This window comes from Symphalangus syndactylus, chromosome X, assembly GCF_028878055.3.
Source record: "Symphalangus syndactylus isolate Jambi chromosome X, NHGRI_mSymSyn1-v2.1_pri, whole genome shotgun sequence".
Lineage (NCBI taxonomy): Eukaryota > Metazoa > Chordata > Mammalia > Primates > Hylobatidae > Symphalangus > Symphalangus syndactylus.
In genome coordinates, this window is record NC_072447.2 from 2483274 (window position 1) to 2627452 (window position 144179).

Here is a 144179-nt window from a genome sequence, read left to right on the forward strand (position 1 = left end):
ATAACTGCTCAATCAAAAATATGTTTTATCTCTGTTAACTGAATTTACAGATCAGAAATAAGTTTCACAGAATGCATCTGTGTAGTTTTTATTTGAAGATATTCTTTTTCCCAATGTAGGCCTCTTAGCGCTTAGCATGTCCAATTGCAGTTTCTACAGAAAGAGTGTTTCAGAACGGCTCAATCAAAAGTAAGGTTCAACTCTGTTAGTTGAATGCACAGAACAGAAAGAATTTTCACAGAAAGCTACTGTGTAGTTTATATTTGAATATATTCCTTTTTCCACTATTACCCTCTTAGCGCTCCGAATGTCCACTTGCATTTTCTACAGAAAGAGTGTTCAGAACTGCGCAATCAAAAGTATGGTTTAACTCTGTTAGCTTAATGAACATATCAGAAATATGTTTCACACAATGCTTCTGTGTAGTTTTTATTTGAAGATATTATTTTTCCCAATAGAGGCCTCTTAGCACTCAGAATGTCCAATTGCAGTTTCTACAGAAAGAGAGTTTCAGAAAGGCTCAATCAAAAGTAAGGTTCAACTCTGTTAGTTGAATGCACAGAACAGAAAGAAGTTTCATACAATGCTTCTGTGTAGTTTATATTTGAACATATTCTTTTTTCCACTATTACCCACTTAGCGCTACGAATGTCCAGTTGCATTTTCTACAGACAGAGTGTTTCAAAACTGCTCAATCAAAAGTATGGTTTAACTCTGTTATCTGAATGCTCAGATCAGAAATAAGTTTCACAGAATGCTTCTGTGTAGTTTATATTTGAATATATTCCTTTTTCCACTACTACTCTCTTAGCGCTCCAAATGTCCAGTTGCATTTTCTACAGAAAGAGTGTTCAGATCTGCTCAATCAAAAGTATGGTTTAACTCTGTTAGCTGAATGCACAGATCAGAAAGAAGTTTCACAGAATGATTCTGTGTAGTTTATATTTGGAGGCATTCCTTTTTCCACTATTACCCTCTTAGCGCTCCGAATCTCCACTTGCATTTTCTACAGAAAGAGTGTTTCAGAACGGCTCAATCAAAACTAAGGTTCAACTCTTTTAGTTGAACAAACAGAACAGAAAGAAGTTTCACACAATTCTTCTGTGTAGTTTTTATTTGTAGACATTCTTTTTCCCAATATAGGCCTCTTAGCGCTCAGAATGTCCAATTGCAGTTTCTACAGAAAGAGTGTTTCAGAATGGCTCAATCAAAAGTAAGGTTCAACTCTGTTAGTTGAATGCACAGAACAGAAAGAAGTTTCATACAATGCTTCTGTGTAGTTTATATTTGAACATATTCTTTTTTCCACTATTACCCACTTAGCGCTACGAATGTCCAGTTGCATTTTCTACAGACAGAGTGTTTCAAAACTTCTCAATCAAAAGTATGGTTTAACTCTGTTAGCTGAATGCTCAGATCAGAAAGAAGTTTCACAGAATGCTTCTGTGTAGTTTATATTTGAATATATTCCTTTTTCCACTACTACGCTCTTAGCGCTCCAAATGTCCAGTTGCATTTTCTACAGAAAGAGTGTTCAGATCTGCTCAATCAAAAGTATTGTTTAACTCTGTTAGCTGAATGCACAGATCAGAAAGAAGTTTCACCGAATGATTCTGTTTAGTTTATATTTCAAGACATTCCTTTTTCCACTATTACCCTCTTAGCGCTCCGAATCTCCACTTGCATTTTCTACAAAAAGAGTGTTTCATAACTGCTCAATCAAAAATATGTTTTATCTCTGTTAACTGAATTTACAGATCAGAAATAAGTTTCACAGAATGCATCTGTGTAGTTTTCATTTGAAGATATTCTTTTTCCCAATGTAGGCCTCTTAGCGCTTAGCATGTCCAATTGCAGTTTCTACAGAAAGAGTGTTTCAGAACGGCTCAATCAAAAGTAAGGTTCAACTCTGTTAGTTGAATGCACAGAACAGAAAGAATTTTCACAGAATGCTACTGTGTAGTTTATATTTGAATATATTCCTTTTTCCACTATTACCCTCTTAGCGCTCCGAATGTCCACTTGCATTTTCTACAGAAAGAGTGTTCGGAACTGCGCAATCAAAAGTATGGTTTAACTCTGTTAGCTTAATGAACATATCAGAAATAAGTTTCACACAATGCTTCTGTGTAGTTTTTATTTGAAGATATTATTATTCCCAATAGAGGCCTCTTAGCGCTCAGAATGTCCAATTGCAGTTTCTACAGAAAGAGTGTTTCAGAAAGGCTCAATCAAAAGTAAGGTTCAACTCTGTTAGTTGAATGCATAGAACAGAAAGAAGTTTCATACAATGCTTCTGTGTAGTTTATATTTGAACATACTCTTTTTTCCACTATTACCCACTTAGCGCTACGAATGTCCAGTTGCATTTTCTACAGACAGAGTGTTTCAAAACTGCTCAATCAAAAGTATGGTTTAACTCTGTTAGCTGAATGCTCAGATCAGAAAGAAGTTTCACAGAATGCTTCTGTGTAGTTTATATTTGAATATATTCCTTTTTCCACTACTACTCTCTTAGCGCTCCAAATGTCCAGTTGCATTTTCTACAGAAAGAGTGTTCAGATCTGCTCAATAAAAAGTATGGTTTAACTCTGTTAGCTGAATGCACAGATCAGAAAGAAGTTTCACAGAATGATTCTGTGTAGTTTATATTTGGAGACATTCCTTTTTGCACTATTACACTCTTAGCGCTCCGAATATCCACTTGCATTTTCTACAGAAAGAGTGTTTCAGAACGGCTCAATCAAAACCAAGGTTCAACTCTTTTAGTTGAACAAACAGAACAGAAAGAAGTTTCACACAATTCTTCTGTGTAGTTTTTATTTGTAGACATTCTTTTTCCCAATATAGGCCTCTTAGCGCTCAGAATGTCCAATTGCAGTTTCTACAGAAAGAGTGTTTCAGAACGGCTCCATCAAAAGTAAGGTTCAACTCTGTTAGTTGAATGCACAGAACAGAAAGAAGTTTCATACAATGCTTCTGTGTAGTTTATATTTGAACATATTCTTTTTTCCACTATTACCCACTTAGCGCTACGAATGTCCAGTTGCATTTTCTACAGACAGAGTGTTTCAAAACTGCTCAATCAAAAGTATGGTTTAACTCTGTTAGCTGAATGCTCAGATCAGAAAGAAGTTTCACAGAATGCTTCTGTGTAGTTTATATTTGAATATATTCCTTTTTCCACTACTACTCTCTTAGCGCTCCAAATGTCCAGTTGCATTTTCTACAGAAAGAGTGTTCAGATCTGCTCAATCAAAAGTATGGTTTAATTCTGTTAGCTGAATGCACAGAACAGAAAGAAGTTTCACAGAATGATTCTGTGTAGTTTATATTTGGAGACATTCCTTTTTCCACTATTACCCTCTTAGCGCTCCGAATCTCCACTTGCATTTTCTACAGAAAGAGTGTTTCAGAACGACTCAATCAAAACTAAGGTTCAACTCCTTTAGTTGAACAAACAGAACAGAAAGAAGTTTCACACAATTCTTCTGTGTAGTTTTTATTTGTAGACATTCTTTTTCCCAATATACGCCTCTTAGCGCTCAGAATGTCCAATTGCAGTTTCTACAGAAAGAGTGTTTCAGAACGGCTCAATCAAAAGTAAGGTTCAACTCTGTTAGTTGAATGCACAGAACAGAAAGAATTTTCACAGAATGCTACTGTGTAGTTTATATTTGAATATATTCCTTTTTCCACTATTACCCTCTTAGCGCTCCGAATGTCCACTTGCATTTTCTACAGAAAGAGTGTTCAGAACTGCGCAATCAAAAGTATGGTTTAACTCTGTTAGCTTAATGAACATATCAGAAATAAGTTTCACACAATGCTTCTGTGTAGTTTTTATTTGAAGATATTATTTTTCCCAATAGAGGCCTCTTAGCACTCAGAATGTCCAATTGCAGTTTCTACAGAAAGAGAGTTTCAGAAAGGCTCAATCAAAATAAGGTTCAACTCTGTTAGTTGAATGCACAGAACAGAAAGAAGTTTCATACAATGCTTCTGTGTAGTTTATATTTGAACGTATTCTTTTTTCCACTATTACCCACTTAGCGCTACGAATGTCCAGTTGCATTTTCTACAGACAGAGTGTTTCAAAACTGCTCAATCAAAAGTATGGTTTAACTCTGTTAGCTGAATGCTCAGATCAGAAAGAAGTTTCACAGAATGCTTCTGTGTAGTTTATATTTGAATATATTCCTTTTTCCACTACTACTCTCTTAGCGCTCCAAATGTCCAGTTGCATTTTCTACAGAAAGAGTGTTCAGATCTGCTCAATCAAAAGTATGGTTAAACTCTGTTAGCTGAATGCACAGATCAGAAAGAAGTTTCACAGAATGATTCTGTGTAGTTTATATTTGGAGACATTCCTTTTTCCACTATTACCCTCTTAGCGCTCCGAATCTCCACTTGCATTTTCTACAGAAAGAGTGTTTCAGAACGACTCAATCAAAACTAAGGTTCAACTCCTTTAGTTGAACAAACCGAACAGAAAGAAGTTTCACACAATTCTTCTGTGTAGTTTTTATTTGTAGACATTCTTTTTCCCAATATACGCCTCTTAGCGCTCAGAATGTCCAATTGCAGTTTCTACAGAAAGAGTGTTTCAGAACGGCTCAATCAAAAGTAAGGTTCAACTCTGTTAGTTGAATGCACAGAACAGAAAGAATTTTCACAGAATGCTACTGTGTAGTTTATATTTGAATATATTCCTTTTTCCACTATTACCCTCTTAGCGCTCCGAATGTCCACTTGCATTTTCTACAGAAAGAGTGTTCAGAACTGCGCAATCAAAAGTATGGTTTAAATCTGTTAGCTTAATGAACATATCAGAAATAAGTTTCACACAATGCTTCTGTGTAGTTTTTATTTGAAGATATTATTTTTCCCAATAGAGGCCTCTTAGCACTCAGAATGTCCAATTGCAGTTTCTACAGAAAGAGAGTTTCAGAAAGGCTCAATCAAAAGTAAGGTTCAACTCTGTTAGTTGAATGCACAGAACAGAAAGAAGTTTCATACAATGCTTCTGTGTAGTTTATATTTGAACATATTCTTTTTTCCACTATTACCCACTTAGCGCTACGAATGTCCAGTTGCATTTTCTACAGACAGAGTGTTTCAAAACTGCTCAATCAAAAGTATGGTTTAACTCTGTTAGCTGAATGCTCAGATCAGAAAGAAGTTTCACAGAATGCTTCTGTGTAGTTTATATTTGAATATATTCCTTTTTCCACTACTACTCTCTTAGCGCTCCAAATGTCCAGTTGCATTTTCTACAGAAAGAGTGTTCAGATCTGCTCAATCAAAAGTATGGTTAAACTCTGTTAGCTGAATGCACAGATCAGAAAGAAGTTTCACAGAATGATTCTGTGTAGTTTATATTTGGAGACATTCCTTTTTCCACTATTACCCTCTTAGCGATCCGAATCTCCACTTGCATTTTCTACAGAAAGAGTGTTTCAGAACGGATTAAATCAAACTAAGGTTCAACTCTTTTAGTTGAACAAACAGAACAGAATGAAGTTTCACACAATTCTTCTGTGTAGTTTTTATTTGTAGACATTCTTTTTCCCAATATAGGCCTCTTAGCGCTCAGAATGTCCAATTGCAGTTTCTACAGAAAGAGTGTTTCAGAACGGCTCAATCAAAAGTAAGGTTCAACTCTGTTAGTTGAATGCACAGAACAGAAATAAGTTTCATACAATGCTTCTGTGTAGTTTATATTTGAACATATTCTTTTTTCCACTATTACCCACTTAGCGCTACGAATGTCCAGTTGCATTTTCTACAGACAGAGTGTTTCAAAACTGCTCAATCAAAAGTATGGTTTAACTCTGTTAGCTGAATGCTCAGATCAGAAAGAAGTTTCACAGAATGCTTCTGTGTAGTTTATATTTGAATATATTCCTTTTTCCACTACTACTCTCTTAGCGCTCCAAATGTCCAGTTGCATTTTCTACAGAAAGAGTGTTCAGATCTGCTCAATCAAAAGTATGGTTTAACTCTGTTAGCTGAATGCACAGAACAGAAAGAAGTTTCACAGAATGATTCTGTGTAGTTTATATTTGGAGACATTCCTTTTTCCACTATTACCCTCTTAGCGCTCCGAATCTCCACTTGCATTTTCTACAGAAAGAGTGTTTCAGAACGACTCAATCAAAACTAAGGTTCAACTCCTTTAGTTGAACAAACACAACAGAAAGAAGTTTCACACAATTCTTCTGTGTAGTTTTTATTTGTAGACATTCTTTTTCCCAATATACGCCTCTTAGCGCTCACAATGTCCAATTGCAGTTTCTACAGAAAGAGTGTTTCAGAACGGCTCAATCAAAAGTAAGGTTCAACTCTGTTAGTTGAATGCACAGAACAGAAAGAATTTTCACAGAATGCTACTGTGTAGTTTATATTTGAATATATTCCTTTTTCCACTATTACCCTCTTAGCGCTCCGAATGTCCACTTGCATTTTCTACAGAAAGAGTGTTCAGAACTGCGCAATCAAAAGTATGGTTTAACTCTGTTAGCTTAATGAACATATCAGAAATAAGTTTCACACAATGCTTCTGTGTAGTTTTTATTTGAAGATATTATTTTTCCCAATAGAGGCCTCTTAGCACTCAGAATGTCCAATTGCAGTTTCTACAGAAAGAGAGTTTCAGAAAGGCTCAATCAAAAGTAAGGTTCAAATCTGTTAGTTGAATGCACAGAACAGAAAGAAGTTTCATACAATGCTTCTGTGTAGTTTATATTTGAACATATTCTTTTTTCCACTATTACCCACTTAGCGCTACGAATGTCCAGTTGCATTTTCTACAGACAGAGTGTTTCAAAACTGCTCAATCAAAAGTATGGTTTAACTCTGTTAGCTGAATGCTCAGATCAGAAAGAAGTTTCACAGAATGCTTCTGTGTAGTTTATATTTGAATATATTCCTTTTTCCACTACTACTCTCTTAGCGCTCCAAATGTCCAGTTGCATTTTCTACAGAAAGAGTGTTCAGATCTGCTCAATCAAAAGGATGGTTAAACTCTGTCAGCTGAATGCACAGATCAGAAAGAAGTTTCACAGAATGATTCTGTGTAGTTTATATTTGAAGACATTCCTTTTTCCACTATTACCCTCTTAGCGCTCCGAATCTCCACTTGCATTTTCTACAGAAAGAGTGTTTCAGAACGACTCAATCAAAACTAAGGTTCAACTCCTTTAGTTGAACAAACAGAACAGAAAGAAGTTTCACACAATTCTTCTGTGTAGTTTTTATTTGTAGACATTCTTTTTCCCAATATACGCCTCTTAGCGCTCAGAATGTCCAATTGCAGTTTCTACAGAAAGAGTGTTTCAGAACGGCTCAATCAAAAGTAAGGTTCAACTCTGTTAGTTGAATGCACAGAACAGAAAGAATTTTCACAGAATGCTACTGTGTAGTTTATATTTGAATATATTCCTTTTTCCACTATTACCCTCTTAGCGCTCCGAATGTCCACTTGCATTTTCTACAGAAAGAGTGTTCAGAACTGCGCAATCAAAAGTATGGTTTAAATCTGTTAGCTTAATGAACATATCAGAAATAAGTTTCACACAATGCTTCTGTGTAGTTTTTATTTGAAGATATTATTTTTCCCAATAGAGGCCTCTTAGCACTCAGAATGTCCAATTGCAGTTTCTACAGAAAGAGAGTTTCAGAAAGGCTCAATCAAAAGTAAGGTTCAACTCTGTTAGTTGAATGCACAGAACAGAAAGAAGTTTCATACAATGCTTCTGTGTAGTTTATATTTGAACATATTCTTTTTTCCACTATTACCCACTTAGCGCTACGAATGTCCAGTTGCATTTTCTACAGACAGAGTGTTTCAAAACTGCTCAATCAAAAGTATGGTTTAACTCTGTTAGCTGAATGCTCAGATCAGAAAGAAGTTTCACAGAATGCTTCTGTGTAGTTTATATTTGAATATATTCCTTTTTCCACTACTACTCTCTTAGCGCTCCAAATGTCCAGTTGCATTTTCTACAGAAAGAGTGTTCAGATCTGCTCAATCAAAAGTATGGTTAAACTCTGTTAGCTGAATGCACAGATCAGAAAGAAGTTTCACAGAATGATTCTGTGTAGTTTATATTTGGAGACATTCCTTTTTCCACTATTACCCTCTTAGCGATCCGAATCTCCACTTGCATTTTCTACAGAAAGAGTGTTTCAGAACGGCTCAATCAAAACTAAGGTTCAACTCTTTTAGTTGAACAAACAGAACAGAAAGAAGTTTCACACAATTCTTCTGTGTAGTTTTTTTTTGTAGACATTCTTTTTCCCAATATAGGCCTCTTAGCGCTCAGAATGTCCAATTGCAGTTTCTACAGAAAGAGTGTTTCAGAACGGCTCAATCAAAAGTAAGGTTCAACTCTGTTAGTTGAATGCACAGAACAGAAATAAGTTTCATACAATGCTTCTGTGTAGTTTATATTTGAACATATTCTTTTTTCCACTATTACCCACTTAGCGCTACGAATGTCCAGTTGCATTTTCTACAGACAGAGTGTTTCAAAACTGCTCAATCAAAAGTATGGTTTAACTCTGTTAGCTGAATGCTCAGATCAGAAAGAAGTTTCACAGAATGCTTCTGTGTAGTTTATATTTGAATATATTCCTTTTTCCACTACTACTCTCTTAGCGCTCCAAATGTCCAGTTGCATTTTCTACAGAAAGAGTGTTCAGATCTGCTCAATCAAAAGTATGGTTTAACTCTGTAAGCTGAATGCACAGAACAGAAAGAAGTTTCACAGAATGATTCTGTGTAGTTTATATTTGGAGACATTCCTTTTTCCACTATTACCCTCTTAGCGCTCCGAATCTCCACTTGCATTTTCTACAGAAAGAGTGTTTCAGAACGACTCAATCAAAACTAAGGTTCAACTCCTTTAGTTGAACAAACAGAACAGAAAGAAGTTTCACACAATTCTTCTGTGTAGTTTTTATTTGTAGACATTCTTTTTCCCAATATACGCCTCTTAGCGCTCAGAATGTCCAATTGCAGTTTCTACAGAAAGAGTGTTTCAGAACGGCTCAATCAAAAGTAAGGTTCAACTCTGTTAGTTGAATGCACAGAACAGAAAGAATTTTCACAGAATGCTACTGTGTAGTTTATATTTGAATATATTCCTTTTTCCACTATTACCCTCTTAGCGCTCCGAATGTCCACTTGCATTTTCTACAGAAAGAGTGTTCAGAACTGCGCAATCAAAAGTATGGTTTAACTCTGTTAGCTTAATGAACATATCAGAAATAAGTTTCACACAATGCTTCTGTGTAGTTTTTATTTGAAGATATTATTTTTCCCAATAGAGGCCTCTTAGCACTCAGAATGTCCAATTGCAGTTTCTACAGAAAGAGAGTTTCAGAAAGGCTCAATCAAAAGTAAGGTTCAACTCTGTTAGTTGAATGCACAGAACAGAAAGAAGTTTCATACAATGCTTCTGTGTAGTTTATATTTGAACATATTCTTTTTTCCACTATTACCCACTTAGCGCTACGAATGTCCAGTTGCATTTTCTACAGACAGAGTGTTTCAAAACTGCTCAATCAAATGTATGGTTTAACTCTGTTAGCTGAATGCTCAGATCAGAAAGAAGTTTCACAGAATGCTTCTGTGTAGTTTATATTTGAATATATTCCTTTTTCCACTACTACTCTCTTAGCGCTCCAAATGTCCAGTTGCATTTTCTACAGAAAGAGTGTTCAGATCTGCTCAATCAAAAGTATGGTTAAATTCTGTTAGCTGAATGCACAGATCAGAAAGAAGTTTCACAGAATGATTCTGTGTAGTTTATATTTGGAGACATTCCTTTTTCCACTATTACCCTCTTAGCGCTCCGAATCTCCACTTGCATTTTCTACAGAAAGAGTGTTTCAGAACGAGTCAATCAAAACTAAGGTTCAACTCCTTTAGTTGAACAAACAGAACAGAAAAAAGTTTCACACTATTCTTCTGTGTAGTTTTTATTTTTAGACATTCTTTTTCCCAATATACGCCTCTTAGCTCTCAGAATGTCCAATTGCAGTTTCTACAGAAAGAGTGTTTCAGAACGGCTCAATCAAAAGTAAGGTTCAACACTGTTAGTTGAATGCACAGAACAGAAAGAATTTTCACAGAATGCTACTGTGTAGTTTATATTTGAATATATTCCTTTTTCCACTATTACCCTCTTAGCGCTCCGAATGTCCACTTGCATTTTCTACAGAAAGAGTGTTCAGAACTGCGCAATCAAAAGTATGGTTTAAATCTGTTAGCTTAATGAACATATCAGAAATAAGTTTCACACAATGCTTCTGTGTAGTTTTTATTTGAAGATATTATTTTTCCCAATAGAGGCCTCTTAGCACTCAGAATGTCCAATTGCAGTTTCTACAGAAAGAGAGTTTCAGAAAGGCTCAATCAAAAGTAAGGTTCAACTCTGTTAGTTGAATGCACAGAACAGAAAGAAGTTTCATACAATGCTTCTGTGTAGTTTATATTTGAACATATTCTTTTTTCCACTATTACCCACTTAGCGCTACGAATGTCCAGTTGCATTTTCTACAGACAGAGTGTTTCAAAACTGCTCAATCAAAAGTATGGTTTAACTCTGTTAGCTGAATGCTCAGATCAGAAAGAAGTTTCACAGAATGCTTCTGTGTAGTTTATATTTGAATATATTCCTTTTTCCACTACTACTCTCTTAGCGCTCCAAATGTCCAGTTGCATTTTCTACAGAAAGAGTGTTCAGATCTGCTCAATCAAAAGTATGGTTAAACTCTGTTAGCTGAATGCACAGATCAGAAAGAAGTTTCACAGAATGATTCTGTGTAGTTTATATTTGGAGACATTCCTTTTTCCACTATTACCCTCTTAGCGATCGGAATCTCCACTTGCATTTTCTACAGAGAGAGTGTTTCAGAACGGCTCAATCAAAACTAAGGTTCAACTCTTTTAGTTGAACAAACAGAACAGAAAGAAGTTTCACACAATTCTTCTGTGTAGTTTTTATTTGTAGACATTCTTTTTCCCAATATAGGCCTCTTAGCGCTCAGAATGTCCAATTGCAGTTTCTACAGAAAGAGTGTTTCAGAACGGCTCAATCAAAAGTAAGGTTCAACTCTGTTAGTTGAATGCACAGAACAGAAAGAAGTTTCATACAATGCTTCTGTGTAGTTTATATTTGAATATATTCTTTTTTCCACTATTACCCACTTAGCGCTACGAATGTCCAGTTGCATTTTCTACAGACAGAGTGTTTCAAAACTGCGCAATCAAAAGTATGGTTTAACTCTGTTAGCTTAATGAACATATCAGAAATAAGTTTCACACAATGCTTCTGTGTAGTTTTTATTTGAAGATATTATTTTTCCCAATAGAGGCCTCTTAGCACTCAGAATGTCCAATTGCAGTTTCTACAGAAAGAGAGTTTCAGAAAGGCTCAATCAAAAGTAAGGTTCAACTCTGTTAGTTGAATGCACAGAACAGAAAGAAGTTTCATACAATGCTTCTGTGTAGTTTATATTTCAATATATTCTTTTTTCCACTATTACCCACTTAGCGCTTCGAATGTCCAGTTGCATTTTCTACAGACAGAGTGTTTCAAAACTGCTCAATCAAAAGTATGGTTTAACTCTGTTAGCTGAATGCTCAGATCAGAAAGAAGTTTCACAGAATGCTTCTGTGTAGTTTATATTTGAATATATTCCTTTTTCCACTACTACGCTCTTAGCGCTCCAAATGTCCAGTTGCATTTTCTACAGAAAGAGTGTTCAGATCTGCTCAATCAAAAGTATGGTTTAACTCTGTTAGCTGAATGCACAGATCAGAAAGAAGTTTCACCGAATGATTCTGTGTAGTTTATATTTGAAGACATTCCTTTTTCCACTATTACCCTCTTAGCGCTCCGAATCTCCACTTGCATTTTCTACAAAAAGAGTGTTTCATAACTGCTCAATCAAAAATATGTTTTATCTCTGTTAACTGAATTTACAGATCAGAAATAAGTTTCACAGAATGCATCTGTGTAGTTTTTATTTGAAGATATTCTTTTTCCCAATGTAGGCCTCTTAGCGCTTAGCATGTCCAATTGCAGTTTCTACAGAAAGAGTGTTTCAGAACGGCTCAATCAAAAGTAAGGTTCAACTCTGTTAGTTGAATGCACAGAACAGAAAGAATTTTCACAGAATGCTACTGTGTAGTTTATATTTGAATATATTCCTTTTTCCACTATTACCCTCTTAGCGCTCCGAATGTCCACTTGCATTTTCTACAGAAAGAGTGTTCAGAACTGCGCAATCAAAAGTATGGTTTAACTCTGTTAGCTTAATGAACATATCAGAAATAAGTTTCACACAATGCTTCTGTGTAGTTTTTATTTGAAGATATTATTTTTCCCAATAGAGGCCTCTTAGCACTCAGAATGCCCAATTGCAGTTTCTACAGAAAGAGAGTTTCAGAAAGGCTCAATCAAAAGTAAGGTTCAACTCTGTTAGTTGAATGCACAGAACAGAAAGAAGTTTCATACAATGCTTCTGTGTAGTTTTTATTTGAACATATTCTTTTTTCCACTATTACCCACTTAGCGCTACGAATGTCCAGTTGCATTTTCTACAGACAGAGTGTTTCAAAACTGCTCAATCAAAAGTATGGTTTAACTCTGTTAGCTGAATGCTCAGATCAGAAAGAAGTTTCACAGAATGCTTCTGTGTAGTTTATATTTGAATATATTCCTTTTTCCACTACTACTCTCTTAGCGCTCCAAATGTCCAGTTGCATTTTCTACAGAAAGAGTGTTCAGATCTGCTCAATCAAAAGTATGGTTAAACTCTGTTAGCTGTATGCACAGATCAGAAAGAAGTTTCACAGAATGATTCTGTGTAGTTTATATTTGGAGACATTCCTTTTTCCACTATTACCCTCTTAGCGATCCGAATCTCCACTTGCATTTTCTACAGAAAGAGTGTTTCAGAACGGCTCAATCAAAACTAAGGTTCAACTCTTTTAGTTGAACAAACAGAACAGAAAGAAGTTTCACACAATTCTTCTGTGTAGTTTTTATTTGTAGACATTCTTTTTCCCAATAAAGGCCTCTTAGCGCTCAGAATGTCCAATTGCAGTTTCTACAGAAAGAGTGTTTCAGAACGGCTCAATCAAAAGTAAGGTTCAACTCTGTTAGTTGAATGCACAGAACAGAAATAAGTTTCATACAATGCTTCTGTGTAGTTTATATTTGAACATATTCTTTTTTCCACTATTACCCACTTAGCGCTACGAATGTCCAGTTGCATTTCCTACAGACAGAGTGTTTCAAAACTGCTCAATCAAAAGTATGGTTTAACTCTGTTAGCTGAATGCTCAGATCAGAAAGAAGTTTCACAGAATGCTTCTGTGTAGTTTATATTTGAATATATTCCTTTTTCCACTACTACTCTCTTAGCGCTCCAAATGTCCAGTTGCATTTTCTACAGAAAGAGTGTTCAGATCTGCTCAATCAAAAGTATGGTTTAACTCTGTAAGCTGAATGCACAGAACAGAAAGAAGTTTCACAGAATGATTCTGTGTAGTTTATATTTGGAGACATTCCTTTTTCCACTATTACCCTCTTAGCGATCCGAATCTCCACTTGCATTTTCTACAGAAAGAGTGTTTCAGAACGGATTCAATCAAACTAAGGTTCAACTCTTTTAGTTGAACAAACAGAACAGAATGAAGTTTCACACAATTCTTCTGTGTAGTTTTTATTTGTAGACATTCTTTTTCCCAATATAGGCCTCTTAGCGCTCAGAATGTCCAATTGCAGTTTCTACAGAAAGAGTGTTTCAGAACGGCTCAATCAAAAGTAAGGTTCAACTCTGTTAGTTGAATGCACAGAACAGAAATAAGTTTCATACAATGCTTCTGTGTAGTTTATATTTGAACATATTCTTTTTTCCACTATTACCCACTTAGCGCTACGAATGTCCAGTTGCATTTTCTACAGACAGAGTGTTTCAAAACTGCTCAATCAAAAGTATGGTTTAACTCTGTTAGCTGAATGCTCAGATCAGAAAGAAGTTTCACAGAATGCTTCTGTGTAGTTTATATTTGAATATATTCCTTTTTCCACTACTACTCTCTTAGCGCTCCAATTGTCCAGTTGCATTTTCTACAGAAAGAGTGTTCAGATCTGCTCAATCAAAAGTATGGTTTAACTGTGTTAGCTGAATGCACAGAACAGAAAGAAGTTTCACAGAATGATTCTGTGTAGTTTATATTTGGAGACATTCCTTTTTCCACTATTACCCTCTTAGCGCTCCGAATCTCCACTTGCATTTTCTACAGAAAGAGTGTTTCAGAACGACTCAATCAAAACTAAGGTTCAACTCCTTTAGTTGAACAAACACAACAGAAAGAAGTTTCACACAATTCTTCTGTGTAGTTTTTATTTGTAGACATTCTTTTTCCCAATATACGCCTCTTAGCGCTCACAATGTCCAATTGCAGTTTCTACAGAAAGAGTGTTTCAGAACGGCTCAATCAAAAGTAAGGTTCAACTCTGTTAGTTGAATGCACAGAACAGAAAGAATTTTCACAGAATGCTACTGTGTAGTTTATATTTGAATATATTCCTTTTTCCACTATTACCCTCTTAGCGCTCCGAATGTCCACTTGCATTTTCTACAGAAAGAGTGTTCAGAACTGCGCAATCAAAAGTATGGTTTAACTCTGTTAGCTTAATGAACATATCAGAAATAAGTTTCACACAATGCTTCTGTGTAGTTTTTATTTGAAGATATTATTTTTCCCAATAGAGGCCTCTTAGCACTCAGAATGTCCAATTGCAGTTTCTACAGAAAGAGAGTTTCAGAAAGGCTCAATCAAAAGTAAGGTTCAAATCTGTTAGTTGAATGCACAGAACAGAAAGAAGTTTCATACAATGCTTCTGTGTAGTTTATATTTGAACATATTCTTTTTTCCACTATTACCCACTTAGCGCTACGAATGTCCAGTTGCATTTTCTACAGACAGAGTGTTTCAAAACTGCTCAATCAAAAGTATGGTTTAACTCTGTTAGCTGAATGCTCAGATCAGAAAGAAGTTTCACAGAATGCTTCTGTGTAGTTTATATTTGAATATATTCCTTTTTCCACTACTACTCTCTTAGCGCTCCAAATGTCCAGTTGCATTTTCTACAGAAAGAGTGTTCAGATCTGCTCAATCAAAAGTATGGTTTAACTCTGTAAGCTGAATGCACAGAACAGAAAGAAGTTTCACAGAATGATTCTGTGTAGTTTATATTTGGAGACATTCCTTTTTCCACTATTACCCTCTTAGCGATCCGAATCTCCACTTGCATTTTCTACAGAAAGAGTGTTTCAGAACGGCTCAATCAAAACTAAGGTTCAACTCTTTTAGTTGAACAAACAGAACAGAAAGAAGTTTCACACAATTCTTCTGTGTAGTTTTTATTTGTAGACATTCTTTTTCCCAATATAGGCCTCTTAGCGCTCAGAATGTCCAATTGCAGTTTCTACAGAAAGAGTGTTTCAGAACGGCTCAATCAAAAGTAAGGTTCAACTCTGTTAGTTGAATGCACAGAACAGAAATAAGTTTCATACAATGCTTCTGTGTAGTTTATATTTGAACATATTCTTTTTTCCACTATTACCCACTTAGCGCTACGAATGTCCAGTTGCATTTTCTACAGACAGAGTGTTTCAAAACTGCTCAATCAAAAGTATGGTTTAACTCTGTTAGCTGAATGCTCAGATCAGAAAGAAGTTTCACAGAATGCTTCTGTGTAGTTTATATTTGAATATATTCCTTTTTCCACTACTACTCTCTTAGCGCTCCAAATGTCCAGTTGCATTTTCTACAGAAAGAGTGTTCAGATCTGCTCAATCAAAAGTATGGTTTAACTCTGTAAGCTGAATGCACAGAACAGAAAGAAGTTTCACAGAATGATTCTGTGTAGTTTATATTTGGAGACATTCCTTTTTCCACTATTACCCTCTTAGCGCTCCGAATCTCCACTTGCATTTTCTACAGAAAGAGTGTTTCAGAACGACTCAATCAAAACTAAGGTTCAACTCCTTTAGTTGAACAAACAGAACAGAAAGAAGTTTCACACAATTCTTCTGTGTAGTTTTTATTTGTAGACATTCTTTTTCCCAATATACGCCTCTTAGCGCTCAGAATGTCCAATTGCAGTTTCTACAGAAAGAGTGTTTCAGAACGGCTCAATCAAAAGTTAGGTTCAACTCTGTTAGTTGAATGCACAGAACAGAAAGAATTTTCACAGAATGCTACTGTGTAGTTTATATTTGAATATATTCCTTTTTCCACTATTACCCTCTTAGCGCTCCGAATGTCCACTTGCATTTTCTACAGAAAGAGTGTTCAGAACTGCGCAATCAAAAGTATGGTTTAACTCTGTTAGCTTAATGAACATATCAGAAATAAGTTTCACACAATGCTTCTGTGTAGTTTTTATTTGAAGATATTATTTTTCCCAATAGAGGCCTCTTAGCACTCAGAATGTCCAATTGCAGTTTCTACAGAAAGAGAGTTTCAGAAAGGCTCAATCAAAAGTAAGGTTCAACTCTGTTAGTTGAATGCACAGAACAGAAAGAAGTTTCATACAATGCTTCTGTGTAGTTTATATTTGAACATATTCTTTTTTCCACTATTACCCACTTAGCGCTACGAATGTCCAGTTGCATTTTCTACAGACAGAGTGTTTCAAAACTGCTCAATCAAATGTATGGTTTAACTCTGTTAGCTGAATGCTCAGATCAGAAAGAAGTTTCACAGAATGCTTCTGTGTAGTTTATATTTGAATATATTCCTTTTTCCACTACTACTCTCTTAGCGCTCCAAATGTCCAGTTGCATTTTCTACAGAAAGAGTGTTCAGATCTGCTCAATCAAAAGTATGGTTAAATTCTGTTAGCTGAATGCACAGATCAGAAAGAAGTTTCACAGAATGATTCTGTGTAGTTAATATTTGGAGACATTCCTTTTTCCACTATTACCCTCTTAGCGCTCCGAATCTCCACTTGCATTTTCTACAGAAAGAGTGTTTCAGAACGACTCAATCAAAACTAAGGTTCAACTCCTTTAGTTGAACAAACAGAACAGAAAAAAGTTTCACACTATTCTTCTGTGTAGTTTTTATTTTTAGACATTCTTTTTCCCAATATACGCCTCTTAGCTCTCAGAATGTCCAATTGCAGTTTCTACAGAAAGAGTGTTTCAGAACGGCTCAATCAAAAGTAAGGTTCAACTCTGTTAGTTGAATGCACAGAACAGAAAGAATTTTCACAGAATGCTACTGTGTAGTTTATATTTGAATATATTCCTTTTTCCACTATTACCCTCTTAGCGCTCCGAATGTCCACTTGCATTTTCTACAGAAAGAGTGTTCAGAACTGCGCAATCAAAAGTATGGTTTAAATCTGTTAGCTTAATGAACATATCAGAAATAAGTTTCACACAATGCTTCTGTGTAGTTTTTATTTGAAGATATTATTTTTCCCAATAGAGGCCTCTTAGCACTCAGAATGTCCAATTGCAGTTTCTACAGAAAGAGAGTTTCAGAAAGGCTCAATCAAAAGTAAGGTTCAACTCTGTTAGTTGAATGCACAGAACAGAAAGAAGTTTCATACAATGCTTCTGTGTAGTTTATATTTGAACATATTCTTTTTTCCACTATTACCCACTTAGCGCTACGAATGTCCAGTTGCATTTTCTACAGACAGAGTGTTTCAAAACTGCTCAATCAAAAGTATGGTTTAACTCTGTTAGCTGAATGCTCAGATCAGAAAGAAGTTTCACAGAATGCTTCTGTGTAGTTTATATTTGAATATATTCCTTTTTCCACTACTACTCTCTTAGCGCTCCAAATGTCCAGTTGCATTTTCTACAGAAAGAGTGTTCAGATCTGCTCAATCAAAAGTATGGTTAAACTCTGTTAGCTGAATGCACAGATCAGAAAGAAGTTTCACAGAATGATTCTGTGTAGTTTATATTTGGAGACATTCCTTTTTCCACTATTACCCTCTTAGCGATCGGAATCTCCACTTGCATTTTCTACAGAAAGAGTGTTTCAGAACGGCTCAATCAAAACTAAGGTTCAACTCTTTTAGTTGAACAAACAGAACAGAAAGAAGTTTCACACAATTCTTCTGTGTAGTTTTTATTTGTAGACATTCTTTTTCCCAATATAGGCCTCTTAGCGCTCAGAATGTCCAATTGCAGTTTCTACAGAAAGAGTGTTTCAGAACGGCTCAATCAAAAGTAAGGTTCAACTCTGTTAGTTGAATGCACAGAACAGAAAGAAGTTTCATACAATGCTTCTGTGTAGTTTATATTTGAATATATTCTTTTTTCCACTATTACCCACTTAGCGCTACGAATGTCCAGTTGCATTTTCTACAGACAGAGTGTTTCAAAACTGCGCAATCAAAAGTATGGTTTAACTCTGTTAGCTTAATGAACATATCAGAAATAAGTTTCACACAATGCTTCTGTGTAGTTTTTATTTGAAGATATTATTTTTCCCAATAGAGGCCTCTTAGCACTCAGAATGTCCAATTGCAGTTTCTACAGAAAGAGAGTTTCAGAAAGGCTCAATCAAAAGTAAGGTTCAACTCTGTTAGTTGAATGCACAGAACAGAAAGAAGTTTCATACAATGCTTCTGTGTAGTTTATATTTCAATATATTCTTTTTTCCACTATTACCCACTTAGCGCTACGAATGTCCAGTTGCATTTTCTACAGACAGAGTGTTTCAAAACTGCTCAATCAAAAGTATGGTTTAACTCTGTTAGCTGAATGCTCAGATCAGAAAGAAGTTTCACAGAATGCTTCTGTGTAGTTTATATTTGAATATATTCCTTTTTCCACTACTACGCTCTTAGCGCTCCAAATGTCCAGTTGCATTTTCTACAGAAAGAGTGTTCAGATCTGCTCAATCAAAAGTATGGTTTAACTCTGTTAGCTGAATGCACAGATCAGAAAGAAGTTTCACCGAATGATTCTGTGTAGTTTATATTTGAAGACATTCCTTTTTCCACTATTACCCTCTTAGCGCTCCGAATCTCCACTTGCATTTTCTACAAAAAGAGTGTTTCATAACTGCTCAATCAAAAATATGTTTTATCTCTGTTAACTGAATTTACAGATCAGAAATAAGTTTCACAGAATGCATCTGTGTAGTTTTTATTTGAAGATATTCTTTTTCCCAATGTAGGCCTCTTAGCGCTTAGCATGTCCAATTGCAGTTTCTACAGAAAGAGTGTTTCAGAACGGCTCAATCAAAAGTAAGGTTCAACTCTGTTAGTTGAATGCACAGAACAGAAAGAATTTTCACAGAATGCTACTGTGTAGTTTATATTTGAATATATTCCTTTTTCCACTAGTACCCTCTTAGCGCTCCGAATGTCCACTTGCATTTTCTACAGAAAGAGTGTTCAGAACTGCGCAATCAAAAGTATGGTTTAACTCTGTTAGCTTAATGAACATATCAGAAATAAGTTTCACACAATGCTTCTGTGTAGTTTTTATTTGAAGATATTATTTTTCCCAATAGAGGCCTCTTAGCACTCAGAATGCCCAATTGCAGTTTCTACAGAAAGAGAGTTTCAGAAAGGCTCAATCAAAAGTAAGGTTCAACTCTGTTAGTTGAATGCACAGAACAGAAAGAAGTTTCATACAATGCTTCTGTGTAGTTTTTATTTGAACATATTCTTTTTTCCACTATTACCCACTTAGCGCTACGAATGTCCAGTTGCATTTTCTACAGACAGAGTGTTTCAAAACTGCTCAATCAAAAGTATGGTTTAACTCTGTTAGCTGAATGCTCAGATCAGAAAGAAGTTTCACAGAATGCTTCTGTGTAGTTTATATTTGAATATATTCCTTTTTCCACTACTACTCTCTTAGCGCTCCAAATGTCCAGTTGCATTTTCTACAGAAAGAGTGTTCAGATCTGCTCAATCAAAAGTATGGTTAAACTCTGTTAGCTGTATGCACAGATCAGAAAGAAGTTTCACAGAATGATTCTGTGTAGTTTATATTTGGAGACATTCCTTTTTCCACTATTACCCTCTTAGCGATCCGAATCTCCACTTGCATTTTCTACAGAAAGAGTGTTTCAGAACGGCTCAATCAAAACTAAGGTTCAACTCTTTTAGTTGAACAAACAGAACAGAAAGAAGTTTCACACAATTCTTCTGTGTAGTTTTTATTTGTAGACATTCTTTTTCCCAATAAAGGCCTCTTAGCGCTCAGAATGTCCAATTGCAGTTTCTACAGAAAGAGTGTTTCAGAACGGCTCAATCAAAAGTAAGGTTCAACTCTGTTAGTTGAATGCACAGAACAGAAAGAAGTTTCATACAATGCTTCTGTGTAGTTTATATTTGAACATATTCTTTTTTCCACTATTACCCACTTAGCGCTACGAATGTCCAGTTGCATTTTCTACAGACAGAGTGTTTCAAAACTGCTCAATCAAAAGTATGGTTTAACTCTGTTAGCTGAATGCTCAGATCAGAAAGAAGTTTCACAGAATGCTTCTGTGTAGTTTATATTTGAATATATTCCTTTTTCCACTACTACGCTCTTAGCGCTCCAAATGTCCAGTTGCATTTTCTACAGAAAGAGTGTTCAGATCTGCTCAATCAAAAGTATGGTTTAACTCTGTTAGCTGAATGCACAGAACAGAAAGAAGTTTCACCGAATGATTCTGTGTAGTTTATATTTGAAGACATTACTTTTTTTACTATTACCCTCTTAGCGCTCCGAATCTCCACTTGCATTTTCTACAGAAAGAGTGTTTCAGAACGACTCAATCAAATCTAAGGTTCAACTCCTTTAGTTGAACAAACAGAACAGAAAGAAGTTTCACACAATTCTTCTGTGTAGTTTTTATTTGTAGACATTCTTTTTCCCAATATACGCCTCTTAGCGCTCAGAATGTCCAATTGCAGTTTCTACAGAAAGAGTGTTTCAGAACGGCTCAATCAAAAGTAAGGTTCAACTCTGTTAGTTGAATGCACAGAACAGAAAGAATTTTCACAGAATGCTACTGTGTAGTTTATATTTGAATATATTCCTTTTTCCACTATTACCCTCTTAGCGCTCCGAATGTCCACTTGCATTTTCTACAGAAAGAGTGTTCAGAACTGCGCAATCAAAAGTATGGTTTAACTCTGTTAGCTTAATGAACATATCAGAAATAAGTTTCACACAATGCTTCTGTGTAGTTTTTATTTGAAGATATTATTTTTCCCAATAGAGGCCTCTTAGCACTCAGAATGTCCAATTGCAGTTTCTACAGAAAGAGAGTTTCAGAGAGGCTCAATCAAAAGTAAGGTTCAACTCTGTTAGTTGAATGCACAGAACAGAAAGTAGTTTCATACAATGCTTCTGTGTAGTTTATATTTGAACATATTCTTTTTTCCACTATTACCCACTTAGCGCTACGAATGTCCAGTTGCATTTTCTACAGACAGAGTGTTTCAAAACTGCTCAATCAAAAGTATGGTTTAACTCTGTTAGCTGAATGCTCAGATCAGAAAGAAGTTTCACAGAATGCTTCTGTGTAGTTTATATTTGAATATATTCCTTTTTCCACTACTACTCTCTTAGCGCTCCAAATGTCCAGTTGCATTTTCTACAGAAAGAGTGTTCAGATCTGCTCAATCAAAAGTATGGTTAAACTCTGTTAGCTGAATGCACAGATCAGAAAGAAGTTTCACAGAATGATTCTGTGTAGTTTATATTTGGAGACATTCCTTTTTCCACTATTACCCTCTTAGCGATCCGAATCTCCACTTGCATTTTCTACAGAAAGAGTGTTTCAGAACGGCTCAATCAAAACTAAGGTTCAACTCTTTTAGTTGAACAAACAGAACAGAAAGAAGTTTCACACAATTCTTCTGTGTAGTTTTTATTTGTAGACATTCTTTTTCCCAATATAGGCCTCTTAGCGCTCAGAATGTCCAATTGCAGTTTCTACAGAAAGAGTGTTTCAGAACGGCTCAATCAAAAGTAAGGTTCAACTCTGTTAGTTGAATGCACAGAACAGAAAGAAGTTTCATACAATGCTTCTGTGTAGTTTATATTTGAACATATTCTTTTTTCCACTATTACCCACTTAGCGCTACGAATGTCCAGTTGCATTTTCTACAGACAGAGTGTTTCAAAACTGCTCAATCAAAAGTATGGTTTAACTCTGTTAGCTGAATGCTCAGATCAGAAAGAAGTTTCACAGAATGCTTCTGTGTAGTTTATATTTGAATATATTCCTTTTTCCACTACTACGCTCTTAGCGCTCCAAATGTCCAGTTGCATTTTCTACAGAAAGAGTGTTCAGATCTGCTCAATCAAAAGTATGGTTTAACTCTGTTAGCTGAATGCACAGATCAGAAAGAAGTTTCACCGAATGATTCTGTGTAGTTTATATTTGAAGACATTCATTTTTCCACTATTACCCTCTTAGCGCTCCGAATCTCCACTTGCATTTTCTACAAAAAGAGTGTTTCATAACTGCTCAATCAAAAATATGTTTTATCTCTGTTAACTGAATTTACAGATCAGAAATAAGTTTCACAGAATGCATCTGTGTAGTTTTTATTTGAAGATATTCTTTTTCCCAATGTAGGCCTCTTAGCGCTTAGCATGTCCAATTGCAGTTTCTACAGAAAGAGTGTTTCAGAACGGCTCAATCAAAAGTAAGGTTCAACTCTGTTAGTTGAATGCACAGAACAGAAAGAATTTTCACAGAATGCTACTGTGTAGTTTATATTTGAATATATTCCTATTTCCACTATTACCCTCTTAGCGCTCCGAATGTCCACTTGCATTTTCTACAGAAAGAGTGTTCAGAACTGCGCAATCAAAAGTATGGTTTAACTCTGTTAGCTTAATGAACATATCAGAAATAAGTTTCACACAATGCTTCTGTGTAGTTTTTATTTGAAGATATTATTATTCCCAATAGAGGCCTCTTAGCGCTCAGAATGTCCAATTGCAGTTTCTACAGAAAGAGTGTTTCAGAAAGGCTCAATCAAAAGTAAGGTTCAACTCTGTTAGTTGAATGCACAGAACAGAAAGAAGTTTCATACAATGCTTCTGTGTAGTTTATATTTGAACATACTCTTTTTTCCACTATTACCCACTTAGCGCTACGAATGTCCAGTTGCATTTTCTACAGACAGAGTGTTTCAAAACTGCTCAATCAAAAGTATGGTTTAACTCTGTTAGCTGAATGCTCAGATCAGAAAGAAGTTTCACAGAATGCTTCTGTGTAGTTTATATTTGAATATATTCCTTTTTCCACTACTACTCTCTTAGCGCTCCAAATGTCCAGTTGCATTTTCTACAGAAAGAGTGTTCAGATCTGCTCAATCAAAAGTATGGTTAAACTCTGTTAGCTGAATGCACATATCAGAAAGAAGTTTCACAGAATGATTCTGTGTAGTTTATATTTGGAGACATTCCTTTTTCCACTATTACCCTCTTAGCGATCCGAATCTCCACTTGCATTTTCTACAGAAAGAGTGTTTCAGAACGGATCAATCAAAACTAAGGTTCAACTCTTTTAGTTGAACAAACAGAACAGAAAGAAGTTTCACACAATTCTTCTGTGTAGTTTTTATTTGTAGACATTCTTTTTCCCAATATAGGCCTCCTAGCGCTCAGAATGTCCAATTGCAGTTTCTACAGAAAGAGTGTTTCAGAACGGCTCAATCAAAAGTAAGGTTCAACTCTGTTAGTTGAATGCACAGAACAGAAAGAATTTTCACAGAATGCTACTGTGTAGTTTATATTTGAATATATTCCTTTTTCCACTATTACCCTCTTAGCGCTCCGAATGTCCACTTGCATTTTCTACAGAAAGAGTGTTCAGAAATGCGCAATCAAAAGTATGGTTTAACTCTGTTAGCTTAATGAACATATCAGAAATAAGTTTCACACAATGCTTCTGTGTAGTTTTTATTTGAAGATATTATTTTTCCCAATAGAGGCCTCTTAGCACTCAGAATGTCCAATTGCAGTTTCTACAGAAAGAGAGTTTCAGAAAGGCTCAATCAAAAGTAAGGTTCAACTCTGTTAGTTGAATGCACAGAACAGAAAGAAGTTTCATACAATGCTTCTGTGTAGTTTATATTTGAACATATTCTTTTTTCCACTATTACCCACCTAGCGCTACGAATGTCCAGTTGCATTTTCTACAGACAGAGTGTTTCAAAACTGCTCAATCAAAAGTATGGTTTAACTCTGTTAGCTGAATGCTCAGATCAGAAAGAAGTTTCACAGAATGCTTCTGTGTAGTTTATATTTGAATATATTCCTTTTTCCACTACTACTCTCTTAGCGCTCCAAATGTCCAGTTGCATTTTCTACAGAAAGAGTGTTCAGATCTGCTCAATCAAAAGTATGGTTAAACTCTGTTAGCTGAATGCACAGATCAGAAAGAAGTTTCACAGAATGATTCTGTGTAGTTTATATTTGGAGACATTCGTTTTTCCACTATTACCCTCTTAGCGATCCGAATCTCCACTTGCATTTTCTACAGAAAGAGTGTTTCAGAACGGCTCAATCAAAACTAAGGTTCAACTCTTTTAGTTGAACAAACGGAACAGAAAGAAGTTTCACACAATTCTTCTGTGTAGTTTTTATTTGTAGATATTCTTTTTCCCAATATAGGCCTCTTAGCGCTCAGAATGTCCAATTGCAGTTTCTACAGAAAGAGTGTTTCAGAACGGCTCAATCAAAAGTAAGGTTCAACTCTTTTAGTTGAATGCACAGAACAGAAAGAAGTTTCATACAATGCTTCTGTGTAGTTTATATTTGAACATATTCTTTTTTCCACTATTACCCACTTAGCGCTACGAATGTCCAGTTGCATTTTCTACAGACAGAGTGTTTCAAAACTGCTCAATCAAAAGTATGGTTTAACTCTGTTAGCTGAATGCTCAGATCAGAAAGAAGTTTCACAGAATGCTTCTGTGTAGTTTATATTTGAATATATTCCTTTTTCCACTACTACGCTCTTAGCGCTCCAAATGTCCAGTTGCATTTTCTACAGAAAGAGTGTTCAGATCTGCTCAATCAAAAGTATGGTTTAACTCTGTTAGCTGAATGCACAGATCAGAAAGAAGTTTCACCGAATGATTCTGTGTAGTTTATATTTGAAGACATTCCTTTTTCCACTATTACCCACTTAGCGCTCCGAATCTCCACTTGCATTTTCTACAAAAAGAGTGTTTCATAACTGCTCAATCAAAAATATGTTTTATCTCTGTTAACTGAATTTACAGATCAGAAATAAGTTTCACAGAATGCATCTGTGTAGTTTTTATTTGAAGATATTCTTTTTCCCAATGTAGGCCTCTTAGCGCTTAGCATGTCCAATTGCAGTTTCTACAGAAAGAGTGTTTCAGAACGGCTCAATCAAAAGTAAGCTTCAACTCTGTTAGTTGAATGCACAGAACAGAAAGAATTTTCACAGAATGCTACTGTGTAGTTTATATTTGAATATATTCCTTTTTCCACTATTACCCTCTTAGCGCTCCGAATGTCCACTTGCATTTTCTACAGAAAGAGTGTTCAGAACTGCGCAATCAAAAGTATGGTTTAACTCTGTTAGCTTAATGAACATATCAGAAATAAGTTTCACACAATGCTTCTGTGTAGTTTTTATTTGAAGATATTATTATTCCCAATAGAGGCCTCTTAGCGCTCAGAATGTCCAATTGCAGTTTCTACAGAAAGAGTGTTTCAGAAAGGCTCAATCAAAAGTAAGGTTCAACTCTGTTAGTTGAATGCACAGAACAGAAAGAAGTTTCATACAATGCTTCTGTGTAGTTTATATTTGAACATACTCTTTTTTCCACTATTACCCACTTAGCGCTACGAATGTCCAGTTGCATTTTCTACAGACAGAGTGTTTCAAAACTGCTCAATCAAAAGTATGGTTTAACTCTGTTAGCTGAATGCTCAGATCAGAAAGAAGTTTCACAGAATGCTTCTGTGTAGTTTATATTTGAATATATTCCTTTTTCCACTACTACTCTCTTAGCGCTCCAAATGTCCAGTTGCATTTTCTACAGAAAGAGGGTTCAGATCTGCTCAATCAAAAGTATGGTTAAACTCTGTTAGCTGAATGCACAGATCAGAAAGAAGTTTCACAGAATGATTCTGTGTAGTTTATATTTGGAGACATTCCTTTTTCCACTATTACCCTCTTAGCGCTCCGAATCTCCACTTGCATTTTCTACAGAAAGAGTGTTTCAGAACGGATCAATCAAAACTAAGGTTCAACTCTTTTAGTTGAACAAACAGAACAGAAAGAAGTTTCACACAATTCTTCTGTGTAGTTTTTATTTGTAGACATTCTTTTTCCCAATATAGGCCTCCTAGCGCTCAGAATGTCCAATTGCAGTTTCTACAGAAAGAGTGTTTCAGAACGGCTCAACCAAAAGTAAGGTTCAACTCTGTTAGTTGAATGCACAGAACAGAAAGAATTTTCACAGAATGCTACTGTGTAGTTTATATTTGAATATATTCCTTTTTCCACTATTACCCTCTTAGCGCTCCGAATGTCCACTTGCATTTTCTACAGAAAGAGTGTTCAGAACTGCGCAATCAAAAGTATGGTTTAACTCTGTTAGCTTAATGAACATATCAGAAATAAGTTTCACACAATGCTTCTGTGTAGTTTTTATTTGAAGATATTATTTTTCCCAATAGAGGCCTCTTAGCACTCAGAATGTCCAATTGCAGTTTCTACAGAAAGAGAGTTTCAGAAAGGCTCAATCAAAAGTAAGGTTCAACTCTGTTAGTTGAATGCACAGAACAGAAAGAAGTTTCATACAATGCTTCTGTGTAGTTTATATTTGAACATATTCTTTTTTCCACTATTACCCACTTAGCGCTACGAATGTCCAGTTGCATTTTCTACAGACAGAGTGTTTCAAAACTGCTCAATCAAAAGTATGGTTTAACTCTGTTAGCTGAATGCTCAGATCAGAAAGAAGTTTCACAGAATGCTTCTGTGTAGTTTATATTTGAATATATTCCTTTTTCCACTACTACTCTCTTAGCGCTCCAAATGTCCAGTTGCATTTTCTACAGAAAGAGTGTTCAGATCTGCTCAATCAAAAGTATGGTTAAACTCTGTTAGCTGAATGCACAGATCAGAAAGAAGTTTCACAGAATGATTCTGTGTAGTTTATATTTGGAGACATTCCTTTTTCCACTATTACCCTCTTAGCGATCTGAATCTCCACTTGCATTTTCTACAGAAAGAGTGTTTCAGAACGGCTCAATCAAAACTAAGGTTCAACTCTTTTAGTTGAACAAACAGAACAGAAAGAAGTTTCACACAATTCTTCTGTGTAGTTTTTATTTGTAGACATTCTTTTTCCCAATATAGGCCTCTTAGCGCTCAGAATGTCCAATTGCAGTTTCTACAGAAAGAGTGTTTCAGAACGGCTCAATCAAAAGTAAGGTTCAACTCTGTTAGTTGAATGCACAGAACAGAAAGAAGTTTCATACAATGCTTCTGTGTAGTTTATATTTGAACATATTCTTTTTTCCGCTATTACCCACTTAGCGCTACGAATGTCCAGTTGCATTTTCTACAGACAGAGTGTTTCAAAACTGCTCAATCAAAAGTATGGTTTAACTCTGTTAGCTGAATGCTCAGATCAGAAAGAACTTTCACAGAATGCTTCTGTGTAGTTTATATTTGAATATATTCCTTTTTCCACTAGTACGCTCTTAGCGCTCCAAATGTCCAGTTGCATTTTCTACAGAAAGAGTGTTCAGATCTGCTCAATCAAAAGTATGGTTTAACTCTGTTAGCTGAATGCACAGATCAGAAAGAAGTTTCACCGAATGATTCTGTGTAGTTTATATTTGAAGACATTCCTTTTTCCACTATTACCCTCTTAGCGCTCCGAATCTCCACTTGCATTTTCTACAAAAAGAGTGTTTCATAACTGCTCAATCAAAAATATGTTTTATCTCTGTTAACTGAATTTACAGATCAGAAATAAGTTTCACAGAATGCATCTGTGTAGTTTTTATTTGAAGATATTCTTTTTCCCAATGTAGGCCTCTTAGCGCTTAGCATGTCCAATTGCAGTTTCTACAGAAAGAGTGTTTCAGAACGGCTCAATCAAAAGTAAGCTTCAACTCTGTTAGTTGAATGCACAGAACAGAAAGAATTTTCACAGAATGCTACTGTGTAGTTTATATTTGAATATATTCCTTTTTCCACTATTACCCTCTTAGCGCTCCGAATGTCCACTTGCATTTTCTACAGAAAGAGTGTTCAGAACTGCGCAATCAAAAGTATGGTTTAACTCTGTTAGCTTAATGAACATATCAGAAATAAGTTTCACACAATGCTTCTGTGTAGTTTTTATTTGAAGATATTATTATTCCCAATAGAGGCCTCTTAGCGCTCAGAATGTCCAATTGCAGTTTCTACAGAAAGAGTGTTTCAGAAAGGCTCAATCAAAAGTAAGGTTCAACTCTGTTAGTTGAATGCACAGAACAGAAAGAAGTTTCATACAATGCTTCTGTGTAGTTTATATTTGAACATATTCTTTTTTCCACTATTACCCACTTAGCGCTACGAATGTCCAGTTGCATTTTCTACATACAGAGTGTTTCAAAACTGCTCAATCAAAAGTATGGTTTAACTCTGTTAGCTGAATGCTCAGATCAGAAAGAAGTTTCACAGAATGCTTCTGTGTAGTTTATATTTGAATATATTCCTTTTTCCACTACTACTCTCTTAGCGCTCCAAATGTCCAGTTGCATTTTCTACAGAAAGAGTGTTCAGATCTGCTCAATCAAAAGTATGGTTTAACTCTGTTAGCTGAATGGACAGAGCAGAAAGAAGTTTCACAGAATGATTCTGTGTAGTTTATATTTGGAGACATTACTTTTTCCACTATTACCCTCTTAGCACTCCGAATCTCCACTTGTATTTTCTACAGAAAGAGTGTTTCAGAACGGCCCAATCAAAACTAAGGTTCAACTCTTTTAGTTGAACAAACAGAACAGAAAGAAGTTTCACACAATTCTTCTGTGTAGTTTTTATTTGTAGACATTCTTTTTCCCAATATAGGCCTCTTAGCGCTCAGAATGTCCAATTGCAGTTTCTACAGAAAGAGTGTTTCAGAACGGATCAATCAAAAGTAAGGTTCAACTCTGTTAGTTGAATGCACAGAACAGAAAGAAGTTTCATACAATGCTTCTGTGTAGTTTATATTTGAACATATTCTTTTTTCCACTATTACCCACTTAGCGCTATGAATGTCCAGTTGCATTTTCTACAGACAGAGTGTTTCAAAACTGCTCAATCAAAAGTATGGTTTAACTCTGTTAGCTGAATGCTCAGATCAGAAAGAAGTTTCACAGAATGCTTCTGTGTAGTTTATATTTGAATATATTCCTTTTTCCACTAGTACGCTCTTAGCGCTCCAAATGTCCAGTTGCATTTTCTACAGAAAGAGTGTTCAGATCTGCTCAATCAAAAGTATGGTTTAACTCTGTTAGCTGAATGCACAGATCAGAAAGAAGTTTCACCGAATGATTCTGTGTAGTTTATATTTGAAGACATTCCTTTTTCCACTATTACCCTCTTAGCGCTCCGAATCTCCACTTGCATTTTCTACAAAAAGAGTGTTTCATAACTGCTCAATCAAAAATATGTTTTATCTCTGTTAACTGAATTTACAGATCAGAAATAAGTTTCACAGAATGCATCTGTGTAGTTTTTATTTGAAGATATTCTTTTTCCCAATGTAGGCCTCTTAGCGCTTAGCATGTCCAATTGCAGTTTCTACAGAAAGAGTGTTTCAGAACGGCTCAATCAAAAGTAAGGTTCAACTCTGTTAGTTGAATGCACAGAACAGAAAGAATTTTCACCGAATGCTACTTTGTAGTTTATATTTGCATATGTTCCTTTTTCCACTATTACCCTCTTAGCGCTCCGAATGTCCACTTGCATTTTCTACAGAAAGAGTGTTGAGAACTGCGCAATCAAAAGTATGGTTTAACTCTGTTAGCTTAATGAACATATCAGAAATAAGTTTCACACAATGCTTCTGTGTAGTTTTTATTTGAAGATATTATTATTCCCAATAGAGGCCTCTTAGCGCTCAGAATGTCCAATTGCAGTTTCTACAGAAAGAGTGTTTCAGAAAGGCTCAATCAAAAGTAAGGTTCAACTCTGTTAGTTGAATGCACAGAACAGAAAGAAGTTTCATACAATGCTTCTGTGTAGTTTATATTTGAACATACTCTTTTTTCCACTATTACCCACTTAGCGCTACGAATGTCCAGTTGCATTTTCTACAGACAGAGTGTTTCAAAACTGCTCAATCAAAAGTATGGTTTAACTCTGTTAGCTGAATGCTCAGATCAGAAAGAAGTTTCACAGAATGCTTCTGTGTAGTTTATATTTGAATATATTCCTTTTTCCACTACTACTCTCTTAGCGCTCCAAATGTCCAGTTGCATTTTATACAGAAAGAGTGTTCAGATCTGCTCAATCAAAAGTATGGTTTAACTCTGTTAGCTGAATGCACAGAGCAGAAAGAAGTTTCACAGAATGATTCTGTGTAGTTTATATTTGGAGACATTCCTTTTTGCACTATTACCCTCTTAGCGCTCCGAATCTCCACTTGCATTTTCTACAGAAAGAGTGTTTCAGAACGGCTCAATCAAAACTAAGGTTCAACTCTTTTAGTTGAACAAACAGAACAGAAAGAAGTTTCACACAATTCTTCTGTGTAGTTTTTATTTGTAGACATTCTTTTTCCCAATATAGGCCTCTTAGCGCTCAGAATGTCCAATTGCAGTTTCTACAGAAAGAGTGTTTCAGAACGGCTCCATCAAAAGTAAGGTTCAACTCTGTTAGTTGAATGCACAGAACAGAAAGAAGTTTCATACAATGCTTCTGTGTAGTTTATATTTGAACATATTCTTTTTTCCACTATTACCCACTTAGCGCTACGAATGTCCAGTTGCATTTTCTACAGACAGAGTGTTTCAAAACTGCTCAATCAAAAGTATGGTTTAACTCTGTTAGCTGAATGCTCAGATCAGAAAGAAGTTTCACAGAATGCTTCTGTGTAGTTTATATTTGAATATATTCCTTTTTCCACTACTACTCTCTTAGCGCTCCAAATGTCCAGTTGCATTTTCTACAGAAAGAGTGTTCAGATCTGCTCAATCAAAAGTATGGTTTAACTCTGTTAGCTGAATGCACAGAGCAGAAAGAAGTTTCACAGAATGATTCTGTGTAGTTTATATTTGGAGACATTACTTTTTCCACTATTACCCTCTTAGCACTCCGAATCTCCACTTGTATTTTCTACAGAAAGAGTGTTTCAGAACGGCTCAATCAAAACTAAGGTTCAACTCTTTTAGTTGAACAAACAGAACAGAAAGAAGTTTCACACAATTCTTCTGTGTAGTTTTTATTTGTAGACATTCTTTTTCCCAATATAGGCCTCTTAGCGCTCAGAATGTCCAATTGCAGTTTCTACAGAAAGAGAGTTTCAGAACGGATCAATCAAAAGTAAGGTTCAACTCTGTTAGTTGAATGCACAGAACAGAAAGAAGTTTCATACAATGCTTCTGTGTAGTTTATATTTGAACATATTCTTTTTTCCACTATTACCCACTTAGCGCTACGAATGTCCAGTTGCATTTTCTACAGACAGAGTGTTTCAAAACTGCTCAATCAAAAGTATGGTTTAACTCTGTTAGCTGAATGCTCAGATCAGAAAGTAGTTTCACAGAATGCTTCTGTGTAGTTTATATTTGAATATATTCCTTTTTCCACTAGTACGCTCTTAGCGCTCCAAATGTCCAGTTGCATTTTCTACAGAAAGAGTGTTCAGATCTGCTCAATCAAAAGTATGGTTTAACTCTGTTAGCTGAATGCACAGATCAGAAAGAAGTTTCACCGAATGATTCTGTGTAGTTTATATTTGAAGACATTCCTTTTTCCACTATTACCCTCTTAGCGCTCCGAATCTCCACTTGCATTTTCTACAAAAAGAGTGTTTCATAACTGCTCAATCAAAAATATGTTTTATCTCTGTTAACTGAATTTACAGATCAGAAATAAGTTTCACAGAATGCATCTGTGTAGTTTTTATTTGAAGATATTCTTTTTCCCAATGTAGGCCTCTTAGCGCTTAGCATGTCCAATTGCAGTTTCTACAGAAAGAGTGTTTCAGAACGGCTCAATCAAAAGTAAGGTTCAACTCTGTTAGTTGAATGCACAGAACAGAAAGAATTTTCACAGAATGCTACTTTGTAGTTTATATTTGCATATGTTCCTTTTTCCACTATTACCCTCTTAGCGCTCCGAATGTCCACTTGCATTTTCTACAGAAAGAGTGTTCAGAACTGCGCAATCAAAAGTATGGTTTAACTCTGTTAGCTTAATGAACATATCAGAAATAAGTTTCACACAATGCTTCTGTGTAGTTTTTATTTGAAGATATTATTATTCCCAATAGAGGCCTCTTAGCGCTCAGAATGTCCAATTGCAGTTTCTACAGAAAGAGTGTTTCAGAAAGGCTCAATCAAAAGTAAGGTTCAACTCTGTTAATTGAATGCACAGGACAGAAAGAAGTTTCATACAATGCTTCTGTGTAGTTTATATTTGAACATACTCTTTTTTCCACTATTACCCACTTAGCGCTACGAATGTCCAGTTGCATTTTCTACAGACAGAGTGTTTCAAAACTGCTCAATCAAAAGTATGGTTTAACTCTGTTAGCTGAATGCTCAGATCAGAAAGAAGTTTCACAGAATGCTTCTGTGTAGTTTATATTTGAATATATTCCTTTTTCCACTACTACTCTCTTAGCGCTCCAAATGTCCAGTTGCATTTTATACAGAAAGAGTGTTCAGATCTGCTCAATCAAAAGTATGGTTTAACTCTGTTAGCTGAATGCACAGAGCAGAAAGAAGTTTCACAGAATGATTCTGTGTAGTTTATATTTGGAGACATTCCTTTTTGCACTATTACCCTCTTAGCGCTCCGAATCTCCACTTGCAATTTCTACAGAAAGAGTGTTTCAGAACGGCTCAATCAAAACTAAGGTTCAACACTTTTAGTTGAACAAACAGAACAGAAAGAAGTTTCACACAATTCTTCTGTGTAGTTTTTATTTGTAGACATTCTTTTTCCCAATATAGGCCTCTTAGCGCTCAGAATGTCCAATTGCAGTTTCTACAGAAAGAGTGTTTCAGAACGGCTCCATCAAAAGTAAGGTTCAACTCTGTTAGTTGAATGCACAGAACAGAAAGAAGTTTCATACAATGCTTCTGTGTAGTTTATATTTGAACATATTCTTTTTTCCACTATTACCCACTTAGCGCTACGAATGTCCAGTTGCATTTTCTACAGACAGAGTGTTTCAAAACTGCTCAATCAAAAGTATGGTTTAACTCTGTTAGCTGAATGCTCAGATCAGAAAGAAGTTTCACAGAATGCTTCTGTGTAGTTTATATTTGAATATATTCCTTTTTCCACTACTACTCTCTTAGCGCTCCAAATGTCCAGTTGCATTTTCTACAGAAAGAGTGTTCAGATCTGCTCAATCAAAAGTATGGTTTAACTCTGTTAGCTGAATGCACAGAGCAGAAAGAAGTTTCACAGAATGATTCTGTGTAGTTTATATTTGGAGACATTACTTTTTCCACTATTACCCTCTTAGCACTCCGAATCTCCACTTGTATTTTCTACAGAAAGAGTGTTTCAGAACGGCTCAATCAAAACTAAGGTTCAACTCTTTTAGTTGAACAAACAGAACAGAAAGAAGTTTCACACAATTCTTCTGTGTAGTTTTTATTTGTAGACATTCTTTTTCCCAATATAGGCCTCTTAGCGCTCAGAATGTCCAATTGCAGTTTCTACAGAAAGAGTGTTTCAGAACGGATCAATCAAAAGTAAGGTTCAACTCTGTTAGTTGAATGCACAGAACAGAAAGAAGTTTCATACAATGCTTCTGTGTAGTTTATATTTGAACATATTCTTTTTTCCACTATTACCCACTTAGCGCTACGAATGTCCAGTTGCATTTTCTACAGACAGAGTGTTTCAAAACTGCTCAATCAAAAGTATGGTTTAACTCTGTTAGCTGAATGCTCAGATCAGAAAGAAGTTTCACAGAATGCTTCTGTGTAGTTTATATTTGAATATATTCCTTTTTCCACTAGTACGCTCTTAGCGCTCCAAATGTCCAGTTGCATTTTCTACAGAAAGAGTGTTCAGATCTGCTCAATCAAAAGTATGGTTTAACTCTGTTAGCTGAATGCACAGATCAGAAAGAAGTTTCACCGAATGATTCTGTGTAGTTTATATTTGAAGACATTCCTTTTTCCACTATTACCCTCTTAGCGCTCCGAATCTCCACTTGCATTTTCTACAAAAAGAGTGTTTCATAACTGCTCAATCAAAAATATGTTTTATCTCTGTTAACTGAATTTACAGATCAGAAATAAGTTTCACAGAATGCATCTGTGTAGTTTTTATTTGAAGATATTCTTTTTCCCAATGTAGGCCTCTTAGCGCTTAGCATGTCCAATTGCAGTTTCTACAGAAAGAGTGTTTCAGAACGGCTCAATCAAAAGTAAGGTTCAACTCTGTTAGTTGAATGCACAGAACAGAAAGAATTTTCACAGAATGCTACTGTGTAGTTTATATTTGAATATATTCCTTTTTCCACTATTACCCTCTTAGCGCTCCGAATGTCCACTTGCATTTTCTACAGAAAGAGTGTTCAGAACTGCGCAATCAAAAGTATGGTTTAACTCTGTTAGCTTAATGAACATATCAGAATTAAGTTTCACACAATGCTTCTGTGTAGTTTTTATTTGAAGATATTATTTTTCCCAATAGAGGCCTCTTAGCGCTCAGAATGTCCAATTGCAGTTTCTACAGAAAGAGTGTTTCAGAAAGGCTCAATCAAAAGTAAGGTTCAACTCTGTTAGTTGAATGCACAGAACAGAAAGAAGTTTCATACAATGCTTCTGTGTAGTTTATATTTGAACATACTCTTTTTTCCACTATTACCCACTTAGCGCTACGAATGTCCAGTTGCATTTTCTACAGACAGAGTGTTTCAAAACTGCTCAATCAAAAGTATGGTTTAACTCTGTTAGCTGAATGCTCAGATCAGAAAGAAGTTGCACAGAATGCTTCTGTGTAGTTTATATTTGAATATATTCCTTTTTCCACTACTACTCTCTTAGCGCTCCAAATGTCCAGTTGCATTTTCTACAGAAAGAGTGTTCTGATCTGCTCAATCAAATGTATGGTTTAACTCTGTTAGCTGAATGCACAGATCAGAAAGAAGTTTCACAGAATGATTCTGTGTAGTTTATATTTGGAGACATTCCTTTTTCCACTATTACCCTCTTAGCACTCCGAATCTCCACTTGCATTTTCTACAGAAAGAGTGTTTAAGAACGGCTCAATCAAAACTAAGGTTCAACTCTTTTAGTTGAACAAACAGAACAGAAAGAATTTTCACACAATTCTTCTGTGTAGTTTTTATTTGTAGACATTCTTTTTCCCAATATAGGCCTCTTAGCGCTCAGAATGTCCAATTGCAGTTTCTACAGAAAGAGTGTTTCAGAACGGCTCAATCAAAAGTAAGGTTCAACTCTGTTAGTTGAATGCACAGAACAGAAAGAAGCTTCATACAATGCTTCTGTGTAGTTTATATTTGAACATATTCTTTTTTCCACTATTACCCACTTAGCGCTACGAATGTCCAGTTGCATTTTCTACAGACAGAGTGTTTCAAAACTGCTCAATCAAAAGTATGGTTTAACTCTGTTAGCTGAATGCTCAGATCAGAAAGAAGTTTCACAGAATGCTTCTGTGTAGTTTATATTTGAATATATTCCTTTTTCCACTACTACGCTCTTAGCGCTCCAAATGTCCAGTTGCATTTTCTACAGAAAGAGTGTTCAGATCTGCTCAATCAAAAGTATGGTTTAACTCTGTTAGCTGAATGCACAGATCAGAAAGAAGTTTCACCGAATGATTCTGTGTAGTTTATATTTGAAGACATTCCTTTTTCCACTATTACCCTCTTAGCGCTCCGAATCTCCACTTGCATTTTCTACAAAAAGAGTGTTTCATAACTGCTCAATCAAAAATATGTTTTATCTCTGTTAACTGAATTTACAGATCAGAAATAAGTTTCACAGAATGCATCTGTGTAGTTTTTATTTGAAGATATTCTTTTTCCCAATGTAGGCCTCTTAGCGCTTAGCATGTCCAATTGCAGTTTCTACAGAAAGAGTGTTTCAGAACGGCTCAATCAAAAGTAAGGTTCAACTCTGTTAGTTGAATGCACAGAACAGAAAGAATTTTCACAGAATGCTACTGTGTAGTTTATATTTGAATATATTCCTTTTTCCACTATTACCCTCTTAGCGCTCCGAATGTCCACTTGCATTTTCTACAGAAAGAGTGTTCAGAACTGCGCAATCAAAAGTATGGTTTAACTCTGTTAGCTTAATGAACATATCAGAATTAAGTTTCACACAATGCTTCTGTGTAGTTTTTATTTGAAGATATTATTTTTCCCAATAGAGGCCTCTTAGCGCTCAGAATGTCCAATTGCAGTTTCTACAGAAAGAGTGTTTCAGAAAGGCTCAATCAAAAGTCAGGTTCAACTCTGTTAGTTGAATGCACAGAACAGAAAGAAGTTTCATACAATGCTTCTGTGTAGTTTATATTTGAACATACTCTTTTTTCCACTATTACCCACTTAGCGCTACGAATGTCCAGTTGCATTTTCTACAGACAGAGTGTTTCAAAACTGCTCAATCAAAAGTAGGGTTTAACTCTGTTAGCTGAATGCTCAGATCAGAAAGAAGTTGCACAGAATGCTTCTGTGTAGTTTATATTTGAATATATTCCTTTTTCCACTACTACGCTCTTAGCGCTCAAAATGTCCAGTTGCATTTTCTACAGAAAGAGTGTTCAGATCTGCTCAATCAAAAGTATGGTTTAACTCTGTTAGCTGAATGCACAGATCAGAAAGAATTTTCACCGAATGATTCTGTGTAGTTTATATTTGAAGACATTCCTTTTTCCACTATTACCCTCTTAGTGCTCCGAATCTCCACTTACATTTTCTACAAAAAGAGTGTTTCATAACTGCTCAATAAAAAATATGTTTTATCTCTGTTAACTGAATTTACAGATCAGAAATATGTTTCACAGAATGCATCTGTGTAGTTTTTATTTGAAGATATTCTTTTTCCCAATGTAGGCCTCTTAGCGCTTAGCATGTCCAATTGCAGTTTCTACAGAAAGAGTGTTTCAGAACGGCTCAATCAAAAGTAAGGTTCAACTCTGTTAGTTGAATGCACAGAACAGAAAGAATTTTCACAGAATGCTACTGTGTAGTTTATATTTGAATATATTCCTTTTTCCACTATTACCCTCTTAGCGCTCCGAATGTCCACTTGCATTTTCTACAGAAAGAGTGTTCAGAACTGCGCAATCAAAAGTATGGTTTAACTCTGTTAGCTTAATGAACATATCAGAATTAAGTTTCACACAATGCCTCTGTGTAGTTTTTATTTGAAGATATTATTTTTCCCAATAGAGGCCTCTTAGCGCTCAGAATGTCCAATTGCAGTTTCTACAGAAAGAGTGTTTCAGAAAGGCTCAATCAAAAGTCAGGTTCAACTCTGTTAGTTGAATGCACAGAACAGAAAGAAGTTTCATACAATGCTTCTGTGTAGTTTATATTTGAACATATTCTTTTTTCCACTATTACCCACTTAGCGCTACGAATGTCCAGTTGCATTTTCTACAGACAGAGTGTTTCAAAACTGCTCAATCAAAAGTATGGTTTAACTCTGTTAGCTGAATGCTCAGATCAGAAAGAAGTTTCACAGAATGCTTCTGTGTAGTTTATATTTGAATATATTCCTTTTTCCACTACTACTCTCTTAGCGCTCCAAATGTCCAGTTGCATTTTCTACAGAAAGAGTGTTCAGATCTGCTCAATCAAAAGTATGGTTTAACTCTGTTAGCTGAATGCACAGATCAGAAAGAAGTTTCACAGAATGATTCTGTGTAGTTTATATTTGGAGACATTACTTTTTCCACTATTACCCTCTTAGCACTCCGAACCTCCACTTGTATTTTCTACAGAAAGAGTGTTTCAGAACGGCTCAATCAAAACTAAGGTTCAACTCTTTTAGTTGAACAAACAGAACAGAAAGAAGTTTCACACAATTCTTCTGTGTAGTTTTTATTTGTAGACATTCTTTTTCCCAATATAGGCCTCTTAGCGCTCAGAATGTCAAATTGCAGTTTCTACAGAAAGAGTGTTTCAGAACGGCTCAATCAAAAGTAAGGTTCAACTCTGTTAGTTGAATGCACAGAACAGAAAGGAGTTTCATACAATGCTTCTGTGTAGTTTATATTTGAACATATTCTTTTTTCCACTATTACCCACTTAGCGCTACGAATGTCCAGTTGCATTTTCTACAGACAGAGTGTTTCAAAACTGCTCAATCAAAAGTATGGTTTAACTCTGCTAGCTGAATGCTCAGATCAGAAAGAAGTTTCACAGAATGCTTCTGTGTAGTTTATATTTGAATATATTCCTTTTTCCACTACTACGCTCTTAGCGCTCCAAATGTCCAGTTGCATTTTCTACAGAAAGAGTGTTCAGATCTGCTCAATCAAAAGTATGGTTTAACTCTGTTAGCTGAATGCACAGATCAGAAAGAAGTTTCACCGAATGATTCTGTGTAGTTTATATTTGAAGACATTCCTTTTTCCACTATTACCCTCTTAGCGCTCCGAATCTCCACTTGCATTTTCTACAAAAAGAGTGTTTCTTAACTGCTCAATCAAAAATATGTTTTATCTCTGTTAACTGAATTTACAGATCAGAAATAAGTTTCACAGAATGCATCTGTGTAGTTTTTATTTGAAGATATTCTTTTTCCCAATGTAGGCCTCTTAGCGCTTAGCATGTCCAATTGCAGTTTCTACAGAAAGAGTGTTTCAGAACGGCTCAATCAAAAGTAAGGTTCAACTCTGTTAGTTGAATGCACAGAACAGAAAGAATTTTCACAGAATGCTACTGTGTAGTTTATATTTGAATATATTCCTTTTTCCACTATTACCCTCTTAGCGCTCCGAATGTCCACTTGCATTTTCTACAGAAAGAGTGTTCAGAACTGCGCAATCAAAAGTATGGTTTAACTCTGTTAGCTTAATGAACATATCAGAATTAAGTTTCACACAATGCTTCTGTGTAGTTTTTATTTGAAGATATTATTTTTCCCAATAGAGGCCTCTTAGCGCTCAGAATGTCCAATTGCAGTTTCTACAGAAAGAGTGTTTCAGAAAGGCTCAAACAAAAGTCAGGTTCAACTCTGTTAGTTGAATGCACAGAACAGAAAGAAGTTTCATACAATGCTTCTGTGTAGTTTATATTTGAACATACTCTTTTTTCCACTATTAACCACTTAGCGCTACGAATGTCCAGTTGCATTTTCTACAGACAGAGTGTTTCAAAACTGCTCAATCAAAAGTATGGTTTAACTCTGTTAGCTGAATGCTCAGATCAGAAAGAAGTTTCACAGAATGCTTCTGTGTAGTTTATATTTGAATATATTCCTTTTTCCACTACTACGCTCTTAGCGCTCCAAATGTCCAGTTGCATTTTCTACAGAAAGAGTGTTCAAATCTGCTCAATCAAAAGTATGGTTTAACTCTGTTAGCTGAATGCACAGATCAGAAAGAAGTTTCACCGAATGATTCTGTGTAGTTTATATTTGAAGACATTCCTTTTTCCACTATTACCCTCTTAGCGCTCCGAATCTCCACTTACATTTTCTACAAAAAGAGTGTTTCATAACTGCTCAATCAAAAATATGTTTTATCTCTGTTAACTGAATTTACAGATCAGAAATATGTTTCACAGAATGCATCTGTGTAGTTTTTATTTGAAGATATTCTTTTTCCCAATGTAGGCCTCTTAGCGCTTAGCATGTCCAATTGCAGTTTCTACAGAAAGAGTGTTTCAGAACGGCTCAATCAAAAGTAAGGTTCAACTCTGTTAGTTGAATGCACAGAACAGAAAGAATTTTCACAGAATGCTACTGTGTAGTTTATATTTGAATATATTCCTTTTTCCACTATTACCCTCTTAGCGCTCCGAATGTCCACTTGCATTTTCTACAGAAAGAGTGTTCAGAACTGTGCAATCAAAAGTATGGTTTAACTCTGTTAGCTTAATGAACATATCAGAATTAAGTTTCACACAATGCTTCTGTGTAGTTTTTATTTGAAGATATTATTTTTCCCAATAGAGGCCTCTTAGCGCTCAGAATGTCCAATTGCAGTTTCTACAGAAAGAGTGTTTCAGAAAGGCTCAATCAATAGTCAGGTTCAACTCTGTTAGTTGAATGCACAGAACAGAAAGAAGTTTCATACAATGCTTCTGTGTAGTTTATATTTGAACATATTCTTTTTTCCACTATTACCCACTTAGCGCTACGAATGTCCAGTTGCATTTTCTACAGACAGAGTGTTTCAAAACTGCTCAATCAAAAGTATGGTTTAACTCTGTTAGCTGAATGCTCAGATCAGAAAGAAGTTTCACAGAATGCTTCTGTGTAGTTTATATTTGAATATATTCCTTTTTCCACTACTACTCTCTTAGCGCTCCAAATGTCCAGTTGCATTTTCTACAGAAAGAGTGTTCAGATCTGCTCAATCAAAAGTATGGTTTAACTCTGTTAGCTGAATGCACAGATCAGAAAGAAGTTTCACAGAATGATTCTGTGTAGTTTATATTTGGAGACATTACTTTTTCCACTATTACCCTCTTAGCACTCCGAATCTCCACTTGTATTTTCTACAGAAAGAGTGTTTCAGAACGGCTCAATCAAAACTAAGGTTCAACTCTTTTAGTTGAACAAACAGAACAGAAAGAAGTTTCACACAATTCTTCTGTGTAGTTTTTATTTGTAGACATTCTTTTTCCCAATATAGGCCTCTTAGCGCTCAGAATGTCCAATTGCAGTTTCTACAGAAAGAGTGTTTCAGAACGGCTCAATCAAAAGTAAGGTTCAACTCTGTTAGTTGAATGCACAGAACAGAAAGAAGTTTCATACAATGCTTCTGTGTAGTTTATATTTGAACATATTCTTTTTTCCACTATTACCCACTTAGCGCTACGAATGTCCAGTTGCATTTTCTACAGACAGAGTGTTTCAAAACTGCTCAATCAAAAGTATGGTTTAACTCTGTTAGCTGAATGCTCAGATCAGAAAGAAGTTTCACAGAATGCTTCTGTGTAGTTTATATTTGAATATATTCCTTTTTCCACTACTACGCTCTTAGCGCTCCAAATGTCCAGTTGCATTTTCTACAGAAAGAGTGTTCAGATCTGCTCAATCAAAAGTATGGTTTAACTCTGTTAGCTGAATGCACAGATCAGAAAGAAGTTTCACCGAATGATTCTGTGTAGTTTATATTTGAAGACATTCCTTTTTCCACTATTACCCTCTTAGCGCTCCGAATCTCCACTTGCATTTTCTACAAAAAGAGTGTTTCATAACTGCTCAATCAAAAATATGTTTTATCTCTGTTAACTGAATTTACAGATCAGAAATAAGTTTCACAGAATGCATCTGTGTAGTTTTTATTTGAAGATATTCTTTTTCCCAATGTAGGCCTCTTAGCGCTTAGCATGTCCAATTGCAGTTTCTACAGAAAGAGTGTTTCAGAACGGCTCAATCAAAAGTAAGGTTCAACTCTGTTAGTTGAATGCACAGAACAGAAAGAAGTTTCATACAATGCTTCTGTGTAGTTTATATTTGAACATATTCTTTTTTCCACTATTACCCACTTAGCGCTACGAATGTCCAGTTGCATTTTCTACAGACAGAGTGTTTCAAAACTGCTCAATCAAAAGTATGGTTTAACTCTGTTAGCCGAATGCTCAGATCAGAAAGAAGTTTCACAGAATGCTTCTGTGTAGTTTATATTTGAATATATTCCTTTTTCCACTACTACTCTCTTAGCGCTCCAAATGTCCAGTTGCATTTTCTACAGAAAGAGTGTTCAGATCTGCTGAATCAAAAGTATGGTTTAACTCTGTTAGCTGAATGCACAGATCAGAAAGAAGTTTCACAGAATGATTCTGTGTAGTTTATATTTGGAGACATTACTTTTTCAACTATTACCCTCTTAGCACTCCGAAACTCCACTTGTATTTTCTACAGAAAGAGTGTTTCAGAACGGCTCAATCAAAACTAAGGTTCAACTCCTTTAGTTGAACAAACAGAACAGAAAGAAGTTTCACACAATTCTTCTGTGTAGTTTTTATTTGTAGACATTCTTTTTCCCAATATAGGCCTCTTAGCGCTCAGAATGTCCAATTGCAGTTTCTACAGAAAGAGTGTTTCAGAACGGCTCAATCAAAAGTAAGGTTCAACTCTGTTAGTTGAATGCACAGAACAGAAAGAAGTTTCATACAATGCTTCTGTGTAGTTTATATTTGAACATATTCTTTTTTCCACTATTACCCACTTAGCGCTACGAATGTCCAGTTGCATTTTCTACAGACAGAGTGTTTCAAAACTGCTCAATCAAAAGTATGGTTTAACTCTGTTAGCTGAATGCTCAGATCAGAAAGAAGATTCACAGAATGCTTCTGTGTAGTTTATATTTGAATATATTCCTTTTTCCACTACTACGCTCTTAGCGCTCAAAATGTCCAGTTGCATTTTCTACAGAAAGAGTGTTCAGATCTGCTCAATCAAATGTATGGTTTAACTCTGTTAGCTGAATGCACAGATCAGAAAGAAGTTTCACCGAATGATTCTGTGTAGTTTATATTTGAAGACATTCCTTTTTCCACTATTACCCTCTTAGCGCTCCGAATCTCCACTTGCATTTTCTACAAAAAGAGTGTTTCATAACTGCTCAATCAAAAATATGTTTTATCTCTGTTAACTGAATTTACAGATCAGAAATAAGTTTCACAGAATGCATCTGTGTAGTTTTTATTTGAAGATATTTTTTTCCCAATGTAGGCCTCTTAGCGCTTAGCATGTCCAATTGCAGTTTCTACAGAAAGAGTGTTTCAGAACGGCTCAATCAAAAGTAAGGTTCAACTCTGTTAGTTGAATGCACAGAACAGAAAGAATTTTCACAGAATGCTACTGTGTAGTTTATATTTGAATATATTCCTTTTTCCACTATTACCCTCTTAGCGCTCCGAATGTCCACTTGCATTTTCTACAGAAAGAGTGTTCAGAACTGCGCAATCAAAAGTATGGTTTAACTCTGTTAGCTTAATGAACTTATGAGAAATAAGTTTCACACAATGCTTCTGTGTAGTTTTTATTTGAAGATATTATTTTTCCCAATAGAGGCCTCTTAGCGCTCAGAATGTCCAATTGCAGTTTCTACAGAAAGAGTGTTTCAGAAAGGCTCAATCAAATGTAAGGTTCAACTCTGTTAGTTGAATGCACAGAACAGAAAGTAGTTTCATACAATGCTTCTGTGTAGTTTATATTTGAACATATTCTTTTTTCCACTATTACCCACTTAGCGCTACGAATGTCCAGTTGCATTTTCTACAGACAGTGAGTTTCAAAACTGCTCAATCAAAAGTATGGTTTAACTCTGTTAGCTGAATGCTCAGATCAGAAAGAAGTTTCACAGAATGCTTCTGTGTAGTTTATAATTGAATATATTCCTTTTTCCACTACTACTCTCTTAGCGCTCCAAATGTCTGGTTGCATTTTCTACAGAAAGAGTGTTCTGATCTGCTCAATCAAAAGTATGGTTTAACTCTTTTAGCTGAATGCACAGATCAGAAAGAAGTTTCACAGAATGATTCTGTGTAGTTTATATTTGGAGACATTCCTTTTTGCACTATTACCCTCTTAGCGCTCCGAATCTCCACTTGCATTTTCTACAGAAAGAGTGTTTCAGAACGGCTCAATCAAAACTAAGGTTCAACTCTTTTAGTTGAACAAACATAACAGAAAGAAGTTTCACACAATTCTTCTGTGTAGTTTTTATTTGTAGACATTCTTTTTCCCAATATAGGCCTCTTAGCGCTCAGAATGTCCAATTGCAGTTTCTACAGAAAGAGTGTTTCAGAACGGCTCCATCAAAAGTAAGGTTCAACTCTGTTAGTTGAATGCACAGAACAGAAAGAAGTTTCATACAATGCTTCTGTGTAGTTTATATTTGAACATATTCTTTTTTCCACTATTACCCACTTAGCGCTACGAATGTCCAGTTGCATTTTCTACAGACAGAGTGTTTCTAAACTGCTCAATCAAAAGTATGGTTTAACTCTGTTAGCTGAATGCTCAGATCAGAAAGAAGTTTCACAGAATGCTTCTGTGTAGTTTATATTTGAATATATTCCTTTTTCCACTACTACTCTCTTAGCGCTCCAAATGTCCAGTTGCATTTTCTACAGAAAGAGTGTTCTGATCTGCTCAATCAAATGTATGGTTTAACTCTGTTAGCTGAATGCACAGATCAGAAAGAAGTTTCACAGAATGATTCTGTGTAGTTTATATTTGGAGTCATTCCTTTTTCCACTATTACCCTCTTAGCACTCCGAATCTCCACTTGCATTTTCTACAGAAAGAGTGTTTCAGAACGGCTCAATCAAAACTAAGGTTCAACTCTTTTAGTTGAACAAACAGAACAGAAAGAATTTTCACACAATTCTTCTGTGTAGTTTTTATTTGTAGACATTCTTTTTCCCAATATAGGCCTCTTAGCGCTCAGAATGTCCAATTGCAGTTTCTACAGAAAGAGTGTTTCAGAACGGCTCAATCAAAAGTAAGGTTCAACTCTGTTAGTTGAATGCACAGAACAGAAAGAAGTTTCATACAATGCTTCTGTGTAGTTTATATTTGAACATATTCTTTTTTCCACTATTACCCACTTAGCGCTACGAATGTCCAGTTGCATTTTCTACAGACAGAGTGTTTCAAAACTGCTCAATCAAAAGTATGGTTTAACTCTGTTAGCTGAATGCTCAGATCAGAAAGAAATTTCACAGAATGCTTCTGTGTAGTTTATATTTGAATATATTCTTTTTTCCACTACTACGCTGTTAGCGCTCCAAATGTCCAGTTGCATTTTCTACAGAAAGAGTGTTCAGATCTGCTCAATCAAAAGTATGGTTTAACTCTGTTAGCTGAATGCACAGATCAGAAAGAAATTTCACCGAATGATTCTGTGTAGTTTATATTTGAAGACATTCCTTTTTCCACTATTACCCTCTTAGCGCTCCGAATCTCCACTTGCATTTTCTACAAAAAGAGTGTTTCATAACTGCTCAATCAAAGATATGTTTTATCTCTGTTAACTGAATTTACAGATCAGAAATAAGTTTCACAGAATGCATCTGTGTAGTTTTTATTTGAAGATATTCTTTTTCCCAATGTAGGCCTCTTAGCGCTTAGCATGTCCAATTGCAGTTTCTACAGAAAGAGTGTTTCAGAACGGCTCCATCAAAAGTAAGGTTCAACTCTGTTAGTTGAATGCACAGAACAGAAAGAAGTTTCATACAATTCTTCTGTGTAGTTTATATTTGAACGTATTCTTTTTTCCACTATTACCCACTTAGCACTACGAATGTCCAGTTGCATTTTCTACAGACAGAGTGTTTCAAAACTGCTCAATCAAAAGTATGGTTTAACTCTGTTAGCTGAATGCTCAGATCAGAAAGAAGTTTCACAGAATGCTTCTGTGTAGTTTATATTTGAATATATTCCTTTTTCCACTACTACTCTCTTAGCGCTCCAAATGTCCAGTTGCATTTTCTACAGAAATTGTGTTCAGATCTGCTCAATCAAAAGTATGGTTTAACTCTGTTAGCTGAATGCACAGATCAGAAAGAAGTTTCACAGAATGATTCTGTGTAGTTTATATTTGGAGGCATTCCTTTTTCCACTATTACCCTCTTAGCGCTCCGAATCTCCACTTGCATTTTCTACAGAAAGAGTGTTTAAGAACGGCTCAATCAAAACTAAGGTTCAACTCTTTTAGTTGAACAAACAGAACAGAAAGTAGTTTCACACAATTCTTCTGTGTAGTTTTTATTTGTAGACATTCTTTTTCCCAATATAGGCCTCTTAGCGCTCAGAATGTCCAATTGCAGTTTCTACAGAAAGAGTGTTTCAGAACGGCTCAATCAAAAGTAAGGTTCAACTCTGTTAGTTGAATGCACAGAACAGAAAGAAGTTTCATACAATGCTTCTGTGTAGTTTATATTTGAACATATTGTTTTTTCCACTATTACCCACTTAGCGCTACGAATGTCCAGTTGCATTTTCTACAGACAGAGTGTTTCAAAACTGCTCAATCAAAAGTATGGTTTAACTCTGTTAGCTGAATGCTCAGATCAGAAAGAAGTTTCACAGAATGCTTCTGTGTAGTTTATATTTGAATATATTCCTTTTTCCACTACTACGCTCTTAGCGCTCCAAATGTCCGGTTGCATTTTCTACAGAAAGAGTGTTCAGATCTGCTCAATCAAAAGTATGGTTTAACTCTGTTAGCTGAATGCACAGATCAGAAAGAAGTTTCACCGAATGATTCTGTGTAGTTTATATTTGAAGACATTCCTTTTTCCACTATTACCCTCTTAGCGCTCCGAATCTCCACTTGCATTTTCTACAAAAAGAGTGTTTCATAACTGCTCAATCAAAAATATGTTTTATCTCTGTTAACTGAATTTACAGATCAGAAATAAGTTTCACAGAATGCATCTGTGTAGTTTTTATTTGAAGATATTCTGTTTCCCAATGTAGGCCTCTTAGCGCTTAGCATGTCCAATTGCAGTTTCTACAGAAAGAGTGTTTCAGAACGGCTCAATCAAAAGTAAGGTTCAACTCTGTTAGTTGAATGCACAGAACAGAAAGAATTTTCACAGAATGCTACTGTGTAGTTTATATTTGAATATATTCCTTTTTCCACTATTACCCTCTTAGCGCTCCGAATGTCCACTTGCATTTTCTACAGAAAGAGTGTTCAGAACTGCGCAATCAAAAGTATGGTTTAACTCTGTTAGCTTAATGAACATATCAGAAATAAGTTTCACACAATGCTTCTGTGTAGTTTTTATTTGAAGATATTATTTTTCCCAATATAGGCCTCTTAGCGCTCAGAATGTCCAATTGCAGTTTCTACAGAAAGAGTGTTTCAGAAAGGCTCAATCAAAAGTCAGGTTCAACTCTGTTAGTTGAATGCACAGAACAGAAAGAAGTTTCATACAATGCTTCTGTGTAGTTTATATTTGAACATATTCTTTTTTCCACTATTACCCACTTAGCGCTACGAATGTCCAGTTGCATTTTCTACAGACAGAGTGTTTCAAAACTGCTCAATCAAAAGTATGGTTTAACTCTGTTAGCTGAATGCTCAGATCAGAAAGAAGTTTCACAGAATGCTTCTGTGTAGTTTATATTTGAATATATTTCTTTTTCCACTACTACGCTCTTAGCGCTCCAAATGTCCAGTTGCATTTTCTACAGAAAGAGTGTTCAGATCTGCTCAATCAAAAGTATGGTTTAACTCTGTTAGCTGAATGCACAGATCAGAAAGAAGTTTCACCGAATGATTCTGTGTAGTTTATATTTGAAGACATTCCTTTTTCCACTATTACCCTCTTAGCGCTCCGAATCTCCACTTGCATTTTCTACAAAAAGAGTGTTTCATAACTGCTCAATCAATAATATGTTTTATCTCTGTTAACTGAATTTACAGATCAGAAATATGTTTCACAGAATGCATCTGTGTAGTTTTTATTTGAAGATATTCTTTTTCCCAATGTAGGCCTCTTAGCGCTTAGCATGTCCAATTGCAGTTTCTACAGAAAGAGTGTTTCAGAACGGCTCAATCAAAAGTAAGGTTCAACTCTGTTAGTTGAATGCACAGAACAGAAAGAATTTTCACAGAATGCTACTGTGTAGTTTATATTTGAATATATTCCTTTTTCCACTGTTATCCTCTTAGCGCTCCGAATGTCCACTTGCATTTTCTACAGAAAGAGTGTTCAGAACTGCGCAATCAAAAGTATGGTTTAACTCTGTTAGCTTAATGAACATATCAGAAATAAGTTTCACACAATGCTTCTGTGTAGTTTTTATTTGAAGATATTATTTTTCCCAATAGAGGCCTCTTAGCGCTCAGAATGTCCAATTGCAGTTTCTACAGAAAGAGTGTTTCAGAAAGGCTCAATCAAAAGTAAGGTTCAACTCTGTTAGTTGAATGCACAGAACAGAAAGAAGTTTCATACAATGCTTCTGTGTAGTTTATATTTGAACATATTCTTTTTTCCACTATTACCCACTTAGCGCTACGAATGTCCAGTTGCATTTTCTACAGACAGAGTGTTTCAAAACTGCTCAATCAAAAGTATGGTTTAACTCTGTTAGCTGAATGCTCAGATCAGAAAGAAGTTTCACAGAATGCTTCTGTGTAGTTTATATTTGAATATATTCCTTTTTCCACTACTACTCTCTTAGCGCTCCAAATGTCCAGTTGCATTTTCTACAGAAAGAGTGTTCAGATCTGCTGAATCAAAAGTATGGTTTAACTCTGTTAGCTGAATGCACAGATCAGAAAGAAGTTTCACAGAATGTTTCTGTGTAGTTTATATTTGGAGACATTCCTTTTTCCACTATTACCCTCTTAGCGCTCCGAATCTCCACTTGCATTTTATACAGAAAGAGTGTTTCAGAACGGCTCAATCAAAACTAAGGTTCAACTCTTTTAGTTGAACAAACAGAACAGAAAGTAGTTTCACACAATTCTTCTGTGTAGTTTTTATTTGTAGACATTCTTTTTCCCAATATAGGCCTCTTAGCGCTCAGAATGTCCAATTGCAGTTTCTACAGAAAGAGTGTTTCAGAACGGCTCAATCAAAAGTAAGGTTCAACTCTGTTAGTTGAATGCACAGAACAGAAAGAAGTTTCATACAATGCTTCTGTGTAGTTTATATTTGAACATATTCTTTTTTCCACTATTACCCACTTAGCGCTACGAATGTCCAGTTGCATTTTCTACAGAGTGTTTCAAAACTGCTCAATCAAAAGTATGGTTTAACTCTGTTAGCTGAATGCTCAGATCAGAAAGAAGTTTCACAGAATGCTTCTGTGTAGTTTATATTTGAATATATTCCTTTTTCCACTACTACGCTCTTAGCGCTCAAAATGTCCAGTTGCATATTCTACAGAAAGAGTGTTCAGATCTGCTCAATCAAAAGTATGGTTTAACTCTGTTAGCTGAATGCACAGATCAGAAAGAGGTTTCACCGAATGATTCTGTGTAGTTTATATTTGAAGACATTCCTTTTTCCACTATTACCCTCTTAGCGCTCCGAATCTCCACTTGCATTTTCTACAAAAAAAGTGTTTCATAACTGCTCAATCAAAAATATGTTTTATCTCTGTTAACTGAATTTACAGATCAGAAATAAGTTTCACAGAATGCATCTGTGTAGTTTTTATTTGAAGATATTCTTTTTCCCAATGTAGGCCTCTTAGCGCTTAGCATGACCAATTGCAGTTTCTACAGAAAGAGTGTTTCAGAACGGCTCCATCAAAAGTAAGGTTCAACTCTGTTAGTTGAATGCACAGAACAGAAAGAAGTTTCATACAATGCTTCTGTGTAGTTTATATTTGAACATATTCTTTTTTCCACTATTACCCACTTAGCGCTACGAATGTCCAGTTGCATTTTCTACAGACAGAGTGTTTCAAAACTGCTCAATCAAAAGTATGGTTTAACTCTGTTAGCTGAATGCTCAGATCAGAAAGAAGTTTCACAGAATGCTTCTGTTTGGTTTATATTTGAATATATTCCTTTTTCCACTACTACTCTCTTAGCGCTCCAAATGTCCAGTTGCATTTTCTACAGAAAGAGTGTTCTGATCTGCTCAATCAAATGTATGGTTTAACTCTGTTAGCTGAATGCACAGATCAGAAAGAAGTTTCACAGAATGATTCTGTGTAGTTTATATTTGGAGACATTCCTTTTTCCACTATTACCCTCTTAGCGCTCGGAATCTCCACTTGCATTTTCTACAGAAAGAGTGTTTCAGAACGGCTCAATCAAAACTAAGGTTCAACTCTTTTAGTTGAACAAACAGAACAGAAAGAAGTTTCACACAATTCTTCTGTGTAGTTTTTATTTGTAGACATTCTTTTTCCCAATATAGGCCTCTTAGCGCTCAGAATGTCCAATTGCAGTTTCTACAGAAAGAGTGTTTCAGAACGGCTCAATCAAAAGTAAGGTTCAACTCTGTCAGTTGAATGCACAGAACAGAAAGAAGTTTCATACAATGCTTCTGTGTAGTTTATATTTGAACATATTCTTTTTTCCACTATTACCCACTTAGCGCTACGAATGTCCAGTTGCATTTTCTACAGACAGAGTGTTTCAAAACAGCTCAATCAAAAGTATGGTTTAACTCTGTTAGCTGAATGCTCAGATCAGAAAGAAGTTTCACAGAATGCTTCTGTGTAGTTTATATTTGAATATATTCCTTTTTCCACTACTACGCTCTTAGCGCTCCAAATGTCCAGTTGCATTTTCTACAGAAAGAGTGTTCAGATCTGCTCAATCAAAAGTATGGTTTAACTCTTTTAGCTGAATGCACAGATCAGAAAGAAGTTTCACCGAATGATTCTGTGTAGTTTATATTTGAAGACATTCCTTTTTCCACTATTACCCTCTTAGCGCTCCGAATCTCCACTTGCATTTTCTACAAAAAGAGTGTTTCATAACTGCTCAATCAAAAATATGTTTTATCTCTGTTAACTGAATTTACAGATCAGAAATAAGTTTCACAGAATGCATCTGTGTAGTTTTTATTTGAAGATATTCCTTTTCCCAATGTAGGCCTCTTAGCGCTTAGCATGTCCAATTGCAGTTTCTACAGAAAGAGTGTTTCAGAACGGCTCAATCAAAAGTAAGGTTGAACTCTGTTAGTTGAATGCACAGAACAGAAAGAATTTTCACAGAATGCTACTGTGTAGTTTATATTTGAATATATTCCTTTTTCCACTATTACCCTCTTAGCGCTCCGAATGTCCACTTGCATTTTCTACAGAAAGAGAGTTCAGAACTGCGCAATCAAATATATGGTTTAACTCTGTTAGCTTAATGAACATATCAGAAATAAGTTTCACAAAATGCTTCTGTGTAGTTTTTATTTGAAGATATTATTTTTCGCAATATAGGCCTCTTAGCGCTCAGAATGTCCAATTGCAGTTTCTACAGAAAGAGTGTTTCAGAAAGGCTCAATCAAAAGTAAGGTTCAACTCTGTTAGTTGAATGCACAGAACAGAAAGAAGTTTCATACAATGCTTCTGTGTAGTTTATATTTGAACATATTCTTTTTTCCACTATTACCCACTTAGCGCTACGAATCTCCAGTTGCATTTTCTACAGACAGAGTGTTTCAAAACTGCTCAATCAAAAGTATGGTTTAACTCTGTTAGCTGAATGCTCAGATCAGAAAGAAGTTTCACAGAATGCTTCTGTGTAGTTTATATTTGAATATATTCCTTTTTCCACTACTACTCTCTTAGCGCTCCAAATGTCCAGTTGCATTTTCTACAGAAAGAGTGTTCAGATCTGCTCAATCAAAAGTATGGTTTAACTCTGTTAGCTGAATGCACAGATCAGAAAGAAGTTTCACAGAATGATTCTGTGTAGTTTATATTTGGAGACATTCCTTTTTCCACTATTACCCTCTTAGCGCTCCGAATCTCCACTTGCATTTTATACAGAAAGAGTGTTTCAGAACGGCTCAATCGAAACTAAGGTTCAACTCTTTTAGTTGAACAAACAGAACAGAAAGTAGTTTCACACAATTCTTCTGTGTAGTTTTTATTTGTAGACATTCTTTTTCCCAATATAGGCCTCTTAGCGCTCAGAATGTCCAATTGCAGTTTCTACAGAAAGAGTGTTTGAGAACGGCTCAATCAAAAGTAAGGTTCAACTCTGTTAGTTGAATGCACAGAACAGAAAGAAGTTTCATACAATGCTTCTGTGTAGTTTATATTTGAACATATTCTTTTTTCCACTATTCCCCATTAGCGCTACGAATGTCCAGTTGCATTTTCTACAGACAGAGTGTTTCAAAACTGCTCAATCAAAAGTATGGTTTAACTCTGTTAGCTGAATGCTCAGATCAGAAAGAAGTTTCACAGAATGCTTCTGTGTAGTTTATATTTGAATATATTCCTTTTTCCACTACTACGCTCTTAGCGCTCCAAATGTCCAGTTGCATTTTCTACAGAAAGAGTGTTCAGATCTGCTCAATCAAAAGTATGTTTTAACTCTGTTAGCTGAATGCACAGATCAGAAAGAAGTTTCACCGAATGATTCTGTGTAGTTTATATTTGAAGACATTCCTTTTTCCACTATTACCCTCTTAGCGCTCGGAATCTCCACTTGCATTTCTACAAAAAGAGTGTTTCATAACTGCTCAATCAAAAATATGTTTTATCTCTGTTAACTGAATTTACAGATCAGAAATAAGTTTCACAGAATGCATCTGTGTAGTTTTTATTTGAAGATATTCTTTTTCCCAATGTAGGCCTCTTAGCGCTTAGCATGTCCAATTGCAGTTTCTACAGAAAGAGTGTTTCAGAACGGCTCCATCAAAAGTAAAGTTCAACTCTGTTAGTTGAATGCACAGAACAGAAAGAAGTTTCATACAATGCTTCTGTGTAGTTTATATTTGAACATATTCTTTTTTCCACTATTACCCACTTAGCGCTACGAATGTCCAGTTGCATTTTCTACAGACAGAGTGTTTCAAAACTGCTCAATCAAAAGTATGGTTTAACTCTGTTAGCTGAATGCTCAGATCAGAAAGAAGTTTCACAGAATGATTCTGTGTAGTTTATATTTGGAGGCATTCCTTTTTCCACTATTAGCCTCTTAGCGCTCCGAATCTCCACTTGCATTTTCTACAGAAAGAGTGTTTAAGAACGGCTCAATCAAAACTAAGGTTCAACTCTTTTAGTTGAACAAACAGAACAGAAAGTAGTTTCACACAATTCTTCTGTGTAGTTTTTATTTGTAGACATTCTTTTTCCCAATATAGGCCTCTTAGCGCTCAGAATGTCCAATTGCAGTTTCTACAGAAAGAGTGTTTCTGAACGGCTCAATCAAAAGTAAGGTTAAACTCTGTTAGTTGAATGCACAGAACAGAAAGAAGTTTCATACAATGCTTCTGTGTAGTTTATATTTGAACATATTCTTTTTTCCACTATTACCCACTTAGCGCTACGAATGTCCAGTTGCATTTTCTACAGACAGAGTGTTTCAAAACTGCTCAATCAAAAGTATGGTTTAACTCTGTTAGCTGAATGCTCAGATCAGAAAGAAGTTTCACAGAATGCTTCTGTGTAGTTTATATTTGAATATATTCCTTTTTCCACTACTACTCTCTTAGCGCTCCAAATGTCCAGTTGCATTTTCTACAGAAAGAGTGTTCAGATCTGCTCAATCAAAAGTATGGTTTAACTCTGTTAGCTGAATGCACAGATCAGAAAGAAGTTTCACAGAATGATTCTGTGTAGTTTATATTTGGAGACATTCCTTTTTCCACTATTACCCTCTTAGCGCTCGGAATCTCCACTTGCATTTTCTACAGAAAGAGTGTTTCAGAACGGCTCAATCAAAACTAAGTTTCAACTCTTTTAGTTGAACAAACAGAACAGAAAGAAGTTTCACACAATTCTTCTGTGTAGTTTTTATTTGTAGACATTCTTTTTCCCAATATAGGCCTCTTAGCGCTCAGAATGTCCAATTGCAGTTTCTACAGAAAGAGTGTTTCAGAGCGGCTCAATCAAAAGTAAGGTTCAACTCTGTTAGTTGAATGCACAGAACAGAAAGATGTTTCATACAATCCTTCTGTGTAGTTTGTATTTGAACATATTTTTTTTTCCACTATTACCCACTTAGCGCTACGAATGTCCAGTTGCATTTTCTACAGACAGAGTGTTTCAAAACTGCTCAATCAAATGTATGGTTTAACTCTGTTAGCTGAATGCTCAGATCAGAAAGAAGTTTCACAGAATGCTTCTGTGTAGTTTATATTTGAATATATTCCTTTTTCCACTACTACGCTCTTAGCGCTCCAAATGTCCAGTTGCATTTTCTACAGAAAGAGTGTTCAGATCTGCTCAATCAAAAGTATGTTTTAACTCTGTTAGCTGAATGCACAGATCAGAAAGAAGTTTCACCGAATGATTCTGTGTAGTTTATATTTGAAGACATTCCTTTTTCCACTATTACCCTCTTAGCGCTCGGAATCTCCACTTGCATTTCTACAAAAAGAGTGTTTCATAACTGCTCAATCAAAAATATGTTTTATCTCTGTTAACTGAATTTACAGATCAGAAATAAGTTTCACAGAATGCATCTGTGTAGTTTTTATTTGAAGATATTCTTTTTCCCAATGTAGGCCTCTTAGCGCTTAGCATGTCCAATTGCAGTTTCTACAGAAAGAGTGTTTCAGAACGGCTCCATCAAAAGTAAAGTTCAACTCTGTTAGTTGAATGCACAGAACAGAAAGAAGTTTCATACAATGCTTCTGTGTAGTTTATATTTGAACATATTCTTTTTTCCACTATTACCCACTTAGCGCTACGAATGTCCAGTTGCATTTTCTACAGACAGAGTGTTTCAAAACTGCTCAATCAAAAGTATGGTTTAACTCTGTTAGCTGAATGCTCAGATCAGAAAGAAGTTTCACAGAATGATTCTGTGTAGTTTATATTTGGAGGCATTCCTTTTTCCACTATTAGCCTCTTAGCGCTCCGAATCTCCACTTGCATTTTCTACAGAAAGAGTGTTTAAGAACGGCTCAATCAAAACTAAGGTTCAACTCTTTTAGTTGAACAAACAGAACAGAAAGTAGTTTCACACAATTCTTCTGTGTAGTTTTTATTTGTAGACATTCTTTTTCCCAATATAGGCCTCTTAGCGCTCAGAATGTCCAATTGCAGTTTCTACAGAAAGAGTGTTTCTGAACGGCTCAATCAAAAGTAAGGTTAAACTCTGTTAGTTGAATGCACAGAACAGAAAGAAGTTTCATACAATGCTTCTGTGTAGTTTATATTTGAACATATTCTTTTTTCCACTATTACCCACTTAGCGCTACGAATGTCCAGTTGCATTTTCTACAGACAGAGTGTTTCAAAACTGCTCAATCAAAAGTATGGTTTAACTCTGTTAGCTGAATGCTCAGATCAGAAAGAAGTTTCACAGAATGCTTCTGTGTAGTTTATATTTGAATATATTCCTTTTTCCACTACTACTCTCTTAGCGCTCCAAATGTCCAGTTGCATTTTCTACAGAAAGAGTGTTCAGATCTGCTCAATCAAAAGTATGGTTTAACTCTGTTAGCTGAATGCACAGATCAGAAAGAAGTTTCACAGAATGATTCTGTGTAGTTTATATTTGGAGACATTCCTTTTTCCACTATTACCCTCTTAGCGCTCGGAATCTCCACTTGCATTTTCTACAGAAAGAGTGTTTCAGAACGGCTCAATCAAAACTAAGGTTCAATTCTTTTAGTTGAACAAACAGAACAGAAAGAAGTTTCACACAATTCTTCTGTGTAGTTTTTATTTGTAGACATTCTTTTTCCCAATATAGGCCTCTTAGCGCTCAGAATGTCCAATTGCAGTTTCTACAGAAAGAGTGTTTCAGAGCGGCTCAATCAAAAGTAAGGTTCAACTCTGTTAGTTGAATGCACAGAACAGAAAGATGTTTCATACAATCCTTCTGTGTAGTTTATATTTGAACATATTTTTTTTTCCACTATTACCCACTTAGCGCTACGAATGTCCAGTTGCATTTTCTACAGACAGAGTGTTTCAAAACTGCTCAATCAAATGTATGGTTTAACTCTGTTAGCTGAATGCTCAGATCAGAAAGAAGTTTCACAGAATGCTTCTGTGTAGTTTATATTTGAATATATTCCTTTTTCCACTACTACGCTCTTAGCGCTCAAAATGTCCAGTTGCATTTTCTACAGAAAGAGTGTTCAGATCTGCTCAATCAAAAGTATGGTTTAACTCTGTTAGCTGAATGCACAGATCAGAAAGAAGTTTCACCGAATGATTCTGTGTAGTTTATATTTGAAGACATTCCTTTTTCCACTATTACCCTCTTAGCGCTCCGAATCTCCACTTGCATTTTCTACAAAAAGAGTGTTTCATAACTGCTCAATCAAAAATATGTTTTATCTCTGTTAACTGAATTTACAGATCAGAAATAAGTTTCACAGAATGCATCTGTGTAGTTTTTATTTGAAGATATTCTTTTTCCCAATGTAGGCCTCTTAGCGCTTAGCATGTCCAATTGCAGTTTCTACAGAAAGAGTGTTTCAGAACGGCTCAATCAAAGGTAAGGTTCAACTCTGTTAGTTGAATGCACAGAACAGAAAGAATTTTCACAAAATGCTACTGTGTAGTTTATATTTGAATATATTCCTTTTTCCACTATTACCCTCTTAGCGCTCCGAATGTCCACTTGCATTTTCTACAGAAAGAGTGTTCAGAACTGCGCAATCAAAAGTATGGTTTAACTCTGTTAGCTTAATGAACATATCAGAAATAAGTTTCACACAATGCTTCTGTGTAGTTTTTATTTGAAGATATTATTTTTCCCAATAGAGGCCTCTTAGCGCTCAGAATGTCCAATTGCAGTTTCTACAGAAAGAGTGTTTCAGAAAGGCTCAATCAAAAGTAAGGTTCAACTCTGTTAGTTGAATGCACAGAACAGAAAGAAGTTTCATACAATGCTTCTGTGTAGTTTATATTTGAACATATTCTTTTTTCCACTATTACCCACTTAGCGCTACGAATGTCCAGTTGCATTTTCTACAGACAGAGTGTTTCAAAACTGCTCAATCAAAAGTATGGTTTAACTCTGTTAGCTGAATGCTCAGATCAGAAAGAAGTTTCACAGAATGCTTCTGTGTAGTTTATATTTGAATATATTCCTTTTTCCACTACTACCCTCTTAGCGCTCCAAATGTCCAGTTGCATTTTCTACAGAAAGAGTGTTCAGATCTGCTCAATCAAAAGTATGGTTTAACTCTGTTAGCTGAATGCACAGATCAGAAAGAAGTTTCACAGAATGATTCTGTGTAGTTTTTATTTGGAGACATTCCTTTTTCCACTATTACCCTCTTAGCGCTCCGAATCTCCACTTGCATTTTCTACAGAAAGTGTATTTCAGAACGGCTCAATCAAAACTAAGGTTCAACTCTTTTAGTTGAACAAACAGAACAGAAAGAAGTTTCACACAATTCTTCTGTGTAGTTTTTATTTGTAGACATTCTTTTTCCCAATATAGGCCTCTTAGCGCTCAGAATGTCCAATTGCAGTTTCTACAGAAAGAGTGTTTCAGAACGGCTCAATCAAAAGTAAGGTTCAACTCTGTCAGTTGAATGCACAGAACAGAAAGAAGTTTCATACAATGCTTCTGTGTAGTTTATATTTGAACATATTCTTTTTTCCACTATTACCCACTTAGCGCTACGAATGTCCAGTTGCATTTTCTACAGACAGAGTGTTTCAAAACTGCTCAATCAAAAGTATGGTTTAACTCTGTTAGCTGAATGCTCAGATCAGAAAGAAGTTTCACAGAATGCTTCTGTGTAGTTTATATTTGAATATATTCCTTTTTCCACTACTACGCTCTTAGCGCTCCAAATGTCCAGTTGCATTTTCTACAGAAAGAGTGTTCAGATCTGCTCAATCAAAAGTATGGTTTAATTCTGTTAGCTGAATGCACAGATCAGAAAGAAGTTTCACCGAATGATTCTGTGTAGTTTATATTTGAAGACATTCCTTTTTCCACTATTACCCTCTTAGCGCTCCGAATCTCCACTTGCATTTTCTACAAAAAGAGTGTTTCATAACTGCTCAATCAAAAATATGTTTTATCTCTGTTAACTGAATTTACAGATCAGAAATAAGTTTCACAGAATGCATCTGTGTAGTTTTTATTTGAAGATATTCTTTTTCCCAATGTAGGCCTCTTAGCGCTTAGCATGTCCAATTGCAGTTTCTACAGAAAGAGTGTTTCAGAACGGCTCAATCAAAAGTAAGGTTCAACTCTGTTAGTTGAATGCACAGAACAGAAAGAATTTTCACAGAATGCTACTGTGTAGTTTATATTTGAATATATTCCTTTTTCCACTATTACCCTCTTAGCGCTCCGAATGTCCACTTGCATTTTCTACAGAAAGAGAGTTCAGAACTGCGCAATCAAATATATGGTTTAACTCTGTTAGCTTAATGAACATATCAGAAATAAGTTTCACAAAATGCTTCTGTGTAGTTTTTATTTGGAGATATTATTTTTCGCAATATAGGCCTCTTAGCGCTCAGAATGTCCAATTGCAGTTTCTACAGAAAGAGTGTTTCAGAAAGGCTCAATCAAAAGTAAGGTTCAACTCTGTTAGTTGAATGCACAGAACAGAAAGAAGTTTCATACAATGCTTCTGTGTAGTTTATATTTGAACATATTCTTTTTTCCACTATTACCCACTTAGCGCTACGAATGTCCAGTTGCATTTTCTACAGACAGAGTGTTTCAAAACTGCTCAATCAAAAGTATGGTTTAACTCTGTTAGCTGAATGCTAAGATCAGAAAGAAGTTTCACAGAATGCTTCTGTGTAGTTTATATTTGAATATATTCCTTTTTCCACTACTACTCCCTTAGCGCTCCAAATGTCCAGTTGCATTTTCTACAGAAAGAGTGTTCAGATCTGCTCAATCAAAAGTATGGTTTAACTCTGTTAGCTGAATGCACAGATCAGAAAGAAGTTTCACCGAATGATTCTGTGTAGTTTATATTTGAAGACATTCCTTTTTCCACTATTACCCTCTTAGCGCTCCGAATCTCCACTTGCATTTTATACAGAAAGAGTGTTTCAGAACGGCTCAATCGAAACTTAGGTTCAACTCTTTTAGTTGAACAAACAGAACAGAAAGTAGTTTCACACAATTCTTCTGTGTAGTTTTTATTTGTAGACATTCTTTTTCCCAATATAGGCCTCTTAGCGCTCAGAATGTCCAATTGCAGTTTCTACAGAAAGAGTGTTTCAGAACGGCTCAATCAAAAATATGTTTTATCTCTGTTAACTGAATTTACAGATCAGAAATAAGTTTCACAGAATGCATCTGTGTAGTTTTTATTTGAAGATATTCTTTTTCCCAATGTAGGCCTCTTAGCGCTTAGCATGTCCAATTGCAGTTTCTACAGAAAGAGTGTTTCAGAACGGCTCAATCAAAGGTAAGGTTCAACTCTGTTAGTTGAATGCACAGAACAGAAAGAATTTTCACAAAATGCTACTGTGTAGTTTATATTTGAATATATTCCTTTTTCCACTATTACCCTCTTAGCGCTCCGAATGTCCACTTGCATTTTCTACAGAAAGAGTGTTCAGAACTGCGCAATCAAAAGTATGGTTTAACACTGTTAGCTTAATGAACATATCAGAAATAAGTTTCACACAATGCTTCTGTGTAGTTTTTATTTGAAGATATTATTTTTCCCAATAGAGGCCTCTTAGCGCTCAGAATGTCCAATTGCAGTTTCTACAGAAAGAGTGTTTCAGAAAGGCTCAATCAAAAGTAAGGTTCAACTCTGTTAGTTGAATGCACAGAACAGAAAGAAGTTTCATACAATGCTTCTGTGTAGTTTATATTTGAACATATTCTTTTTTCCACTATTACCCACTTAGCGCTACGAATGTCCAGTTGCATTTTCTACAGACAGAGTGTTTCAAAACTGCTCAATCAAAAGTATGGTTTAACTCTGTTAGCTGAATGCTCAGATCAGAAAGAAGTTTCACAGAATGCTTCTGTGTAGTTTATATTTGAATATATTCCTTTTTCCACTACTACTCTCTTAGCGCTCCAAATGTCCAGTTGCATTTTCTACAGAAAGAGTGTTCAGATCTGCTCAATCAAAAGTATGGTTTAACTCTGTTAGCTGAATGCACAGATCAGAAAGAAGTTTCACAGAATGATTCTGTGTAGTTTTTATTTGGAGACATTCCTTTTTCCACTATTACCCTCTTAGCGCTCCGAATCTCCACTTGCATTTTCTACAGAAAGTGTGTTTCAGAACGGCTCAATCAAAACTAAGGTTCAACTCTTTTAGTTGAACAAACAGAACAGAAAAAAGTTTCACACAATTCTTCTGTGTAGTTTTTATTTGTAGACATTCTTTTTCCCAATATAGGCCTCTTAGCGCTCAGAATGTCCAATTGCAGTTTCTACAGAAAGAGTGTTTCAGAACGGCTCAATCAAAAGTAAGGTTCAACTCTGTCAGTTGAATGCACAGAACAGAAAGAAGTTTCATACAATGCTTCTGTGTAGTTTATATTTGAACATATTCTTTTTTCCACTATTACCCACTTAGCGCTACGAATGTCCAGTTGCATTTTCTACAGACAGAGTGTTTCAAAACTGCTCAATCAAAAGTATGGTTTAACTCTGTTAGCTGAATGCTCAGATCAGAAAGAAGTTTCACAGAATGCTTCTGTGTAGTTTATATTTGAATATATTCCTTTTTCCACTACTACGCTCTTAGCGCTCCAAATGTCCAGTTGCATTTTCTACAGAAAGAGTGTTCAGATCTGCTCAATCAAAAGTATGGTTTAATTCTGTTAGCTGAATGCACAGATCAGAAAGAAGTTTCACCGAATGATTCTGTGTAGTTTATATTTGAAGACATTCCTTTTTCCACTATTACCCTCTTAGCGCTCCGAATCTCCACTTGCATTTTCTACAAAAAGAGTGTTTCATAACTGCTCAATCAAAAATATGTTTTATCTCTGTTAACTGAATTTACAGATCAGAAATAAGTTTCACAGAATGCATCTGTGTAGTTTTTATTTGAAGATATTCTTTTTCCCAATGTAGGCCTCTTAGCGCTTAGCATGTCCAATTGCAGTTTCTACAGAAAGAGTGTTTCAGAACGGCTCAATCAAAAGTAAGGTTCAACTCTGTTAGTTGAATGCACAGAACAGAAAGAATTTTCACAGAATGCTACTGTGTAGTTTATATTTGAATATATTCCTTTTTCCACTATTACCCTCTTAGCGCTCCGAATGTCCACTTGCATTTTCTACAGAAAGAGAGTTCAGAACTGCGCAATCAAATATATGGTTTAACTCTGTTAGCTTAATGAACATATCAGAAATAAGTTTCACAAAATGCTTCTGTGTAGTTTTTATTTGGAGATATTATTTTTCGCAATATAGGCCTCTTAGCGCTCAGAATGTCCAATTGCAGTTTCTACAGAAAGAGTGTTTCAGAAAGGCTCAATCAAAAGTAAGGTTCAACTCTGTTAGTTGAATGCACAGAACAGAAAGAAGTTTCATACAATGCTTCTGTGTAGTTTATATTTGAACATATTCTTTTTTCCACTATTACCCACTTAGCGCTACGAATGTCCAGTTGCATTTTCTACAGACAGAGTGTTTCAAAACTGCTCAATCAAAAGTATGGTTTAACTCTGTTAGCTGAATGCTCAGATCAGAAAGAAGTTTCACAGAATGCTTCTGTGTAGTTTATATTTGAATATATTCCTTTTTCCACTACTACTCCCTTAGCGCTCCAAATGTCCAGTTGCATTTTCTACAGAAAGAGTGTTCAGATCTGCTCAATCAAAAGTATGGTTTAACTCTGTTAGCTGAATGCACAGATCAGAAAGAAGTTTCACCGAATGATTCTGTGTAGTTTATATTTGAAGACATTCCTTTTTCCACTATTACCCTCTTAGCGCTCCGAATCTCCACTTGCATTTTATACAGAAAGAGTGTTTCAGAACGGCTCAATCGAAACTTAGGTTCAACTCTTTTAGTTGAACAAACAGAACAGAAAGTAGTTTCACACAATTCTTCTGTGTAGTTTTTATTTGTAGACATTCTTTTTCCCAATATAGGCCTCTTAGCGCTCAGAATGTCCAATTGCAGTTTCTACAGAAAGATTGTTTCAGAACGGCTCAATCAAAAGTAAGGTTCAACTCTGTTAGTTGAATGCACAGAACAGAAAGAAGTTTCATACAATGCTTCTGTGTAGTTTATATTTGAACATATTCTTTTTTCCACTATTCCCCATTAGCGCTACGAATGTCCAGTTGCATTTTCTACAGACAGAGTGTTTCAAAACTGCTCAATCAAAAGTATGGTTTAACTCTGTTAGCTGAATGCTCAGATCAGAAAGAAGTTTCACAGAATGCTTCTGTGTAGTTTATATTTGAATATATTCCTTTTTCCACTACTACGCTCTTAGTGCTCCAAATGTCCAGTTGCATTTTCTACAGAAAGAGTGTTCAGATCTGCTCAATCAAAAGTATGGTTTAACTCTGTTAGCTGAATGCACAGATCAGAAAGAAGTTTCACCGAATGATTCTGTGTAGTTTATATTTGAAGACATTCCTTTTTCCACTATTACCCTCTTAGCGCTCGGAATCTCCACTTGCATTTTCTACAAAAAGAGTGTTTCATAACTGCTCAATCAAAAATATGTTTTATCTCTGTTAACTGAATTTACAGATCAGAAATAAGTTTCACAGAATGCATCTGTGTAGTTTTTATTTGAAGATATTCTTTTTCCCAATGTAGGCCTCTTAGCGCTTAGCATGTCCAACTGCAGTTTCTACAGAAAGAGTGTTTCAGAACGGCTCAATCAAAAGTAAGGTTCAACTCTGTTAGTTGAATGCACAGAACAGAAAGCATTTTCACAGAATGCTACTGTGTAGTTTATATTTGAATATATTCCTTTTTCCACTAATAACCTCTTAGCGCTCCGAATGTCCACTTGCATTTTCTACAGAAAGAGTGTTCAGAACTGCGCAATCAAAAGTATGGTTTAACTCTGTTAGCTTAATGAACATATCAGAAATAAGTTTCACACAATGCTTCTGTGTAGTTTTTATTTGAAGATATTATTTTTCCCAATAGAGGCCTCTTAGCGCTCAGAATGTCCAATTGCAGTTTCTACAGAAAGAGTGTTTCAGAAAGGCTCAATCAAAAGTAAGGTTCAACTCTGTTAGTTGAATGCACAGAACAGAAAGAAGTTTCATACAATGCTTCTGTGTAGTTTATATTTGAACATATTCTTTTTTCCACTATTACCCACTTAGCGCTACGAATGTCCAGTTGCATTTTCTACAGACAGAGTGTTTCAAAACTGCTCAATCAAAAGTATGGTTTAACTCTGTTAGCTGAATGCTCAGATCAGAAAGAAGTTTCACAGAATGCTTCTGTGTAGTTTATATTTGAATATATTCCTTTTTCCACTACTACTCTCTTAGCGCTCCAAATGTCCAGTTGCATTTTCTACAGAAAGAGTGTTCAGATCTGCTCAATCAAAAGTATGGTTTAACTCTGTTAGCTGAATGCACAGATCAGAAATAAGTTTCACAGAATGATTCTGTGTAGTTTTTATTTGGAGACATTCCTTTTTCCACTATTACCCTCTTAGCGCTCCGAATCTCCACTTGCATTTTCTACAGAAAGTGTGTTTCAGAACGGCTCAATCAAAACTAAGGTTCAACTCTTTTAGTTGAACAAACAGAACAGAAAGAAGTTTCACACAATTCTTCTGTGTAGTTTTTATTTGTAGACATTCTTTTTCCCAATATAGGCCTCTTAGCGTTCAGAATGTCCAATTGCAGTTTCTACAGAAAGAGTGTTTCAGAACGGCTCAATCAAAAGTAAGGTTCAACTCTGTTAGTTGAATGCACAGAACAGAAAGAAGTTTCATACAATGCTTCTGTGTAGTTTATATTTGAACATATTCTTTTTTCCACTATTACCCACTTAGCGCTACGAATGTCCAGTTGCATTTTCTACAGACAGAGTGTTTCAAAACTGCTCAATCAAAAGTATGGTTTAACTCTGTTAGCTGAATGCTCAGATCAGAAATAAGTTTCACAGAATGCTTCTGTGTAGTTTATATTTGAATATATTCCTTTTTCCACTACTACGCTCTTAGTGCTCCAAATGTCCAGTTGCATTTTCTACAGAAAGAGTGTTCAGATCTGCTCAATCAAAAGTATGGTTTAACTCTGTTAGCTGAATGCACAGATCAGAAAGAAGTTTCACCGAATGATTCTGTGTAGTTTATATTTGAAGACATTTCTTTTTCCACTATTAACCTCTTAGCGCTCCGAATCTCCACTTACATTTTCTACAAAAAGAGTGTTTCATAACTGCTCAATCAAAGATATGTTTTATCTCTGTTAACTGAATTTACAGATCAGAAATATGTTTCACAGAATGCATCTGTGTAGTTTTTATTTGAAGATATTCTTTTTCCCAATGTAGGCCTCTTAGCGCTTAGCATGTCCAATTGCAGTTTCTACAGAAAGAGTGTTTCAGAACGGCTCAATCAAAAGTAAGGTTCAACTCTGTTAGTTGAATACACAGAACAGAAAGAATTTTCACAGAATGCTACTGTGTAGTTTATATTTGAATATATTACTTTTTCCACTATTACCCTCTTAGCGCTCCGAATGTCCACTTGCATTTTCTACAGAAAGAGTGTTCAGAACTGCGCAATCCAAAGTATGGTTTAACTCTGTTAGCTTAATGAACATATCAGAAATAAGTTTCACACAATGCTTCTGTGTAGTTTTTATTTGAAGATATTATTTTTCCCAATAGAGGCCTCTTAGCGCTCAGAATGTCCAATTGCAGTTTCTACAGAAAGAGTGTTTCAGAAAGGCTCAATCAAAAGTAAGGTTCAACTCTGTTAGTTGAATGCACAGAACAGAAAGAAGTTTCATACAATGCTTCTGTGTAGTTTATATTTGAACATATTCTTTTTTCCACTATTACCCACTTAGCGCTATGAATGTCCAGTTGCATTTTCTACAGACAGAGTGTTTCAAAACTGCTCAATCAAAAGTATGGTTTAACTCTGTTAGCTGAATGCTCAGATCAGAAAGAAGTTTCACAGAATGCTTCTGTGTAGTTTATATTTGAATATATTCCTTTTTCCACTACTACTCTCTTAGCGCTCCAAATGTCCAGTTGCATTTTCTACAGAAAGAGTGTTCAGATCTGCTCAATCAAAAGTATGGTTTAACTCTGTTAGCTGAATGCACAGATCAGAAAGAAGTTTCACCGAATGATTCTGTGTAGTTTATATTTGAAGACATTCCTTTTTCCACTATTACCCTCTTAGCGCTCCGAATCTCCACTTGCATTTTCTACAAAAAGAGTGTTTCATAACTGCTCAATCAAAAATATGTTTTATCTCTGTTAACTGAATTTACAGATCAGAAATACGATTCACAGAATGCCTCTGTGTAGTTTTTATTTGAAGATATTCTTTTTCCCAATGTAGGCCTCTTAGCGCTTAGCATGTCCAATTGCAGTTTCTACAGAAAGAGTGTTTCAGAACGGCTCAATCAAAAGTAAGGTTCAACTCTCTTAGTTGAATGCACAGAACAGAAAGAATTTTCACAGAATGCTACTGTGTAGTTTATATTTGAATATATTCCTTTTTCCACTATTACCCTCTTAGCGCTCCGAATGTCCACTTGCATTTTCTACAGAAAGAGTGTTCAGAACTGCGCAATCAAAAGTATGGTTTAACTCTGTTAGCTTAATGAACATATCAGAAATAAGTTTCACACAATGCTTCTGTGTAGTTTTTATTTGAAGATATTATTTTTCCCAATAGAGGCCTCTTAGCGCTCAGAATGTCCAATTGCAGTTTCTACAGAAAGAGTGTTTCAGAAAGGCTCAATCAAAAGTAAGGTTCAACTCTGTGAGTTGAATGCACAGAACAGAAAGAAGTTTCATACAATGCTTCTGTGTAGTTTATATTTGAACATATTCTTTTTTCCACTATTACCCACTTAGCGCTACGAATGTCCAGTTGCATTTTCTACAGACAGAGTGTTTCAAAACTGCTCAATCAAAAGTATGGTTTAACTCTGTTAGCTGAATGCTCAGATCAGAAAGAAGTTTCACAGAATACTTCTGTGTAGTTTATATTTGAATATATTCCTTTTTCCACTACTACTCTCTTAGCGCTCCAAATGTCCAGTTGCATTTTCTAAAGAAAGAGTGTTCAGATCTGCTCAATCAAAAGTATGTTTTAACTCTGTTAGCTGAATGCACAGATCAGAAAGAAGTTTCACATAAAGATTCTGTGTAGTTTATATTAGGAGACATTCCTTTTTCCACTATTACCCTCTTAGTGCTCCGAAACTCCACTTGCATTTTCTACAGAAAGTGTGTTTCAGAACGGCTCAATCAAAACTAAGGTTCAACTCTTTTAGTTGAACAAACAGAACAGAAAGATGTTTCACACAATTCTTCTCTGTAGTTTTTATTTGTAGACATTCTTTTTCCCAATATAGGCCTCTTAGCGCTCAGAATGTCCAATTGCAGTTTCTACAGAAAGAGTGTTTCAGAACGGCTCAATCAAAAGTAAGGTTCAACTCTGTTAGTTGAATGCACAGAACAGAAAGAAGTTTCATACAATGCTTCTGTGTAGTTTATATTTGAACATATTCTTTTTCGACTATTACCCACTTAGCGCTACGAATGTCCAGTTGCATTTTCTACAGACAGAGTGTTTCAAAACTGCTCAATCAAAAGCATGGTTTAACTCTGTTAGCTGAATGCTCAGCTCAGAATAAAGTTTCACAGAATGATTCTGTGTAGTTTATATTTGAATATATTCCTTTTTCCACTACTACGCTCTTAGCGCTCCAAATGTCCAGTTGCATTTTCTACAGAAAGAGTGTTCAGATCTGCTCAATCAAATGTATGGTTTAACTCTGTTAGCTGAATGCACAGATCAGAAAGAAGTTTCACCGAATGATTCTGTGTAGTTTATATTTGAAGACATTCCTTTTTCCACTATTACCCTCTTAGCGCTCCGAATCTCCACTTGCATTTTCTACAAAAAGAGTGTTTCATAACTGCTCAATCAAAAATATGTTTTATCTCTGTTAACTGAATTTACAGATCAGAAATAAGTATCACAGAATGCATCTGTGTAGTTTTTATTTGAAGATATTCTTTTTCCCAATGTAGGCCTCTTAGCGCTTAGCATGTCCAATTGCAGTTTCTACAGAAAGAGTGTTTCAGAACGGCTCAATCAAAAGTAAGGTTCAACTCTGTTAGTTGAATGCACAGAACAGAAAGAATTTTCACAGAATGCTACTGTGTAGTTTATATTTGAATATATTCCTTTTTCCACTATTACCCTCTTAGCGCTCCGAATGTCCACTTGCATTTTCTACAGGAAGAGTGTTCAGAACTGCGCAATCAAAAGTATGGTTTAACTCTGTTAGCTTAATGAACATATCAGAAATAAGTTTCACACAATGCTTCTGTGTAGTTTTTATTTGAAGATATTATTTTTCCCAATATAGGCCTCTTAGCGCTCAGAATGTCCAATTGCAGTTTCTACAGAAAGAGTGTTTCAGAAAGGCTCAATCAAAAGTAAGGTTCAACTCTGTTAGTTGAAAGCACAGAACAGAAAGAAGTTTCATACAATGCTTCTGTGTAGTTTATATTTGAACACATTCTTTTTTCCACTATTACCCACTTAGCGCTACGAATGTCCAGTTGCATTTTCTACAGACAGAGTGTTTCAAAACTGCTCAATAAAAAGTATGGTTTAACTCTGTTAGCTGAATGCTCAGATCAGAAAGAAGTTTCACAGAATGCTTCTGTGTAGTTTATATTTGAATATATTCCTTTTTCCACTACTACTCTCTTAGCACTCCAAATGTCCAGTTGCATTTTCTACAGAAAGAGTGTTCAGATCTGCTCAATCAAAAGTATGGTTTAACTCTGTTAGCTGAATGCACAGATCAGAAAGAAGTTTCACATAATGATTCTGTGTAGTTTATATTTGGAGACATTCCTTTTTCCACTATTACCCTCTTAGTGCTCCGAAACTCCACTTGCATTTTCTACAGAAAGTGTGTTTCAGAACGGCTCAATCAAAACTAAGGTTCAACTCTTTTAGTTGAACAAACAGAACAGAAAGAAGTTTCACACAATTCTTCTGTGTAGTTTTTATTTGTAGACATTCTTTTTCCCAATATAGGCCTCTTAGCGTTCAGAATCCAATTGCAGTTTCTACAGAAAGAGTGTTTCAGAACGGCTCAATCAAAAGAAAGGTTCAACTCTGTTAGTTGAATGCACAGAACAGAAAGAAGTTTCATACAATGCTTCTGTGTAGTTTATATTTGAACATATTCTTTTTTCCACTATTACCCACTTAGCGCTACGAATGTCCAGTTGCATTTTCTACAGACAGAGTGTTTCAAAACTGCTCAATCAAAAGTATGGTTTAACTCTGTTAGCTGAATGCTCAGATCAGAAAAAAGTTTCACAGAATGCTTCTGTGTAGTTTATATTTGAATATATTCCTTTTTCCACTACTAATCTCTTAGCGCTCCAAATGTCCAGTTGCATTTTCTACAGAAAGAGTGTTCAGATCTGCTCAATCAAAAGTATGGTTTAACTCCGTTAGCTGAATGCACAGATCAGAAAGAAGTTTCACCGAATGATTCTGTGTAGTTTATATTTGAAGACATTCCTTTTTCCACTATTACCCTCTTAGCGCTCCGAATCTCCACTTGCATTTTCTACAAAAAGAGTGTTTCATAACTGCTCAATCAAAAATATGTTTTATCTCTGTTAACTGAATTTACAGATCAGAAATACGATTCACAGAATGCCTCTGTGTAGTTTTTATTTGAAGATATTCTTTTTCCCAATGTAGGCCTCTTAGCGCTTAGCATGTCCAATTGCAGTTTCTACAGAAAGAGTGTTTCAGAACGGCTCAATCAAAAGTAAGGTTCAACTCTGTTAGTTGAATGCACAGAACAGAAAGAATTTTCACAGAATGCTACTGTGTAGTTTATATTTGAATATATTCCTTTTTCCACTATTACCCTCTTAGCGCTCCGAATGTCCACTTGCATTTTCTACAGAAAGAGTGTTCAGAACTGCGCAATCAAAAGTATGGTTTAACTCTGTTAGCTTAATGAACATATCAGAAATAAGTTTCACACAATGCTTCTGTGTTGTTTTTATTTGAAGATATTATTTTTCCCAATAGAGGCCTCTTAGCGCTCAGAATGTCCAATTGCAGTTTCTACAGAAAGAGTGTTTCAGAAAGGCTCAATCAAAAGTAAGGTTCAACTCTGTGAGTTGAATGCACAGAACAGAAAGAAGTTTCATACAATGCTTCTGTGTAGTTTATATTTGAACATATTCTTTATTCCACTATTACCCACTTAGCGCTACGAATGTCCAGTTGCATTTTCTACAGACAGAGTGTTTCAAAACTGCTCAATCAAAAGTATGGTTTAACTCTGTTAGCTGAATGCTCAGATCAGAAAGAAGTTTCACAGAATGCTTCTGTGTAGTTTATATTTGAATATATTCCTTTTTCCACTACTACTCTCTTAGCGCTCCAAATGTCCAGTTGCATTTTCTAAAGAAAGAGTGTTCAGATCTGCTCAATCAAAAGTATGTTTTAACTCTGTTAGCTGAATGCACAGATCAGAAAGAAGTTTCACAAAATGATTCTGTGTAGTTTATATTTGGAGACATTCCTTTTTCCACTATTACCCTCTTAGTGCTCCGAAACTCCACTTGCATTTTCTACAGAAAGTGTGTTTCAGAACGGCTCAATGAAAACTAAGGTTCAACTCTTTTAGTTGAACAAACAGAACAGAAAGAAGTTTCACACAATTCTTCTGTGTAGTTTTTATTTGTAGACATTCTTTTTCCCAATATAGGCCTCTTAGCGTTCAGAATGTCCAACTGCAGTTTCTACAGAAAGAGTGTATCAGAACGGCTCAATCAAAAGTAAGGTTCAACTCTGTTAGTTGAATGCACAGAACAGAAAGAAGTTTCATACAATGCTTCTGTGTAGTTTATATTTGAACATATTCTTTTTTCCACTATTACCCACTTAGCGCTACGAATGTCCAGTTGCATTTTCTACAGACAGAGTGTTTCAAAACTGCTCAATCAAAAGTATGGTTTAACTCTGTTAGCTGAATGCTCAGATAAGAAAGAAGTTTCACAGAATGCTTCTGTGTAGTTTATATTTGAATATATTCCTTTTTCCACTACTACTGTCTTAGCGCTCCAAATGTCCAGTTGCATTTTCTACAGGAAGAGTGTTCAGATCTGCTCAATCAAAAGTATGGTTTAACTCTGTTAGCTGAATGCACAAATCAGAAAGAAGTTTCACCGAATGATTCTGTGTAGTTTATATTTGGAGACATTCCTTTTTCCACTATTACCCACTTAGCGCTCCGAATCTCCACTTGCATTTTCTACAAAAAGAGTGTTTCATAACTGCTCAATCAAAAATATGTTTTATCTCTGTTAACTGAATTTACAGATCAGAAATAAGTTTCACAGAATGCATCTGTGTAGTTTTTATTTGAAGATATTCTTTTTCCCAATGTAGGCCTCTTAGCGCTTAACATGTCCAATTGCAGTTTCTACAGAAAGAGTGTTTCAGAACGGCTCAATCAAAAGTAAGGTTCAACTCTGTTAGTTGAATGCACAGAACAGAAAGAATTTTCACAGAATGCTACTGTGTAGTTTATATTTGAATATATTCCTTTTTCCACTATTACCCTCTTAGCGCTCCGAATGTCCACTTGCATTTTCTACAGAAAGAGTGTTCAGAACTGCGCAATCCAAAGTATGGTTTAACTCTGTTAGCTTAATGAACATATCAGAAATAAGTTTCACACAATGCTTCTGTGTAGTTTTTATTTGAAGATATTTTTTTTCCCAATATAGGCCTCTTAGCGCTCAGAATGTCCAACTGCAGTTTCTACAGTAAGAGTGTTTCAGAAAGGCTCAATCAAAAGTAAGGTTCAACTCTGTTAGTTGAATGCACAGAACAGAAAGAAGTTTCATACAATGATTCTGTGTAGTTTATATTTGAACACATTCTTTTTTCCACTATTACCCACTTAGCGTTACGAATGTCCAGTTGCATTTTCTACAGACAGAGTGTTTCAAAACTGCTCAATCAAAAGTATGGTTTAACTCTGTTAGCTGAATGCTCAGATCAGAAAGAAGTTTCACAGAATGCTTCTGTGTAGTTTATATTTGAATATATTCCTTTTTCCACTATTACCCACTTAGCGCTACGAATGTCCAGTTGCATTTTCTACAGACAGAGTGTTTCAAAACTGCTCAATCAAAAGTATGGTTTAACTCTGTTAGCTGAATGCACAGATCAGAAAGAAGTTTCACCGAATGATTCTGTGTAGTTTATATTTGAAGATATTCCTTTTTCCACTATTACCCACTTAGCGCTCCGAATCTCCACTTGCATTTTCTACAAAAAGAGTGTTTCATAACTGCTCAATCAAAAATATGTTTTATCTCTGTTAACTGAATTTACAGATCAGAAATACGATTCACAGAATGCCTCTGTGTAGTTTTTATTTGAAGATATTCTTTTTCCCAATGTAGGCCTCTTAGCGCTTAGCATGTCCAATTGCAGTTTCTACAGAAAGAGTGTTTCAGAACGGCTCAATCAAAAGTAAGGTTCAAATCTGTTAGTTGAATGCACAGAACAGAAAGAATTTTCACAGAATGCTACTGTGTAGTTTATATTTGAATATATTCCTTTTTCCACTATTACCCTCTTAACGCTCCGAATGTCCACTTGCATTTTCTACAGAAAGAGTGTTCAGAACTGCGCAATCAAAAGTATGGTTTAACTCTGTTAGCTTAATGAACATATCAGAAATAAGTTTCACACAATGCTTCTGTGTAGTTTTAATTTGAAGATATTATTTTTCCCAATAGAGGCCTCTTAGCGCTCAGAATGTCCAATTGCAGTTTCTACAGAAAGAGTGTTTCAGAAAGGCTCAATCAAAAGTAAGGTTCAACTCTGTTAGTTGAATGCACAGAACAGAAAGTAGTTTCATACAATGCTTCTGTGTAGTTTATATTTGAACATATTCTTTTTTCCACTATTACCCACTTAGCGCTACGAATGTCCAGTTGCATTTTCTACAGACAGAGTGTTTCAAAACTGCTCAATCAAAAGTATGGTTTAACCCTGTTAGCTGAATGCTCAGATCAGAAAGAAGTTTCACAGAATGATTCTGTGTAGTTTATATTTGAATATATTCCTTTTTCCACTACTACTCTCTTAGCGCTCCAAATGTGCAGTTGCATTTTCTAAAGAAAGAGTGTTCAGATCTGCTCAATCAAAAGTATGGTTTAACTCTGTTAGCTGAATGCACAGAGCAGAAAGAAGTTTCACAGAATGATTCTGTGTAGTTTATATTTGGAGACATTCCTTTTTCCACTATTACCCTCTTAGCGCTCCGAATCTCCACTTGCATTTTCTACAGAAAGAGTGTTTCAGAACGGCTCAATCAAAACTAAGTTTCAACTCTTTTAGTTGAACAAACAGAACAGAAAGAAGTTTCACACAATTCTTCTGTGTAGTTTTTATTTTTAGACATTCTTTTTCCCAATATAGGCCTCTTAGCGCTCAGAATGTCCAATTGCAGTTTCTACAGAAAGAGTGTTTCAGAACGGCTCAATCAAAAGTAAGGTTCAACTCTGTTAGTTGAATGCACAGAACAGAAAGAAGTTTCATACAATGCTTCTGTGTAGTTTATATTTGAACATATTCTTTTTTCCACTAATACCCACTTAGCGCTACGAATGTCCAGTTGCATTTTCTACAGACAGAGTGTTTCAAAACTGCTCAATCAAAAGTATGGTTTAACTCTGTTAGCTGAATGCTCAGATCAGAAAGAAGTTTCACAGAATGCTTCTGTGTAGTTTATATTTGAATATATTCCTTTTTCCACTACTACGCTCTTAGCGCTCCAAATGTCCAGTTGCATTTTCTACAGGAAGAGTGTTCAGATCTGCTCAAACAAAAGTATGGTTTAACTCTGTTAGCTGAATGCACAAATCAGAAAGAAGTTTCACCGAATGATTCTGTGTAGTTTATATTTGAAGACATTCCTTTTTCCACTATTACCATCTTAGCGCTCCGAATCTCCACTTGCATTTTCTACAAAAAGAGTGTTTCATAACTGCTAAATCAAAAATATGTTTTATCTCTGTTAACTGAATTTACAGATCAGAAATAAGTTTCACAGAATGCATCTGTGTAGTTTTTATTTGAAGATATTCTTTTTCCCAATGTAGGCCTCTTAGCGCTTAACATGTCCAATTGCAGTTTCTACAGAAAGAGTGTTTCAGAACGGCTCAATCAAAAGTAAGGTTCAACTCTGTTAGTTGAATGCACAGAACAGAAAGAATTTTCACAGAATGCTACTGTGTAGTTTATATTTGAATATATTCCTTTTTCCACTATTACCCTCTTAGCGCTCCGAATGTCCACTTGCATTTTCTACAGAAAGAGTGTTCAGAACTGCGCAATCAAAAGTATGGTTTAACTCTGTTAGCTTAATGAACATATCAGAAATAAGTTTCACACAATGCTTCTGTGTAGTTTTTATTTGAAGATATTATTTTTCCCAATATAGGCCTCTTAGCGCTCAGAATGTCCAATTGCAGTTTCTACAGAAAGAGTGTTTCAGAACGGCTCAATCAAAAGTAAGGTTCAACTCTGTTAGTTGAATGCACAGAACAGAAAGAAGTTTCATACAATGCTTCTGTGTAGTTTATATTTGAACATATTCTTTTTTCCACTATTACCCACTTAGCGCTACGAATGTCCAGTTGCATTTTCTACAGACAGAGTGTTTCAAAACTGCTCAATCAAAAGTATGGTTTAACTGTGTTAGCTGAATGCTCAGATCAGAAAGAAGTTTCACAGAATGCTTCTGTGTAGTTTATATTTGAATATATTCCTTTTTCCACTACTACGCTCTTAGCGCTCCAAATGTCCAGTTGCATTTTCTACAGGAAGAGTGTTCAGATCTGCTCAATCAAAAGTATGGTTTAACTCTGTTAGCTGAATGCACAAATCAGAAAGAAGTTTCACCGAATGATTCTGTGTAGTTTATATTTGGAGACATTCCTTTTTCCACTATTACCCTCTTAGCGCTCCGAATCTCCACTTGCATTTTCTACAAAAAGAGTGTTTCATAACTGCTCAATCAAAAATATGTTTTATCTCTGTTAACTGAATTTACAGATCAGAAATAAGTTTCACAGAATGCATCTGTGTAGTTTTTATTTGAAGATATTCTTTTTCCCAATGTAGGCCTCTTAGCGCTTAACATGTCCAATTGCAGTTTCTACAGAAAGAGTGTTTCAGAACGGCTCAATCAAAAGTAAGGTTCAACTCTTTTAGTTGAATGCACAGAACAGAAAGAATTTTCACAGAATGCTACTGTGTAGTTTATATTTGAATATATTCCTTTTTCCACTATTACCCTCTTAGCGCTCCGAATGTCCACTTGCATTTTCTACAGAAAGAGTGTTCAGAACTGCGCAATCCAAAGTATGGTTTAACTCTGTTAGCTTAATGAACATATCAGAAATAAGTTTCACACAATGCTTCTGTGTAGTTTTAATTTGAAGATATTTTTTTTCCCAATAGAGGCCTCTTAGCGCTCAGAATGTCCAATTGCAGTTTCTACAGAAAGAGTGTTTCAGAAAGGCTCAATCAAAAGTAAGGTTCAACTCTGTTAGTTGAATGCACAGAACAGAAAGAAGTTTCATACAATGCTTCTGTGTAGTTTATATTTGAACACATTCTTTTTTCCACTAATACCCACTTAGCGCTACGAATGTCCAGTTGCATTTTCTACAGACAGAGTGTTTCAAAACTGCTCAATCAAAAGTATGGTTTAACTCTGTTAGCTGAATGCTCAGATCAGAAAGAAGTTTCACAGAATGCTTCTGTGTAGTTTATATTTGAATATATTCCTTTTTCCACTACTACTCTCTTAGCGCTCCAAATGTCCAGTTGCATTTTCTACAGAAAGAGTGTTCAGATCTGCTCAATCAAAAGTATGGTTTAACTCTGTTAGCTGAATGCACAGATCAGAAAGAAGTTTCACAGAATGATTCTGTGTAGTTTATATTTGGAGACATTCCTTTTTCCACTATTACCCTCTTAGTGCTCCGAATCTCCACTTGCATTTTCTACAGAAAGAGTGTTTCAGAACGGCTCAATCAAAACTAAGGTTCAACTCTTTTAGTTGAGCAAACAGAACAGAAAGATGTTTCACACAATTCTTCTGTGTAGTTTTTATTTGTAGACATTCTTTTTCCCAATATAGGCCTCTTAGCGTTCAGAATGTCCAATTGCACTTTCTACAGAAAGAGTATTTCAGAACGGCTCAATCAAAAGTAAGGTTCAACTCTGTTAGTTGAATGCACAGAACAGAAAGAAGTTTCATACAATGCTTCTGTGTAGTTTATATTTGAACATATTCTTTTTTCCACTATTAAACACTTAGCGCTACGAATGTCCAGTTGCATTTTCTACAGACAGAGTGTTTCAAAACTGCTCAATCAAAAGTATGGTTTAACTGTGTTAGCTGAATGCTCAGATCAGAAAGAAGTTTCACAGAATGCTTCTGTGTAGTTTATATTTGAATATATTCCTTTTTCCACTACTACGCTCTTAGCGCTCCAAATGTCCAGTTGCATTTTCTACAGGAAGAGTGTTCAGATCTGCTCAATCAAAAGTATGGTTTAACTCTGTTATCTGAATGCACAAATCAGAAAGAAGTTTCACCGAATGATTCTGTGTAGTTTATATTTGGAGACATTCCTTTTTCCACTATTACCCTCTTAGCGCTCCGAATCTCCACTTGCATTTTCTACAAAAAGAGTGTTTCATAACTGCTCAATCAAAAATATGTTTTATCTCTGTTAACTGAATTTACAGATCAGAAATACGATTCACAGAATGCCTCTGTGTAGTTTTTATTTGAAGATATTCTTTTTCCCAATGTAGGCCTCTTAGCGCTTAGCATGTCCAATTGCAGTTTCTACAGAAAGAGTGTTTCAGAACGGCTCAATCAAAAGTAAGGTTCAAATCTGTTAGTTGAATGCACAGAACAGAAAGAATTTTCACAGAATGCTACTGTGTAGTTTATATTTGAATACATTCCTTTTTCCACTATTACCCTCTTAACGCTCCGAATGTCCACTTGCATTTTCTACAGAAAGAGTGTTCAGAACTGCGCAATCAAAAGTATGGTTTAACTCTGTTAGCTTAATGAACATATCAGAAATAAGTTTCACACAATGCTTCTGTGTAGTTTTAATTTGAAGATATTATTTTTCCCAATAGAGGCCTCTTAGCGCTCAGAATGTCCAATTGCAGTTTCTACAGAAAGAGTGTTTCAGAAAGGCTCAATCAAAAGTAAGGTTCAACTCTGTTAGTTGAATGCACAGAACAGAAAGAAGTTTCATACAATGCTTCTGTGTAGTTTATATTTGAACATATTCTTTTTTCCACTATTACCCACTTAGCGCTACGAATGTCCAGTTGCATTTTCTACAGACAGAGTGATTCAAAACTGCTCAATCAAAAGTATGGTTTAACTCTGTTAGCTGAATGCTCAGATCAGAAAGAAGTTTCACAGAATGATTCTGTGTAGTTTATATTTGAATATATTCCTTTTTCCACTACTACTCTCTTAGTGCTCCAAATGTCCAGTTGCATTTTCTAAAGAAAGAGAGTTCAGATCTGCTCAATCAAAAGTATGGTTTAACTCTGTTAGCTGAATGCACAGATCAGAAAGAAGACTCACAGAATGATTCTGTGTAGTTTATATTTGGAGACATTCCTTTTTCCACTATTACCCTCTTAGCGCTCCGAATCTCCACTTGCATTTTCTACAGAAAGAGTGTTTCAGAACGGCTCAATCAAAACCAAGGTTCAACTCTTTTAGTTGAACAAACAGAACAGAAAGTAGTTTCACACAATTCTTCTGTGTAGTTTTTATTTGTAGACATTCTTTTTCCCAATATAGGCCTCTTAGCGCTCAGAATGTCCAATTGCAGTTTCTACAGAAAGAGTGTTTCAGAACGGCTCAATCAAAAGTAAGGTTCAACTCTGTTAGTTGAATGCACAGAACAGAAAGAAGTTTCATACAATGCTTCTGTGTAGTTTATATTTGAACACATTCTTTTTTCCACTATTACCCACTTAGCGCTACGAATGTCCAGTTGCATTTTCTACAGACAGAGTGTTTCAAAACTGCTCAATCAAAAGTATGGTTTAACTCTGTTAGCTGAATGCTCAGATCAGAAAGAAGTTTCACAGAATGCTTCTGTGTAGTTTATATTTGAATATATTCCTTTTTCCACTATTACCCACTTAGCGCTACGAATGTCCAGTTGCATTTTCTACAGACAGAGTGTTTCAAAACTGCTCAATCAAAAGTATGGTTTAACTCTGTTAGCTGAATGCACAGATCAGAAAGAAGTTTCACCGAATGATTCTGTGTAGTTTATATTTGAAGATATTCCTTTTTGCACTATTACCCTCTTAGCGCTTCGAATCTCCACTTGCATTTTCTACAGAAAGAGTGTTTCAGAACGGCTCAATCAAAACCAAGGTTCAACTCTTTTAGTTGAACAAACAGAACAGAAAGTAGTTTCACACAATTCTTCTGTGTAGTTTTTATTTGTAGACATTCTTTTTCCCAATATAGGCCTCTTAGCGCTCAGAATGTCCAATTGCAGTTTCTACAGAAAGAGTGTTTCAGAACGGCTCAATCAAAAGTAAGGTTCAACTCTGTTAGTTGAATGCACAGAACAGAAAGAAGTTTCATACAATGCTTCTGTGTAGTTTATATTTGAACATATTCTTTTTTCCACTATTACCCACTTAGCGATACGAATGTCCAGTTGCATTTTCTACAGACAGAGTGTTTCAAAACTGCTCAATCAAAAGTATGGTTTAACTCTGTTAGCTGAATGCTCAGATCAGAAAGAAGTTTCACAGAATGCTTCTGTGTAGTTTATATTTGAATATATTCCTTTTTCCACTACTACGCTCTTAGCGCTCCAAATGTCCAGTTGCATTTTCTACAGGAAGAGTGTTCAGATCGGCTCAATCAAAAGTATGGTTTAACTCTGTTAGCTGAATGCACAAATCAGAAAGAAGTTTCACCGAATGATTCTGTGTAGTTTATATTTGAAGACATTCCTTTTTCCACTATTACCATCTTAGCGCTAAGAATCTCCACTTGCATTTTCTACAAAAAGAGTGTTTCATAACTGCTAAATCAAAAATATGTTTTATCTCTGTTAACTGAATTTACAGATCAGAAATAAGTTTCACAGAATGCATCTGTGTAGTTTTTATTTGAAGATATTCTTTTTCCCAATGTAGGCCTCTTAGCGCTTAACATGTCCAATTGCAGTTTCTACAGAAAGAGTGTTTCAGAACGGCTCAATCAAAAGTAAGGTTCAACTCTGTTAGTTGAATGCACAGAACAGAAAGAATTTTCACAGAATGCTACTGTGTAGTTTATATTTGAATATATTCCTTTTTCCACTATTACCCTCTTAGCGCTCCGAATGTCCACTTGCATTTTCTACAGAAAGAGTGTTCAGAACTGCGCAATCAAAAGTATGGTTTAACTGTGTTAGCTTAATGAACATATCAGAAATAAGTTTCACACAATGCTTCTGTGTAGTTTTTATTTGAAGATATTATTTTTCCCAATATAGGCCTCTTAGCGCTCAGAATGTCCAATTGCAGTTTCTACAGAAAGAGTGTTTCAGAAAGGCTCAATCAAAAGTAAGGTTCAACTCTGTTAGTTGAATGCACAGAACAGAAAGAAGTTTCATACAATGCTTCTGTGTAGTTTATATTTGAACACATTCTTTTTTCCACTATTACCCACTTAGCGCTACGAATGTCCAGTTGCATTTTCTACAGACAGAGTGTTTCAAAACTGCTCAATCAAAAGTATGGTTTAACTCTGTTAGCTGAATGCTCAGATCAGAAAGAAGTTTCACAGAATGCTTCTGTGTAGTTTATATTTGAATATATTCCTTTTTCCACTACTACTCTCTTAGCGCTCCAAATGTCCAGTTGCATTTTCTACAGAAAGAGTGTTCAGATCTGCTCAATCAAAAGTATGGTTTAACTCTGTTAGCTGAATGCACAGATCAGAAAGAAGTTTCACAGAATGATTCTGTGTAGTTTATATTTGGAGACATTCCTTTTTCCACTATTACCCTCTTAGTGCTCCGAATCTCCACTTGCATTTTCTACAGAAAGAGTGTTTCAGAACGGCTCAATCAAAACTAAGGTTCAACTCTTTTAGTTGAACAAACAGAACAGAAAGAAGTTTCACACAATTCTTCTGTGTAGTTTTTATTTGTAGACATTCTTTTTCCCAATATAGGCCTCTTAGCGTTCAGAATGTCCAATTGCACTTTCTACAGAAAGAGTATTTCAGAACGGCTCAATCAAAAGTAAGGTTCAACTCTGTTAGTTGAATGCACAGAACAGAAAGAAGTTTCATACAATGCTTCTGTGTAGTTTATATTTGAACATATTCTTTTTTCCACTATTACACACTTAGCGCTACGAATGTCCAGTTGCATTTTCTACAGACAGAGTGTTTCAAAACTGCTCAATCAAAAGTATGGTTTAACTGTGTTAGCTGAATGCTCAGATCAGAAAGAAGTTTCACAGAATGCTTCTGTGTAGTTTATATTTGAATATATTCCTTTTTCCACTACTACGCTCTTAGCGCTCCAAATGTCCAGTTGCATTTTCTACAGGAAGAGTGTTCAGATCTGCTCAATCAAAAGTATGGTTTAACTCTGTTAGCTGAATGCACAAATCAGAAAGAAGTTTCACCGAATGATTCTGTGTAGTTTATATTTGGAGACATTCCTTTTTCCACTATTACCCTCTTAGCGCTCCGAATCTCCACTTGCATTTTCTACAAAAAGAGTGTTTCATAACTGCTCAATCAAAAATATGTTTTATCTCTGTTAACTGAATTTACAGATCAGAAATAAGTTTCACAGAATGCATCTGTGTAGTTTTTATATGAAGATATTCTTTTTCCCAATGTAGGCCTCTTAGCGCTTAACATGTCCAATTGCAGTTTCTACAGAAAGAGTGTTTCAGAACGGCTCAATCAAAAGTAAGGTTCAACTCTGTTAGTTGAATGCACAGAACAGAAAGAATTTTCACAGAATGCTACTGTGTAGTTTATATTTGAATATATTCCTTTTTCCACTATTACCCTCTTAGCGCTCCGAATGTCCACTTGCATTTTCTACAGAAAGAGTGTTCAGAACTGCGCAATCCAAAGTATGGTTTAACTCTGTTAGCTTAATGAACATATCAGAAATAAGTTTCACACAATGCTTCTGTGTAGTTTTTATTTGAAGATATTTTTTTTCCCAATATAGGCCTCTTAGCGCTCAGAATGTCCAACTGCAGTTTCTACAGAAAGAGGGTTTCAGAAAGGCTCAATCAAAAGTAAGGTTCAACTCTGTTAGTTGAATGCACAGAACAGAAAGAAGTTTCATACAATGCTTCTGTGTAGTTTATATTTGAACACATTCTTTTTTCCACTATTACCCACTTAGCGCTACGAATGTCCAGTTGCATTTTCTACAGACAGAGTGTTTCAAAACTGCTCAATCAAAAGTATGGTTTAACTCTGTTAGCTGAATGCTCAGATCAGAAAGAAGTTTCACAGAATGCTTCTGTGTAGTTTATATTTGAATATATTCCTTTTTCCACTATTACCCACTTAGCGCTACGAATGTCCAGTTGCATTTTCTACAGACAGAGTGTTTCAAAACTGCTCAATCAAAGGTATGGTTTAACTCTGTTAGCTGAATGCACAGATCAGAAAGAAGTTTCACCGAATGATTCTGTGTAGTTTATATTTGAAGATATTCCTTTTTGCACTATTACCCTCTTAGCGCTCCGAATCTCCACTTGCATTTTCTACAAAAAGAGTGTTTCATAACTGCTCAATCAAAAATATGTTTTATCTCTGTTAACTGAATTTACAGATCAGAAATACGATTCACAGAATGCCTCTGTGTAGTTTTTATTTGAAGATATTCTTTTTCCCAATGTAGGCCTCTTAGCGCTTAGCATGTCCAATTGCAGTTTCTACAGAAAGAGTGTTTCAGAACGGCTCAATCAAAAGTAAGGTTCAAATCTGTTAGTTGAATGCACAGAACAGAAAGAATTTTCACAGAATGCTACTGTGTAGTTTATATTTGAATATATTCCTTTTTCCACTATTACCCTCTTAACGCTCCGAATGTCCACTTGCATTTTCTACAGAAAGAGTGTTCAGAACTGCGCAATCAAAACTATGGTTTAACTCTGTTAGCTTAATGAACATATCAGAAATAAGTTTCACACAATGCTTCTGTGTAGTTTTAATTTGAAGATATTATTTTTCCCAATAGAGGCCTCTTAGCGCTCAGAATGTCCAATTGCAGTTTCTACAGAAAGAGTGTTTCAGAAAGGCTCAATCAAAAGTAAGGTTCAACTCTGTTAGTTGAATGCACAGAACAGAAAGAAGTTTCATACAATGCTTCTGTGTAGTTTATATTTGAACATATTCTTTTTTCCACTATTACCCACTTAGCGCTACGAATGTCCAGTTGCATTTTCTACAGACAGAGTGTTTCAAAACTGCTCAATCAAAAGTATGGTTTAACTCTGTTAGCTGAATGCTCAGATCAGAAAGAAGTTTCACAAAATGATTCTGTGTAGTTTATATTTGAATATATTCCTTTTTCCACTACTACTCTCTTAGCGCTCCAAATGTCCAGTTGCATTTTCTAAAGAAAGAGTGTTCAGATCTGCTCAATCAAAAGTATGGTTTAACTCTGTTAGCTGAATGCACAGATCAGAAAGAAGTTTCACAGAATGATTCTGTGTAGTTTATATTTGGAGACATTCCTTTTTCCACTATTACCCTCTTAGCGCTCCGAATCTCCACTTGCATTTTCTACAGAAAGAGTGTTTCAGAACGGCTCAATCAAAACTAAGGTTCAACACTTTTAGTTGAACAAACAGAACAGAAAGAAGTTTCACACAATTCTTCTGTGTAGTTTTTATTTGTAGACATTCTTTTTCCCAATATAGGCCTCTTAGCGCTCAGAATGTCCAATTGCAGTTTCTACAGAAAGAGTGTTTCAGAACGGCTCAATCAAAAGTAAGGTTCAACTCTGTTAGTTGAATGCACAGAACAGAAAGAAGTTTCATACAATGCTTCTGTGTAGTTTATATTTGAACATATTCTTTTTTCCACTATTACCCACTTAGCGCTACGAATGTCCAGTTGCATTTTCTACAGACAGAGTGTTTCAAAACTGCTCAATCAAAAGTATGGTTTAACTCTGTTAGCTGAATGCTCAGATCAGAAAGAAGTTTCACAGAATGCTTCTGTGTAGTTTATATTTGAATATATTCCTTTTTCCACTACTACTCTCTTAGCGCTCCAAATGTCCAGTGGCATTTTCTAAAGAAAGATTGTTCAGATCTGCTCAATCAAAAGTATGGTTTAACTCTGTTAGCTGAATGCACAGATCAGAAAGAAGTTTCACAGAATGATTCTGTGTAGTTTATATTTGGAGACATTCCTTTTTCCACTATTACCCTCTTAGCGCTCCGAATCTCCACTTGCATTTTCTACAGAAAGAGTGTTTCAGAACGGCTCAATCAAAACTAAGGTTCAACTCTTTTAGTTGAACAAACAGAACAGAAAGAAGTTTCACACAATTCTTCTGTGTAGTTTTTATTTGTAGACATTCTTTTTCCCAACATAGGCCTCTTAGCGCTCAGAATGTCCAATTGCAGTTTCTACAGAAAGAGTGTTTCAGAACGGCTCAATCAAAAGTAAGGTTCAACTCTGTTAGTTGAATGCACAGAACAGAAAGAAGTTTCATACAATGCTTCTGTGTAGTTTATATTTGAACATATTCTTTTTTCCACTATTACCCACTTAGCGCTACGAATGTCCAGTTGCATTTTCTACAGACAGTGTGTTTCAAAACTGCTCAATCAAAAGTAGGGTTTAACTCTGTTAGCTGAATGCTCAGATCAGAAAGAAGTTTCACAGAATGCTTCTGTGTAGTTTATATTTGAATATATTCCTTTTTCCACTACTACGCTCTTAGCGCTCCAAATGTCCAGTTGCATTTTCTACAGGAAGAGTGTTCAGATCTGCTCAATCAAAAGTATGGTTTAACTCTGTTAGCTGAATGCACAGATCAGAAAGAAGTTTCACCGAATGATTCTGTGTAGTTTATATTTGAAGACATTCCTTTTTCCACTATTACCCTCTTAGCGCTCCGAATCTCCACTTGCATTTTCTACAAAAAGAGTGCTTCATAACTGCTCAATCAAAAATATGTTTTATCTCTGTTAACTGAATTTACAGATCAGAAATAAGTTTCACAGAATGCATCTGTGTAGTTTTTATTTGAAGATATTCTTTTTCCCAATGTAGGCCTCTTAGCGCTTAGCATGTCCAATTGCATTTTCTACAGAAAGAGTGTTTCAGAACGGCTCAATCAAAAGTAAGGTTCAACTCTGTTAGTTGAATGCACAGAACAGAAAGAATTTTCACAGAATGCTACTGTGTAGTTTATATTTGAATATATTCCTTTTTCCACTATTACCCTCTTAGCGCTCCGAATGTCCACTTGCATTTTCTACAGAAAGAGTGTTCAGAACTGCGCAATCAAAAGTATGGTTTAACTCTGTTAGCTTAATGAACATATCAGAAATAAGTTTCACACAATGCTTCTGTGTAGTTTTTATTTGAAGATATTATTTTTCCCAATATAGGCCTCTTAGCGCTCAGAATGTCCAATTGCAGTTTCTACAGAAAGAGTGTTTCAGAAAGGCTCAATCAAAAGTAAGGTTCAACTCTGTTAGTTGAATGCACAGAACAGAAAGAAGTTTCATACAATGCTTCTGTGTAGTTTATATTTGAACATATTCTTTTTTCCACTATTACCCACTTAGCGCTACGAATGTCCAGTTGCATTTTCTACAGACAGAGTGTTTCAAAACTGCTCAATCAAAAGTATGGTTTAACTCTGTTAGCTGAATCCTCAGATCAGAAAGAAGTTTCACAGAATGCTTCTGTGTAGTTTATATTTGAATATATTCCTTTTTCCACTACTACTCTCTTAGCGCTCCAAATGTCCAGTTGCATTTTCTACAGAAAGAGTGTTCAGATCTGCTCAATCAAAAGTATGGTTTAACTCTGTTAGCTGAATGCACAGATCAGAAAGAAGTTTCACAGAATGATTCTGTGTAGTTTATATTTGGAGACATTCCTTTTTCCACTATTACCCCATTAGCGCTCCGAATCTCCACTTGCATTTTCTACAGAAAGTGTGTTTCAGAACGGCTCAATCAAAACTAAGGTTCAACTCTTTTAGTTGAACAAACAGAACAGAAATAAGTTTCACACTATGCTTCTGTGTAGTTTTTATTTGAAGATATTATTCTTCCCAATATAGGCCTCTTAGCGCTCAGAATGTCCAATTGCAGTTTCTACAGAAAGAGTGTTTCAGAAAGGCTCAATCAAAAGTAAGGTTCAACTCTGTTAGTTGAATGCACAGAACAGAAAGAAGTTTCATACAATGCTTCTGTGTAGTTTATATTTGAACATATTCTTTTTTCCACTATTACCCACTTAGCGCTACGAATGTCCAGTTGCATTTTCTACAGACAGAGTGTTTCAAAACTGCTCAATCAAAAGTATGGTTTAACTCTGTTAGCTGAATGCTCAGATCAGAAAGAAGTTTCACAGAATGCTTCTGTGTAGTTTATATTCGAATATATTCCTTTTTCCAGTACTACTCTCTTAGCGCTCCAAATGTCCAGTTGCATTTTCTAAAGAAAGAGTGTTCAGATCTGCTCAATCAAAAGTATGGTTTAACTCTGTTAGTTAAATGCACAGATCAGAAAGAAGTTTCACAGAATGATTCTGTGTAGTTTATATTTGGAGACATTCCTTTTTCCACTATTACTCTCTTAGCGCTCCGAATCTCCACTTGCGTTTTCTACAAAAAGACTGTTACAGAACGGCTCAATCAAAACTAAAGTTCAACTCTTTTAGTTCCACAAACAGAACAGAAAGAAGTTTCACAAAATTCTTCTGTGTAGTTTTTATTTGTAGACATACTTTTTCCCAATATAGGCCTCTTAGCGCTCAGAATGTCCAATTGCAGTTTCTACAGAAAGAGTGTTTCAGAACGGCTCAATCAAAAGTAAGGTTCAACTCTGTTAGTTGAATGCACAGAACAGAAAGAAGTTTCATACAATGCTTCTGTGTAGTTTATATTTGAACATATTCTTTTTTCCACTATTACCCACTTAGCGCTACGAATGTCCAGTTGCATTTTCTACAGACAGAGTGTTTCAAAACTGCTCAATCAAAAGTATGGTTTAACTCTGTTAGCTGAATGCTCAGATCAGAAAGAAGTTTCACAGAATGCTTCTGTGTAGTTTATATTTGAATATATTCCTTTTTCCACTACTACTCTCTTAGCGCTCAAAATGTCCAGTGGCATTTTCTAAAGAAAGATTGTTCAGATCTGCTCAATCAAAAGTATGGTTTAACTCTGTTAGCTGAATGCACAGATCAGAAAGAAGTTTCACAGAATGATTCTGTGTAGTTTATATTTGGAGACATTCCTTTTTCCACTATTACCCTCTTAGCGCTCCGAATCTCCACTTGCATTTTCTACAGAAAGAGTGTTTCAGAACGGCTCAATCAAAACTAAGGTTCAACTCTTTTAGTTGAACAAACAGAACAGAAAGAAGTTTCACACAATTCTTCTGTGTAGTTTTTATTTGTAGACATTCTTTTTCCCAACATAGGCCTCTTAGCGCTCAGAATGTCCAATTGCAGTTTCTACAGAAAGAGTGTTTCAGAACGGCTCAATCAAAAGTAAGGTTCAACTCTGTTAGTTGAATGCACAGAACAGAAAGAAGTTTCATACAATGCTTCTGTGTAGTTTATATTTGAACATATTCTTTTTTCCACTATTACCCACTTAGCGCTACGAATGTCCAGTTGCATTTTCTACAGACAGTGTGTTTCAAAACTGCTCAATCAAAAGTAGGGTTTAACTCTGTTAGCTGAATGCTCAGATCAGAAAGAAGTTTCACAGAATGCTTCTGTGTAGTTTATATTTGAATATATTCCTTTTTCCACTACTACGCTCTTAGCGCTCCAAATGTCCAGTTGCATTTTCTACAGGAAGAGTGTTCAGATCTGCTCAATCAAAAGTATGGTTTAACACTGTTAGCTGAATGCACAGATCAGAAAGAAGTTTCACCGAATGATTCTGTGTAGTTTATATTTGAAGACATTCCTTTTTCCACTATTACCCTCTTAGCGCTCCGAATCTCCACTTGCATTTTCTACAAAAAGAGTGCTTCATAACTGCTCAATCAAAAATATGTTTTATCTCTGTTAACTGAATTTACAGATCAGAAATAAGTTTCACAGAATGCATCTGTGTAGTTTTTATTTGAAGATATTCTTTTTCCCAATGTAGGCCTCTTAGCGCTTAGCATGTCCAATTGCAGTTTCTACAGAAAGAGTGTTTCAGAACGGCTCAATCAAAAGTAAGGTTCAACTCTGTTAGTTGAATGCACAGAACAGAAAGAATTTTCACAGAATGCTACTGTGTAGTTTATATTTGAATATATTCCTTTTTCCACTATTACCCTCTTAGCGCTCCGAATGTCCACTTGCATTTTCTACAGAAAGAGTGTTCAGAACTGCGCAATCAAAAGTATGGTTTAACTCTGTTAGCTTAATGAACATATCAGAAATAAGTTTCACACAATGCTTCTGTGTAGTTTTAATTTGAAGATATTATTTTTCCCAATAGAGGCCTCTTAGCGCTCAGAATGTCCAATTGCAGTTTCTACAGAAAGAGTGTTTCAGAAAGGCTCAATCAAAAGTAAGGTTCAACTCTGTTAGTTGAATGCACAGAACAGAAAGAAGTTTCATACAATGCTTCTGTGTAGTTTATATTTGAACATATTCTTTTTTCCACTATTACCCACTTAGCGCTACGAATGTCCAGTTGCATTTTCTACAGACAGAGTGTTTCAAAACTGCTCAATCAAAAGTATGGTTTAACTCTGTTAGCTGAATGCTCAGATCAGAAAGAAGTTTCACAAAATGATTCTGTGTAGTTTATATTTGAATATATTCCTTTTTCCACTACTACTCTCTTAGCGCTCCAAATGTCCAGTTGCATTTTCTAAAGAAAGAGTGTTCAGATCTGCTCAATCAAAAGTATGGTTTAACTCTGTTAGCTGAATGCACAGATCAGAAAGAAGTTTCACAGAATGATTCTGTGTAGTTTATATTTGGAGACATTCCTTTTTCCACTATTACCCTCTTAGCGCTCCGAATCTCCACTTGCATTTTCTACAGAAAGAGTGTTTCAGAACGGCTCAATCAAAACTAAGGTTCAACACTTTTAGTTGAACAAACAGAACAGAAAGAAGTTTCACACAATTCTTCTGTGTAGTTTTTATTTGTAGACATTCTTTTTCCCAATATAGGCCTCTTAGCGCTCAGAATGTCCAATTGCAGTTTCTACAGAAAGAGTGTTTCAGAACGGCTCAATCAAAAGTAAGGTTCAACTCTGTTAGTTGAATGCACAGAACAGAAAGAAGTTTCATACAATGCTTCTGTGTAGTTTATATTTGAACATATTCTTTTTTCCACTATTACCCACTTAGCGCTACGAATGTCCAGTTGCATTTTCTACAGACAGAGTGTTTCAAAACTGCTCAATCAAAAGTATGGTTTAACTCTGTTAGCTGAATGCTCAGATCAGAAAGAAGTTTCACAGAATGCTTCTGTGTAGTTTATATTTGAATATATTCCTTTTTCCACTACTACTCTCTTAGCGCTCCAAATGTCCAGTGGCATTTTCTAAAGAAAGATTGTTCAGATCTGCTCAATCAAAAGTATGGTTTAACTCTGTTAGCTGAATGCACAGATCAGAAAGAAGTTTCACAGAATGATTCTGTGTAGTTTATATTTGGAGACATTCCTTTTTCCACTATTACCCTCTTAGCGCTCCGAATCTCCACTTGCATTTTCTACAGAAAGAGTGTTTCAGAACGGCTCAATCAAAACTAAGGTTCAACTCTTTTAGTTGAACAAACAGAACAGAAAGAAGTTTCACACAATTCTTCTGTGTAGTTTTTATTTGTAGACATTCTTTTTCCCAACATAGGCCTCTTAGCGCTCAGAATGTCCAATTGCAGTTTCTACAGAAAGAGTGTTTCAGAACGGCTCAATCAAAAGTAAGGTTCAACTCTGTTAGTTGAATGCACAGAACAGAAAGAAGTTTCATACAATGCTTCTGTGTAGTTTATATTTGAACATATTCTTTTTTCCACTATTACCCACTTAGCGCTACGAATGTCCAGTTGCATTTTCTACAGACAGTGTGTTTCAAAACTGCTCAATCAAAAGTAGGGTTTAACTCTGTTAGCTGAATGCTCAGATCAGAAAGAAGTTTCACAGAATGCTTCTGTGTAGTTTATATTTGAATATATTCCTTTTTCCACTACTACGCTCTTAGCGCTCCAAATGTCCAGTTGCATTTTCTACAGGAAGAGTGTTCAGATCTGCTCAATCAAAAGTATGGTTTAACTCTGTTAGCTGAATGCACAGATCAGAAAGAAGTTTCACCGAATGATTCTGTGTAGTTTATATTTGTAGACATTCCTTTTTCCACTATTACCCCCTTAGCGCTCCGAATCTCCACTTGCATTTTCTACAAAAAGAGTGCTTCATAACTGCTCAATCAAAAATATGTTTTATCTCTGTTAACTGAATTTACAGATCAGAAATAAGTTTCACAGAATGCATCTGTGTAGTTTTTATTTGAAGATATTCTTTTTCCCAATGTAGGCCTCTTAGCGCTTAGCATGTCCAATTGCAGTTTCTACAGAAAGAGTGTTTCAGAACGGCTCAATCAAAAGTAAGGTTCAACTCTGTTAGTTGAATGCACAGAACAGAAAGAATTTTCACAGAATGCTACTGTGTAGTTTATATTTGAATATATTCCTTTTTCCACTATTACCCTCTTAGCGCTCCGAATGTCCACTTGCATTTTCTACAGAAAGAGTGTTCAGAACTGCGCAATCAAAAGTATGGTTTAACTCTGTTAGCTTAATGAACATATCAGAAATAAGTTTCACACAATGCTTCTGTGTAGTTTTTATTTGAAGATATTATTTTTCCCAATATAGGCCTCTTAGCGCTCAGAATGTCCAATTGCAGTTTCTACAGAAAGAGTGTTTCAGAAAGGCTCAATCAAAAGTAAGGTTCAACTCTGTTAGTTGAATGCACAGAACAGAAAGAAGTTTCATACAATGCTTCTGTGTAGTTTATATTTGAACATATTCTTTTTTCCACTATTACCCACTTAGCGCTACGAATGTCCAGTTGCATTTTCTACAGACAGAGTGTTTCAAAACTGCTCAATCAAAAGTATGGTTTAACTCTGTTAGCTGAATCCTCAGATCAGAAAGAAGTTTCACAGAATGCTTCTGTGTAGTTTATATTTGAATATATTCCTTTTTCCACTACTACTCTCTTAGCGCTCCAAATGTCCAGTTGCATTTTCTACAGAAAGAGTGTTCAGATCTGCTCAATCAAAAGTATGGTTTAACTCTGTTAGCTGAATGCACAGATCAGAAAGAAGTTTCACAGAATGATTCTGTGTAGTTTATATTTGGAGACATTCCTTTTTCCACTATTACCCCATTAGCGCTCCGAATCTCCACTTGCATTTTCTACAGAAAGTGTGTTTCAGAACGGCTCAATCAAAACTAAGGTTCAACTCTTTTAGTTGAACAAACAGAACAGAAATAAGTTTCACACTATGCTTCTGTGTAGTTTTTATTTGAAGATATTATTCTTCCCAATATAGGCCTCTTAGCGCTCAGAATGTCCAATTGCAGTTTCTACAGAAAGAGTGTTTCAGAAAGGCTCAATCAAAAGTAAGGTTCAACTCTGTTAGTTGAATGCACAGAACAGAAAGAAGTTTCATACAATGCTTCTGTGTAGTTTATATTTGAACATATTCTTTTTTCCACTATTACCCACTTAGCGCTACGAATGTCCAGTTGCATTTTCTACAGACAGAGTGTTTCAAAACTGCTCAATCAAAAGTATGGTTTAACTCTGTTAGCTGAATGCTCAGATCAGAAAGAAGTTTCACAGAATGCTTCTGTGTAGTTTATATTCGAATATATTCCTTTTTCCAGTACTACTCTCTTAGCGCTCCAAATGTCCAGTTGCATTTTCTAAAGAAAGAGTGTTCAGATCTGCTCAATCAAAAGTATGGTTTAACTCTGTTAGTTAAATGCACAGATCAGAAAGAAGTTTCACAGAATGATTCTGTGTAGTTTATATTTGGAGACATTCCTTTTTCCACTATTACTCTCTTAGCGCTCCGAATCTCCACTTGCGTTTTCTACAGAAAGACTGTTACAGAACGGCTCAATCAAAACTAAAGTTCAACTCTTTTAGTTCCACAAACAGAACAGAAAGAAGTTTCACAAAATTCTTCTGTGTAGTTTTTATTTGTAGACATACTTTTTCCCAATATAGGCCTCTTAGCGCTCAGAATGTCCAATTGCAGTTTCTACAGAAAGAGTGTTTCAGAACGGCTCAATCAAAAGTAAGGTTCAACTCTGTTAGTTGAATGCACAGAACAGAAAGAAGTTTCATACAATGCTTCTGTGTAGTTTATATTTGAACATATTCTTTTTTCCACTATTACCCACTTAGCGCTACGAATGTCCAGTTGCATTTTCTACAGACAGAGTGTTTCAAAACTGCTCAATCAAAAGTATGGTTTAACTCTGTTAGCTGAATGCTCAGATCAGAAAGAAGTTTCACAGAATGCTTCTGTGTAGTTTATATTTGAATATATTCCTTTTTCCACTACTACTCTCTTAGCGCTCAAAATGTCCAGTGGCATTTTCTAAAGAAAGATTGTTCAGATCTGCTCAATCAAAAGTATGGTTTAACTCTGTTAGCTGAATGCACAGATCAGAAAGAAGTTTCACAGAATGATTCTGTGTAGTTTATATTTGGAGACATTCCTTTTTCCACTATTACCCTCTTAGCGCTCCGAATCTCCACTTGCATTTTCTACAGAAAGAGTGTTTCAGAACGGCTCAATCAAAACTAAGGTTCAACTCTTTTAGTTGAACAAACAGAACAGAAAGAAGTTTCACACAATTCTTCTGTGTAGTTTTTATTTGTAGACATTCTTTTTCCCAACATAGGCCTCTTAGCGCTCAGAATGTCCAATTGCAGTTTCTACAGAAAGAGTGTTTCAGAACGGCTCAATCAAAAGTAAGGTTCAACTCTGTTAGTTGAATGCACAGAACAGAAAGAAGTTTCATACAATGCTTCTGTGTAGTTTATATTTGAACATATTCTTTTTTCCACTATTACCCACTTAGCGCTACGAATGTCCAGTTGCATTTTCTACAGACAGTGTGTTTCAAAACTGCTCAATCAAAAGTAGGGTTTAACTCTGTTAGCTGAATGCTCAGATCAGAAAGAAGTTTCACAGAATGCTTCTGTGTAGTTTATATTTGAATATATTCCTTTTTCCACTACTACGCTCTTAGCGCTCCAAATGTCCAGTTGCATTTTCTACAGGAAGAGTGTTCAGATCTGCTCAATCAAAAGTATGGTTTAACTCTGTTAGCTGAATGCACAGATCAGAAAGAAGTTTCACCGAATGATTCTGTGTAGTTTATATTTGAAGACATTCCTTTTTCCACTATTACCCTCTTAGCGCTCCGAATCTCCACTTGCATTTTCTACAAAAAGAGTGCTTCATAACTGCTCAATCAAAAATATGTTTTATCTCTGTTAACTGAATTTACAGATCAGAAATAAGTTTCACAGAATGCATCTGTGTAGTTTTTATTTGAAGATATTCTTTTTCCCAATGTAGGCCTCTTAGCGCTTAGCATGTCCAATTGCAGTTTCTACAGAAAGAGTGTTTCAGAACGGCTCAATCAAAAGTAAGGTTCAACTCTGTTAGTTGAATGCACAGAACAGAAAGAATTTTCACAGAATGCTACTGTGTAGTTTATATTTGAATATATTCCTTTTTCCACTATTACCCTCTTAGCGCTCCGAATGTCCACTTGCATTTTCTACAGAAAGAGTGTTCAGAACTGCGCAATCAAAAGTATGGTTTAACTCTGTTAGCTTAATGAACATATCAGAAATAAGTTTCACACAATGCTTCTGTGTAGTTTTTATTTGAAGATATTATTTTTCCCAATATAGGCCTCTTAGCGCTCAGAATGTCCAATTGCAGTTTCTACAGAAAGAGTGTTTCAGAAAGGCTCAATCAAAAGTAAGGTTCAACTCTGTTAGTTGAATGCACAGAACAGAAAGAAGTTTCATACAATGCTTCTGTGTAGTTTATATTTGAACATATTCTTTTTTCCACTATTACCCACTTAGCGCTACGAATGTCCAGTTGCATTTTCTACAGACAGAGTGTTTCAAAACTGCTCAATCAAAAGTATGGTTTAACTCTGTTAGCTGAATCCTCAGATCAGAAAGAAGTTTCACAGAATGCTTCTGTGTAGTTTATATTTGAATATATTCCTTTTTCCACTACTACGCTCTTAGCGCTCCAAATGTCCAGTTGCATTTTCTACAGAAAGAGTGTTCAGAACTGCTCAATCAAAAGTATGGTTTAACTCTGTTAGCTGAATGCACAGATCAGAAAGAAGTTTCACCGAATGATTCGGTGTAGTTTATATTTGAAGACATTCCTTTTTCCACTATTACCCTCTTAGCGCTCCGAATCTCCACTTGCATTTTCTACAAAAAGAGTGTTTCATAACTGCTCAATCAAAAATATGTTTTATCTCTGTTAACTGAATTTACAGATCAGAAATAAGTTTCACAGAATGCATCTGTGTAGTTTTTATTTGAAGATATTCTTTTTCCCAATGTAGGCCTCTTAGCGCTTAGCATGTCCAATTGCAGTTTCTACAGAAAGAGTGTTTCAGAACGGCTCAATCAAAAGTAAGGTTCAACTCTGTTAGTTGAATGCACAGAACAGAAAGAATTTTCACAGAATGCTACTGTGTAGTTTATATTTGAATATATTCCTTTTTCCACTATTACCCTCTTAGCGCTCCGAATGTCCACTTGCATTTTCTACAGAAAGAGTGTTCAGAACTGCGCAATCAAAAGTATGGTTTAACTCTGTTAGCTTAATGAACATATCAGAAATAAGTTTCATACAATGCTTCCGTGTAGTTTTTATTTGAAGATATTATTTTTCCCAATAGAGGCCTCTTAGCGCTCAGAATGTCCAATTGCAGTTTCTACAGAAAGAGTGTTTCAGAAAGGCTCAATCAAAAGTAAGGTTCAACTCTGTTAGTTGAATGCACAGAACAGAAAGAAGTTTCATACAATGCTTCTGTGTAGTTTATATTTGAACATATTCTTTTTTCCACTATTACCCACTTAGCGCTACGAATGTCCAGTTGCATTTTCTACAGACAGAGTGTTTCAAAACTGCTCAATCAAAAGTATGGTTTAACTCTGTTAGCTGAATGCTCAGATCAGAAAGAAATTTCACAGAATGCTTCTGTGTTGTTTATATTTGAATATATTCCTTTTTCCACTACTACTCTCTTAGCGCTCCAAATACCCAGTGGCATTTTCTACAGAAAGAGTGTTCAGATCTGCTCAATCAAAAGTATGGTTTAACTCTGTTAGCTGAATGCACAGATTAGAAAGAAGTTTCACAGAATGATTCTCTGTAGTTTATATTTGGAGACATTCCTTTTTCCACTATTACCCTCTTAGCGCTCCGAATCTCCACTTGCATTTTCTACAGAAAAACTGTTACAGAACGGCTCAATCAAAACTAAGGTTCAACTCTTTTAGTTGAACAAACAGAACAGAAAGAAGTTTCACACAATTCTTCTGTGTAGTTTTTATTTGTAGACATTCTTTTCCCCAATATAGGCCTCTTAGCGCTCAGAATGTCCAATTGCAGTTTCTACAGAAAGAGTGTTTCAGAACGGCTCAATCAAAAGTAAGGTTCAACTCTGTTAGTTGAATGCACAGAACAGAAAGAATTTTCACAGAATGCTACTGTGTAGTTTATATTTGAATATATTCCTTTTTCCACTATTACCCTCTTAGCGCTTCGAATGTCCACTTGCATTTTCTACAGAAAGAGTGTTCAGAACTGCGCAATCAAAAGTATGGTTTAACTCTGTTAGCTTAATGAACATATCAGAAATAAGTTTCACACAATGCTTCTGTGTAGTTTCTATTTGAAGATATTATTTTTCCCAATATAGGCCTCTTAGCGCTCAGAATGTCCAACTGCAGTTTCTACAGAAAGAGTGTTTCAGAACGGCTCAATCAAAAGTAAGGTTCAACTCTGTTAGTTGAATGCACAGAACAGAAAGAAGTTTCATACAATGCTTCTGTGTAGTTTATATTTGAACATATTCTTTTTTCCACTATTACCCACTTAGCGCTACGAATGTCCAGTTGCATTTCCTACAGACAGAATGTTTCAAAACTGCTCAATCAAAAGTATGGTTTAAATCTGTTAGCTGAATGCTCAGATCAGAAAGAAGTTTCACAGAATGCTTCTGTGTAGTTTATATTTGAATATATTCCTTTTTCCACTACTACTCTCTTAGCGCTCCAAATGTCCAGTTGCATTTTCTACAGAAAGAGTGTTCAGATCTGCTCAATCAAAAGTATGGTTTAACTCTGTTAGCTGAATGCACAGATCAGAAAGAAGTTTCACAGAATGATTCTGTGTAGTTTATATTTGGAGACATTCCTTTTTCCACTATTACCCCATTAGCGCTCCGAATCTCCACTTGCATTTTCTACAGAAAGTGTGTTTCAGAACGGCTCAATCAAAACTAAGGTTCAACTCTTTTAGTTGAACAAACAGAACAGAAATAAGTTTCACACTATGCTTCTGTGTAGTTTTTATTTGAAGATATTATTCTTCCCAATATAGGCCTCTTAGCGCTCAGAATGTCCAATTGCAGTTTCTACAGAAAGAGTGTTTCAGAAAGGCTCAATCAAAAGTAAGGTTCAACTCTGTTAGTTGAATGCACAGAACAGAAAGAAGTTTCATACAATGCTTCTGTGTAGTTTATATTTGAACATATTCTTTTTTCCACTATTACCCACTTAGCGCTACGAATGTCCAGTTGCATTTTCTACAGACAGAGTGTTTCAAAACTGCTCAATCAAAAGTATGGTTTAACTCTGTTAGCTGAATGCTCAGATCAGAAAGAAGTTTCACAGAATGCTTCTGTGTAGTTTATATTCGAATATATTCCTTTTTCCAGTACTACTCTCTTAGCGCTCCAAATGTCCAGTTGCATTTTCTAAAGAAAGAGTGTTCAGATCTGCTCAATCTAAAGTATGGTTTAACTCTGTTAGTTAAATGCACAGATCAGAAAGAAGTTTCACAGAATGATTCTGTGTAGTTTATATTTGGAGACATTCCTTTTTCCACTATTACTCTCTTAGCGCTCCGAATCTCCACTTGCGTTTTCTACAGAAAGACTGTTACAGAACGGCTCAATCAAAACTAAAGTTCAACTCTTTTAGTTCAACAAACAGAACAGAAAGAAGTTTCACAAAATTCTTCTGTGTAGTTTTTATTTGTAGACATACTTTTTCCCAATATAGGCCTCTTAGCGCTCAGAATGTCCAATTGCAGTTTCTACAGAAAGAGTGTTTCAGAACGGCTCAATCAAAAGTAAGGTTCAACTCTGTTAGTTGAATGCACAGAACAGAAAGAAGTTTCATACAATGCTTCTGTGTAGTTTATATTTGAACATATTCTTTTTTCCACTATTACCCACTTAGCGCTACGAATGTCCAGTTGCATTTTCTACAGACAGAGTGTTTCAAAACTGCTCAATCAAAAGTATGGTTTAACTCTGTTAGCTGAATGCTCAGATCAGAAAGAAATTTCACAGAATGCTTCTGTGTTGTTTATATTTGAATATATTCCTTTTTCCACTACTACTCTCTTAGCGCTCCAAATACCCAGTGGCATTTTCTACAGAAAGAGTGTTCAGATCTGCTCAATCAAAAGTATGGTTTAACTCTGTTAGCTGAATGCACAGATTAGAAAGAAGTTTCACAGAATGATTCTCTGTAGTTTATATTTGGAGACATTCCTTTTTCCACTATTACCCTCTTAGCGCTCCGAATCTCCACTTGCATTTTCTACAGAAAAACTGTTACAGAACGGCTCAATCAAAACTAAGGTTCAACTCTTTTAGTTGAACAAACAGAACAGAAAGAAGTTTCACACAATTCTTCTGTGTAGTTTTTATTTGTAGACATTCTTTTCCCCAATATAGGCCTCTTAGCGCTCAGAATGTCCAATTGCAGTTTCTACAGAAAGAGTGTTTCAGAACGGCTCAATCAAAAGTAAGGTTCAACTCTGTTAGTTGAATGCACAGAACAGAAAGAATTTTCACAGAATGCTACTGTGTAGTTTATATTTGAATATATTCCTTTTTCCACTATTACCCTCTTAGCGCTTCGAATGTCCACTTGCATTTTCTACAGAAAGAGTGTTCAGAACTGCGCAATCAAAAGTATGGTTTAACTCTGTTAGCTTAATGAACATATCAGAAATAAGTTTCACACAATGCTTCTGTGTAGTTTCTATTTGAAGATATTATTTTTCCCAATATAGGCCTCTTAGCGCTCAGAATGTCCAACTGCAGTTTCTACAGAAAGAGTGTTTCAGAACGGCTCAATCAAAAGTAAGGTTCAACTCTGTTAGTTGAATGCACAGAACAGAAAGAAGTTTCATACAATGCTTCTGTGTAGTTTATATTTGAACATATTCTTTTTTCCACTATTACCCACTTAGCGCTACGAATGTCCAGTTGCATTTCCTACAGACAGAATGTTTCAAAACTGCTCAATCAAAAGTATGGTTTAAATCTGTTAGCTGAATGCTCAGATCAGAAAGAAGTTTCACAGAATGCTTCTGTGTAGTTTATATTTGAATATATTCCTTTTTCCACTACTACTCTCTTAGCGCTCCAAATGTCCAGTTGCATTTTCTACAGAAAGAGTGTTCAGATCTGCTCAATCAAAAGTATGGTTTAACTCTGTTAGCTGAATGCACAGATCAGAAAGAAGTTTCACAGAATGATTCTGTGTAGTTTATATTTGGAGACATTCCTTTTTCCACTATTACCCCATTAGCGCTCCGAATCTCCACTTGCATTTTCTACAGAAAGTGTGTTTCAGAACGGCTCAATCAAAACTAAGGTTCAACTCTTTTAGTTGAACAAACAGAACAGAAATAAGTTTCACACTATGCTTCTGTGTAGTTTTTATTTGAAGATATTATTCTTCCCAATATAGGCCTCTTAGCGCTCAGAATGTCCAATTGCAGTTTCTACAGAAAGAGTGTTTCAGAAAGGCTCAATCAAAAGTAAGGTTCAACTCTGTTAGTTGAATGCACAGAACAGAAAGAAGTTTCATACAATGCTTCTGTGTAGTTTATATTTGAACATATTCTTTTTTCCACTATTACCCACTTAGCGCTACGAATGTCCAGTTGCATTTTCTACAGACAGAGTGTTTCAAAACTGCTCAATCAAAAGTATGGTTTAACTCTGTTAGCTGAATGCTCAGATCAGAAAGAAGTTTCACAGAATGCTTCTGTGTAGTTTATATTCGAATATATTCCTTTTTCCAGTACTACTCTCTTAGCGCTCCAAATGTCCAGTTGCATTTTCTAAAGAAAGAGTGTTCAGATCTGCTCAATCAAAAGTATGGTTTAACTCTGTTAGTTAAATGCACAGATCAGAAAGAAGTTTCACAGAATGATTCTGTGTAGTTTATATTTGGAGACATTCCTTTTTCCACTATTACTCTCTTAGCGCTCCGAATCTCCACTTGCGTTTTCTACAGAAAGACTGTTACAGAACGGCTCAATCAAAACTAAAGTTCAACTCTTTTAGTTCAACAAACAGAACAGAAAGAAGTTTCACAAAATTCTTCTGTGTAGTTTTTATTTGTAGACATACTTTTTCCCAATATAGGCCTCTTAGCGCTCAGAATGTCCAATTGCAGTTTCTACAGAAAGAGTGTTTCAGAACGGCTCAATCAAAAGTAAGGTTCAACTCTGTTAGTTGAATGCACAGAACAGAAAGAAGTTTCATACAATGCTTCTGTGTAGTTTATATTTGAACATATTCTTTTTTCCACTATTACCCACTTAGCGCTACGAATGTCCAGTTGCATTTTCTACAGACAGAGTGTTTCAAAACTGCTCAATCAAAAGTATGGTTTAACTCTGTTAGCTGAATGCTCAGATCAGAAAGAAGTTTCACAGAATGCTTCTGTGTAGTTTATATTTGAATATATTCCTTTTTCCACTACTACGCTCTTAGCGCTCCAAATGTCCAGTTGCATTTTCTACAGAAAGAGTGTTCAGAACTGCTCAATCAAAAGTATGGTTTAACTCTGTTAGCTGAATGCACAGATCAGAAAGAAGTTTCACCGAATGATTCGGTGTAGTTTATATTTGAAGACATTCCTTTTTCCACTATTACCCTCTTAGCGCTCCGAATCTCCACTTGCATTTTCTACAAAAAGAGTGTTTCATAACTGCTCAATCAAAAATATGTTTTATCTCTGTTAACTGAATTTACAGATCAGAAATAAGTTTCACAGAATGCATCTGTGTAGTTTTTATTTGAAGATATTCTTTTTCCCAATGTAGGCCTCTTAGCGCTTAGCATGTCCAATTGCAGTTTCTACAGAAAGAGTGTTTCAGAACGGCTCAATCAAAAGTAAGGTTCAACTCTGTTAGTTGAATGCACAGAACAGAAAGAATTTTCACAGAATGCTACTGTGTAGTTTATATTTGAATATATTCCTTTTTCCACTATTACCCTCTTAGCGCTCCGAATGTCCACTTGCATTTTCTACAGAAAGAGTGTTCAGAACTGCGCAATCAAAAGTATGGTTTAACTCTGTTAGCTTAATGAACATATCAGAAATAAGTTTCACACAATGCTTCTGTGTAGTTTTTATTTGAAGATATTATTTTTCCCAATATAGGCCTCTTAGCGCTCAGAATGTCCAATTGCAGTTTCTACAGAAAGAGTGTTTCAGAAAGGCTCAATCAAAAGTAAGGTTCAACTCTGTTAGTTGAATGCACAGAACAGAAAGAAGTTTCATACAATGCTTCTGTGTAGTTTATATTTGAACATATTCTATTTTCCACTATTACCCACTTAGCGCTACGAATGTCCAGTTGCATTTTCTACAGACAGAGTGTTTCAAAACTGCTCAATCAAAAGTATGGTTTAACTCTGTTAGCTGAATCCTCAGATCAGAAAGAAGTTTCACAGAATGCTTCTGTGTAGTTTATATTTGAATATATTCCTTTTTCCACTACTACTCTCTTAGCGCTCCAAATGTCCAGTTGCATTTTCTACAGAAAGAGTGTTCAGATCTGCCCAATCAAAAGTATGGTTTAACTCTGTTAGCTGAATGCACAGATCAGAAAGAAGTTTCACAGAATGATTCTGTGTAGTTTATATTTGGAGACATTCCTTTTTCCACTATTACCCCATTAGCGCTCCGAATCTCCACTTGCATTTTCTACAGAAAGTGTGTTTCAGAACGGCTCAATCAAAACTTAGGTTCAACTCTTTTAGTTGAACAAACAGAACAGAAATAAGTTTCACACTATGCTTCTGTGTAGTTTTTATTTGAAGATATTATTCTTCCCAATATAGGCCTCTTAGCGCTCAGAATGTCCAATTGCAGTTTCTACAGAAAGAGTGTTTCAGAAAGGCTCAATCAAAAGTAAGGTTCAACTCTGTTAGTTGAATGCACAGAACAGAAAGAAGTTTCATACAATGCTTCTGTGTAGTTTATATTTGAACATATTCTTTTTTCCACTATTACCCACTTAGCGCTACGAATGTCCAGTTGCATTTTCTACAGACAGAGTGTTTCAAAACTGCTCAATCAAAAGTATGGTTTAACTCTGTTAGCTGAATGCTCAGATCAGAAAGAAGTTTCACAGAATGCTTCTGTGTAGTTTATATTTGAATATATTCCTTTTTCCAGTACTACTCTCTTAGCGCTCCAAATGTCCAGTTGCATTTTCTAAAGAAAGAGTGTTCAGATCTGCTCAATCAAAAGTATGGTTTAACTCTGTTAGTTAAATGCACAGATCAGAAAGAAGTTTCACAGAATGATTCTGTGTAGTTTATATTTGGAGACATTCCTTTTTCCACTATTACTCTCTTAGCGCTCCGAATCTCCACTTGCGTTTTCTACAGAAAGACTGTTACAGAACGGCTCAATCAAAACTAAAGTTCAACTCTTTTAGTTCAACAAACAGAACAGAAAGAAGTTTCACAAAATTCTTCTGTGTAGTTTTTATTTGTAGACATACTTTTTCCCAATATAGGCCTCTTAGCGCTCAGAATGTCCAATTGCAGTTTCTACAGAAAGAGTGTTTCAGAACGGCTCAATCAAAAGTAAGGTTCAACTCTGTTAGTTGAATGCACAGAACAGAAAGAAGTTTCATACAATGCTTCTGTGTAGTTTATATTTGAACATATTCTTTTTTCCACTATTACCCACTTAGCGCTACGAATGTCCAGTTGCATTTTCTACAGACAGAGTGTTTCAAAACTGCTCAATCAAAAGTATGGTTTAACTCTGTTAGCTGAATGCTCAGATCAGAAAGAAGTTTCACAGAATGCTTCTGTGTAGTTTATATTTGAATATATTCCTTTTTCCACTACTACGCTCTTAGCGCTCCAAATGTCCAGTTGCATTTTCTACAGAAAGAGTGTTCAGAACTGCTCAATCAAAAGTATGGTTTAACTCTGTTAGCTGAATGCACAGATCAGAAAGAAGTTTCACCGAATGATTCGGTGTAGTTTATATTTGAAGACATTCCTTTTTCCACTATTACCCTCTTAGCGCTCCGAATCTCCACTTGCATTTTCTACAAAAAGAGTGTTTCATAACTGCTCAATCAAAAATATGTTTTATCTCTGTTAACTGAATTTACAGATCAGAAATAAGTTTCACAGAATGCATCTGTGTAGTTTTTATTTGAAGATATTCTTTTTCCCAATGTAGGCCTCTTAGCGCTTAGCATGTCCAATTGCAGTTTCTACAGAAAGAGTGTTTCAGAACGGCTCAATCAAAAGTAAGGTTCAACTCTGTTAGTTGAATGCACAGAACAGAAAGAATTTTCACAGAATGCTACTGTGTAGTTTATATTTGAATATATTCCTTTTTCCACTATTACCCTCTTAGCGCTCCGAATGTCCACTTGCATTTTCTACAGAAAGAGTGTTCAGAACTGCGCAATCAAAAGTATGGTTTAACTCTGTTAGCTTAATGAACATATCAGAAATAAGTTTCATACAATGCTTCCGTGTAGTTTTTATTTGAAGATATTATTTTTCCCAATAGAGGCCTCTTAGCGCTCAGAATGTCCAATTGCAGTTTCTACAGAAAGAGTGTTTCAGAAAGGCTCAATCAAAAGTAAGGTTCAACTCTGTTAGTTGAATGCACAGAACAGAAAGAAGTTTCATACAATGCTTCTGTGTAGTTTATATTTGAACATATTCATTTTTCCACTATTACCCACTTAGCGCTACGAATGTCCAGTTGCATTTTCTACAGACAGAGTGTTTCAAAACTGCTCAATCAAAAGTATGGTTTAACTCTGTTAGCTGAATGCTCAGATCAGAAAGAAATTTCACAGAATGCTTCTGTGTTGTTTATATTTGAATATATTCCTTTTTCCACTACTACTCTCTTAGCGCTCCAAATACCCAGTGGCATTTTCTACAGAAAGAGTGTTCAGATCTGCTCAATCAAAAGTATGGTTTAACTCTGTTAGCTGAATGCACAGATTAGAAAGAAGTTTCACAGAATGATTCTCTGTAGTTTATATTTGGAGACATTCCTTTTTCCACTATTACCCTCTTAGCGCTCCGAATCTCCACTTGCATTTTCTACAGAAAAACTGTTACAGAACGGCTCAATCAAAACTAAGGTTCAACTCTTTTAGTTGAACAAACAGAACAGAAAGAAGTTTCACACAATTCTTCTGTGTAGTTTTTATTTGTAGACATTCTTTTCCCCAATATAGGCCTCTTAGCGCTCAGAATGTCCAATTGCAGTTTCTACAGAAAGAGTGTTTCAGAACGGCTCAATCAAAAGTAAGGTTCAACTCTGTTCGTTGAATGCACAGAACAGAAAGAATTTTCACAGAATGCTACTGTGTAGTTTATATTTGAATATATTCCTTTTTCCACTATTACCCTCTTAGCGCTTCGAATGTCCACTTGCATTTTCTACAGAAAGAGTGTTCAGAACTGCGCAATCAAAAGTATGGTTTAACTCTGTTAGCTTAATGAACATATCAGAAATAAGTTTCACACAATGCTTCTGTGTAGTTTCTATTTGAAGATATTATTTTTCCCAATATAGGCCTCTTAGCGCTCAGAATGTCCAACTGCAGTTTCTACAGAAAGAGTGTTTCAGAACGGCTCAATCAAAAGTAAGGTTCAACTCTGTTAGTTGAATGCACAGAACAGAAAGAAGTTTCATACAATGCTTCTGTGTAGTTTATATTTGAACATATTCTTTTTTCCACTATTACCCACTTAGCGCTACGAATGTCCAGTTGCATTTCCTACAGACAGAATGTTTCAAAACTGCTCAATCAAAAGTATGGTTTAAATCTGTTAGCTGAATGCTCAGATCGGAAAGAAGTTTCACAGAATGCTTCTGTGTAGTTTATATTTGAATATATTCCTTTTTCCACTACTACTCTCTTAGCGCTCCAAATGTCCAGTTGCATTTTCTACAGAAAGAGTGTTCAGATCTGCTCAATCAAAAGTATGGTTTAACTCTGTTAGCTGAATGCACAGATCAGAAAGAAGTTTCACAGAATGATTCTGTGTAGTTTATATTTGGAGACATTCCTTTTTCCACTATTACCCCATTAGCGCTCCGAATCTCCACTTGCATTTTCTACAGAAAGTGTGTTTCAGAACGGCTCAATCAAAACTAAGGTTCAACTCTTTTAGTTGAACAAACAGAACAGAAATAAGTTTCACACTATGCTTCTGTGTAGTTTTTATTTGAAGATATTATTCTTCCCAATATAGGCCTCTTAGCGCTCAGAATGTCCAATTGCAGTTTCTACAGAAAGAGTGTTTCAGAAAGGCTCAATCAAAAGTAAGGTTCAACTCTGTTAGTTGAATGCACAGAACAGAAAGAAGTTTCATACAATGCTTCTGTGTAGTTTATATTTGAACATATTCTTTTTTCCACTATTACCCACTTAGCGCTACGAATGTCCAGTTGCATTTTCTACAGACAGAGTGTTTCAAAACTGCTCAATCAAAAGTATGGTTTAACACTGTTAGCTGAATGCTCAGATCAGAAAGAAGTTTCACAGAATGCTTCTGTGTAGTTTATATTCGAATATATTCCTTTTTCCAGTACTACTCTCTTAGCGCTCCAAATGTCCAGTTGCATTTTCTAAAGAAAGAGTGTTCAGATCTGCTCAATCAAAAGTATGGTTTAACTCTGTTAGTTAAATGCACAGATCAGAAAGAAGTTTCACAGAATGATTCTGTGTAGTTTATATTTGGAGACATTCCTTTTTCCACTATTACTCTCTTAGCGCTCCGAATCTCCACTTGCGTTTTCTACAGAAAGACTGTTACAGAACGGCTCAATCAAAACTAAAGTTCAACTCTTTTAGTTCAACAAACAGAACAGAAATAAGTTTCACAAAATTCTTCTGTGTAGTTTTTATTTGTAGACATACTTTTTCCCAATATAGGCCTCTTAGCGCTCAGAATGTCCAATTGCAGTTTCTACAGAAAGAGTGTTTCAGAATGGCTCAATCAAAAGTAAGGTTCAACTCTGTTAGTTGAATGCACAGAACAGAAAGAAGTTTCATACAATGCTTCTGTGTAGTTTATATTTGAACATATTCTTTTTTCCACTATTACCCACTTAGCGCTACGAATGTCCAGTTGCATTTTCTACAGACAGAGAGTTTCAAAACTGCTCAATCAAAAGTATGGTTTAACTCTGTTAGCTGAATGCTCAGATCAGAAAGAAGTTTCACAGAATGCTTCTGTGTAGTTTATATTTGAATATATTCCTTTTTCCACTACTACGCTCTTAGCGCTCCAAATGTCCAGTTGCATTTTCTACAGAAAGAGTGTTCAGAACTGCTCAATCAAAAGTATGGTTTAACTCTGTTAGCTGAATGCACAGATCAGAAAGAAGTTTCACCGAATGATTCGGTGTAGTTTATATTTGAAGACATTCCTTTTTCCACTATTACCCTCTTAGCGCTCCGAATCTACACTTGCATTTTCTACAAAAAGAGTGTTTCATAACTGCTCAATCAAAAATATGTTTTATCTCTGTTAACTGAATTTACAGATCAGAAATAAGTTTCACAGAATGCATCTGTGTAGTTTTTATTTGAAGATATTCTTTTTCCCAATGTAGGCCTCTTAGCGCTTAGCATGTCCAATTGCAGTTTCTACAGAAAGAGTGTTTCAGAACGGCTCAATCAAAAGTAAGGTTCAACTCTGTTAGTTGAATGCACAGAACAGAAAGAATTTTCACAGAATGCTACTGTGTAGTTTATATTTGAATATATTCCTTTTTCCACTATTACCCTCTTAGCGCTCCGAATGTCCACTTGCATTTTCTACAGAAAGAGTGTTCAGAACTGCGCAATCAAAAGTATGGTTTAACTCTGTTAGCTTAATGAACATATCAGAAATAAGTTTCACACAATGCTTCTGTGTAGTTTTTATTTGAAGATATTATTTTTCCCAATATAGGCCTCTTAGCGCTCAGAATGTCCAATTGCAGTTTCTACAGAAAGAGTGTTTCAGAAAGGCTCAATCAAAAGTAAGGTTCAACTCTGTTAGTTGAATGCACAGAACAGAAAGAAGTTTCATACAATGCTTCTGTGTAGTTTATATTTGAACATATTCTTTTTTCCACTATTACCCACTTAGCGCTACGAATGTTCAGTTGCATTTTCTACAGACAGAGTGTTTCAAAACTGCTCAATCAAAAGTATGGTTTAACTCTGTTAGCTGAATCCTCAGATCAGAAAGAAGTTTCACAGAATGCTTCTGTGTAGTTTATATTTGAATATATTCCTTTTTCCACTACTACTCTCTTAGCGCTCCAAATGTCCAGTTGCATTTTCTACAGAAAGAGTGTTCAGATCTGCTCAATCAAAAGTATGGTTTAACTCTGTTAGCTGAATGCACAGATCAGAAAGAAGTTTCACAGAATGATTCTGTGTAGTTTATATTTGGAGACATTCCTTTTTCCACTATTACCCCATTAGCGCTCCGAATCTCCACTTGCATTTTCTACAGAAAGTGTGTTTCAGAACGGCTCAATCAAAACTAAGGTTCAACTCTTTTAGTTGAACAAACAGAACAGAAATAAGTTTCACACTATGCTTCTGTGTAGTTTTTATTTGAAGATATTATTCTTCCCAATATAGGCCTCTTAGCGCTCAGAATGTCCAATTGCAGTTTCTACAGAAAGAGTGTTTCAGAAAGGCTCAATCAAAAGTAAGGTTCAACTCTGTTAGTTGAATGCACAGAACAGAAAGAAGTTTCATACAATGCTTCTGTGTAGTTTATATTTGAACATATTCTTTTTTCCACTATTACCCACTTAGCGCTACGAATGTCCAGTTGCATTTTCTACAGACAGAGTGTTTCAAAACTGCTCAATCAAAAGTATGGTTTAACTCTGTTAGCTGAATGCTCAGATCAGAAAGAAGTTTCACAGAATGCTTCTGTGTAGTTTATATTTGAATATATTCCTTTTTCCAGTACTACTCTCTTAGCGCTCCAAATGTCCAGTTGCATTTTCTAAAGAAAGAGTGTTCAGATCTGCTCAATCAAAAGTATGGTTTAACTCTGTTAGTTAAATGCACAGATCAGAAAGAAGTTTCACAGAATGATTCTGTGTAGTTTATATTTGGAGACATTCCTTTTTCCACTATTACTCTCTTAGCGCTCCGAATCTCCACTTGCGTTTTCTACAGAAAGACTGTTACAGAACGGCTCAATCAAAACTAAAGTTCAACTCTTTTAGTTCCACAAACAGAACAGAAAGAAGTTTCACAAAATTCTTCTGTGTAGTTTTTATTTGTAGACATACTTTTTCCCAATATAGGCCTCTTAGCGCTCAGAATGTCCAATTGCAGTTTCTACAGAAAGAGTGTTTCAGAACGGCTCAATCAAAAGTAAGGTTCAACTCTGTTAGTTGAATGCACAGAACAGAAAGAAGTTTCATACAATGCTTCTGTGTAGTTTATATTTGAACATATTCTTTTTTCCACTATTACCCACTTAGCGCTACGAATGTCCAGTTGCATTTTCTACAGACAGAGTGTTTCAAAACTGCTCAATCAAAAGTATGGTTTAACTCTGTTAGCTGAATGCTCAGATCAGAAAGAAGTTTCACAGAATGCTTCTGTGTAGTTTATATTTGAATATATTCCTTTTTCCACTACTACGCTCTTAGCGCTCCAAATGTCCAGTTGCATTTTCTACAGAAAGAGTGTTCAGAACTGCTCAATCAAAAGTATGGTTTAACTCTGTTAGCTGAATGCACAGATCAGAAAGAAGTTTCACCGAATGATTCGGTGTAGTTTATATTTGAAGACATTCCTTTTTCCACTATTACCCTCTTAGCGCTCCGAATCTCCACTTGCATTTTCTACAAAAAGAGTGTTTCATAACTGCTCAATCAAAAATATGTTTTATCTCTGTTAACTGAATTTACAGATCAGAAATAAGTTTCACAGAATGCATCTGTGTAGTTTTTATTTGAAGATATTCTTTTTCCCAATGTAGGCCTCTTAGCGCTTAGCATGTCCAATTGCAGTTTCTACAGAAAGAGTGTTTCAGAACGGCTCAATCAAAAGTAAGGTTCAACTCTGTTAGTTGAATGCACAGAACAGAAAGAATTTTCACAGAATGCTACTGTGTAGTTTATATTTGAATATATTCCTTTTTCCACTATTACCCTCTTAGCGCTCCGAATGTCCACTTGCATTTTCTACAGAAAGAGTGTTCAGAACTGCGCAATCAAAAGTATGGTTTAACTCTGTTAGCTTAATGAACATATCAGAAATAAGTTTCATACAATGCTTCCGTGTAGTTTTTATTTGAAGATATTATTTTTCCCAATAGAGGCCTCTTAGCGCTCAGAATGTCCAATTGCAGTTTCTACAGAAAGAGTGTTTCAGAAAGGCTCAATCAAAAGTAAGGTTCAACTCTGTTAGTTGAATGCACAGAACAGAAAGTAGTTTCATACAATGCTTCTGTGTAGTTTATATTTGAACATATTCTTTTTTCCACTATTACCCACTTAGCGCTACGAATGTCCAGTTGCATTTTCTACAGACAGAGTGTTTCAAAACTGCTCAATCAAAAGTATGGTTTAATTCTGTTAGCTGAATGCTCAGATCAGAAAGAAGTTTCACAGAATGCTTCTGTGTAGTTTATATTTGAATATATTCCTTTTTCCACTACTACTCTCTTAGCGCTCCAAATGTCCAGTTGCATTTTCTACAGAAAGAGTGTTCAGATCTGCTCAATCAAAAGTATGGTTTAACTCTGTTAGCTGAATGCACAGATCAGAAAGAAGTTTCACAGAATGATTCTGTGTAGTTTATATTTGGAGACATTCCTTTTTCCACTATTACCCCGTTAGCGCTCCGAATCTCCACTTGCATTTTCTACAGAAAGAGTGTTTCAGAACGGCTCAATCAAAACTAAGGTTCAACTCTTTTAGTTGAACAAACAGAACAGAAAGAAGTTTCACACAATTCTTCTGTGTAGTTTTTATTTGTAGACATTCTTTTTCCCAATATAGGCCTCTTAGCGCTCAGAATGTCCAATTGCAGTTTCTACAGAAAGAGTGTTTCAGAACGGCTCAATCAAAAGTAAGGTTCAACTCTGTTAGTTGAATGCACAGAACAGAAAGAAGTTTCATAAAATGCTTCTGTGTAGTTTATATTTGAACATATTCTTTTTTCCACTATTACCCACTTAGCGCTACGAATGTCCAGTTGCATTTTCTACAGAGTGTTTCAAAACTGCTCAATCAAAAGTATGGTTTAACTCTGTTAGCTGAATGCTCAGATCAGAAAGAAGTTTCACAGAATGCTTCTGTGTAGTTTATATTTGAATATATTCCTTTTTCCACTACTACGCTCTTAGCGCTCCAAATGTCCAGTTGCATTTTCAACAGAAAGAGTGTTCAGATGTGCTCAATCAAAAGTATGGTTTAACTCTGTTAGCTGAATGCACAGATCAGAAAGAAGTTTCACCGAATTATTCTGTGTAGTTTATATTTGAAGACATTCCTTTTTCCACTATTACCCTCTTAGCGCTCCGAATCTCCACTTGCATTTTCTACAAAAAGAGTGTTTCATAACTGCTCAATCAAAAATATGTTTTATCTCTGTTAACTGAATCTACAGATCAGAAATAAGTTTCACAGAATGCATCTGTGTAGTTTTTATTTGAAGATATTCTTTTTCCCAATGTAGGCCTCTTAGCGCTTAGCATGTCCAATTGCAGTTTCTACAGAAAGAGTGTTTCAGAACGGCTCAATCAAAAGTAAGGTTCAACTCTGTTAGTTGAATGCACAGAACAGAAAGAATTTTCACAGAATGCTACTGTGTAGTTTATATTTGAATATAATCCTTTTTCCACTATTAACCTCTTAGCGCTCCGAAGGTCCACTTGCATTTTCTACAGAAAGAGTGTTCAGAACTGCGCAATCAAAAGTATGGTTTAACTCTGTTAGCTTAATGAACATATCAGAAATAAGTTTCACACAATGCTTCTGTGTAGTTTTTATTTGAAGATATTATTTTTCCTAATACAGGCCTCTTAGCGCTCAGAATGTCCAATTGCAGATTCTACAGAAAGAGTGTTTCAGAAAGGCTCAATCAAAAGTAAGGTTCAACTCTGTTAGTTGAATGCACAGAACAGAAAGAAGTTTCATACAATGTTACTGTGTAGTTTATATTTGAACATATTCTTTTTTCCACTATTACCCACTTAGCGCTACGAATGTCCAGTTGCATTTTCCAGAGACAGAGTGTTTCAAAACTGCTCAATCATAGGTATGGTTTAACTCTGTTAGCTGAATGCTCAGATCAGAAAGAAGTTTCACAGAATGCTTCTGTGTAGTTTATATTTGAATATATTCCTTTTTCCACTACTACTCTCTTAGCGCTCCAAATGTCCAGTTGCATTTTCTACAGAAAGAGTGTTCAGATCTGCTCAATCAAAAGTATGGTTTAACTCTGTTAGCTGAATGCACAGATCAGAAAGAAGTTTCACAGAATGATTCTGTGTAGTTTATATTTGGAGACATTCCTTTTTCCACTATTACCCTCTTAGCGCTCCGAATCTCCACTTGCATTTTCTACAGAAAGTGTGTTTCAGAACGGCTCAATCAAAACTAAGGTTCAACTCTTTTAGTTGAACAAACAGAACAGAAAGAAGTTTCACACAATTCTTCTGTGTAGTTTTTATTTGTAGACATTCTTTTTCCCAATATAGGCCTCTTAGCGCTCAGAATGTCCAATTGCAGTTTCTACAGAAAGAGTGTTTCAGAACGGCTCAATCAAAATAAGGTTCAACTCTGTTAGTTGAATGCACAGAACAGAAAGGAGTTTCATACAATGCTTCTCTGTAGTTTATATTTGAACATATTCTTTTTTCCACTATTACCCACTTAGCGCTACGAATGTCCAGTTGCATTTTCTACAGACAGAGTGTTTCAAAACTGCTCAATCAAAAGTATGGTTTAACTCTGTTAGCTGAATGCTCAGATCAGAAAGGATTTTCACAGAATGCTTCTGTGTAGTTTATATTTGAATATATTCCTTTTTCCACTACTACGCTCTTAGCGCTCCAAATGTCCAGTTGCATTTTCTACAGAAAGAGTGTTCAGATCTGCTCAATCAAAAGTATGGTTTAACTCTGTTAGCTGAATGCACAGATCAGAAAGAAGTTTCACCGAATGATTCTGTGTAGTTTATATTTGAAGACATTCCTTTTTCCACTATTACCCTCTTAGCGCTCCGAATCTCCACTTGCATTTTCTACAAAAAGAGTGTTTCATAACTGCTCAATAAAAAATATGTTTTATCTCTGTTAACTGAATTTACAGATCAGAAATAAGTTTCACAGAATGCATCTGTGTAGTTTTTATTTGAAGATATTCTTTTTCCCAATGTAGGCCTCTTAGCGCTTAGCATGTCCAATTGCACTTTCTACAGAAAGAGTGCTTCAGAACGGCTCAATCAAAAGTAAGGTTCAACTCTGTTAGTTGAATGCACAGAACAGAAAGAATTTTCACAGAATGCTACTGTGTAGTTTATATTTGAATATATTCCTTTTTCCACTATTACCCTCTTAGCGCTCCGAATGTCCACTTGCATTTTCTACAGAAATAGTGTTCAGATCTGCGCAATCAAAAGTATGGTTTAACTCTGTTAGCTTAATGAACATATCAGAAATAAGTTTCACACAATGCTTCTGTGTAGTTTATATTTGAAGATATTATTTTTCCCAATATAGGCCTCTTAGCGCTCAGAATGTCCAATTGCAGTTTCTACAGAAAGAGTGTTTCAGAAAGGCTCAATCAAAAGTAAGGTTCAACTCTGTTAGTTGAATGCACAGAACAGAAAGAAGTTTCATACAATGCTTCTGTGTAGTTTATATTTGAACATATTCTTTTTTCCACTATTACCCACTTAGCGCTACGAATGTCCAGTTGCATTTTCTACAGACAGAGTGTTTCAAAACTGCTCCATCAAAAGTATGGTTTAACTCTGTTAGCTGAATGCTCAGATCAGAAAGAATTTTCACAGAATGATTCTGTGTAGTTTATATTTGAATATATTCCTTTTTCCACTACTACTCTCTTAGCGCTCCAAATGTCCAGTTGCATTTTCTACAGAAAGAGTGTTCAGATCTGCTCAATCAAAAGTATGGTTTAACTCTGTTAGCTGAATGCTCAGATCAGAAAGAATTTTCACAGAATGCTTCTGTGTAGTTTACATTTGAATATATTCCTTTTTCCACTACTACTCTCTTAGCGCTCCAAATGTCCAGTTGCATTTTCTACAGAAAGAGTGTTCAGATCTGCTCAATCAAAAGTATGGTTTAACTCTGTTAGCTGAATGCACAGATCAGAAAGAAGTTTCACAGAATTATTCTGTGCAGTTTATATTTGGAGACATTCCTTTTTCCACTATTACCCTCTTAGCGCTCCGAATCTCCACTTGCATTTTCTACAGAAAGACTGTTTCAGAACGGCTCAATCAAAACTAAGGTTCAACTCTTTTAGTTGAACAAACAGAACAGAAAGAAGTTTCACACAATTCTTCTGTGTAGTTTTTATTTGTAGACATTCTTTTTCCCAATATAGGCCCCTTAGCGCTCAGAATGTCCAATTGCAGTTTCTACAGAAAGAGTGTTTCAGAACGGCTCAATCAAAAGTAAGGTTCAACTCTGTTAGTTGAATGCACAGAACAGAAAGAAGTTTCATACAATGCTTCTGTGTAGTTTATATTTGAACATATTCTCTTTTCCACTATTACCCACTTAGCGCTACGAATGTCCAGTTGCATTTTCTACAGACAGAGTGTTTCAAAACTGCTCAATCAAAAGTATGGTTTAACTCTGTTAGCTGTATGCTCAGATCAGAAAGAAGTTTCACAGAATGCTTCTGTGTAGTTTATATTTGAATATATTCCTTTTTCCACTACTACTCTCTTAGCGCTCCAAATGTCCAGTTGCATTTTCAACAGAAAGAGTGTTCAGATCTGCTCAATCAAAAGTATGGTTTAACTCTGTTAGCTGAATGCACAGATCAGAAAGAAGTTTCACCGAATTATTCTGTGTAGTTTATATTTGAAGACATTCCTTTTTCCACTATTACCCTCTTAGCGCTCCGAATCTCCACTTGCATTTTCTACAAAAAGAGTGTTTCATAACTGCTCAATCAAAAATATGTTTTATCTCTGTTAACTGAATTTACAGATCAGAAATAAGTTTCACAGAATGCATCTGTGTAGTTTTTATTTGAAGATATTCTTTTTCCCAATGTAGGCCTCTTAGCGCTTAGCATGTCCAATTGCAGTTTCTACAGAAAGAGTGTTTCAGAACGGCTCAATCAAAAGTAAGGTTGAACTCTGTTAGTTGAATGCACAGAACAGAAAGAATTTTCACAGAATGCTACTGTGTAGTTTATATTTGAATATATTCGTTTTTCCACTATTACCCTCTTAGCGCTCCGAATGTCCACTTGCATTTTCTACAGAAAGAGTGTTCAGAACTGCGCAATCAAAAGTATGGTTTAACTCTGTTAGCTTAATGAACATATCAGAAATAAGTTTCACACAATGCTTCTGTGTAGTTTTTATTTGAAGATATTATTTTTCCCAATAGAGGCCTCTTAGCGCTCAGAATGTCCAATTGCAGTTTCTACAGAAAGAGTGTTTCAGAAAGGCTCAATCAAAGGTAAGGTTCAACTCTGTTAGTTGAATGCACAGAACAGAAAGAAGTTTCATACAATGCTTCTGTGTAGTTTATATTTGAACATATTCTTTTTTCCACTATTACCCACTTAGCGCTACGAATGTCCAGTTGCATTTTCTACAGACAGAGTGTTTCAAAACTGCTCAATCAAAAGTATGGTTTAACTCTGTTAGCTGAATGCTCAGATCAGAAAGAAGTTTCACAGAATGCTTCTGTGTAGTTTATATTTGAATATATTCCTTTTTCCACTACTACTCTCTTAGCGCTCGAAATGTCCAGTTGCATTTTCTACAGAAAGAGTGTTCAGATCTGCTCAATCAAAAGTATGGTTTAACTCTGTTAGCTGAATGCACAGATCAGAAAGAAGTTTCACAGAATGATTCTGTGTAGTTTATATTTGGAGACATTCCTTTTTCCACTATTACCCTCTTAGCGCTCTGAATCTCCACTTGCATTTTCTACAGAAAGAGTGTTTCAGAACGGCTCAATCAAAACTAAGGTTCAACTCTTTTAGTTGAACAAACAGAACAGAAAGAAGTTTCACACAATTCTTCTGTGTAGTTTTTATTTGTAGACATTCTTTTTCCCAATATAGGCCTCTTAGCGCTCAGAATGTCCAATTGCAGTTTCTACAGAAAGAGTGTTTCAGAACGGCTCAATCAAAAGTAAGGTTCAACTCTGTTAGTTGAATGCACAGAACAGAAAGAAGTTTCATACAATGCTTCTGTGTAGTTTATATTTGAACATATTCTCTTTTCCACTATTACCCACTTAGCGCTACGAATGTCCAGTTGCATTTTCTACAGACAGAGTGTTTCAAAACTGCTCAATCAAAAGTATGGTTTAACTCTGTTAGCTGTATGCTCAGATCAGAAAGAAGTTTCACAGAATGCTTCTGTGTAGTTTATATTTGAATATATTCCTTTTTCCACTACTACGCTCTTAGCGCTCCAAATGTCCAGTTGCATTTTCAACAGAAAGAGTGTTCAGATCTGCTCAATCAAAAGTATGGTTTAACTCTGTTAGCTGAATGCACAAATCACAAAGAAGTTTCACCGAATGATTCTGTGTAGTTTATATTTGAAGACATTCCTTTTTCCACTATTAACCTCTTAGCGCTCGGAATCTCCTCTTGCATTTTCTACAAAAAGAGTGTTTCATAACTGCTCAATCAAAAATATGTTTTATCTCTGTTAACTGAATTTACAGATCAGAAATAAGTTTCACAGAATGCATCTGTGTAGTTTTTATTTGAAGATATTCTTTTTCCCAATGTAGGCCTCTTAGCGCTTAGCATGTCCAATTGCAGTTTCTACAGAAACAGTGTTTCAGAACGGCTCAATCAAAAGTAAGGTTCAACTCTGTTAGTTGAATGCACAGAACAGAAAGAATTTTCACAGAATGCTACTGTGTAGTTTATATTTGAATGTATTCCTTTTTCCACTATTACCCTCTTAGCGCTCCGAATGTCCACTTGCATTTTCTACAGATAGAGTGTTCAGAACTGCGCAATCAAAAGTATGGTTTAACTCTGTTAGCTTAATGAACATATCAGAAATAAGTTTCACACAATGCTTCTGTGTAGTTTTTATTTGAAGATATTATTTTTCCCAATAGAGGCCTCTTAGCGCTCAGAATGTCCAATTGCAGTTTCTACAGAAAGAGTGTCTCAGAAAGGCTCAATCAAATGTAAGGTTCAACTCTATTAGTTGAATGCACAGAACAGAAAGAAGTTTCATACAATGCTTCTGTGTAGTTTATATTTGAACATATTCTTTTTTCCACTATTACCCACTTAGCGCTACGAATGTCCAATTGCATTTTCTACAGACAGTGTGTTTCAAAACTGCTCAATCAAAAGTATGGTTTAACTCTGTTAGCTGAATGCTCAGATCAGAAAGAAGTTTCACAGAATGCTTCTGTGTAGTTTATATTTGAATATATTCCTTTTTCCACTACTAATCTCTTAGCGCTCCAAATGTCCAGTTGCATTTTGAACAGAAAGAGTGTTCAGATCTGCTCAATCAAAAGTATGGTTTAACTCTGTTAGCTGAATGCACAGATCAGAAAGAAGTTTCACAGAATGATTCTGTGTAGTTTATATTTGGAGACATTCCTTTTTCCACTATTACCCTCTTAGCGCTCCGAATCTCCACTTGCAATTTCTACAGAAATATTGTTTCAGAATGGCTCAATCAAAACTAAGTTTCAACTCTTTTAGTTGAACAAACAGAACAGAAAGTAGTTTCACACAATTCTTCTGTGTAGTTTTTATTTGTAGACATTCTTTTTCCCAATATATGCCTCTTAGCGCTCAGAATGTCCAATTGCAGTTTCTACAGAAAGAGTGTTTCAGAATGGCTCAATCAAAAGTAGGGTTCAATTCTGTTAGTTGAATGCACAGAACAGAAAGAAGTTTCATACAATGCTTCTGTGTAGTTTATATTTGAACATATTCTTTTGTCCACTATTACCCACTTAGCGCTACGAATGTCCAGTTGCATTTTCTACAGACAGAGTGTTTCAAAACTGCTCAATCAAAATTATGATTTAACTCTGTTAGCTGAATGCTCAGATCAGAAAGAAGTTTCACAGAATGCTTCTGTGTAGTTTATATTTGAATATATTCCTTTTTCCACTACTACGCTCTTAGCGCTCCAAATGTCCAGTTGCATTTTCTACAGAAAGAGTGTTCAGATCTGCTCAATCAAAAGTATGGTTTAACTCTGTTAGCTGAATGCACAGATCAGAAAGAAGTTTCACCGAATGATTCTGTGTAGTTTATATTTGAAGACATTCCTTTTTCCACTATTACCCTCTTAGCGCTCCGAATCTCCACTTGCATTTTCTACAAAAAGAGTGTTTCATAACTGCTCAATAAAAAATATGTTTTATCTCTGTTAACTGAATTTACAGATCAGAAATAAGTTTCACAGAATGCATCTGTGTAGTTTTTATTTGAAGATATTGTTTTTCCCAATGTAGGCCTCTTAGCGCTTAGCATGTCCAATTGCAGTTTCTACAGAAAGAGTGTTTCAGAACGGCTCAATCAAATGTAAGGTTCAACTCTGTTAGTTGAATGCACAGAACAGAAAGAATTTTCACAGAATGCTACTGTGTACTTTATATTTGAATATATTCCTTTTTCCACTATTACCCTCTTAGCGCTCCGAATGTCCACTTGAATTTTCTACAGAAAGAGTGTTCAGAACTGCGCAATCAAAAGTATGGTTTAACTCTGTTAGCTTAATGAACATATCAGAAATAAGTTTCACACAATGCTTCTGTGTAGTTTTTATTTGAAGATATTTTTTATCCCAATATAGGCCTCTTAGCGCTCAGAATGTCCAATTGCAGTTTCTACAGAAAGAGTGTTTCAGAAAGGCTCAATCAAAAGTAAGGTTCAACTCTGTTAGTTGAATGCACAGAACAGAAAGAAGTTTCATACAATGTTTCTGTGTAGTTTATATTTGAACATATTCTTTTTTCCACTATTACCCACTTAGCGCTACGAATGTCCAGTTGCATTTTCCACAGACAGAGTGTTTCAAAACTGCTCAATCATAAGTATGGTTTAACTCTGTTAGCTGAATGCTCAGATCAGAAAGAAGTTTCAGAGAATGCTTCTGTGTAGTTTATATTTGAATATATTCCTTTTTCCACTACTACTCTCTTAGCGCTCCAAATGTCCACTTGCATTTTCTACAGAAAGAGTGTTCAGATCTGCTCAATCAAAAGTATGGATTAACTCTGTTAGCTGAATGCACAGATCAGAAAGAAGTTTCACAGAATGATTCTGTGTAGTTTATATTTGGAGACATTCCTGTTTCCACTATTACCCTCTTAGCGCTCCGAATCTCCACTTGCATTTTCTACAGAAAGAGTGTTTCAGAACGGCTCAATCAAAACTAAGGTTCAACTCTTTTAGTTGAACAAACAGATCAGAAAGAAGTTTCACACAATTCTTCTGTGTAGTTTTTATTTCTAGACATTCTTTTTCCCAATATAGGCCTCTTAGCGCTCCGAATGTCCAATTGCAGTTTCTACAGAAAGAGTGTTTCAGAACGGCTCAATCAAAAGTAAGGTTCAACTCTGTTAGTTGAATGCACAGAACAGAAAGAAGTTTCATACAATGCTTCTGTGTAGTTTATATTTGAACATATTCTTTTGTCCACTATTACCCACTTAGCGCTACGAATGTCCAGTTGCATTTTCTACAGACAGAGTGTTTCAAAACTGCTCAATCAAAATTATGATTTAACTCTGTTAGCTGAATGCTCAGATCAGAAAGAAGTTTCACAGAATGCTTCTGTGTAGTTTATATTTGAATATATTCCTTTTTCCACTACTACGCTCTTAGCGCTCCAAATGTCCAGTTGCATTTTCTACAGAAAGAGTGTTCAGATCTGCTCAATCAAAAGTATGGTTTAACTCTGTTAGCTGAATGCACAGATCAGAAAGAAGTTTCACCGAATGATTCTGTGTAGTTTATATTTGAAGACATTCCTTTTTCCACTATTACCCTCTTAGCGCTCCGAATCTCCACTTGCATTTTCTACAAAAAGAGTGTTTCATAACTGCTCAATAAAAAATATGTTTTATCTCTGTTAACTGAATTTACAGATCAGAAATAAGTTTCACAGAATGCATCTGTGTAGTTTTTATTTGAAGATATTGTTTTTCCCAATGTAGGCCTCTTAGCGCTTAGCATGTCCAATTGCAGTTTCTACAGAAAGAGTGTTTCAGAACGGCTCAATCAAATGTAAGGTTCAACTCTGTTAGTTGAATGCACAGAACAGAAAGAATTTTCACAGAATGCTACTGTGTACTTTATATTTGAATATATTCCTTTTTCCACTATTACCCTCTTAGCGCTCCGAATGTCCACTTGAATTTTCTACAGAAAGAGTGTTCAGAACTGCGCAATCAAAAGTATGGTTTAACTCTGTTAGCTTAATGAACATATCAGAAATAAGTTTCACACAATGCTTCTGTGTAGTTTTTATTTGAAGATATTTTTTATCCCAATATAGGCCTCTTAGCGCTCAGAATGTCCAATTGCAGTTTCTACAGAAAGAGTGTTTCAGAAAGGCTCAATCAAAAGTAAGGTTCAACTCTGTTAGTTGAATGCACAGAACAGAAAGAAGTTTCATACAATGTTTCTGTGTAGTTTATATTTGAACATATTCTTTTTTCCACTATTACCCACTTAGCGCTACGAATGTCCAGTTGCATTTTCCACAGACAGAGTGTTTCAAAACTGCTCAATCATAAGTATGGTTTAACTCTGTTAGCTGAATGCTCAGATCAGAAAGAAGTTTCAGAGAATGCTTCTGTGTAGTTTATATTTGAATATATTCCTTTTTCCACTACTACTCTCTTAGCGCTCCAAATGTCCACTTGCATTTTCTACAGAAAGAGTGTTCAGATCTGCTCAATCAAAAGTATGGATTAACTCTGTTAGCTGAATGCACAGATCAGAAAGAAGTTTCACAGAATGATTCTGTGTAGTTTATATTTGGAGACATTCCTGTTTCCACTATTACCCTCTTAGCGCTCCGAATCTCCACTTGCATTTTCTACAGAAAGAGTGTTTCAGAACGGCTCAATCAAAACTAAGGTTCAACTCTTTTAGTTGAACAAACAGATCAGAAAGAAGTTTCACACAATTCTTCTGTGTAGTTTTTATTTGTAGACATTCTTTTTCCCAATATAGGCCTCTTAGCGCTCCGAATGTCCAATTGCAGTTTCTACAGAAAGAGTGTTTCAGAACGGCTCAATCAAAAGTAAGGTTCAACTCTGTTAGTTGAATGCACAGAACAGAAAGGGGTTTCATACAATGCTTCTCTGTAGTTTATATTTGAACATATTCTTTTTTCCACTATTACCCACTTAGCGCTACGAATGTCCAGTTGCATTTTCTACAGACAGAGTGTTTCAAAACTGCTCAATCAAAAGTATGGTTTAACTCTGTTAGCTGAATGCTCAGATCAGAAAGAATTTTCACAGAATGCTTCTGTGTAGTTTATATTTGAATATATTCCTTTTTCCACTACTACGCTCTTAGCGCTCCAAATGTCCAGTTGCATTTTCTACAGAAAGAGTGTTCAGATCTGCTCAATCAAAAGTATGGTTTAACTCTGTTAGCTGAATGCACAGATCAGAAAGAAGTTTCACCGAATGATTCTGTATAGTTTATATTTGAAGACATTCCTTTTTCCACTATTACCCACTTAGCGCTCCGAATCTCCACTTGCATTTTCTACAAAAAGAGTGTTTCATAACTGCTCAATAAAAAATATGTTTTATCTCTGTTAACTGAATTTACAGATCAGAAATAAGTTTCACAGAATGCATCTGTGTAGTTTTTATTTGAAGATATTCTTTTTCCCAATGTAGGTCTCTTAGCGCTTAGCATGTCCAATTGCACTTTCTACAGAAAGAGTGTTTCAGAACGGCTCAATGAAAAGTAAGGTTCAACGCTGTTAGTTGAATGCACAGAACAAAAAGAATTTTCACAGAATGCTACTGTGTAGTTTATATTTGAATATATTCCTTTTTCCACTATTACCCTCTTAGCGCTCCGAATGTCCACTTGCATTGTCTACAGAAAGAGTGTTCAGAACTGCGCAATCAAAAGTATGGTTTAACTCTGTTAGCTTAATGAACATATCAGAAATAAGTTTCACACAATGCTTCTGTGTAGTTTTTATTTGAAGATATTATTTTTCCCAATATAGGCCTCTTAGCGCTCAGAATGTCCAATTGCAGTTTCTACAGAAAGAGTGTTTCAGAAAGGCTCAATCAAAAGTAAGGTTCAACTCTGTTAGTTGAATGCACAGAACAGAAAGAAGTTTCATACAATGCTTCTGTGTAGTTTATATTTGAACATATTGTTTTTTCCACTATTACCCACTTAGCGCTACGAATGTCCAGTTGCATTTTCTACAGACAGAGTGTTTCAAAACTGCTCAATCAAAAGTATGGTTTAACTCTGTTAGCTGAATGCTCAGATCAGAAAGAATTTTCACAGAATGCTTCTGTGTAGTTTATATTTGTATATATTCCTTTTTCCACTACTACTCTCTTAGCGCTCCAAATGTCCAGTTGCATTTTCTACAGAAAGAGTGTTCAGATCTGCTCAATCAAAAGTATGGTTTAACTCTGTTAGCTGAATGCACAGATCAGAAAGAAGTTTCACAGAATTATTCTGTGTAGTTTATATTTGGAGACATTCCTTTTTCCACTATTACCCTCTTAGCGCTCCGAATCTCCACTTGCATTTTCTACAGAAAGAGTGTTTCAGAACGGCTCAATCAAAACTAAGTTTCAACTCTTTTAGTTGAACAAACAGAACAGAAAGAAGTTTCACACAATTCTTCTGTGTAGTTTTTATTTGTAGACATTCTTTTTCCCAATATAGGCCTCTTAGCGCTCAGAATGTCCAATTGCAGTTTCTACAGAAAGAGTGTTTCAGAACGGCTCAATCAAAAGTAACGTTCAACTCTGTTAGTTGAATGCACAGAACAGAAAGAAGTTTCATACAATGCTTCTGTGTAGTTTATATTTGAACATATTCTTTTTTCCACTATTACCCACTTAGCGCTACGAATGTCCAGTTGCATTTTCTACAGACAGAGTGTTTCAAAACTGCTCAATCAAAAGTATGGTTTAACTCTGTTAGCTGTATGCTCAGATCAGAAAGAAGTTTCACAGAATGCTTCTGTGTAGTTTATATTTGAATATATTCCTTTTTCCACTACTACGCTCTTAGCGCTCCAAATGTCCAGTTGCATTTTCAACAGAAAGAGTGTTCAGATCTGCTCAATCAAAAGTATGGTTTAACTCTGTTAGCTGAATGCACAGATCAGAAAGAAGTTTCACCGAATGATTCTGTGTAGTTTATATTTGAAGACATTTCTTTTTCCACTATTACCCTCTTAGCGCTCCGAATCTCCACTTGCATTTTCTACAAAAAGAGTGTTTCATAACTGCTCAATCAAAAATATGTTTTATCTCTGTTAACTGAATTTACAGATCAGAAATAAGTTTCACAGAATGCATCTGTGAAGTTTTTATTTGAAGATATTCTTTTTCCCAATGTAGGCCTCTTAGCGCTTAGCATGTCCAATTGCACTTTCTACAGAAACAGTGTTTCAGATCGGCTCAATCAAAAGTAACGTTCAACTCTGTTAGTTGAATGCACAGAACAGAAAGAATTTTCACAGAATGCTACTGTGTAGTTTATATTTGAATATATTACTTTTTCCACTATTACCCTCTTAGCGCTCCGAATGTCCACTTGCATTTTCTACAGAAAGAGTGTTCAGAACTGCGCAATCAAAAGTATGGTTTAACTCTGTTAGCTTAATGAACATATCAGAAATAAGTTTCACACAATGCTTCTGTGTAGTTTTTATTTGAAGATATTATTTTTCCCAATATAGGCCTCTTAGCGCTCAGAATGTCCAATTGCAGTTTCTACAGAAAGAGTGTTTCAGAAAGGCTCAATCAAAAGTAAGGTTCAACTCTGTTAGTTGAATGCACAGAACAGAAAGAAGTTTCATACAATGCTTCTGTGTAGTTTATATTTGAACATATTCTTTTTTCCACTATTACCCACTTAGCGCTACGAATGTCCAGTTGCATTTTCTACAGACAGAGTGTTTCAAAACTGCTCAATCGAAAGTATGGTTTAACTCTGTTAGCTGAATGCTCAGATCAGAAAGAAGTTTCACAGAATGCTTCTGTGTAGTTTATATTTGAATATATTCCTTTTTCCACTACTACTCTCTTAGCGCTCCAAATGTCCAGTTGCATTTTCTACAGAAAGAGTGTTCAGATCTGCTCAATCAAAAGTATGGTTTAACTCTGTTAGCTGAATGCACAGATCAGAAATTAGTTTCACAGAATGGTTCTGTGTAGTTTATATTTGGAGACATTCCTTTTTCCACTATTACCCTCTTAGCGCTCCGAATCTCCACTTGCATTTTCTACAGAAAGAGTGTTTCAGAACGGCTCAATCAAAACTAAGGTTCAACTCGTTTAGTTGAACAAACAGAACAGAAAGAAGTTTCACACAATTCTTCTGTGTAGTTTTTATTTGTAGACATTCTTTTTCCCAATATAGGCCTCTTAGCGCTCAGAATGTTCAATTGCAGTTTCTAAAGAAAGAGTGTTTCAGAACGGCTCAATCAAAAGTAAGGTTCAACTCTGTTAGTTGAATGCACAGAACAGAAAGAAGTTTCATACAATGCTTCTGTGTAGTTTATATTTGAGCATATTCTTTTTTCCACTATTACCCACTTAGCGCTACGAATGTCCAGTTGCATTTTCTACAGACAGAGTGTTTCAAAACTGCTCAATCAAAAGTATGGTTTAACTCTGTTAGCTGAATGCTCAGATCAGAAAGAAGATTCACAGAATGCTTCTGTGTAGTTTATATTTGAATATATTCCTTTTTCCACTACTACTCTCTTAGCGCTCCAAATGTCCAGTTGTATTTTCTACAGAAAGAGTGTTCAGATCTGCTCAATCAAAAGTATGGTTTAACTCTGTTAGCTGAATGCACAGATCAGAAAGTAGTTTCACAGAATGATTCTGTGTAGTTTATATTTGGAGACATTCCTTTTTCCACTATTACCCTCTTAGCGCTCCGAATCTCCACTTGCATTTTCTACAGAAAGAGTGTTTCAGAACGGCTCAATCAAAACTAAGGTTCAACTCTTTTAGTTGAACAAACAGAACAGAAAGAAGTTTCACACAATTCTTCTGTGTAGTTTTTATTTGTAGACAATTTTTTTCCCAATATAGGCCTCTTAGCGCTCAGAATGTCCAATTGCAGTTTCTACAGAAAGAGTGTTTCAGAACGGCTCAATCAAAAGTAAGGTTCAACTCTGTTAGTTGAATGCACAGAACAGAAAGAAGTTTCATACAATGCTTCTGTGTAGTTTATATTTGAACATATTCTTTTTTCCACTATTACCCACTTAGCGCTACGAATGTCCAGTTGCACTTTCTGCAGACAGAGTGTTTCAAAACTGCTCAATCAAAAGTATGGTTTAACTCTGTTAGCTGTATGCTCAGATCAGAAAGAAGTTTCACAGAATGCTTCTGTGTAGTTTATATTTGAATATATTCCTTTTTCCACTACTACGCTCTTAGCGCTCCAAATGTCCAGTTGCATTTTCAACAGAAAGAGTGTTCAGATCTGCTCAATCAAAAGTATGGTTTAACTCTGTTAGCTGAATGCACAGATCAGAAAGAAGTTTCACCGAATGATTCTGTGTAGTTTATATTTGAAGACATTACTTTTTCCACTATTACCCTCTTAGCGCTCCGAATCTCCACTTGCATTTTCTACAAAAAGAGTGTTTCATAACTGCTCAATCAAAAATATGTTTTATCTCTGTTAACTGAATTTACAGATCAGAAATAAGTTTCACAGAATGCATCTGTGTAGTTTTTATTTGAAGATATTCTTTTTCCCAATGTAGGCCTCTTAGCGCTTAGCATGTCCAATTGCAGTTTCTACAGAAAGAGTGTTTCAGAACGGCTCAATCAAAAGTAAGGTTCAACTCTGTTAGTTGAATGCACAGAACAGAAAGAATTTTCACAGAATGCTACTGTGTAGTTTATATTTGAATATATTCCTTTTTCCACTATTACCCTCTTAGCGCTCCGAATGTCCACTTGCATTTTCTACAGAAAGAGTGTTCAGAACTGCGCAATCAAAAGTATGGTTTAACTCTGTTAGCTTAATGAACATATCAGAAGTAAGTTTCACACAATGCTTCTGTGTAGTTTTTATTTGAAGATATTATTTTTCCCAATATAGGCCTCTTAGCGCTCAGAATGTCCAATTGCAGTTTCTACAGAAAGAGTGTTTCTGAAAGGCTCAATCAAAAGTAAGGTTCAACTCTGTTAGTTGAATGCACAGAACAGAAAGAAGTTTCATACAATGCTTCTGTGTAGTTTATATTTGAACATATTCTTTTTTCCACTATTACCCACTTAGCGCTACGAATGTCCAGTTGCATTTTCTACAGACAGAGTGTTTCAAAACTGCTCAATCGGAAGTATGGTTTAACTCTGTTAGCTGAATGCTCAGATCAGAAAGAAGTTTCACAGAATGCTTCTGTGTAGTTTATATTTGAATATATTCCTTTTTCCACTACTACTCTCTTAGCGCTCCAAATGTCCAGTTGCATTTTCTACAGAAAGAGTGTTCAGATCTGCTCAATCAAAAGTATGGTTTAACTCTGTTAGCTGAATGCACAGATCAGAAAGTAGTTTCACAGAATGATTCTGTGTAGTTTATATTTGGAGACATTCTTTTTCCACTATTACCCTCTTAGCGCTCCGAATCTCCACTTGCATTTTCTACAGAAAGAGTGTTTCAGAACGGCTCAATCAAAACTAAGGTTCAACTCTTTTAGTTGAACAAACAGAACAGAAAGAAGTTTCACACAATTCTTCTGTGTAGTTTTTATTTGTAGACATTCTTTTTCCCAATATAGGCCTCTTAGCGCTCAGAATGTCCAATTGCAGTTTCTACAGAAAGAGTGTTTCAGAACGGCTCAATCAAAAGTAAGGTTCAACTCTGTTAGTTGAATGCACAGAACAGAAAGAAGTTTCATACAATGCTTCTGTGTAGTTTATATTCGAACATATTCTTTTTTCCACTATTACCCACTTAGCGCTACGAATGTCCAGTTGCATTTTCTACAGACAGAGTGTTTCAAAACTGCTCAATCAAAAGTATGGTTTAACTCTGTTAGCTGAATGCTCAGATCAGAAAGAAGTTTCACAGAATGCTTCTGTGTAGTTTATATTTGAATATATTCCTTTTTCCACTAATACGCTCTTAGCGCTCCAAATGTCCAGTTGCATTTTCAACAGAAAGAGTGTTCAGATCTGCTCAATCAAAAGTATGGTTTAACTCTGTTAGCTGAATGCACAGATCAGAAAGAAGTTTCACCGAATGATTCTGTGTAGTTTATATTTGAAGGCATTCCTTTTTCCACTATTACCCTCTTAGCGCTCCGAATCTCCACTTGCATTTTCTACAAAAAGAGTGTTTCATAACTGCTCAATCAAAAATATGTTTTATCTCTGTTAACTGAATTTACAAATCAGAAATAAGTTTCACAGAATGCATCTGTGTAGTTTTTATTTGAAGATATTCTTTTTCCCAATGTAGGCCTCTTAGCGCTTAGCATGTCCAATTGCAGTTTCTACAGAAAGAGTGTTTCAGAACGGCTCAATCAAAAGTAAGGTTCAACTCTGTTAGTTGAATGCACAGAACAGAAAGAATTTTCACAGAATGCTACTGTGTAGTTTATATTTGAATATATTCCTTTTTCCACTATTACCCTCTTAGCGCTCCGAATGTACACTTGCATTTTCTACAGAAAGAGTGTTCAGAACTGCGCAATCAAAAGTATGGTTTAACTCTGTTAGCTTAATGAACATATCAGAAATAAGTTTCACACAATGCTTCTGTGTAGTTTTTATTTGAAGATATTATTTTTCCCAATATAGGCCTCTTAGCGCTCAGAATGTCCAATTGCAGTTTCTACAGAAAGAGTGTTTCAGAAAGGCTCAATCAAAAGTAAGGTTCAACTCTGTTAGTTGAATGCACAGAACAGAAAGATGTTTCATACAATGCTTCTGTGTAGTTTATATTTGAACATATTCTTTTTTCCAATATTACCCACTTAGCGCTACGAATGTCCAGTTGCATTTTCTACAGACAGAGGGTTTCAAAACTGCTCAATCGAAAGTATGGTTTAACTCTGTTAGCTGAATGCTCAGATCAGAAAGAAGTTTCACAGAATGCTTCTGTGTAGTTTATATTTGAATATATTCCTTTTTCCACTACTACTCTCTTAGCGCTCCAAATGTCCAGTTGCATTTTCTACAGAAAGAGTGTTCAGATCTGCTCAATGAAAAGGATGATTTAACTCTGTTAGCTGAATGCACAGATCAGAAAGAAGTTTCACAGAATGATTCTGTGTAGTTTATATTTGGAGACATTCCTTTTTCCACTATTACCCTCTTAGCGCTCCGAATCTCCACTTGCATTTTCTACCGAAAGAGTGTTTCAGAACGGCTCAATCAAAACTAAGGTTCAACTCTTTTAGTTGAAGAAACAGAACAGAAAGAAGTTTCACACAATTCTTCTGTGTAGTTTTCATTTGTAGACATTCTATTTCCCAATATAGGCCTCTTAGCGCTCAGAATGTCCAATTGCAGTTTCTACAGAAAGAGTGTTTCAGAACGGCTCAATCAAAAGTAAGGTTCAACTCTGTTATTTGAATGCACAGAACAGAAAGATGTTTCATACAATGCTTCTGTGTAGTTTATATTTGAACATATTCTTTTTTCCACTATTACCCACTTAGCGCTACGAATGTCCAGTTGCATTTCCTACAGACAGAGTGTTTCAAAACTGCTCAATCAAAAGTATGGTTTAACTCTGTTAGCTGTATGCTCAGATCAGAAAGAAGTTTCACAGAATGCTTCTGTGTAGTATATATTTGAATATATTCCTTTTTCCACTACTATGCTCTTAGCGCTCCAAATGTCCAGTTGCATTTTCAACAGAAAGAGTGTTCAGATCTGCTCAATCAAAAGTATGGTTTAACTCTGTTAGCTGAATGCACAGATCTGAAAGAAGTTTCACCGAATGATTCTGTGTAGTTTATATTTGAAGACATTCCTTTTTCCACTATTACCCTCTTAGCGCTCCGAATCTCCACTTGCATTTTCTACAAAAAGAGTGTTTCATAACTGCTCAATCAAAAATATGTTTTATCTCTGTTAACTGAATTTACAGATCAGAAATAAGTTTCACAGAATGCATCTGTGTAGTTTTTATTTGAAGATATTCTTTTTCCCAATGTAGGCCTCTTAGCGCTTAGCATGTCCAATTGCAGTTTCTACAGAAAGTGTGTTCAGATCTGCTCAATCAAAAGTATGGTTTAACTCTGTTAGCTGAATGCACAGATCAGAAAGAGGTTTCACAGAATGATTCTGTGTAGTTTATATTTGGAGACATTCCTTTTTCCACTATTACCCTCTTAGCGCTCCGAATCTCCACTTGCATTTACTACAGAAAGAGTGTTTCAGAACGGCTCAATCAAAACTAAGGTTCAACTCTTTTAGTTGAACAAACAGAACAGAAAGAAGTTTCACACAATTCTTCTGTGTAGTTTTAATTTGTAGACATTCTTTTTCCCAATATAGGCCTCTTAGCGCTAAGAATGTCCAATTGCAGTTTCTACAGAAAGAGTGTTTCAGAACGGCTCAATCAAAAGTAAGGTTCAACTCTGTTAGTTGAATGCACAGAACAGAAAGAAGTTTCATACAATGCTTCTGTGTAGTTTATATTTGAAGACATTACTTTTTCCACTATTACCCTCTTAGCGCTCCGAATCTCCACTTGCATTTCCTTCAAAAAGAGTGTTTCATAACTGCTCAATCAAAAATATGTTTTATCTCTGTTAACTGAATTTACAGATCAGAAATAAGTTTCACAGAATGCATCTGTGTAGTTTTTATTTGAAGATATTCTTTTTCCCAATGTAGGCCTCTTAGCGCTTAGCATGTCCAATTGCAGTTTCTACAGAAAGAGTGTTTCAGAACGGCTCAATCAAAAGTAAGCTTCAACTCTGTTAGTTGAATGCACAGAACAGAAAGAATTTTCACAGAATGCTACTGTGTAGTTTATATTTGAATATATTCCTTTTTCCACTATTACCCTCTTAGCGCTCCGAATGTCCACTTGCATTTTCTACAGAAAGAGTGTTCAGAACTGCGCAATCAAAAGTATGGTTTAACTCTGTTAGCTTAATGAACATATCAGAAAAAAGTTTCACACAATGCTTCTGTGTAGTTTTTATTTGAAGATATTATTTTTCCCAGTAGAGGCCTCTTAGCGCCCAGAATGTCCAATTGCAGTTTCTACAGAAAGAGTGTTTCAGAAAGGCTCAATCAAAAGTAAGGTTCAACTCTGTTAGTTGAATGCACAGAACAGAAAAAAGTTTCATACAATGCTTCTGTGTAGCTTATATTTGAACATATTCTTTTTTCCACTATTACCCACTTAGCGCTACGAATGTCCAGTTGCATTTTCTACAGACAGAGTGTTTCAAAACTGCTATATCAAAAGTATGGTTTAACTCTGTTAGCTGAATGCTCAGATCAGAAAGAAGTTTCACAGAATGCTTCTGTGTAGTTTATATTTGAATATATTCCTTTTTCCACTACTACTCTCTTAGCGCTCCAAATGTCCAGTTGCATTTTCTAAAGAAAGAGTGTTCAGATCTGCTCAATCAAAAGTATGGTTTAACTCTGTTAGCTGAATGCACAGATCAGAAAGAATTTTCACAGAATGATTCTGTGTAGTTTATATTTGGAGACATTCCTTTTTCCACTATTACCCTCTTATCGCTCCGAATCTCCACTTGCATTTTCTAGAGAAAGAGTGTTTCAGAATGGCTCAATCAAAACTAAGGTTCAACTGTATTAGTTGAACAAACAGAACAGAAAGAAGTTTCACACAATTCTTCTGTGTAGTTTTTATTTGTAGACATTCTTTTTCCCAATATAGGCCTCTTAGCGCTCAGAATGTCCAATTGCAGTTTCTACAGAAAGAGTGTTTCAGAACGGCTCAATCAAAAGTAACGTTCAACTCTGTTAGTTGAATGCACCGAACAGAAAGAAGTTTCATACAATGCTTCTGTGTAGTTTATATTTGAACATATTCTTTTTTCCACTATTACCCACTTAGCGCTACGAATGTCCAGTTGCATTTTCTACAGACAGAGTGTTTCAAAACTGCTCAATCAAAAGTATGGTTTAACTCTGTTAGCTGAATGCTCAGATCAGAAAGAAGTTTCACAGAATGCTTCTGTGTAGTTTATATTTGTATATATTCCTTTTTCCACTACTACGCTCTTAGCGCTCCAAATGTCCAGTTGCATTTTCTACAGAAAGAATGTTCAGATCTGCTCAATCAAAAGTATGGTTTAACTCTGTTAGCTGAATGCACAGATCAGAAAGAAGTTTCACCGAATGATTCCGTGTAGTTTATATTTGAAGACATTCCTTTTTCCACTATTACCCTCTTAGCGCTCCGAATCTCCACTTGCATTTTCTACAAAAAGAGTGTTTCATAACTGCTCAATCAAAAATATGTTTTATCTCTGTTAACTGAATTTACAGATCAGAAATAAGTTTCACAGAATGCATCTGTGTAGTTTTTATTTGAAGATATTCTTTTTCCCAATGTAGGCCTCTTAGCGATTAGCATGTCCAATTGCAGTTTCTACAGAAAGAGTGTTTCAGAACGGCTCAATCAAAAGTAAGGTTCAACTCTGTTAGTTGAATGCACAGAACAGAAAGAATTTTCACAGAATGCTACTGTGTAGTTTATATTTGAATATATTCCTTTTTCCACTATTACCCTCTTAGCGCTCCGAATGTCCACTTGCATTTTCTACAGAAAGAGTGTTCAGAACTGCGCAATCAAAAGTATGGTTTAACTCTGTTAGCTTAATGAACATATCAGAAATAAGTTTCACACAATGCTTCTGTGTAGTTTTTATTTGAAGATATTATTTTTCCCAGTAGAGGCCTCTTAGCGCCCAGAATGTCCAATTGCAGTTTCTACAGAAAGAGTGTTTCAGAAAGGCTCAATCAAAAGTAAGGTTCAACTCTGTTAGTTGAATGCACAGAACAGAAAGAAGTTTCATACAATGCTTCTGTGTAGCTTATATTTGAACATATTCTTTTATCCACTATTACCCACTTAGCGCTACGAATGTCCAGTTGCATTTTCTACAGACAGAGTGTTTCAAAACTGCTCAATCAAAAGTATGGTTTAACTCTGTTAGCTGAATGCACAGATCAGAAAGAAGTTTCACAGAATGCTTCTGTGTAGTTTATATTTGAATATATTCCTTTTTCCACTACTACTCTCTTAGCGCTCCAAATGTCCAGTTGCATTTTCTAAAGAAAGAGGGTTCAGAACTGCTCAACCAAAAGTATGGTTTAACTCTGTTAGCTGAATGCACAGATCAGAAAGAAGTTTCACAGAATGATTCTGTGTAGTTTATATTTGGAGACATTCCTTTTTCCACTATTACCCTCTTAGCGCTCCGAATCTCCACTTGCATTTTCTACAGAAAGAGTGTTTCAGAATGGCTCAATCAAAACTAAGGTTCAAATCTTTTAGTTGAACAAACAGAACAGAAAGAAGTTTCACACAATTCTTCTGTGTAGTTTTTATTTGTAGACATTCTTTTTCCCAATATAGGCCTCTTAGCGCTCAGAATGTCCAATTGCAGTTTCTACAGAAAGAGTGTTTCAGAACGGCTCAATCAAAAGTAAGGTTCAACTCTGTTTGTTGAATGCACAGAACAGAAAGAAGTTTCATAAAATGCTTCTGTGTAGTTTATATTTGAACATATTCTTTTTTCCACTAATACCCACTTAGCGCTACGAATGTCCAGTTGCATTTTCTACAGACAGAGTGTTTCAAAACTGCTCAATCAAAAGTATGGTTTAACTCTGTTAGCTGAATGCTCAGATCAGAAAGAAGTTTCACAGAATGCTTCTGTGTAGTTTATATTTGAATATATTCCTTTTTCCACTACTACGCTCTTAGCGCTCCAAATGTCCAGCTGTATTTTCTACAGAAAGATTGTTCAGATCTGCTCAATCAAAAGTATGGTTTAACTCTGTTAGCTGAATGCACAGATCAGAAAGAAGTTTCACCGAATGATTCTGTGTAGTTTATATTTGAAGACATTCCTTTTTCCACTATTACCCCCTTAGCGCTCCGAATCTCCACTTGCATTTTCTACAAAAAGAGTGTTTCATAACTGCTCAATCAAAAATATGTTTTATCTCTGTTAACTGAATTTACAGATCAGAAATAAGTTTCACAGAATGCATCTGTGTAGTTTTTATTTGAAGATATTCTTTTTCCCAATGTAGGCCTCTTAGCGCTTAGCATGTCCAATTGCAGTTTCTACAGAAAGAGTGTTTCAGAACGGCTCAATCAAAAGTAAGGTTCAACTCTGTTAGTTGAATGCACAGAACAGAAAGAATTTTCACAGAATGCTACTGTGTAGTTTATATTTGAATATATTCCTTTTTCCACTATTACCCTCTTAGCGCTCCGAATGTCCACTTGCATTTTCTACAGAAAGAGTGTTCAGAACTGCGCAATCCAAAGTATGGTTTAACTCTGTTAGCTTAATGAACATATCAGAAATAAGTTTCACACAATGCTTCTGTGTAGTTTTTATTTGAGGGTATTATTTTTCCCAATAGAGGCCTCTTAGCACTCAGAATGTCCAATTGCAGTTTCTACAGAAAGAGTGTTTCAGAAAAGCTCAATCAAAAGTAAGGTTCAACTCTGTTAGTTGAATGCACAAAACAGAAAGAATTTTCACAGAATGCTACTGTGTAGTTTATATATGAACATATTCTTTTTTCCACTATTACCCACTTAGCGCTACGAATGTCCAGTTGCATTTTCTACAGACAGAGTGTTTCAAAACTGCTCAATCAAAAGTATGGTTTAACTCTGTTAGCTGAATGCTCAGATCAGAAAGAAGTTTCACAGAATGCTTCTGTGTAGTTTATATTTGAATATATTCCTTTTTCCACTACTACTCTCTTAGCGCTCCAAATGTCCAGTTGCATTTTCTACAGAAAGAGTGTTCAGATCTGCTCAATCAAAAGTATGGTTTAACTCTGTTAGCTGAATGCACAGATCAGAAAGAAGTTTCACAGAATGATTCTGTGTAGTTTATATTTGGAGACATTCCTTTTTCCACTATTACCCTCTTAGCGCTCCGAATCTCCACTTGCATTTTCTACAGAAAGAGTGTTTCAGAACGGCTCAATCAAAACTAAGGTTCAACTCTTTTAGTTGAACAAACAGAACAGAAAGAAGTTTCACACAATTCTTCTGTGTAGTTTTTATTTGTAGACATTCTTTTTCCCAATATAGGCCTCTTAGCGCTCAGAATGTCCAATTGCAGTTTCTACAGAAAGAGTGTTTCAGAACGGCTCAATCAAAAGTAAGGTTCAACTCTGTTAGTTGAATGCACAGAACAGAAAGAAGTTTCATACAATGCTTCTGTGTAGTTTATATTTGAACATATTCTTTTTTCCACTATTACCCACTTAGCGCTACGAATGTCCAGTTGCATTTTCTACAGACAGAGTGTTTCAAAACTGCTCAATCAAAAGTATGGTTTAACTCTGTTAGCTGAATGCTCAGATCAGAAAGAAGTTTCACAGAATGCTTCTGTGTAGTTTATATTTGAATATATTCCTTTTTCCACTAATACGCTCTTAGCGCTCCAAATGTCCAGTTGCATTTTCAACAGAAAGAGTGTTCAGATCTGCTCAATCAAAAGTATGGTTTAACTCTGTTAGCTGAATGCACAGATCAGAAAGAAGTTTCACCGAATGATTCTGTGTAGTTTATATTTGAAGGCATTCCTTTTTCCACTATTACCCTCTTAGCGCTCCGAATCTCCACTTGCATTTTCTACAAAAAGAGTGTTTCATAACTGCTCAATCAAAAATATGTTTTATCTCTGTTAACTGAATTTACAAATCAGAAATAAGTTTCACAGAATGCATCTGTGTAGTTTTTATTTGAAGATATTCTTTTTCCCAATGTAGGCCTCTTAGCGCTTAGCATGTCCAATTGCAGTTTCTACAGAAAGAGTGTTTCAGAACGGCTCAATCAAAAGTAAGGTTCAACTCTGTTAGTTGAATGCACAGAACAGAAAGAATTTTCACAGAATGCTACTGTGTAGTTTATATTTGAATATATTCCTTTTTCCACTATTACCCTCTTAGCGCTCCGAATGTCCACTTGCATTTTCTACAGAAAGAGTGTTCAGAACTGCGCAATCAAAAGTATGGTTTAACTCTGTTAGCTTAATGAACATATCAGAAATAAGTTTCACACAATGCTTCTGTGTAGTTTTTATTTGAAGATATTATTTTTCCCAATATAGGCCTCTTAGCGCTCAGAATGTCCAATTGCAGTTTCTACAGAAAGAGTGTTTCAGAAAGGCTCAATCAAAAGTAAGGTTCAACTCTGTTAGTTGAATGCACAGAACAGAAAGATGTTTCATACAATGCTTCTGTGTAGTTTATATTTGAACATATTCTTTTTTCCACTATTACCCACTTAGCGCTACGAATGTCCAGTTGCATTTTCTACAGACAGAGTGTTTCAAAACTGCTCAATCGAAAGTATGGTTTAACTCTGTTAGCTGAATGCTCAGATCAGAAAGAAGTTTCACAGAATGCTTCTGTGTAGTTTATATTTGAATATATTCCTTTTTCCACTACTACTCTCTTAGCGCTCCAAATGTCCAGTTGCATTTTCTACAGAAAGAGTGTTCAGATCTGCTCAATCAAAAGGATGCTTTAACTCTGTTAGCTGAATGCACAGATCAGAAAGAAGTTTCACAGAATGATTCTGTGTAGTTTATATTTGGAGACATTCCTTTTTCCACTATTACCCTCTTAGCGCTCCGAATCTCCACTTGCATTTTCTACCGAAAGAGTGTTTCAGAACGGCTCAATCAAAACTAAGGTTCAACTCTTTTAGTTGAAGAAACAGAACAGAAAGAAGTTTCACACAATTCTTCTGTGTAGTTTTCATTTGTAGACATTCTTTTTCCCAATATAGGCCTCTTAGCGCTCAGAATGTCCAATTGCAGTTTCTACAGAAAGAGTGTTTCAGAACGGCTCAATCAAAAGTAAGGTTCAACTCTGTTATTTGAATGCACAGAACAGAAAGATGTTTCATACAATGCTTCTGTGTAGTTTATATTTGAACATATTCTTTTTTCCACTATTACCCACTTAGCGCTACGAATGTCCAGTTGCATTTCCTACAGACAGAGTGTTTCAAAACTGCTCAATCAAAAGTATGGTTTAACTCTGTTAGCTGTATGCTCAGATCAGAAAGAAGTTTCACAGAATGCTTCTGTGTAGTATATATTTGAATATATTCCTTTTTCCACTACTACGCTCTTAGCGCTCCAAATGTCCAGTTGCATTTTCAACAGAAAGAGTGTTCAGATCTGCTCAATCAAAAGTATGGTTTAACTCTGTTAGCTGAATGCACAGATCTGAAAGAAGTTTCACCGAATGATTCTGTGTAGTTTATATTTGAAGACATTCCTTTTTCCACTATTACCCTCTTAGCGCTCCGAATCTCCACTTGCATTTTCTACAGAAAGAGTGTTTCATAACTGCTCAATCAAAAATATGTTTTATCTCTGTTAACTGAATTTACAGATCAGAAATAAGTTTCACAGAATGCATCTGTGTAGTTTTTATTTGAAGATATTCTTTTTCCCAATGTAGGCCTCTTAGCGCTTAGCATTTCCAATTGCAGTTTCTACAGAAAGAGTGTTTCAGAACGGCTCAATCAAAAGTAAGGTTCAACTCTGTTAGTTGAATGCACAGAACAGAAAGAATTTTCACAGAATGCTACTGTGTAGTTTATATTTGAATATATTCCTTTTTCCACTATTACCCTCTTAGCGCTCCGAATGTCCACTTGCATTTTCTACAGAAAGAGTGTTCAGAACTGCGCAATCCAAAGTATGGTTTAACTCTGTTAGCTTAATGAACATATCAGAAATAAGTTTCACACAATGCTTCTGTGTAGTTTTTATTTGAGGGTATTATTTTTCCCAATAGAGGCCTCTTAGCGCCCAGAATGTCCAATTGCAGTTTCTACAGAAAGAGTGTTTCAGAAAGGCTCAATCAAAAGTAAGGTTCAACTCTGTTAGTTGAATGCACAGAACAGAAAAAAGTTTCATACAATGCTTCTGTGTAGCTTATATTTGAACATATTCTTTTTTCCACTATTACCCACTTAGCGCTACGAATGTCCAGTTGCATTTTCTACAGACAGAGTGTTTCAAAACTGCTATATCAAAAGTATGGTTTAACTCTGTTAGCTGAATGCTCAGATCAGAAAGAAGTTTCACAGAATGCTTCTGTGTAGTTTATATTTGAATATATTCCTTTTTCCACTACTACTCTCTTAGCGCTCCAAATGTCCAGTTGCATTTTCTAAAGAAAGAGTGTTCAGATCTGCTCAATCAAAAGTATGGTTTAACTCTGTTAGCTGAATGCACAGATCAGAAAGAATTTTCACAGAATGATTCTGTGTAGTTTATATTTGGAGACATTCCTTTTTCCACTATTACCCTCTTATCGCTCCGAATCTCCACTTGCATTTTCTAGAGAAAGAGTGTTTCAGAATGGCTCAATCAAAACTAAGGTTCAACTGTATTAGTTGAACAAACAGAACAGAAAGAAGTTTCACACAATTCTTCTGTGTAGTTTTTATTTGTAGACATTCTTTTTCCCAATATAGGCCTCTTAGCGCTCAGAATGTCCAATTGCAGTTTCTACAGAAAGAGTGTTTCAGAACGGCTCAATCAAAAGTAACGTTCAACTCTGTTAGTTGAATGCACCGAACAGAAAGAAGTTTCATACAATGCTTCTGTGTAGTTTATATTTGAACATATTCTTTTTTCCACTATTACCCACTTAGCGCTACGAATGTCCAGTTGCATTTTCTACAGACAGAGTGTTTCAAAACTGCTCAATCAAAAGTATGGTTTAACTCTGTTAGCTGAATGCTCAGATCAGAAAGAAGTTTCACAGAATGCTTCTGTGTAGTTTATATTTGTATATATTCCTTTTTCCACTACTACGCTCTTAGCGCTCCAAATGTCCAGTTGCATTTTCTACAGAAAGAATGTTCAGATCTGCTCAATCAAAAGTATGGTTTAACTCTGTTAGCTGAATGCACAGATCAGAAAGAAGTTTCACCGAATGATTCCGTGTAGTTTATATTTGAAGACATTCCTTTTTCCACTATTACCCTCTTAGCGCTCCGAATCTCCACTTGCATTTTCTACAAAAAGAGTGTTTCATAACTGCTCAATCAAAAATATGTTTTATCTCTGTTAACTGAATTTACAGATCAGAAATAAGTTTCACAGAATGCATCTGTGTAGTTTTTATTTGAAGATATTCTTTTTCCCAATGTAGGCCTCTTAGCGCTTAGCATGTCCAATTGCAGTTTCTACAGAAAGAGTGTTTCAGAACGGCTCAATCAAAAGTAAGGTTCAACTCTGTTAGTTGAATGCACAGAACAGAATGAATTTTCACAGAATGCTACTGTGTAGTTTATATTTGAATATATTCCTTTTTCCACTATTACCCTCTTAGCGCTCCGAATGTCCACTTGCATTTTCTACAGAAAGAGTGTTCAGAACTGCGCAATCAAAAGTATGGTTTAACTCTGTTAGCTTAATGAACATATCAGAAATAAGTTTCACACAATGCTTCTGTGTAGTTTTTATTTGAAGATATTATTTTTCCCAATACAGGCCTCTTAGCGCTCAGAATGTCCAATTGCAGTTTCTACAGAAAGAGTGTTTCAGAAAGGCTCAATCAAAAGTAAGGTTCAACTCTGTTAGTTGAATGCACAGAACAGAAAGAAGTTTCATACAATGCTTCTGTGTAGTTTATATTTGAACATATTCTTTTTTCCACTATTACCCACTTAGCGCTACGAATGTCCAGTTGCATTTTCTACAGACAGAGTGTTTCAAAACTGCTCAATCAAAAGTATGGTTTAACTCTGTTAGCTGAATGCTCAGATCAGAAAGAAGTTTCACAGAATGCTTCTGTGTAGTTTATATTTGAATATATTCCTTTTTCCACTACTACGCTCTTAGCGCTCCAAAGGTCCAGTTGCATTTTCTACAGAAAGAGTGTTCAGATCTGCTCAATCAAAAGTATGATTTAACTCTGTTAGCTGAATGCACAGATCAGAAAGAAGTTTCACCGAATGATTCCGTGTAGTTTATATTTGAAGACATTCCTTTTTCCACTATTACCCTCTTAGCGCTCCGAATCTCCACTTGCATTTTCTAAAAAAAGAGTGTTTCATAACTGCTCAATCAAAAATATATTTTATCTCTGTTAACTGAATTTACAGATCAGAAATAAGTTTCACAGAATGCATCTGTGTAGTTTTTATTTGAAGATATTCTTTTTCCCAATGTAGGCCTCTTAGCGCTTAGCATGTCCAATTGCAGTTTCTACAGAAAGAGTGTTTCAGAACGGCTCAATCAAAAGTAAGGTTCAACTCTGTTAGTTGAATGCACAGAACAGAAAGAATTTTCACAGAATGCTACTGTGTAGTTTATATTTGAATATAATCCTTTTTCAACTATTACACTCTTAGCGCTCCGAATGTCCACTTGCATTTTCTACAGAAAGAGTGTTCAGAACTGCGCAATCAAAACTAAGGTTCAACTCTTTTAGTTGAACAAACAGAACAGAAAGAAGTTTCACACAATTCTTCTGTGTAGTTTTTATTTGTAGACATTCTTTTTCCCAATATAGGCCTCTTAGCGCTCAGAATGTCCAATTGCAGTTTCTACAGAAAGAGTGTTTCAGAACGGCTCAATCAAATGTAACGTTCAACTCTGTTAGTTGAATGCACCGAACAGAAAGAAGTTTCATACAATGCTTCTGTGTAGTTTATATTTGAACATATTCTTTTTTCCACTATTACCCACTTAGCGCTACGAATGTCCAGTTGCATTTTATACAGACAGAGTGTTTCAAAACTGCTCAATCAAAAGTATGGTTTAACTCTGTTAGCTGAATGCTCAGATCAGAAAGAAGTTTCACAGAATGCTTCTGTGTAGTTTATATTTGAATATATTCCTTTTTCCACTACTACGCTCTTAGCGCTCCAAATGTCCAGTTGCATTTTCTACAGAAAGAGTGTTCAGATCTGCTCAATCAAAAGTATGATTTAACTCTGTTAGCTGAGTGCACAGATCAGAAAGAAGTTTCACCGAATGATTCCGTGTAGTTTATATTTGAAGACATTCCTTTTTCCACTATTACCCTCTTAGCGCTCCGAATCTCCACTTGCATTTTCTACAAAAAGAGTGTTTCATAACTGCTCAATCAAAAATATGTTTTATCTCTGTTAACTGAATTTACAGATCAGAAATAAGTTTCACAGAATGCATCTGTGTAGTTTTTATTTGAAGATATTCTTTTTCCCAATGTAGGCCTCTTAGCGCTTAGCATGTCCAATTGCAGTTTCTACAGAAAGAGTGTTTCAGAACGGCTCAATCAAAAGTAAGGTTCAACTCTGTTAGTTGAATGCACAGAACAGAAAGAATTTTCACAGAATGCTACTGTGTAGTTTATATTTGAATATATTCCTTTTTCCACTATTACCCTCTTAGCGCTCCGAATGTCCACTTGCATTTTCTACAGAAAGAGTGTTCAGAACTGCGCAATCAAAAGTATGGTTTAACTCTGTTAGCTTAATGAACATATCAGAAATAAGTTTCACACAATGCTTCTGTGTAGTTTTTATTTGAAGATATTATTTTTCCCAATATAGGCCTCTTAGCGCTCAGAATGTCCAATTGCAGTTTCTACAGAAAGAGTGTTTCAGAAAGGCTCAATCAAAAGTAAGGTTCAACTCTGTTAGTTGAATGCACAGAACAGAAAGAAGTTTCATACAATGCTTCTGTGTAGTTTATATTTGAACATATTCTTTTTTCCACTATTACCCACTTAGCGCTACGAATGTCCAGTTGCATTTTCTACAGACAGAGTGTTTCAAAACTGCTCAATCAAAAGTATGGTTTAACTCTGTTAGCTGAATGCTCAGATCAGAAAGAAGTTTCACAGAATGCTTCTGTGTAGTTTATATTTGAATATATTCCTTTTTCCACTACTACTCTCTTAGTGCTCCAAATGTCCAGTTACATTTTCTACAGAAAGAGTGTTCACATCTTCTCAATCAAAAGTATGGTTTAACTCTGTTAGCTGAATGCACAGATCAGAAAGAAGTTTCACAGAATGATTCTGTGTAGTTTATATTTAGAGACATTCCTTTTTCCACTATTACCCTCTTAGCGCTCCGAATCTCCACTTGCATTTTCTACAGAAAGAGTGTTTCAGAACGGCTCAATCAAAACTAAGGTTCAACTCTTTTAGTTGAACAGACAGAACAGAAAGGAGTTTCACACAATTCTTCTGTGTAGTTCTTATTTGTAGACATTCTTTTTCCCAATATAGGACTCTTAGCGCTCAGAATGTCCAATTGCAGTTTCTACAGAAAGAGTGTTTCAGAACGGCTCAATCAAAAGTAACGTTCAACTCTGTTAGTTGAATGCACCGAACAGAAAGAAGTTTCATACAATGCTTCTGTGTAGTTTATATTTGAACATATTCTTTTTTCCACTATTACCCACTTAGCGCTACGAATGTCAAGTTGCATTTTCTACAGACAGAGTGTTTCAAAACTGCTCAATCAAAAGTATGGTTTAACTCTGTTAGCTGAATGCTCAGATCAGAAAGAAGTTTCACAGAATGCTTCTGTGTAGTTTATATTTGAATATATTCCTTTTTCCACTACTACGCTCTTAGCGCTCCAAATGTCCTGTTGCATTTTCTACAGAAAGAGTGTTCAGATCTGCTCAATCAAAAGTATGGTTTAACTCTGTTAGCTGAATGCACAGATCAGAAAGAAGTTTCACCGAATGATTCCGTGTAGTTTATATTTGAAGACATTCCTTTTTCCACTATTACCCTCTTAGCGCTCCGAATCTCCACTTGCATTTTCTACAAAAAGAGTGTTTCATAACTGCTCTATCAAAAATATGTTTTATCTCTGTTTACTGAATTTACAGATCAGAAATAAGTTTCACAGAATGCATCTGTGTAGTTTTTATTTGAAGATATTCTTTTTCCCAATGTAGGCCTCTTAGCGCTTAGCATGTCCAATTGCAGTCTCTACAGAAAGAGTGTTTCAGAACGGCTCAATCAAAAGTAAGGTTCAACTCTGTTAGTTGAATGCACAGAACAGAAAGAAGTTTCATACAATGCTTCTGTGTAGTTTATATTTGAACATATTCTTTTTTCCACTATTACCCACTTAGCGCTACGAATGTCCAGTTGCATTTTCTACAGACAGAGTGTTTCAAAACTGCTCAATCAAAAGTATGGTTTAACTCAGTTAGCTGAATGCTCAGATCAGAAAGAAGTTGCACAGAATGCTTCTGTGTAGTTTATATTTGAATATATTCCTTTTTCCACTACTACTCTCTTAGCGCTCCAAATGTCCAGTTGCATTTTCTACAGAAAGAGTGTTCAGATCTTCTCAATCAAAAGTATGGTTTAACTCTGTTAGCTGAATGCACAGATCAGAAAGAAGTTTCACAGAATGATTCTGTGTAGTTTATATTTGGAGACATTCCTTTTTCCACTAGTACCCTCTTATCGCTCCGAATCTCCACTTGCATTTTCTAGAGAAAGAGTGTTTCAGAATGGCTCAATCAAAACTAAGGTTCAACTGTATTAGTTGAACAAACAGAACAGAAAGAAGTTTCACACAATTCTTCTGTGTAGTTTTTATTTGTAGACATTCTTTTTCCCAATATAGGCCTCTTAGCGCTCAGAATGTCCAATTGCAGTTTCTACAGAAAGAGTGTTTCAGAACGGCTCAATCAAAAGTAACGTTCAACTCTGTTAGTTGAATGCACCGAACAGAAAGAAGTTTCATACAATGCTTCTGTGTAGTTTATATTTGAACATATTGTTTTTTCCACTATTACCCACTTAGCGCTACGAATGTCCAGTTGCATTTTCTACAGACGGAGTGTTTCAAAACTGCTCAATCAAAAGTATGGTTTAACTCTGTTAGCTGAATGCTCAGATCAGAAAGAAGTTTCACAGAATGCTTCTGTGTAGTTTATATTTGAATATATTCCTTTTTCCACTACTACGCTCTTAGCGCTCCAAATGTCCAGTTGCATTTTCTACAGAAAGAATGTTCAGATCTGCTCAATCAAAAGTATGGTTTAACTCTGTTAGCTGAATGCACAGATCAGAAAGAAGTTTCACCGAATGATTCCGTGTAGTTTATATTTGAAGACATTCCTTTTTCCACTATTACCCTCTTAGCGCTCCGAATCTCCACTTGCATTTTCTACAAAAAGAGTGTTTCATAACTGCTCAATCAAAAATATGTTTTATCTCTGTTAACTGAATTTACAGATCAGAAATAAGTTTCACAGAATGCATCTGTGTAGTTTTTATTTGAAGATATTCTTTTTCCCCATGTAGGCCTCTTAGCGCTTAGCATGTCCAATTGCAGTTTCTACAGAAAGAGTGTTTCAGAACGGCTCAATCAAAAGTAAGGTTCAACTCTGTTAGTTGAATGCACAGAACAGAAAGAATTTTCACAGAATGCTACTGTGTAGTTTATATTTGAATATATTCCTTTTTCCACTATTACCCTCTTAGCGCTCCGAATGTCCACTTGCATTTTCTACAGAAAGAGTGTTCAGAACTGCGCAATCAAAAGTATGGTTTAACTCTGTTAGCTTAATGAACATATCAGAAATAAGTTTCACACAATGCTTCTGTGTAGTTTTTATTTGAAGATATTATTTTTCCCAATATAGGCCTCTTAGCGCTCAGAATGTCCAATTGCAGTTTCTACAGAAAGAGTGTTTCAGAAAGGCTCAATCAAAAGTAAGGTTCAACTCTGTTAGTTGAATGCACAGAACAGAAAGAAGTTTCATACAATGCTTCTGTGTAGTTTATATTTGAACATATTCTTTTTTCCACTATTACCCACTTAGCGCTACGAATGTCCAGTTGCATTTTCTACAGACAGAGTGTTTCAAAACTGCTCAATCAAAAGTATGGTTTAACTCTGTTAGCTGAATGCTCAGATCAGAAAGAAGTTTCACAGAATGCTTCTGTGTAGTTTATATTTGAATATATTCCTTTTTCCACTACTACGCTCTTAGCGCTCCAAAGGTCCAGTTGCATTTTCTACAGAAAGAGTGTTCAGATCTGCTCAATCAAAAGTATGATTTAACTCTGTTAGCTGAATGCACAGATCAGAAAGAAGTTTCACCGAATGATTCCGTGTAGTTTATATTTGAAGACATTCCTTTTTCCACTATTACCCTCTTAGCGCTCCGAATCTCCACTTGCATTTTCTACAAAAAGAGTGTTTCATAACTGCTCAATCAAAAATATGTTTTATCTCTGTTAACTGAATTTACAGATCAGAAATAAGTTTCACAGAATGCATCTGTGTAGTTTTTATTTGAAGATATTCTTTTTCCCAATGTAGGCCTCTTAGCGCTTAGCATGTCCAATTGCAGTTTCTACAGAAAGAGTGTTTCAGAACGGCTCAATCAAAACTAAGGTTCGACTCTGTTAGTTGAATGCACAGAACAGAAAGAATTTTCACAGAATGCTACTGTGTAGTTTATATTTGAATATATTCCTTTTTCCACTATTACCCTCTTAGCGCTCCGAATGTCCACTTGCATTTTCTACAGAAAGAGTGTTCAGAACTGCGCAATCAAAAGTATGGTTTAACTCTGTTAGCTTAATGAACATATCAGAAATAAGTTTCACACAATGCTTCTGTGTAGTTTTTATTCGAAGATATTATTTTTCCCAATATAGGCCTCTTAGCGCTCAGAATGTCCAATTGCAGTTTCTACAGAAAGAGTGTTTCAGAAAGGCTCAATCAAAAGTAAGGTTCAACTCTGTTAGTTGAATGCACAGAACAGAAAGAGGTTTCATACAATGCTTCTGTGTAGTTTATATTTGAACATATTTTTTTTTCCACTATTACCCACTTAGCGCTACGAATGTCCAGTTGCATTTTCTACAGACAGAGTGTTTCAAAACTGCTCAATCAAAAGTATGGTTTATCTCTGTTAGCTGAATGCTCAGATCAGAAAGAAGTTTCACAGAATGCTTCTGTGTAGTTTATATTTGAATATATTCCTTTTTCCACTACTACTCTCTTAGCGCTCCAAATGTCCAGTTACATTTTCTACAGAAATAGTGTTCAGATCTTCTCAATCAAAAGTATGGTTTAACTCTGTTAGCTGAATGCACAGATCAGAAAGAAGTTTCACAGAATGATTCTGTGTAGTTTATATTTGGAGACATTCCTTTTTCCACTAGTACCCTCTTATCGCTCCGAATCTCCACTTGCATTTTCTAGAGAAAGAGTGTTTCAGAATGGCTCAATCAAAACTAAGGTTCAACTGTATTAGTTGAACAAACAGAACAGAAAGAAGTTTCACACAATTCTTCTGTGTAGTTTTTATTTGTAGACATTCTTTTTCCCAATATAGGCCTCTTAGCGCTCAGAATGTCCAATTGCAGTTTCTACAGAAAGAGTGTTTCAGAACGGCTCAATCAAAAGTAACGTTCAACTCTGTTAGTTGAATGCACCGAACAGAAAGAAGTTTCATACAATGCTTCTGTGTAGTTTATATTTGAACATATTGTTTTTTCCACTATTACCCACTTAGCGCTACGAATGTCCAGTTGCATTTTCTACAGACGGAGTGTTTCAAAACTGCTCAATCAAAAGTATGGTTTAACTCTGTTAGCTGAATGCTCAGATCAGAAAGAAGTTTCACAGAATGCTTCTGTGTAGTTTATATTTGAATATATTCCTTTTTCCACTACTACGCTCTTAGCGCTCCAAATGTCCAGTTGCATTTTCTACAGAAAGTGTGTTCAGATCTGCTCAATCAAAAGTATGGTTTAACTCTGTTAGCTGAATGCACAGATCAGAAAGAAGTTTCACCGAATGATTCCGTGTAGTTTATATTTGAAGACATTCCTTTTTCCACTATTACCCTCTTAGCGCTCCGAATCTCCACTTGCATTTTCTACAAAAAGAGTGTTTCATAACTGCTCAATCAAAAATATGTTTTATCTCTGTTAACTGAATTTACAGATCAGAAATAAGTTTCACAGAATGCATCTGTGTAGTTTTTATTTGAAGATATTCTTTTTCCCCATGTAGGCCTCTTAGCGCTTAGCATGTCCAATTGCAGTTTCTACAGAAAGAGTGTTTCAGAACGGCTCAATCAAAAGTAAGGTTCAACTCTGTTAGTTGAATGCACAGAACAGAAAGAGGTTTCATACAATGCTTCTGTGTAGTTTATATTTGAACATATTCTTTTTTCCACTATTACCCACTTAGCGCTACGAATGTCCAGTTGCATTTTCTACAGACAGAGTGTTTCAAAACTGCTCAATCAAAAGTATGGTTTAACTCTGTTAGCTGAATGCTCAGATCAGAAAGAAGTTTCACAGAATGCTTCTGTGTAGTTTATATTTGAATATATTCCTTTTTCCACTACTA